Source organism: Rhipicephalus sanguineus, chromosome 4 (genome assembly GCF_013339695.2).
Source record: "Rhipicephalus sanguineus isolate Rsan-2018 chromosome 4, BIME_Rsan_1.4, whole genome shotgun sequence".
Classification (NCBI taxonomy): Eukaryota; Metazoa; Arthropoda; class Arachnida; order Ixodida; family Ixodidae; genus Rhipicephalus; species Rhipicephalus sanguineus.
The window spans coordinates 35,003,347-35,147,201 of record NC_051179.1 but is presented as its reverse complement, the minus strand read 5'-3'; the positions used below and the strand labels follow the sequence as shown (position 1 = coordinate 35,147,201).

Genomic DNA, 143,855 nt, shown 5'->3' with positions numbered 1-143,855 from the left:
GGAGATGCCTTTTCTCTGTAGTGGACGTAGTCAGGCTGATGATGAATGGAGTCTTCGTAGCGCGACGACTCGTCGCGACAGCATGAAGCATGCCACCTGCAATGCCGTCATACAGTGTCAGGGATCTGTTCGTTTGACTTTTACAGTTTGACAGTGCAAAGAATGAGAAAGAGAGAGAGAGAGGGCGAGCGTTGGTAGCGATGACGTTAGCTCAGTGCAAGGGCATAAAGGCATTTCACGAACTTCTTTAGTTTACACTATAGTTTACTATAGTTTACTATAGCTTACCATAGTTTACGAACTATAGTTTACAATTATAGTACGCATCGCTTTGCGCTCCTAATTGCTTCCACTACGATCATAGAAGTTCGATGTAAGGTTTCAGCTATATTGTCTTAGATATGCGTCGCTTTCCAGAGTCAGTGGCTGACACGTCGCGCAAGTTTCGTAAACATAAAACCATATGTACCCATCAGCTTTCTTTCTCTTTTTTTTAAAGTATACCTTGTAAATAGCCGGAGCGTAATCAGTTCTTCATTCGAGAAACAATTTAGTGGAGATGTGTGTTCCAAAAATGCGATAGATAGCCTTTTTTTTAATGTAAGCATGCTTGTCATGCATATAAACATCGGGTAGTTGCGGTTAATGCTGCAGGCCGTGCTTATCTTGGTCTACCATCCACGTTTCGTAAGCGCTGTCGATAATCCTGCTTGGAATTAGGAAGCTTTAGAAGCGGTGGACCGGAAGCTGCAAGCGCTGTTATTATATACGGCGCATGCTGAGAGTTTTCGGTAGTGCGTAGGCGCATGGCGGTACTGCCGCTTGATTTTACTTTTTCATGCATACGCTCGCCTCGGCTAACGCACAGTGCACTTGCGCCCGCTGTTTCTATAAGTATACATCGGTTGATCTTTCGCTGACGTGCCTGGGCTCTCAGCAGATTGCAGTTCTGTTAAGGATATGACAGTTTATCGCAGAAGGCTTTTTTTGACTCACCTGATACCTGCGCGAGAAAAGAAGATTGTAATTTGTCGTCACTTGCTTCTTTTATGTAATAGTTGCTGCGTGAAGGATTGCCATGAAATATTAAAGCCGTACGTAGTCCAATAAAGCGTTATAGTAGTTAGTTTAATATGTTGGTTGCAAAGACATATCTAAAACTATGCAAAACAAAAAGAAAACGCACCAGCAACGAACGAAGTAAATCCGTGCTACTCCTCTTTCATTCAGTCAACAGGTCCGTTATCAGCCTGTTCAAGTTCGAAGAGAAAGATGGGCACTGGTTATGGAAAGATAGAGTCCAATGTTTAAAGTTTTGCGTGCAGTGCTTTCAAACAGTACGCAGACGATGTTCTAAATGTGCTCTTTGTATTCCTGCTTTTCAGGGTACAATAATAAATGCCTTCACAATAGGTAAGTCTGTCTGCGAAAACCGCTGTAAGAAGTAAGACTGCAAGCGTTATTTACGTTCAAATATAACGTAGCCATATATAGACGTATTTTAAATATGAATGCCACCAGAGGAAACCGCTTTGTGACGGCGTTAGATTTTATTGTGTTATTGATTCTGCAACCTAAATTGAGGCAGGGTACCCCGAAGATTCCAAAAGGTTAGAAATTGAGAATACATTTGTTTCTGAATTCGTCCTGTCTCAAAAAGAAAAAAAGAAAAAAATAAGAATAACAAACATGGCTCGTCGCTGCTGTTCAGAGATACGCTAATCCTCTGCATTCTATACTTAAGATCCTGCAAAAAGCACGTTCAGTTGTAGCGAAATGACAACATACCGGGCTAAGCCTACCAAATACTACAAATGCTACAAATGCTACGAAGAAAAAAGAATCCAAAGTAATAAAATTAACCTAAGCGAATGGAATCGGAACGTAAGTGTGTGTGTACGGTGCGCGTATCTGCGTACGTTGCAGGTCCAAGTTTGTATTTTTTGAACAACGTGGGAGCCATCGGCCTCCCGAACTTGAACCTGCTCGAGTGCCTTGTGTTCAGCTCTCTCATCTCGGCCGTTGATCCCGTAGCCGTGAGTTGAACATATCTCATACTTTTTTTATTTGCTGTGTCCTCTCTGTTTCGTAGATTTCGCATTTATCGAACTATACCTCAGCTTTTGTGATGAAAACTTATGTTGTTTTCACTGTACTAAAAAGTCTCATAACAGCGGACGTTAATCACGGATGATGGTGAAATACATAACGCCGTCGCCTGTGTTATTCTTATTGTTGTTGTTGTTGTTGTTGTTGTTTTGTTGCCGTGGAGTCTATAGCGATTCGACAGTATATTGTTAAAAGAAACACGAAGGAGAGCGAAAAGCAACGCGGGTGTTCTTTAATAGTTTCCCCAAGGGTATAAACCCTCCAAGCTCTCGATTGAACTGTTGAGGTACTATTCACTATACAAAATGAACGATCTCTTTGAACGTTTAAATATATACGATTTGCGGCCCATCCATGTGTGCATTTCACCTTACGATCTTAACTAGCTGCCCGTTTGCGTAAACGAAAGCGATGCTACACGATAAGTAGTACAATAGGCACCAAATTACCGCTGACCAAGTGCCGAACGATTATTCACCGCGATCTTTTCCGGGCTTCAGAGTGTTCCACGAAAAATTGCTAACACCGGGAAGTATATCGCGCGATCAACTAAGTGGAACCCAATTCGTTCGCGTTTTGTCACGCTCGGTGTCCCATCGAAATCAACAAAAGCCTTTGTCCCTGCTTTGACAGGGACGACCGTTCCTGGCACTTTGTATGTACGACTCGACATAAAAAAGAACTATCGGTAATTAGCCTCTCGGCCTTTTTCTTTTTTATTGGGCCCGGTCGATGCCCGAAACCACCAAGTCAGTCGTCGATCGCTGTTGTCAGGGCAACCGCGCTGGCGGACGCCTCGCACTTATACACTGGTATATGTCAGGGCGCCAAACATCCAATGGAAATTGCATTCACGTTACGACGTTTGCTCACCTTTGTCAACACAAGAGCTGCACGCGCCCTGATATTACCAGTGCCGAATGTGTTCGCCCGTCTCATTCTATTAAATGAAACGCGCATGTAACCCTATGCCCCCAATAGCGCGATCCGGCCTGGCTGTCATTTCAGTCGTGCCCTATACGGCTGTATGACGTTGACAGATGCAGTCCGACTGTTTGCATTGCGATATTGGGCCATATACCACCAAACCGAACGTGACTTGCATTTTTATATGCGCTGGCCTCTATCGAGCTCATTGCTATCCTGGTGCTTCGTATGTTTTGTGTGTACGCGGACATAGCGAGCTATCCGAAGGAAATATTGCCAATGTACGCACACGTGTCGGGAAGGCAGTTATGAATTTGGTAAGAATAACGACAGCATTTCGTTCCTGTTTCTCCGAATTCCATCCCTCGTGGCAGAAAAACATATCGTTCCACGTGTTAGCCGTTGGCGTTGGTCTACTCTCCAATGTCGTAAACGTCATTCAGTGGAAAAGATATTGAATAAAGAGAAGCTTTTTTTTTAACATGAGTAATCCGCGTAGCGCTTTTAAGGGCCTTTGAAGGTCTCGTTTCGAAAATCACGAGAAAAAAAAACATTAAAAATGTTGAGCAACAGCTACGTACAGCAGAGGTTGCAAGAAGCAAGTGCACTCAACGAAGCACCAGTGAAAAAAAAAATTAAACATAGACACATGATCGATGGTCTAAATGCGCCACTCTTTATTAAATCCATGTGTAACGAAAAGAAAAGCTTTTTTCATTACCATAAGAATCAGGAATCCTAAGCATTTACTTAGTTGACTTCAGTCAAAACTCCAGTCATACGTGACTACGAACCTATTCTATTATATATAGTGCATGCCATGGCTTTCAACTTGCACAACTGTATCTAAACAACTTGTTTTTCTTTTACAGGTTCTAGCAATATTTCAAGAAGTCGGAGTCAACAAAGTATTGTATTTCTTAGTCTTCGGGGAGTCTCTACTTAATGGTAAGTAACTTCAGGCACCGGGTTTTCTTTCTTGAGCCTTGGTTGATACTAAATAGGGTGTTCTCGTTTTTCCTTATTTCTCACGCAGACGCCGTGACTGTCGTGCTGTACAACATGATGGTCGGGTTTTTCGGCAGCGACATCACGGCCAGGGAAGTAAGTCTGCCATACATTTGAGCTCATTTGCTATCACCCACTGAATGTTGAAGCCTGTGGGTTGCACAAAATAACTCCTAAAGAGTAAAACCTTCGAAATTGACACTGAGCGAGAAATAAGTTTTCTGTCTGTGCACGTTGTTTTAATTGTTTGTATACCATGTTCAGCATAAGAAAGGCTCCGTTGCAATTTTTGGCGACCGCCGTCAGAATGCCTGTCTTTGCGTGGCCTCCGCGACTAACTCCGGCAACGCGCCGTTGAGCAACGGCGCGTTGCTGGAGCTAATCGCGGAGGCCTCGGTCTTTGTAGCCTCCACCCACGAGACTGGCGGCAGGTGACCTTCGGCGGTAGGTTCATCGCCACTCATCGCCACTCATCGCCACTCATCGCCACTCATCGCCAATCCATGATTATCATAGATCTACTGTATATGCTACCTTAGGTAGCATGTACAGTAACTCTATTGCTCAAGCAGTGCAGCGCCCCCGTTCGTTCGTGCCCGCTTCGGGTCTTCTCACTTTCGGGGTTTTTCTTTTCTCTTTGCCTTTCCTCTCGCTCATTACCCACCAAGATTCTGGTGCCCTTTCTCTCACCTCTCGGTGCACTTGTTTTTCCTTGTCAGTAATAGTCACACTAGTCTTTGTGCTCCAGCTATGAAGGCGTATTTGTTTCTACAGTCGGAAGAAAACCCCGACATCGTGGCAGCCAGGACCTAGCTGGAAACTCTGAGAAATTCTTGGCACGCAGAGCAGCATTGAAAAACTATTACAAACACACGCACAGCGAAATAGAGATAGAGAAGCGGATATTTTTGCCTATAGCTTACGACCTGGAATGCTGCTGCATGGTTTGTGCGAAAAGTGCGACCTACACAGTGATATCGGCTAATTAATACGTTTTAATGTTGTTCACTAGTCTCCCCGAAAGCGTATGTTCTGTCAATCTCGTCTAGACTAACATAGCCATTCTCTTGCGTCGTTGACATTCTCGGCTTTTGATTTATCTCTCTTTCTCTCTTTTTTTTTGCCTATGTATTCAACATATTTGTCGCGAATCCTTCGATCGAAATTTCCGGTGTCATTGGGATGGGAAATCCTGATCAATAGGGTCCCTATATTTTGCGAATAGCTTGCTTACGGGAAAGCTCACTACCATATGTGCGCACACAGTTGAAAATGCTGAACTTCCTCCCTACTGCGCGTGGCATTCCTCTCTTTGCGCGCACTATGCAGCGATTTCGGGAACCGTGAGAAACGCATACACGCTTACGACTGCGATGAAACTGTGTCGTGAGTTTCCTTACAGCCTGCGAACCTTTTTTTTTTTTTTTCGCTCTTTCGACAAGCTTGACTTAGGGGAACGTTGAAAAATGGTGCGTGCATTGTGTGTGACTCTGAATGCTGTGTCACGATGAATGTGTTCCAGAAATGCCAATGTTGCCTTTGTTGCGCGAGCGCGTCGTCAGTGGCTGCACGCTCATTCTCGTTCATGTGAATGAGTTTTCCTAAAGCGACAATCTCGGTGCAGTCGTGCGAGACGCTGCACTGCGGGCGGCCGATTTCAGTGCCGCAAAGTTCGTGAAGCGATCGTACAGTTCGTTTTCTTTGGAGCAATTTTTCTTCGTTGAGACGAACGTCACGTTCTTTGTTATTTAAGCCTCACCTCCACGCTCCAGCGTACCTTCGCGCCGAACGCACGAAAAATGAACGAATTTTTTCTTTCGTATTATTCAATGAACTGCCGCGGAAAAAAATAATAAGATACAAAAGGAAGTACACAGAACGAGCGCTGACTGCCAACTGAAACATCTAATGCTCAAACCGTTCCTGAATAAGTACAGCGCCCGTCCCGTCTACTTATTTTTGTCTGTTTTTGTGTGTTTTTTTTTTTCGCGCTGTTCATTAAGTATGCAAGCGTATCAACTAGCCCAGTTTTACATCCTACTAAACTCTGTATTGTTTGTCTTGGCGAGTTTTCTTACGTTTGTTGCGCTTGGGTTAGTCGGTTTGACAAGCTATCGGGTCGTGGCGAGCCCACTTCGATTGAATTGAATTGAATGCAAGAAACTCCTGCATACTTCTAGAGTTGTATCCAGTTTGAAGAATATCAGGTGGTGAGAATTAAATCTGGGGTCCCCCATTAGGGCGTGCTTCATAATCACATCGTGATTTTGGGCACTTAAAAACTGTGTAATTGTATTAAACTAGTCTACAAGCTATGCTTATCTCGGTGGGATGTGTATGTATGAAATTCCGGCACTACAATTTATTCACAGCCGAAATAAACTGCGAGAGACAGTATATATGGCAAAATAAAGAAATGGCAAAACAAAAAGGACGAGAGCTTCCTGTCGCATATTTCGTTTTTGCTGCTTTTAGTTATTTAAAACCATATATCTTGCTAATTTGACACCTTCGTTGCTGGAATACGCGATTCCTGTCGTTAAGCTCTGTAATAACGACATTATGATAAATGGTGTTCCGTGACGCAAGGAGAGAGATGACTTGTGAGCGCCAGTCGTAATGAGATCAACGCCGCTAGGGAAGGGAAATGGATATAAAACGAAGGGGCGCCACCGTCATGCCGAAATGCCGACTTATATTAGCTTTACCCGGAAACGATACTACAGTTATGTCGTCATATCACGGCGTGGGATCTGATTATGTTGGTTCCTTTTAAGCGGCGCCGACTGCTCATTTTCATATAAAACGAATACGTTTTGAGAATGAAATAACGTACCGGCGCTGAGCAAGACTGAGGTAATAGGAAATAAGAAGAACGTTGAGTTTGAAATCTGGTCGTATAATGCCAAAAGCAGCTGACGTAGGTAATCTCGTAAACCCGCTGTAACGTAGTCTTCTCACATAAATGCGTACAGGACAGAGAAACCGTGAAGGAAAGAGAGAGAGATAAGGAGGATGAGGAGGAGGAGGAGGAGGAGGAGGAGGAGGAGGAGGAGGAGGAGGAGGAGGAGGAGGAGGAGGAGGAGTAAATGAAGCATATGCAGGGAGGTCAACGAGACGCGCGTCCGGCTTGCTACCCTACATTGGGGGACGGGGTGAAGGGATTAAAAAAAAAAAGAAGCACTGCCAGGGCACATGTGCGCCGGTCCATTACACGCCTACAAGCGATCGCTTAACCCGGTCGATTTTAAGAACAGCATCAAAGCCCGCGTCGCTTTGCTGGCCTGCGACGCGTAGGTCCACGATCCGAGAACTTTTTTTTCGAAGACGGTCTCTCGTCTGTACTCGGTTACAACCTATAAGAAAAACTCACACCATCTCCCGCTAAAAGGGACTATGAGGCGAAGCGAAGCAGCTTTTCGGCATGTCGAGCCCGCGCTTCAGAGGGAGAGTGGATAGGAAGAGAGGGGGGGGGAGTGGAGAGGGGAGAGGGGTAGTGGAGATGGGAGAGGGTAAGCTGAGTGGGAGGGGAGAGGGGGAAGTGGAAAGAGGAGTGGAGAGGGGGAAATGGGAAGAGGGGAAGTGGGGAAGAGGTGTGTGGAGAGGGTTTGCGCATGTGCAGTAAGGGTGCTCACGCCGCACACCACCACCACCGGATTGAACTTCGCCATGCGATGGTTCGCATCTAAAAATGCAAGCTCCACCCCAAGTACTGTGGTGCACTTGTCATTCATCTGTGCAAGAGTCGTGCTTGGTGGTTTCCGTTCTAACCATAAGTACTTTTCTGCTGCTAATGTAAATATTATGCATATTATCAATTAAAAGTTTGTCGGTCCTTGTTAAAATGTTATGTTTGGCTGAAAGGGAAGTCGGAATCATTGCTAAAATCGGCCAGGAAGCAAATGCTTTCGACCGAAACTTCAGCGACATGAACACGTGCCTGTATAGGAAAAGTCATCTATCTGAAATACGCGTAGGGCGTTTGACGCCACGTAAATAAACAATTATGATACAATAAATATTTCTAAACACACAATATCAAGGAGGTGAAAAAAACCTCATTGGTCAATGTTGAGACGATGTCTAGCTTTTCTTTCTTTTTTTTTTGTGGGGAGAGGGTGAAGGGCTCTAGTGAAGGTAGAGGTCGAGAAAGAAGAAGTTGGTGGCTGCTGCTGCCGAAAAATAAACAGCCGTTCGCTCCGAGTTCACTGTTTGTCGTTTCCTCTTGCGACATTATGTTTGTTGTTGTATAGTTGCTTGGTAGCGTAGCGTGCATTACTGCAGTCTGCATAAGATTGCGTCTGGCGTTTGTGTAAGTTACACCGATGCAATTTATAAGTACTTAGTTTATAAGCGTCTCTAGCGCTTGCGTGCACCGGTTCAATAAACTCTCCTTAGTGGTTGGTCTGTGATATAATAAAAAAAATTTAAACGCCACGCTTATGCAAATCCTATCTGGGTGAGACAGCGAGCTTATATTTATTCTTAGGTTGATACCAACTAAAGTGTGTTCAGCGCAGCGTGAAAAACGTTGCGTTCGCCCACAAAGCGATCACAAAAACATAGTAGGTGCTTTATTGTTTCGTCACGTGTTGCACACATCTGGAGGGTTCTGCCATTCGCATGCTAAAAGAGTCCGCTTTCGTGAGAGATAGATAAAAAATGGAGGAAAGGCACGTAGATCAACCAGAATTGAAGCATCTGGTTTGCAACCTTATTAGGGGGAGGGGAAAAGAAACATGGAAAAAGAGCGGAGGGAAGAGCAGGCGCGCAAGAAAAAAAAACGAACAAATACACTAGGACGTGATTTCGCGAGTGAAGACGGTTGATCAGCCACGCCTTTGAAACCTCATTCAAACCTTTCGCAGATCGGCGTGGGCTTCGCTGCGTTCCTGTCGGTGAGCCTAGGGGCGTCGGCGATCGGCTGCGTCATGGGCATGATCACCGCCTTCGCCACCAAGTACACGCACGACGTCAGGGGTGAGAAAACATTTTCCAAGCTTACTTGGATTGCAAATGGGACAATCTGATGTAGCGATACACACTTCTAGGACACCACTTTGACGTAGCCTTTACCGTTCTAATTTACTGCAATACACCCGCAGTGGTGTACCATTACCTTTAGGCGCATGAGTTATGCTGGTTTTTAGATATCGCAGATGTGCATGTGTTAATTGCAGCATGTCACCGAAAGGGCGCTGCTTGCTTACAGAGGCCAGTAGAAACGAAATTTGTTTCTTTGGAAGGTATTCTAAATGGTAGAATCAAGAATGAAGCAGCATTATCGGTTTTCTTTCTTTTTTCTGGGGGGGGGGGGGGGGGGTGCACCCATTCTTATCATCTTCTTAACACCTATATGTTCCAAAGATAGACGTTTGTTGAAGAGTTCTGTTGATACGTAGTGTACGTCTTGTTAGTAAATGAAATGATGCCGAAATATCCAGCACCTGGCGTAATGCCGACTGCGCGATTCTCCCAGCGTAGGCTTTAAAGGTCATGCCAGTGGTAGTTTTTGTGCGCGCCTTGTTATTTGAGAGTTGTAAAATTATTGGTGGTACAAGTTAACTATCCTTCGTTCGTGATTTTTTTTTCTCTTTCTCTATTTTCCGTCCTTGTGTCTTTGTCCGCAGTGGTTGAACCTCTGGCCGTACTAGGCATCGCCTATCTGTCGTACCTCACCGCCGAGCTGGTCCACTTCTCGGGAATCATCAGGTACTATACTATACTATACTATACTATACTATACTATACTATACTATACTATACTATACTATACTATACCATACCATACCATACCATACCATACCATACCATACCATACCATACCATACCATACCATACCATACTATACCATACTATACTATACTATACTATACTATACTATACTATACTATACTATACTATACTATACGATCAATATTATATTTGACGTGTGTTTTTATGTCTCGGTTTATTTAACCACATGACTGGCACACAACAATGTGGTTTCGTGCGATGGGAAAGAAGCTGCATAAGAGTAACCACAAAAGGAGTAGGAAGAGATGTCCCTATCAAAATGTGTTTATTCAGTCACGCCACAAGTAAAATATTGCCATCTTTAAAGTAAAGGCGGATTCGATGGTTCTTCTATTACTGGCGCGCCGTGTTCGCGTGACACAACAGGTATCACGTCACCGGCATAAAGTCTGAAAACGTTAATTATCCCCCATCATTCACCTCGGCGCGGTTTTGAGGAGCAAATGAGGTTTTCAGCTCTACTCAAACTCAAAATTTCTTCTCTATAGACTCCACATAATCACTTTCCTCGGTGGCTCACTACTCGCAGGTACCGTTGAAAGGAACTGCTTATAATACATTGTATCTGGTTTCCACCACTTATTCTTTTTTTTTCTTCTAAGCACGCCTTCCCGTACTTGCTCCTTCATGAACGACTCAGGTGATCGATTACTCGCAAAGTGAAAAATTAGCTTTCCCCTATCGCAGGAGTCGGCCACCTCCGAATTTCTTCTCCCTTTTCTCCGGATTCACTTATGTTTGTTTAATTTCGTCAGATTGTAGCGTCTTCCTTAGCTCGAATGCGTGCGAAACGAGGCACGCAAAAAAAAAAAAAAATCTTGTAATCAAGGTGGCACATGCTACGTTGCGTGCGCGGAAAGACATTTAAGCCTGCGCCTGGTATAATGAGCCTGGCGGTGAGGTTGCGCTCATTGGCTGCAGTTTCGGTGTTCCGTGAATAACGGCGTCGAGTTAACGAAAAGCAGCAGTAGCAGCAACAGAAACGCTAATAACAGCGTTGATCAGCAACAAGCCTAACGAGACTGCAGCGCACGCCTGCGTCTGACAGAGAGATTTATTGCGCCTTTCATCGAAGGGTATACATTTTTCATAGTCTCGTTCATTTGGCTTCGGTGAGTTCTCTATACATGCGGTTAGCGGGGAATTCGAACTTCTGTTGAAGAAAAAAAGTACGGCGAAGATGTTGCTGTGTGACTGAACAATGAAACTTGAAATCGGCTCCACTCGCGAAGACGACAGCCCATATGCGATAAATCGCGTTCGTTACGCTTGGTGAAGCGAAAAGAGCGGGTAAAAATTGTAATGAACGCCGAAAGGAAGCAGAGAAATCTCCGTTAAGCTAGAAAGAATAGAATAATAAGCTAGAAAAGAATAATAAAGAGATAAAGGAAATAATAAGGCTCGTTAGCGACGGGACGTTCGCTGAACTATGTGCGAATGCATCATCTGTATGTCCATGTTGCTTTGTTTACAATAAGCGCGTAGAATCGCTTCGACTTCTCCTTTTGCGTCCTTTTTTTTTAAACGCGTGCGTTAAATCACAGTCGCGTCTCTTTTATTATCATCCGGTCTCTTAATTCGAGCTTAATTGTAGTGTAGTTTATCATGCACCGTGATGCGACCATTTATTCCGTTTTTCGCTTTTCGACTCCTTCCCAAACATGACCGCATCAGAAACATCTGCGAGGCATGAATAAATGCCGCATAAATTATGCAGTATTCTGAACAGCTCTCTGAAATGCTTGTGCGAGCTTGTTTTGTCATCTTTTCGCAAGTTTATGGTGCGGAAGCCAGTCTTTACGTATACTCGAACAACTCCTCGGCAGGAATGCTTTCTCAAGGTATTCTGTGTGTCAGTGCCGGAAAGTTGTCTATTAATTTGACTTCGATCTTTTTTTTTTTTCGTTTAGCATAATCTGCTGCGGCCTTGTCCAAGTGCAGTACGCCATGGGGAACATCTCGCGAAAGTCTTACACGACAGTCAAGTACTTCACCAAGATGCTCAGGTAAGTGGCAATACTCTTGCTTTGCAGTCTCGCACTTTACACTTCGTGACACATGCAAAACCAGCTAGAGCAACGTTGAAAACGTTTCTGCGGCTACTTCTACCCACTTTGACCTGGCTATGTCTGTGCAACTGACCTCGATATGCGATTACTCGGAAACAGTCGTCAAATAAAAAAAAATCTAGTAGCCCTAAAGGAAGGAGAACGGACGAAGCATTCGTATACTTAATTCCATTTTAAAAAAAAAAGCGAATTTCCGACGTGATAGGTCAGTCTCCTGCGGAGATTCGAACCCGGGTCCACAGCGTGGTTAGCGAGTGTCGTCGTAGCTCGAGCGAGTATACAGTACTCATAACGGGAGCGGCCGGGGAACGCCGGCGCTCGCATTGACTTAGTCATCGTGAGATATGCACTGGCCAAATTTCCTTTATTGCAGGTACAATTATATAACCACTCCAGGCGCATTTTGCCGTCGCCGTCAATGTCGCCGTGAGGTTCCATATAAAGTCCAAGAGCGATAACATCCCCCGCGCGTCGTGCGGGTGGCCGACGATCACGGCTGGATCGTAGAGGAAACGCGACGGCCGTCTTCCGTAGCGCGAAAAGCCCATGGGGCGTACCAAAGAGAGGATTGTCTGGCTCAGATAGGAAATGCGTACTTTGAGCAGGTGCGCGTGCCCTAACTTGACAGGGACCAGCGGACGGTTCATACCTCTGTACGTGCTGTGTTCTTACCTCTCAGTTTGCGTTGAAGCGATAGACAACACGAAGGTCGCTTAGCTCGCTGCAGCTGCCGCATTTATTTACGCCAGCGTTCTGTTGATTTCCGCCAGGTCGTATGCTAAAGATTCACCTGCTAGCCTTACTTCGTGTAGTATTCCAAATTGTTGCAATCGGATTCATTACTTCGCCCTCCGGCACAACTGTTACTTTTCCCTCTTCGCCTTCTACGTCTACCACGCTTTATTGCGACTCAGGAATGGAAACAATCCTGTAAGTTTATTTACCTTTATCTTACTGTCTCTCGCTCTGTCACTTTGAGCCTCTCATAGTCTGTCGTATAGGTCAAACAAGTGCGCAGCAAAATGCAAGCAACGACTCCGCGAATGCTTACGCGCGCCTATACAGTGTGTTATCACGTTTCCCAGCTTTCTTCTGCGAAGCGTAAAAGCATACGAGAAGGGGATTCCGCATTTTCGTGGTTGCATGTTGACGGTCGGCGGGTTAAGTCAAGCGTCGCTGAAGGACTGCGTATCTTCTTCTTGAACAGGCACAGGCGTCGTATCGCTCGACAGAAAAGGCGCCTTGAAGACGCGCGTGTCGTACGTGCCATATTTGAGCGCCTTCACTCTGTGAGCTCGTTATTATTGTGCCGACCACTTCTCGCCGCGGCTCGTCTCGTCAGCGAGCTCGTTTCGAGAACCGCGAAGAGAAAGCCCACTTCATCGTAACGGCACGCTGATGGAGCGAAGACGCCTAAGCCGAATCTAGCACCCTCTATACACGCGCGGCGCGGGGCGAACGCGCATTGTTTTCGTCTCGCGTGCAAGTGCGTGCGGCTTGTCTCCTTTGCGAAAAGCGCGTCTCGGTAAGATGGAGCGCGTCTTTCGCATTGTGTGCAAGCGCGCTCCATCGCTCTTCGTCAGCGGCACCTTCGGAAGTCCCAAGTGTTCGCGCGAAACGCTGCCGTTCTTTTCAGAAGAATGCCTCGAATAAACAAAGATGTTTGCTGTGCGACTCTCTTTCTTTGGGGATGTATGTGAGCATCAGTGTGTGCGTGTTTGCGTATGCACGCATCCCCGCCAAACTGCGATTTCGGCCTAAAACGGCAGATTTTTCGAGCGATCGTCTAGCACTGGTTGCGATAAAAAAAAAATAAATTTACGTGTTCTTTTTGCGCTTATATACTTTGAGCGAAGCTGTCTTCGAGAGAGTACACATACAGTTGCTGACCGATTTTTTTCTGTTCAAATACACTCGTTGACAAACCTATAGAAGCAGTGCACATGTGGCGTCCTGGTGCAATCGCTATGGTATTCCGGGGCTGAACAGGAGGTCGCGGTTGCGATTAGTGGCCGAGCCGCATTTCAATGGCGGCGAAACACGTGAGGCATTTGGTTTTGGTAAGGTAAGCTTCGCGAATCACATGCCATGAGGTAAACACATACAACAGTCTGCGTTTGTGTATTGTCGCACAGCACGCGTTTCGGCAGGGTCGGTGGGCACCCCACTAATCAAACTCCACGACTCAATCTCCAACGGATCAATCTCCGCGCACCAAACTCCGCGGGTACGTCAAACTCCACGAATCATGAATCAAGCTCCAGAGCCAAACTACACGGCCAACGTCCGCTGATCGAAACTTCAAGGTTCGAACTCTAATGATGAAACTCCAATGATGAAACTCTACGAATCAAACTCCGTAAATCAAAGTCGATGACTAAACCCCACGAATCAAACACGTGCGGTTTGCGTTCGTTTGTCTCTTATTACGCGTTCCCGTATAGTCGGGCGTAGCCGCACGAATAAATTTGGCCTCAAATCTGCCAGCCTCTTGGTTATAACTCACGTGGTATATAGATGTCTCTCACTGCACAGAAAAAGACGCTTATATATATCCTAGAAAAGGACAAAATTGTCCTTCGCCTACTTGTAGGGGCGAAACTGCAAGGAAATATATACGGATTCTCAAGAAAGAAAGCCTCCCAATTGAAAGTTTCGTCCTGATCGGGGATTTCATGCCCCACGAAACAAACAAGTACTAACAATATGCGTTTATTTTCTCGTAGCGCGGCCTTTCGGCTTAATGAAGCACTCCCTCCCCGCTGGGAACCGGAAGAAATTTCGAGGTCGGCTTTGACGCGCTAGGCGCGATGACGGTCGTCGCTACGGGCGATGCCGTTAGCGGCGAGCTCGCTCTTACCAAGTTTGTTTCTTTCTCCCGTCTTCGTCTTTTGGGCGATCGTTTTTCTTCAACTGTTCGCGATCCTTCTTCTCGGCGTGCTTGACATTCCAGTCTTTCTTTTTCGGGTCAAAAAGGTCGACGAAACAATGAGAAGCGCCGGAGCATGCTGGCCTTGAACGCCATTGTTTTTATTTTAAAGCCGCTTAAGGACGCCTCGAGTGTTGCACGACTCCAGTTGGCGAGCGTGTCTCAAAAGGAGCCGTCAAGGTCGTGGTTGTTGCCTTCCTCGAGGCCTTTTGTTTTGACATTTCAGTTCGCTTGATGCTTTGTTTGGTCATTTTTTTTTAGTTACTGTTGACGGGGCGTCCTTGCGCTTTACTTATTGGTTGTTGCTCTTCGAGAAAAGTATGAGCGATGGAACCGCAGCATGAACTTCAAGAAAGACAATAAAGATGCTCTCTAGAGCTTTTATATTGATCTTTTGTTTTAGCATTATTTATAGTACCCTCAATGCCGGATGGCATTAAACTGGGGAGTGATCACAATAGTAATATAAACAAAAATAAACAAACGCAGTCACTTCCAGTAACTTGCGCCCTAAAAAAGTGTCCTTTGACTCTTTTGTGTGAGTCCTGGATTTCGACGTGTATGACTCTCTTTAAGGAGTCATGTGAACTCTCTTTGGAGATCATTATACTCTGTTAGGTGAGTCGTGAAACCCAAAGGAGAGTTAACGTGCCTCTTTAAAGGGACACTGAAGGCAAATATTAAGTCGACCTTGATTGTTGAAATAGCGGTCCAGAAACCTCGTAGTTCTACTTTTATGCCAAGGAAGTGCTTATTTTGAAATAAAATCATGTTTTATTGGTCCGCATCGCGTTAGCGCACTTCAAATCACCCGCCTGAGAGCGGTCTTTCTCACGTCATAGTTGCCATGCCCAACGTTGCCCGCCTTTACTGCGCGGCGGCTTGCACTGGCGGCGTGCACCATTCGGGCATCCGGCAACATCACGTGCATGCGGTATTTTGTCGAACTTTCTGTCAGAGCGACTTTCACGAGCGTGCAAAACACACGCGGCAGTGCGCGATACCGAAACTACCACTGAGATGCGACCGCGTGAGCGAAGCAGGGCGCCGGGCGAAGCGCAGTTCGGCGAAAACGGAACTTTTGAACCACGCGCGCCGTTCCCCATGGCAACGCCAAAGATGTTCTTTTTTCCATGAATCAAACAGAAACGAACAAGCAGCATGTCTCTTGATGCACGGAAGGTTCTTTTTTTATTGCAGCTACTTTGATGACTAGTGATTAATTGTATTCAGACTCTCGCACCTCATCGGGATCACTTCCGAAATGTCCCACTCGTGGCGCTCATCGTGTGATACATTTAGCTTAATTTCTCGGTAAGTAGGGCACTGCTGTTGATAATACTGCCGTTTTAGACGTTGTCATACATTGAGCTTTCACTCTGACATAAATTGTTATTTGCCTTTAGTGTCCCTTTAAAGAGTGCCATATACATGGGAAGTCGGGACTCACCGAAAGGTGTAACGCATGCTTTTTTTTTCCTTGGAGTGCAATTTATTCTCAGTATTAGGCAAACCAACACAGTGAATTCAAGATATCAAAATTATTAAACTATACCCCGTTTCATACACCAAGTACAACGCTGTGGAAGCTATTCAAGAAGTTCGGTCAGCAAAATGTGTGAGTTCGCGAGTCTCGCGCCTGGATTTCGTCGTTGTAAACGTGGCCTCCGTGATTGGCTCCGGCTGCGCGCTCCCGGAACTAATCGAGGAGGCTACGATACGAAAACAAAGAGACGCTAAGCGATCCAGAAAAACCTATTGACAACCGTGTAAATAACTGGGTTAGTTTATTTCTTAGGCACAAAGCATCTTCATTTTTTACTCGGACTAAAAACGAAAAAAACATAAAATCACGTGAGGGATGGTGAAATCGCTGAACTATTTCTTCGTGCGAACGCACCTATACTGCAAGGAGTCTCGCTAGATTCCATAGCGTTGCACCTGATGTATGAAACGGAGTATAGGGCAGTGAGTTCACGTAACGTAATGATTTCTTTTTATTATACAACGTTAAATTGTGCTTCACGAAAAAAATTACCATGGAGGAATGGCGGCGATCTTGGCATATTGCTTCTAAGAACCTTTTACATTCGCACGAACATTTTTACACTGTTCCGCATACAAAGAGAAAACAAAATTTAACGCCATTTTGTGTATAGCGCTGTGCCTGAAGTATGCACTGTGTGTGTGCGTGTGTGTGTGCGTGTGCGTGTGCGTGTGCGTCCGCGCGTGCGTGCTGTTAAGTGTTTATCATCACCCAGCACCTGGAGTAGCATATCAGGCGAATAGCCAAGATAACGTCTCCAGCATTTCATTACAGCATTTCTCTTCCTCTCTCCTGTTTAAGTTGTTCGCTGATACACTGATCGCCAGGCGTGCCTCCGTTCGTTTCGCTACCCTAAATAGGGAAATGGGTGTAAGGTTATGAGAAGATAGAAGGTAGAAGGAGAAAGGGCGCAGCAGCGCATAACGTGATGCACGTGTCGCGAACTCTCGGAAATTTTTATTCTTCATTGAAACTTGGAAGTCGGGGAATCGAACCCACACCATCGTGCTTAGCTCGGCAACAACATAACCGCTAAGCTAACAATTGCGAGCTTAGTAAATACGAATATTCTTGAATCGTCGGCTGCACGGGTGTAAGAGGCCCGGAGAGCAGCGCGTCCATTGCTGCAATTTTTTAAATGGACTGGTCTTACAGTGACCGCTTCTATATAAGCGTTCTAGACGACGCCAATAAACGTGATCCTTGTGCGCAACGTAGCCTCGAATCCGGTGTGGGCGCTATAGAGTAATATTTCACCACTTCTACAGGTAAGTGCCTTTCACTCGCAGTAAGCGAGCTGATAAGGAAATATTTGCAGCGTAGATATTGACTCGGGCAGTTGTATATACCGTAATCGATGTTCGTGGAGCTGTAGCAATCGGCGTTATTGCTTCACCATCGACTCGTGTTGTCTCGGGTTCGCTGGAGGTCGTGCAGCGACACACATTGGCCGTTTCAATCAATTATAAGGGACGCATTGTGTAACACTCGTTCTGCGTAATTATTTACCTAGCGAGAGACGTATAAGAAATCGATCCTCGTGCATCTCTACATAATTGCGCTCGTCGCAGTCATGACATTTGATAATGCATATTCTGTGGATACGTTTAGCAAAGGCGGGGCTCAAGTAAAGAAACTAATCATCACCGTGTACGTATTATCATATACTATGGCACTTGAGTGAAGGAACGAGTTATTATGTAACGTTTGCCTTCAAAGGCCCGATGAAGGCTTCTGCTCCCAAAGCAACTCGGCATGCATTGTCCGTGTGCAGCTAAAAAATCACGCATACATACCGAGACAAACAAATTGTCGAGATGTACGGTGTTGCGTGTATAATTAGTAATTTATGGCATATTAATGCATGTATTGTGGAATGCGAAAACGTTCGCGCACTTAATTTAGGTGGGCGTTTTATAAGCGCTCGGGTGATCGATTAGCAGGTCCCCCTGCTAATATTTGCCACATAGTGCCCCATTTTCGATGTAGGCGAAAATGTTTGAGGCCCGTGTACTTATATATAGGTGCGCGTTAAAGAACCTCAGGTGGTCGAAATTTCCGGAGCCCTTCACTACGGCGTCCTTCATAATCATATCGTGGTTTTGGGACGTTAAACCCTAACAATTATTAGAACTTAAGCCACTTATGCACTGAGTCCCACATTGCCTATAGCCGCACTGGCGGGAATGCTTGATACTCATTTCAATCTTAAAGAAGGTGCATCTTCTTTGAAGGCAACGCATGTTTCTTGCTGCATCCAACAGTTCTACACATGAAATCTTTGAATGGGAACTGCGGGGACCGCCCACATTTGTCTCGAGACGTAGCGTGGCGAAAGAGCTTAGTACCACAGTTTCACCAAGCCTAAATGTTATAAGCGCGCGCGCACACACACGCACACACGCACACGCACACACGCACAGACAGACAGACAGACAGATGGCGAACGAGCCGTCTATGTCGGCATAGATTCCATTGAAATGCTTTGGCCTTATAGCATGCAAGGGGCTCAGCAGGGGCTTTGTATTTAAGTTGCACACAGAGCATGGTTACCCACGCATTTCTGACGACCTTATGTTCAACGTTCAAAGCCAAGAAACTAAAACAGAGGCGGGAACATTAAGGGGCCCAATCGCTTTAAAATTGTCCTCGTTTTTTGTTCCGTTATTTCTTTCTTTAAGTTTAGTTGTCTGACAAAAGCGTGGAGCTTTAGAGAGTTACATGCATTTTCAATCACTATGGCAAAGTCGTTGGTCGAGATATGACTCCGCGTGAAATGGACGTTTGCTTGAGCGTTGGGACCTGCGAAACGCCTGAATTGTGGGGCCCGTGACGGCAGGAGAAAAAGTGGGGCTAGAACTAACGGTCCTTGTGTCGGCACGTATATTGATACGACTACATTCCTTTTTTTTTTTTTTGGGGGGGGGGGGCGTTCTTGTTTATTCTTTAATTTCATCAGAGACAGCATGAAAACCCACCCGTCCCGGTGGTCTGGTGCTTATGGTGATTGACTGCCGACCCGAAGGTCGCGGGGTCGAATCTCGGCTGCTGCGGCCGAATTTGAATGGAGGCGAAATGTTTGAGGCGCGCATGCTTCGATTTAGATGCGTTAAAGAACCCCGGGTAGTCGAAATTTCCCGCGCCTTCCGCTGCTGCGTCCCTCGTAATCATATCGTGTTTTGGGTCGCCAAACCACCACAATTATTATTATTATTATTATTATTATTATTATTATTATTATTATTATTATTATTATTATTATTATTATTATTGTTGTTGTTGTTGTTGTTGTTGTTGTTGTTGTTGTTGTTGTTGTTGTTGTTGTTGTTGTTGTTGTTGTTGTTGTTGTTGTTGTTGTTGTTGTTGTTGTTGTTGTGGCAGGAAAACCGAGAGCTCAGTTGTTCTGTAAGATTATCATCATTTTTTTAAAATCATCCGTAGAACAAGTACATTTGATAAGGAGCTCACTCCTTTCATATCGCCACTGTAGCAGCCTCCCGGTCATACACTCAATCCTTACAAAATTACACGCCATCAAAGCGTCGGTTACCCGAAACCAGCTTTCATATAACGTCCTATTTTCAGGCGGTTGATGTTAGCATGCTTTTTTACTTTCGCTCCGCGCAAAGTAGTACGCGTTATCAATACTACAAACGGCGATTCGTTAAAATATATATGCTTGTGTAAATAATTCTTCACTGAGCCACTGTTGAGAGGAGCTGCAGGAACCCTAAGTTTAACGGCGTTCGGGTTACTTCTATCCTAACTCGTTAGTTTATTCGAAGATCTAAGGTTTTGAAAATGCGGGCCGCGTTTTCTGTCTCTTATATTAGACACTGTTGTATAAGCGTGAATTCGACTGCAGTAAACATGCGTCGTCTTTGCATACATTAAAGCGGTGAATAAGTAACGAAGCAAACGTAATGGGAGAACGAATTTGCGCTTATTAGAGAGAAAAAGATGTTGGCACGCGTATTCTTCAAACCGCGTGTGAGAATGGAGACAGCGTTTAGATAAAAAAAATGCTAAGTAGGCTTAGGGTTAAGTTTGTTATGGTTGAGCGAGGTGGTTATAATCGAGCGAAATGCGGTAAAACTGGAGTATCGATTATGATTCTTTTTTTTTCTTCTTAATTGTTTTTTCTCTGCGTTCATGGTAGTCATCAAATTTGAACTTTTGTGTGGGCATGTTTGTCCTATTTTTTTAAATATTTTTTTTATTTCCATATGAAAAAAATATGGGAAGGTAGGCCACGTTAGACCCGGCTATCCCATCATCATGCACCATCAACAGGTTTTTTATACTAAGCAGGGATCTATTTATTTACACGCTTGAGTTGTTGGTGAGCTTTCGACGCGAACGTGTCGTCTATGTTTCAAGGAAAACCGTTCTGCCAATTTTGTGTCGTAAGCTGTGTCAGCTTTGCGAAAGCGCGCTTCACGAACGAATTGCTTCGCGTGCAGTTCTTTGGAACAGCACGCAAACAGATATCGCCGGTATAATCTTTGATGCACGTTGTTACTATGGTGAACATATAATTATAAGCTGGACACGTTCTTGTTTGAATGTTGTGAAGTTATTGTTAATTATGTTAAACGAACTGATGAACTGAAGCGAGAAGCAGTTTGTATGAATTGGTACAGATCCGTCGGAGTAGAGCGAGCCAAGGCGCTTTAGTGCCTTTTAGTGCATTTTGTGACGCAGCACAGAGCTACAGTTTATCATTTGTTGGGGAGCCTGCATATCTGGCATCACTAGAGAGACGACAGTTACATTTCTCAAGCCTTATTTGGAGCGTGGTTGTAATCGTTGCATTGTTTTGCGCTTTGCGCGTAGCAGGGTCGGTCATATGACCGACCCTGCTAAGCTAACTTTACCCATACCTCCCGCACTCAGGTCCTCACAAGATAAACCGGCACCCAACTGACTTCTTCTATTTATTTCTTTCCACCTCTGTTTTTCACCCCTCTTTATTTTTAAATGGGAATAGGCATAAATACAACCAAACAGTCTGTATACTCATTTCTCATGAAGACCAGACTCCTCTCTTGTTGCTATTATATATATATATATATATATATATATATATATATATATATATATATATATATATATATATATATATATATATATGCGTGTGTGTGTGCATGCGCGCGCGCTCTCGCATGACTTGGTCTTTCTCAATCAAACACTTCTTCCTATACAAAAGACTTGCATTGTGTCATTCTCCCTCAGCATTTGGGGCTTTTATTTGCAACCACGTTGTCTTATTTGTTTGTTTGTTCTGATACGTAGACGGCTCTCACTTTTAGGTGCACGATATGAGCCCCATGACCGAGTGTTCATCTTTTGCAGGAATTGCGCCAATGCCTTTCACGTTCGTTTCCATTCTGTCACCGTCAAGTTTAGCGAGAATGATGACTCTACAAACTAGTGCGCGCAAAGCTGCCTTGCGCCTGATAACCGATACCTTATGCCATTACAAAAAGGAAAACGAAAGCTCGGCAGAATTGGAGGCCATCTTTTACCCATTTCGCGCTGCGATTTCACGGTCGCGACTGCCACGAATTGGCCTCTATTTATTGGACATTTTTGTGTAGCGTCGTCACGCTTTCTTGCCCGAGCCTCCAATACGTATATACCCGAAAATGAAGCGGTTCTGGGGGGCATTTCAAAGGCGTAACGCCGCAGTTTACTGGCGCAGAAATGCAATTTTTCCGAAGCAGTGCCCGCGCTTCAGGTTCGGTTCGTTTTATGGACGAAATGAGATCGAGGCAGCGGAGAAATCGCGACGGCACGTTGAAAGAGTACCGAGTTTCGTCGTGGTTCTGCGAACAAAAAAAAAGAAATAATAATAAATTCAGAGTGTCTTTTTTGTTGAAGGGATGTCAACAGAAAACACGCTTTGTTGGCGGCACGTTTTGTAATTAGATCTATATACCCCAGTGTCATTTCGCGCGCTTGGACGCATCGATCGCAAAATGGAAACTTTCGCATGTTTTGCCATCCCGAAGCAATTTGAGCTCCTTTAAAGTTTTCTCTATCCGACATTTTTTTCAACAGTTCATTCGTTATATAGCATTGAGGCGATGACAGAACGCGCGTCATCTTTTGTTGTCGCGGCGTGGAAATGAAACTTACTGACAGAAGGCCGTCGCTATTTTGCTCGTGGCCTTCGCCAGTTTTCTTTTTTTTCTTTTTTTTTCTTTTTTTGCAACAAACAAAGTGAGCGGTAAGGAAATTGCGGAACGCAGTGAAAATGTGCGACGCGTGCGTTTCCTGTCATTGTGGTGCCTATATTTTTGGTGCATCGTAATGCCGTGACTCATTCCAAATGTACATAAGGCAGAAGCTAAGGGTAAAATGGTAGCTTGAAGAGATGGAAAAAAAAACCTTGAACACTGAGTGTGGCTGGATGCAACGTTTCGGCAAGTGGTCTTGTCTGAGTTGCTGCCTTGAAGAAGACAGTAACACTTGCCGAAACGTCATCTCCATCGGCACCCCGTGTTCAAGGATTGTTGATCTATTTCAAATGTGTAGCTTAATGGCTTGCGGAGTCTATATCTAATGTGCTATAACATTCCGAAGAACTGAGAGTAGTGCAAGATGCTGAAACGTTATGGCTGAGGCATCGCGGTATTTTGGATTTATAGAAATCTTGACGCCCCTGTAACTTGATACTGGCGTACAATATGTATAGGCCTATACTATAGTCGGATACAACTTTAGAAGTCGGCGGCAGTTCCTCCTCAAAGGCGGATGCACACAAGCCTGCACCAATGGGCGCGCACTCCAGACTGACGTCATGAGCCGGACTGCTAGTGACCCCGCCTTCGGAGAACATAGCCGAGTGCATGTGCGGGTCTATTTCTTTAATGGGGGATGCCATCGGCTGCCTCGCTTCGGTCGTCTGGGCGGGGCCTCTCCGGGCTTTTTAAGTTGTATAGAACTATAGTACAATACTGGTAAACTTATCATTGACTTGCCCTGGGGGCTGTCTAGTTTGACAGGCGTGAAGAAAGCAATGGTCAACGGCATGCTCCCTGGGTCCTCACATAGGGTGGATAGACGGTAATAATAACAAAATATGGTCATGGTAGTAGTAGTAGTAGTAGTAGTAGTAGTAGTAGTAGTACCGTTATAATGATGATGATGGTGCCTGTGTTCTATGGCATCTGCTGCAGCGCCGTATCCGACACGGTCATCTTCATCTTCCTGGGCATCGTGTTGGTGAACAAGCGCCACGTCTGGAACACCGGCTTCGTCGTGTGGTCGGCCGCGCTGTGCCTCGTCTACAGGTTCCTCAGTGAGCACTGCTGTCCTTCTCGCTTCGTTTATTAATAATGATGTGATGCAATAGGTACGACTGGGACGTTTAGCTTGGGCCCCTCGACTCCTTGTCACTATAAAGCAAACGATATGAAATGTCAGCTCACTTGTTACGAATATATGCGCAGCCTACTTTGGCACCGTGAGTGTGCCCTTTTTTTTCACAGTTAATATGCTTCGTGGCTTGGCAGGTATGCAATGAGAGCAGAGCCTAAAGAGAGCAGCGTGCAGAAAAACCAATGGCAGTGAAGCGAACGAGTCCGTATTACATTATTGCCTCGCGCTCTTTGGCGGTACTAGTGCCGTTGTATCCCATCAGGGGCGTAGCTTTCGTATATATGCACGCACACATACAAACGCACGCACGAACATGCATAAAGCATGCTTGAATCCCCCATCCCCCCCCCACCCCCCCCCCGCGAAAAAAATTTCTCGCTACGCCCCTGTATCCCATAAAACATAATTTGAATCACCATCGCTTTGCATTGTGCTTATATCTTCGCATAACACAAACCTCATTGTGGTGAAAACTAAATTTAGAAAGCCGACCGTTGTGCAACGCGTACAATGCTCTTGCCGTTGGTGGCAGACGAGTGATGTCTTGTTTTTTTTTTTCTTAATTTCAGCCGTGTTTGGCCTTACATATTTTGTAAATATGCTCGGCCGTGTGAAGAAGATCAACCTCGAGGAACAGTTCATAATGGTGAGTGTACTGCTCCCGTTTGTCTCATGATTGTTAGCTAGTATACATCCAATAAATATATGAATTGGTGTAGTTTAAGCGTTTTGAGCAAACGTAAACGTGACTCACGATGCGCGTTTGCGCGTCATCGTTCGTCAGATTATTGAATAGTTAGTGTAACCACTGGTTTTTGTGTAAGCGATATTGACACGTCACGTGTTGAGCTGTTTTATTTTATTTTGCGGAGTGCTTAACTTCATTTGCTAGTGTCTTTGGTGTTGCGTGTCCAATACCGATAACTGCGAGGTTCTTTTTCTGTCTTGGTTCCTCGTGGTTTTTTCTTTTTGATTTATTTTTATTTTTTTTTATTTTAAGTGCGCTTTGTCTTGGACTTCCACTGGGATGGTATACAGTGACATATGACTGATAGCAAGAACTACAAAACGTGCCAGTTTGTAGCGGTCGTTTTTTTTTGTATTCATATTACTGTTTCCGCACATTTACTAACGTTGTGCTATTGCTGCGTGCTGTGCGTCCTTATCCATTTCTGCGAAAATTTCAAAACCAAAGAACACGTCATCACTGGGTGCATGGCAGCCACCGACATGCCTCTAATATTTCTTAACTATACATTCAAACATCACCATATAATGCGTTCATATTAGAGAACGTGCACTGTCAATTATTCGTCGGTCTGAAGCATGACGATATTGAAATTGAGTCTCACGTAGTGTGCACATTGAGGATTATTCGAGAACAACGGCAAAAATTAAAACACACACACAAACACACATTGACGACTGCACCAGAAGCCACAGCGATTGTAGTGCCATGCCGTAACGTCGAAATTCATCACATAAGAAGCATGTTCGGTCTTTAAAAGCTCAGAAGTCGTAGCTTTTTTCAGATTTGATCTAATGGCTGTCGCATTATAGCCCGTGTATCCGACCATTCAGATCGTCGAATTCTATCATGCATGCGGTGACAGAGAGGGAGGGAGAGAGGGGATCTATTTAATGACAGCTACAGAGGTTTACCTGGCAACACGCCCAGCGCAGTAACCACGTCAAAGAAATCGCATTCGAAATAAGGAAGGCACACGTCTGCCTGGCTATTTTCCCAACTACGATACCATACAGTGTTTTTCTTTGTGGAGCAAAGGATATTAAATAAAGATTAAAGTTGTTGAGAGGATAGGCGGATCTTTTAATAGACGCTTTAATAAACGTCCGTTGAAACTTATTTTGACGAGGCCTCGGAACTCGCTTCAGAGCAATTAGTTTTAGTAATCGTTGTTCTCCGGGAGTGGCTCAAATTCTCGAGCAGTAATAAAGAAATTCGCTCCTTAACTGAGCTCACTTTGCCGCCATCTAAGAAACTTTAATGATTCACTTCGCCGAGCTTAAGCGAGAACCATTGTACGCTACGTTCGCTTTCCGTCGCCGTTAAGACTTGCAAGATTGGAAATGAAAGATTAATCGGGAGATGGGCTTACCCGCTTGTTTCCCCTTATACGTTTATGCGAGCGATTAAAAATAATATATATATGCTTCCGTTGTTTCGTCCGGCCTTCGAAACTTACTCGAATTCATTCCGCCCGCCGCCGTCCGCACTCGAAAACAGTTCGAACGTTTTTTCGTTTCTTAATCCTCCGTTTTCTTAATTATTCCAGTTTTAATTAATGAGACGCGATCCTTAATTCCTTAATCGCGTCTAATCATTTTCCAACTTTGTTTTTTGTTCGTGTATCCCTCTAGTGCCAAATAAATTGGGCCGTATATTATAAGCTAAAAGCGGAGACATTGTCTTTACATTGTAATACTTGATAATTATTGAGGAAACCTTTTTAGACTGATTTTGTGCATATGATTTGACCTGACCGTGTCGCCTTATGTGTCGCTTCATGTGCGAACGCCATTCTGTGTCCATATGACTGGACTTTGACAATTTCAATGCTGTTATGTGACTGGACGTTGTGTAGTGTTATTTACCGCATATACGGTGTTCGCGTGACTGCATTTTATGTGAACTACAGTGTTATGTGACGGGATTGAATGCTGTGTGTTTTTTTTTTCGCGTTGTTAAATCTATAGACTTAAGTAAACGCTGCCTAGGTGCTCTTTTATGCTTTTTTATTATCTGCGAAAAGGAGTAGCCGGCGTTATACAAATGCGCCAACATCTCCTAAACACCACGTAATAATAATAATAATAATAATAATAATAATAATAATAATAATAATAATAATAATAATAATAATAATAATAATAATAATAATAAACCAGCCCGTCCGTTTTACCACCGTAGAGCTGAATAACACGGGCATACCGTGAGTATGTTCAAGACTCCAATTTCGTTATCTTGCACCTACAATATTGACGTCAACTTTGAAAAAAAGAAAACGAAAAAAAACGCCGCTTCGGTGCTTTCGCGTCGGTGCCGGCGCGGGCAACCGCATCGTGCGAGGTGTTTGTGTCTCCATTGTTAATGCGGTCTCCATTTAGGTCGTTTACCTTCGTGATCTAAATATTCAGTGCAGGCTATTGCGGTGCGCGTGGCATTAAAAGAAACAAGGAACAGTGTCCTGACAGCAAAATAAAAGCATCTTCGCGCACGTGCTTCGCGCTACCTAGTGAATGGTCTATTTAAGCAAACGGTGTGGTCTGCTTTTGCTTTTATTTTTTCCCCCACGAGTATGAGTAATGAGTCTCATTACTTCATGCAAACGTGTGCATTTCTGCTATTGTTGAGAAATCTATATCTCTTCTTAGAAGGCTTGATGTCGCTTTCTGTCTGCCATGGTCGCTATGGTTTTACGCTGCTTAACACTAGGATACTGGTCCGATTCCGATGGGGATAAAATGCTAGAACGCCTGCGTACTGTGACTTAGGTGCGCGTTGAATAAGGTCAGGTTGTTAGCGTTAATCCTCGACCTCTTCCACTACGACGTGCCTTATAATCATATCGTGTTTTTTTTATTTATGCTTAAATATGTTTAAGAGAGGTTGGTGCCTAAGTGTGGCTCGATCTACTCCTCTTCTCTTACAATATAGCGTGCATCGTTAAGTTGTCAATAACCATAAAACAGTACAAAATTTACTCGTGAATGGACGCTGACATTCCCAGTTCCAGTACTACAATATATTTTTTCCACGCAACAGCAATGTTCACACATCGTAAATGTTTCGTATTCGCACGCACAACTTCGAAATATACTTTTTTTTAATGCCTCATTCCCGTTTGGCTATTTCTCAAACTGTAAGCGCTTGACTTCAACTCGTTACGTTTTCTGTGATTGCTCTTCTTCTCTGATTGATAAGAAATAAAGGGACGTGGACCATACTAGATTAGAAAAGTAGACGTTTTGGCACCCCTGGTGGGAGCCTGGTTCACAACGTAATCGAGAACGTGCGATACAACGCGCGATGATGGATCGCACTACTTAGATTACATTGTAAACAAGGCTACCATCACGAGAGCCGAATTGTCTTTTTTCGTGTTCTTTTATGGTCGGCGTCGTTCTTTCTGCAGTTTATTACGACACCTCTCGACCATACGGGCTTCCTTCGAAACCCAGTATTCGACTTCTCTTCCGGACTTGGTGAACTTTTTCGATATGGGCCTGCGAGGGAGTGAGACCTACGCATATCTTACGAATGAAATACGGCGAATGGATCCAAGGGCCCGTTTATTGTTTGGCACATCCATATGAACCTAACAGATAATGATGCCAAAGAAATCCTTGAGAGCGTTGTTCGTAATACTTAATTGAAGGGAAGTAATTACTATGCGCCCGCAGCCTTTGCCTGCGAAGGTTGTGTATTCGGTCCGCACGGGCGGCGAGTTGCTTTCTTTAACCTTTTTTAGTTCGTTTTGGACACTTCAAAATGACAGCACGTCAATTAAAAACTGTAAGTGACACATCCTACGCTTTTTTTTTTAATAAATGTGTTTAAGGAGAGGTTGGTGCCTATACATGGCTCCGGCTACTCCCCTTCCCTTGCTTAATAATAGCGTCACGAACTTATAAATAAAATTAGAGTATTGTAAAACTCACTCACGTTAATATCCTTTTAAAAGGAATGTTATCTGCGCATCCGTTCGCTTCTTTATGTATTGGTTTCTTGTGTTTCTCGTGTTTGCACATCTGCTGTCCGTACACTCGAGAGTGCTCAGGCCCGCGCCCTCAGAATTTGCCTAGGAGTACCTCGATGTACTTCTACATGGGGTACTATTACAGAAGCACGCGCTTGTCCAGCTCGCGTTTATCTTAAACACGAGCCACTGCGAGTACATCTGAGGTTATTGACAAGGCACCGAGACCATCCACTGAGAGACATTATTAACACACGACCCAATGCTGCATACTCGGAAGCTGTGATGTCGCAGCAAGATCTGCTGCCCTCGAATTATGCACCACAAGCGACTCCCGGAGTACCTCTCTGGACGATGCCTAAACCAATCGTGCGACTCTCGATTCCGGGGATAACAAAGAAGTCAAAAATACCAACCGCTGGACTTAAGCATTTTGCTTTATCGTACATTGCCCATATGTACGGATATACGGTGCATATTTTTGCTGATGGGTCTGTCACGCAGACGTCCTCAGCAGCAGCTTTCACGGTTCCTCACATGGGCATCACGAAACGCTTCAAGATAGCGCATCGGACATCATCTACTGCTGCTGAGCTGACCGGCGTCCGACAAGCTGCCCGCTACATTGTACAACAGAGTCCCGCGAAATGGACATTATTTTGTGACTCCAAGCCGGCACTTCAACTTATCAGCAATTACATGAAGCAAGGAACCGCATACAGTCCTCTGGTGTGTGACATAATGAATATGTTATCTGAGGCGTCTCAATCCGGGCATACCGTTGCATTGCAATGGATTCCAAGTCACTGTGGCATAGCTGGGAACGAGCAAGCTGACGCAGAAGCAAAAATGGCGCACACTAACGGCGAAGTCATATCAATTCAATTTTCCCGATATGACATCAATGGCTTGCTGTCTGAATCTATGAAAACATCTATGACACGCTTATGGAATGACCCTAATTATCGCCAAGAACGTCTTTACAGACTTGACTCTGGTCGTGCTTTTCTGATTCCATTCCGGTTAAGAAGAGACCAAGAAACACTACTACATAGATTGCGGCTGGGTGTTGCGTATACACGAAGATACCTTTGCAAGATTGGGCAGGAGCGAAACCCTAACTGCAGTGTGTGTCACACGTCTGAGACTATTCACCACATCCTGTGCGTGTGTCCTCAGTACGCGACCGAAAGACAATCACTTAAGTGCGTCGTAGATCGTCTGGACTCCCGACCTTTTTCGGAGGAGAAGCTTTTGGGTGCTTGGGAGCATGCAGACCAGGCCCAACGAAGTTTAAAGTGCCTATTGAGATTTCTAAGTGATACAGGTTTAGATGCTCGTCTTTAGAGCATGTGCGGCATAAAGACTTTTGCGCGTGCCCTGTCCCCGTGCAAAACAGTGTGTACAGTGACTCATTTGCCATACCATCGTCGCCTATCATCACACCTCCCTCTTTCTCTTTCTTTCCCCTTTCCCCTTACCCCCGTGAGGAGTAGCAGGCTAGAACCCGCTTTCCAGGCCGACCTCTCCTCCTTCTTCTCATTAAAAGCATCTTCTTCTTCTTGGTTTCTTGAGATTATGCGTATGCCTTGTTGCCGTTCGCCGAAGCTGCGTCTGACTCGGGGCTCTTTAGCTGAGCACTTGTTCTCTGCTTTTGTTCCTGTCCTCCTTGCGATGACGTAGGCGTACGGTGGACTGCGTGGCGCCGTGGCCTTCTCCCTGGTGATTATGCTGAGCGCGTGCAAGTTCCACAACTACGAGATGTTCGTCACCACCACCCTGGTCATCGTCCTCTTCACCGTCTTCATACAGGTGAGCCACCGCAGCGAAATCTTGTTAACGCCAACGTCGAATGTGCAGCGTGCACACCTCGCTTTGGTAAATTCACGTGTACTATATACAGTGGCAAACAAATGGGCCCACGACGCAAGATTTGCGAAATGATAGAGAGAGAGAGAGAGAGAGAGCACTTCATTTAAAGCAGCATATCTACGCCTACTTGTTATTTTACAGGAAGAGGAGAGGAGGGGAAAAGAGGCTCTAGAAGAGTGTGGGCAGAAAGATATGTAAAAAAAAAATTGGCCGCGTATCTGCGTGCTTCGCTGCAAATGTCGTCGAAAGACAATAGTCTTCTGCCGGCCGTACTACATGAGTCCTTCTCCTCTATGTTGAATCGCCGCATCTGGCTCATAGCGTCGCATTTGCAGCGCAGCCCAAGAAACACTAGCATTTTCAATGCAGCCTAAGAAACACTAGGGTCATTAGAATTATGTATCTATGTATTTTCTAGTAAAGGAACAAACCGCCTAATACTTACCTAGTGATGTTGCGCCTCAGATATGCGTAATGTTTGCTTTTTGATCGACAGTGTACGCAAGTATTAACCTAGCCACCAGTTGAAAATGTCTGGGCGTTCGGCAAGTGGTTCAACTTTGGCCGGGTGGCTGAATCGGGTGACAGACAAACAGAAAGACAGAGAGACAACCCAAATTTCTGCGTTTAAGTTCCCCAAGAAAGACTGTCGTCTCTAAAAGAATAAGATGCAGGTCTTGTAATAGCTGTCCTAGGCGATGAATGGACGCTCTCGACAGTCAATGTAAAATATGAAAAAAGTATATAAAAAAGAAGAAAGGAACTCTTATGGGCACAGCACACACTTTCTTGACTGAAGTTTCCTGAGGAGATCAATAGATTCGATGTATGTGAGCAAGAAGTTCAGTGCTTTTCGCTGTTTCGATGGGCATGCAGGGCTAGGGGCCCAGCATCTGTGTTAAAGTCAGGAGGTTCTGGTCGAGCTCAATTATCTGTTAGCTTGTGAAAATATCTAACTAAAAGTTTCCCTCGCGCCACTAAAGGCTATACATCGTCATCATCAGAATAATGATAATATGATCAAACGTTTCAGCTTGCAGGAGTTATTGCGACCTACATATTTGCCTATTGAACTATAAGCGCCACGCATTATCAGCGCCGAACTTTACATTTGCCTTGCAGCCCACGTCGCGGTGACTTTCGCGCGCCTGTCACAAAACGTCTTCGGCTAGAGGAAGTATATCGTGTCTTTGCGTAATTATTTGAAGATAATAACATGATTACGCCTCCCTGTCTATCGTCAAGTAGCCTCGAAAACACGGTCATTATATGGTCCCACGTTGAGCTCGCGTTAGTCTTTATTCTGTGCTGGTGTAAGTCGTATTGAAGAAACTGTGTTAAATCGTGTGCACCGACAAAGAAACCCATTTCAAGTGATAAAAACAAATCCCAGTTTCTCAAAGCTTATGACGAAATATCCTTGAAGAAGTAGCTGAGCGGTAGCGAGACAATGGAGGTTTTTTTAAATATAGCACTAGATTTATCAAGTGATTACCTTAGAATTCAGGAACTTATACCTATGGTCGGTGACAACCTAATAATAATTATAAGCCCCGCCCACAGAGCCTGCTCTTTGCTTCTGTGAGAGGGCCGCACTAGCTGATTTCTACTAGAAGCGTGGTTTACTTTACATTTATGCTCATTTATGTACTAGGCGTATTGGAAAAGAAAAGTTCGTCGTTCGTGTCTCAAGAACTTCGTTTGACTTGCTGATCTCAGAATCTCCGAACAAAATTTGCCAGGAAGTTCAAGTTTCCGACCCAAAACCAGTGACACAAGCATATATCTGTACGGCGAAATCAACTATTTTAAGCACACATATTTATATTTACGTCGGGAAAATGAGATAACTTAATTGGATATATCAATTATGCAAATTCCCTTTGGCATTGGCACCGACAGCCGCGGGCGGAGATTGTATTTTTTTTTAATGTTGAAACCAAGCAGGTTTGATTGAAACCGACTGTAAGCACGTTTAGTTATTGCATTCTGTGATTAAATGTGCGAACGAGCAGCAAAAAAAAGCTACTGCAACGTCCAACATCAGAGATCAACAGATAAAAACAGAGACGAGCAGACGCGCGCCCGCTTTAATATGGCTAACTTTTTTTATCGTATTAAGCCGCCTTTGTAACATGTAAGGAGCTCCCTTTCTTTGTTCGTTCAAAATAGTTTGTTTTCGTAATTTTGTCGCTGCCCATTGATCAAGCACTGTCCCAGCGCTTTTACTGACACCGCCGCCGGCGAACTAGTTAAGAATTAATGGCTAGGTATTAGTTATTGCTCGACTCTTATTTGCATATGGTCCCATAGACCTTGTTTCGAAATCTGGTGTCGCACAGAAGCTAATGTTTTTATTTATTAGTTTTTGTTTCGCCGTACGAGACTCGTGTGAGTAATAGTTAGTGTCAGGTTACATTAATTCTTCTTTTAATCTGTGAAAAGTGCCCTACACTTTTATTCCGCTTTTGTATTTTACCTGCTTTTGAAAAAAAATTCTCGTTGTATTCGCAACCTCTTTCCATGGATCAAAGATTCTTCTTTCGAAAGCGTGCGCTTCGAGCTATAGGCGACAGCATTGGGGAGAGCTGTCTCAAAGAGGCCTTTCTTTTAAACCTTAAGCAATTTGGCAGCCGCCTCGGGCACGGGAACAGTGCGTTCGTGTATTTCAAAACAATGTTTTATCGAACGTTTCGGGCGTATGAAATGTGTTATTACGTGACAGTTTATCGTCTTTGCGCGATAGTACATTTCACTGGCCTTTATACTTGAGTCGTTTTACTGACAGGCGAGAAACCGTTTTGCCTTTGCAAGACAATACTAACTAGTCTTCGATCTGCTAGATTATTTCGCAGTCCATTGATTACACGCTGTCACCGCGTTTCTTGTGCCGGGCGCCGCAGGCGCACAATACTGTTGAGCCATGAACAACGTCCGTGGAAGATTGCTCGTTTTTACTTATTCTACGTGAAATCAGAGACGTCCGAGAAAGCCTGCGGGCAGCGGTCGGATATGCATTAGGAGGCGCAACCATTTCTTGTTAACTCTTTTTTTTCTTTCCACTAGCTCGCTGTCGATTGTGCCATCGCTTTTTCCTGAGGTGCTGATATTTGATGAGATAAAAGGCAAATCTCCTCAAGTATCTATCAAGAGATGTGACGGAACGACCGCGACAAAGGAAACAAGCTCACACTTTTTTTATCACAGTTTGCGGCGACAAGACTTAATTATAGATTTGCGCTCGAATATCGGAAGACGGATGTTTGCCTTCATTATTTCAGCGAACTGGAAACGTATGCGAGCCACACTTTTTTGAGCTACGTTTAAACCTCGAAATAAGGCGGACGAGAATAACACATTCAATCGCCTGAACTAGTGAGCTGACTTTTTTTTTTCGTTCAAGACTTTTATGCATGTGTGTGTGTTCCTTTAATTGGAAATCGTTATTTCTCGGATACCTCTTTTTTTTCTTTTTACGTTTCTCTGGAGAGTGATGAATTAGGTTTGCGGTTTAGTAAATCATTTAAGCAAACTTTGAGAGGAAGTTTAAAGAACCTTTGTAATTATTCCGTACTTTGCGAGCAACCTGCGAACCGTTTTGTATCATTGGTATTATTGATCGTAGTGCTCGGTGCTTTGTTAAATAACGTGAAGATGAGCTGAGCTGTGCATAACGCATTCTGGCACTTGAATACGAATGAGCAGAATCAAATGCTTCATATTTCGCCAACTTTCGTTTTCTCATTTTCGCGCATTCCTTTGTGAGTAACGTATGCGACTTTCATATTTATTATGTTTACCGCCTCACGACTTCACTAGCACGTGTGTGAGCTTTCTTCTCTTTTTGTCGTTTTACGTTGTTCATAATTGTTTCCAAGAAAATGCGCCTAGCACGTACGAAAAGCGAGACGCGTGTGAATAAAAGAAAGAAAGAAAGAAAGAACGAACGAACGAACGAACGAAAGAAAGAAAGAAAGAAAGAAAGAAAGAAAGAAAGAAAGAAAGAAAGAGAAAGAAAGAAAGAAAGAAAGAAAGAAAGAAGAAAGAAAGGAAGAAGAAAGAAGGAAGGAAGGAAGAAGGAAGAAAGAAGGAAAGAAAGGACAAGAAAGGAAAGAAAGAGAAGAAAGAAAAGAAAGAAAGAAAGAAAGAAAGAAGAAAAGAAAGAAAGAAAGAAGAAAGAAGGAAAGAAAGAAAGAAAGAAAGAAAGAAAGAAAGAAAGAAAGAAAGAAAGAAAGAAAGAAAGAAAGAAAGAAATGCTTTTGCACGGAGAATGGAAGTATAACCTCATTGTCTTAGTTGAAAGCAGTAAAGCTGAGCTGACGCGTTAAAAGTGATATCCGCGCGCCCGTTTGTAATTGTGTTATTTGAAAATGCACCGCATCTGCGACTTCGTCAGCACTTCTTTTGTTGTACGAATGAGCACTCGCACGTATCTTGGCATTGACTCATCCAGCCATTGTCAGGGCTCAGAGCGTGCGTGTATGCGATCTCATAGTCAAATGAGTAGAGGTCTGCAGAAATGCCCATGTTGAAGAAAGCTCGGTGGAAGGGATCATTTGACACGTAGTACGAAAGCAAATCCATATACGTCAGAAACGGTAGCGCGGCTTCACCCTGTAAAGCGTGTTTCGCCATTTTATGAGGTGCCAGCGGAGAAGCCATCTTTACGCCACGTTCCAACGGTTTGTGTTTGTGGCTTTATGATGATCTGCATTTCGCTTAACGACGATGCGAGCGTACACATTCTTGTTGAGAACGGGAGCACATTAAGGCGTCAAGTGAATTGCGACAGGAAGAGGGACAAACCATCCCAATCGTATTTTGACTTCATCATTTAAAGCTTACTTTTCTGCAGTTACGATGTGTCGAAGGGGAAGCCAACTTGTAATTGTCATTACTGACTGAGGGTTTGAGTTGAGAACGCGAGTTTCGCGAAGGTTATCAGCATGAAATTTACCATCTTGATTCATGCCGGGACGGAGCTGTCATCTTAATTATCGCATAGTACTTGTCAATCATACCATCTTTTCTGTACTTTCTAGGAGGAGGAAGGAAATGAAGGAAAGGCAGGGAGGTTAACTAGACGCGCGTCCGGTTTGCTACCCTACGCTGGGGGGAAGGGATGAAGGGATTAAAAGAAAGAAAGAAGAGGGAAGAAGGCGCTGTCAGGGTACATATGCACCTGTCCACTGAATTCCTACAAGCGGTCGTTTAAGCCGGTCGATTTTAAAAACAGCAGTAATGCTCGCGTCGCTTTGCTGGCCTGCGATGCCTAGGGCCACGATCCGAGGATCTTCTCTTCGGAAAACGGTCTGTCGTCTAACCTGTTCAGCGCATCGCGCAGAACGTTTCGTTCGTTCACAAAACGTCCACAGAAACACAGTAGATGCTCTATCGTTTCGTTGCTATTGCACTTTCTAAATTACTCAAGAAACTAAGGATGTAGAAAGAGCCACCAAGACGACGCGTAATGCCTGAGTTGTTCGCGAGAATACTTGCGCGAGATCGATTTGGTCGCTTCCTTCTTTAACGGCTGAGCTGTTTATGCCAACCATTGGTCGTAATCCGTCAACAGAAAACTATCATCATCGTGATCAGACTCGTGCTATCTTCGTCCTCTTCTGCTTCGCCGCCAGCACACGTGCGCCGATTTGTCCGGCGTGGGATGGAATAACTCTGCTGGGTGAGAAAGAGATAGGGAAATAAATAAAGAGAGAAAGATAGAGATAGAAAAAAGAGAAAGAGAGAAATTCGTCGCGAGAAAAATTTCTCGACGAGACGGGATTCGGACTCGTGTACCCATGATTCGAAGGCGAGCGCCGTAACCACTCGGCTATCCAGGCACGCTGGCAGGGCATAACATATCCTTGTATAGTGTAGTATACCAAGGGTTGTGGGAAAGAGAAGTGTGGGTGAGGAGGAGATATGTGAGGAGGAGGGAAAGGAGGAGGGTAGATTCTAAAGTATAGCATAGAAAGAAAGACAAAGAGATAAATAGAGAGAAATAAAAGGAAGAAAAACAGAGAGAGAATCAAGGAAAAAGAGAGAAATATATAGACAGAAACGGAAAGAGATAAAAAAAACAGGAAGTGAGAAATAGAGAGAAAGGGAAGAAAAAGAAAGAAAGATAGAAGGGTCGAGAAATAGAAAGAACTATATATATAGAGAGAAAGGAACAAATAGAAACAAACAACGACAAAGAAGACAGAAAAAATAGAGAGAAGAGAAACAAAGATGGCCGCCCAGCTTCGATGTTATTTCAGGCTTGGCACCACTAGTTCGAAGCTGTCTTATTTTTTTTTTTTTTCATTTCAAATTGCTGGTTTTCAATAAAGTTGATTCCTCCTTCTCCTCCCCGTCGTCGTTTTTCACGACTAGATCTCGCGTGAACAACTGACAGCAACGTTAAAAAAAGATATGTATATCTAGCTATCGGATTACTCGTTAAGGAAAAAAACATACCCTGCACGCCTTCGAGCGCATTTTTCCGCGCGAGGTGTTCCCTCTCGTGGTTTAAAGGCTCTTTGTACGCAAGCACTACCAAACGCAGCGTTAGAAACAAGCACCGTTTCCCATTATTATTTTCTTCCGGAAAAGTTTTGCGAGAACTGTAATTCCTGTAGAAGTTCACCGGACGTTAGTGCTTTTCACGAACTGTCACGTGTCTACCCTTCTTTTTTGATGAATGAATAAACGTTCCGGAAACGAATAATTAACGGACTCCCTGAGAGCGCATTGTTCTTTAGCGCATTCCTCTCTGCCTCTGGGCCTTTCATTTCTTTGTAGACACAGGGACACAGTATAGACAGACGATGCAGGCGATATATAACCCTGTATTTTTCGCGCTATTCTACAGTGCATTCATACCAACTAGCTCAGGTTTCCTTACTACTGCTTTGACATTCGGTAAAGATTCATCGAGGAACAAAGTGAGGCGTGCGAACACAGAAGCACTTCATTTCGAACTTCTTTCGTACTTCAGCAGAACTTCATTGCGAGAAACGGCGCGAGAAAAAGGACAAGAAAGGTAGATTGGGCTGGCGCTGAAGTCACCGCCGGTCCAGTCTGTGTGTTGTTGTTGTTGTTGTTGTTGTTGTTGTTGTTGTTGTTGTTGTTGTTGTTGTTGTTGTTGTTGTTGTTGTTGTTGTTGTTGTCGTCGTCGTCGTCGTCGTCGTTGATGATGATGATGATGATGATGATGATGTTGTTGTTGTTGTCCCGTTTCTTCGCGCTGATTCTTTTTATTGTTGTTTTATATGAAAAAAAAAGACATGGAAAGGTAGGCTACATTAGAGCCGGCTATCCCATCAACATGATAGTACTAGTAAGAAACACACAGAAACAAGAAAAACTAGAACGAATCAATGAACAAGAAAAGAGAAAAAATAATCATAACCACTATGAACATATACGATATGTGGCGTATAAAGTATTAGCAGAGTCTAAGAACGGAGTCCAATACATACGTCAGATAGATTACCGCGGATTGCATTGAAGTCTTACCAACAAGGCAAAGTTCAAACCCCCCAGAGAACCACACGACACAAGTGTTTCTGTTTCGTCTGGGTTTCTCCCTTTTTGTCCGTGTTTTCACGACCTAGTTTTCTTCACGATGTACTGTGTTCTCTCCCTTTCATACTAGCGTGTTATCGTCTTCCATTTTCGCTGCCTAACTATAATCTCCATCACCGCTGCAAAGGAAGGAATTGACTCCGCTAGTAAGCGATAGAGACTGCAGTCTCGCACGCCAACTTCTGTCTCGCTGTGCGTGCTTCTTCATCGAGTTTGAGAGTCGTCGTCGTGGTCGTAGGAACATTTGAATTGCAGATTGAGTCAAAACATGGAGGGCTCTTTCGTCTCTGGGTCGGTGAGAATAATGCGTGTTTAGAGAGAACACACCACGCGCTGAAGGCGCCGCGTGAACCTCCGTACGTCTTCTGCTTGACGTTAGTCCTCGTACAAGGCCCTAACAACGCTGTTTAGGTATACCAGTGCCTGATTCCTTTTCTTCTTTTTTTCTTTTTTTTTCGCAGTTACCTTACTACAGAATCGTGAAGGAGGAATGCCCCCCCCCCCCCCCCCCAAATTCCTTCTTCCTTCAAACATGGCGCGCTTGTATCTCCGTTTTTGCTGTTGGCATCTGGCAAAGGATGCTGCCGACTTCCTGACAACTTCTTTTTTTCATTGCTTCAACTATTCTGTTTCACAATTAGCTAGACTTCGCACTGAAACTTTGTTGGCGTATGTCGATCAAGTAAAGCGTACCGTTCGAGGCTTTTGTGAAACGGGACTCCTTTGTGCGCGGCAGGTACTGTCGATGGGTAGATAGACAGACTTCATTGATATGACCTTTTATGAGTTATAACGATGGCGTTCTGCTTAGTTGTTTATTCCATTACCTTATTGCCGCATTTCTTTACGGCCCATAACGCCCGTCACTCATACTCGAAAAGCACCGATACATAATACTTTTTTTAAACAGTGCATTTTTGTCATCTATGTATTTCCTGTCTATCCGATCTCTAGAAGTCTCTCACTGCACTTTGCTGTAAATTATTTAGACCTTCATCACTTAATTTAAAAAGCACTTGGCCCAGAGCAAGGTAACTACGTCTTCATATACCTCTGGGGAATTAATCACTTGCTATCCTCTCCATTCTTCCTTTCGCTCCTCCTCTGGAGTAGGGTAACAAACCAGCTACAACCTGATTAACCTTCCTGCCTGTCTTTTGCATTTTCTCTCTTTCTCTCTAGATGAATAGATGTGAAGTGTTACGACAGTATTCCACTCTGTTCTAATCTTACAACGGAAATTGTATGGCAGCGGGGAAGGAGAGTGCTGTGCTGTTTCTTTCTATTACACATCTTAGAGTATTACGACAAGACTGATAAGATTGCCAAGCGCATTACTGTCCTTGACTTACAGGGGCGTAGCCAGAAATTTTTTTCAGGGGGGTTCAACCATACTTTATGTATGTTCGTGCGTGCGTTTGTATGTGTGCGTGTATATATACGCAAGCAAAACTGAAAATTTTCGGGAGGGGGGGTTGAACCTTCCCAACCCCCCCCCCCCCTTGGCTACGCCCCTGCTGGCTTACGTCACGTAAACTGCGTAGCAGCAATATCGGAACAAAGTGGTAGCACTCTGTCGATCGCGCACTTTTATGTACGTGCTCTACTGGCGTGCCACTAAGTGGTTCATGAATATTTCATGACGTATATTCTGTATGCACTCGTTTACAGGGCGCATCCGTCAAGCCATTGGTCAACCTGCTCAAGATACGGCTGCAGCAGACTGACGGCGACAAGCTTATCAGAGAGATAAACAGCAAGGCGAGTCAGATTTCGCCCGTCTTTCTTTTCCCTTTTTTTCTTGGTATTATTATGAGGAGCACTTATTTAGACAGTTGTCGTGTTCTTGCGTGAGCGTAGTAACATGAACCTATATATACAATAAAAGTTAAGAAAGGTCTGGCGACATTATTTGTGTTTCGTTTTATTTTATCTTGTATGGAGGGAAAAAACAGGGGTGGGGGGTGAGAGAGACGAGGAGTTACTTCTGTTTTTTTTTTCTTTCGAGAGTTTTAGTAATCCTGCATGTTCTAAGTTCATTCCATGTTAAGGAATAGTGCACCATGGTGCCATATAGCACAAAAAATTTGTCCTATAAGAGAGAGAGAGAGACAACTTTATTGACGGCACAATGGTGGTGGCAAGTAGCTCGCCAGGACCTTAGTCCTATAAGAGGAGTCCAGTGGTACTGCTTGTCTTCTAAGGACAAACGACCACGTTTGCATGATAGACGTAAAATAACGGAAAACCGATTACCTGACTACGTCCGCCAGTAATAATTTATTTTTGTCATCCCTAGTACGCACTAATATAGCTAATCTCCCAACGCAGCAAAAGTCAGTCTCGCGTTTCCGCTGAGGATTACAGTTCATCGACTTCATGCTTTTCGTGACCCAGTACTTCCTTTCTGCGTGCTGTCATTACTTACCTATTCTTCGTGATATAGGGTCTACGTCACTTCCGCTGCTGCTCAAAGCCGCAAGAAATGTAATCACCTCCTTGTTTGCAATCACTTCCCTCGGCTGTCGACATTGGTAGATGCCTCTTTTCGTTACGCTAAACACAAATGTTGCTCTAACTGACCGCCGGTCATCTGGCCTACGCATTGGGTGGCTTGCCCCGGTTCAAGGGATGGGAAACGCAGTGGAGGAAGGCAGTGACGTAGATGGAGTGACGAAATTAGGAAGCTCGCAGGGATAAAGCGAGAAACAGCTCGCACAGGATAGGGTAAAAACTGGTCATCATTGGCAGAGGCCTTCGTCCTGCAGTAGACTTAAATAGCCTGGAAATGATGATGATGGAACATTAAATGTTCACTCACTGGTATGTGCTCGTGCAGCTGGTGGACAACATCATGCTTGGCATCGAAGAAATCACCGGTCATCGAGGTGGAAATTACTGGAAGGTAAGCGAAGCCTTCGAGAACCAAATGCTACAGAGAAAAAAATGCCGTATATATCACGGAAGCGCTAAAACAAACAAGAACTATGTGCTGTGGCCTAACTTGAGCTTCAGATGGCGATTCTGCAAACATGGGTGTTTTAATGAAGCTGGACAAAATCTACTCTTACTGTTCTTTTTTTTTTAATCAGAATTATTTTTCTTTAATAAAACATGCAACACCGACGTCAGCCGCAATAATTCGTTTGCATTCTTTAATTGTGAGGTTGTCCGTATACCTATTTTATGTTTTAGTAGTGTGTCCAGATCGAGGTGCCGCATCTAAGGAATAACGTAAATTACTACAAATACAACTACATTCCACTAAAACATAAGGCCGGCAACTCTTCCCTATGGTACATGTCGGTTTAGTTAAAGGATCAACGTTATTTTGGAGACCAAGCTGTTGATTCGCGGAGTTGAGTGTAAGAGCGAAGGGGGAGGGGGAAGGGGAAAATAACAAGAAAAGAAAAGAAGGCATACATGGCGAATATAATTACGTAAATCACGCAATAAACATATTTGTGACGATTTCGCAAGTCCAGAAGCACGAAGTTTACTTTCGGCGGACGCAAAGAGGTGGAGATTACGTCAATGAAGATCGCCGAAACAATCGATCTTAGGACGAATTTTAACAAGCCTCTATCAGCGCAAGGCAGCGGCGCACGGATGATATGCCAGGGGCTCTTTCCGATAAATTATGCACGCTCGTCGCATGGACCACTGACTTTCGCGGGATAATGAACATTAGCCTGGGGTGTTGCTATACATATGTACTGCTTCCTAAGACTACCATGTTTTCTTTTGTTGTTTTTTTTATTCGTGTTTCTTCCTCAAGCCCTTCTTGAATATTCATAGTGTTGCCCGCTGCTTTTCCTTCGCGGGAAGACCGGAGCCGCCTAATTGAGCCATATTTAGTTGATTTTTCATAACACAAGCTGTTGCCGTTCCTATTCAGAAAGTCTCAGCGGCGTCTGAAGATCGTGACATACGGAAATCTTTTTACTTCTAACGAGGCCTGTGCCTCGTTAAAAGTAAAACTTTCTAACTATAGCTAAATCACGTTGACAGTCGCGAGCGAACTTATATGGCCATTCTTCTTGCTTTCAGAAATTTATGCGGCATTCTAGATTTCGCAAGTAGTTCTCGTGTTGTCTCGGATCCTTTGAGAGCTGTAGGATTCATAAAACGTTCGTCATTATTACAATAACTTTCGTTTTCTTGTATTGTGCTGCTTGTTTGCATTAACCACCGGGCGAACGCAATCATTTATAGCGTTTATGTATTTAGATGAAATAGCTGTCACGTTCGCACGCGTGCATCGCTTTTGAGCGAAGCTTTTATAACTCACTGAGCTCGGTGGCGGCGTCGTACGCAAAAACTCGGCGCCGGTGAGCGTACAGAAATGCGGCCCTCTAAGGTGCGCCGCTCACATGTGTATTTGCATGCGCTGTTTTCCCGTTATTCATGCTCCCTCGATCGTGGGCTTGTCTGCAATCAGCCGTTTCTGATATGGCAATCTGATCTTTTATTCAAGTGACTTGTAATTTCACACTGCCACGTCTCATTGTTGCCTGGATACGAACGCACGACCGTCGTTTGTTGCCCGTAGCAACTGAAGTGTTGCACTGCTGAGCACCCGGATGAAGGTCCAGTTTCAGGAATGGAGGAAGGGAAACAGTTAGAAGGGACAGTAAAGTTGAAAAGTTGGGCGAGTTGGTGACAGTTCATATTTATACGTGGGGAGCAGCGCACGGAGACAAGGCACAAAAAAGGAAGACACGAAACCGTTTTCCCAGCAGGTCGAGGGCTCCTGAAGTTTTTCGACGTCATTCTATATGAACTTGTTTGTTTTTTTCTTTCTTTCTAAACGCAGCAAGTGATGGAGCAGATCGACGAGAAGTACCTCAAGCCATTACTGCAGCACAAGTCGGCGCAGGACAGCCTGACGAGGGTCTACACCAAGGTGGTCCTTGCGTAAGTTTCGAGCCAGCCTTCCTTCTTATAAGTAAGAAAAGAGACGCTCGGGGGAAGGTGGAGTCTCGAAGCGAAGTGATATCTTTGAACAGGGAATGTCGCTGGCGCACGCGTTTAAGGCAAGAATACTTGTCTCGCCTCTGCCAATGCGAAAAAGGATTAATAAAGGCAAGTGCTCTTCTCGAAACTTCGGCTCTACGAATACAAGTGCTCTTCTCGAAGCTTCGGCACTAGCGAAGTCCTTTGTTCTGTCAAGAGGCGCTTCCATTACAGTTCAAAGGTTTTTCATTATTAGAACCAAAGACTCTTTCTGAGGTCACGGCTGAGTGATTCTCTAGTGCGCGCTTCACTCTTTGTGCGCATTCACTTTTCACTTGGTGCGCGTTCATGCGCATTCATTTCGCGCGCAGTTCACTATTGTGCATTCATTTTCACTATTTGAAAAGCAGCCAATTTCGTTTAATACAAGTGGCTTGCCAGCCCAACAGTCGCTTATTTGGGACGTGGATATTTCAGGGACCACTACGCCCACTTGTACGGCCCTGCAGCAGCCCTGGAAGAAAACATACCCCTGAACATACAGCAGTAAGTTGTCACCGCTGTTGCTTGACGTTTAATCTTGTATTCTTGCATGAAACGTATGACATACGTGATGTTGCTTTGTTTATCCCGATTTTAACTGCCTTTTGTTTTTTCTTATCCTTTACATTCATGATATTTGTAACCCTAACGCTTAAGTTCTTATCTCGGAGAAATGTCGTTTGTAAACGAGTGTGCGAATGTTTAATGACGTAAATTTTTCTTCTTTGTTCCCCTAGTTGCTCAGATATGGGAAGGTGAGTACCCGGCCTCTAGCGGGACGACACGCGTTTGTCTTTATAAAAGCACCCTTGAAAGCTACCTATAAAAATCGCTTCACAGGCACCCTCCACGCTCGATGCAATACACAGTCGCGCTTCAAGTATCACGGCGCAATCGCACAGATTTTTTTTTTTTACTTGCTTCCTCTGCTCCCGCAAGCGCGGTGGACATTCCTGCTCGTTTGTCACGTAGCTCAAACCAGTGAATGAAAATTTTACGGTCCGTGACACTGAGCTCGAACCATATAATATATGGCGAGAGAAACCGTACAACCGAAATGTGCGATATAATTCTGTCTACAAGACGTGCATCAAGGTGTCGATAAGAATTTGACAGCGATGTATGCATCGTCCGTCATGGCTCTTATCAACTACGAAAAGTCTCCGAAAATTAAAACATTGTCGTCATCAACGATTCTATCTTGCCACTGAAGGACTAAGGCGTTACCGCAGGGCAAACAAGCAGCATTTATTTGAGTGCCCAAATAAGCAGTAAAGAAGCCTTGAGACACGTGGAAACGTGTTGTATTCATACACTATACCTGATGCGCCAGTCTGTTGCTGCTTGCCGACTAGATGCCGCGCAAAGTGCCCTTACGACATCAGAGACTTCATCCGTGTCGTCCTGTTACAATCCATATAGTATATAGGTTAAAAGTAAAGCATTTTCAACCGGGAAAACATCGAAGAGACTCGAGGCAAGGAGGAATAGAATTCGAAAAGCTGTTCTCATTGTCGCCTTCTGTCGTCGCGTTAAGGCGAACATTTCATACGTGAATGAGACTATGACCGATGCTATAGAGTTAAGCCGCTTAGTGAGCAGACATCGAATAACTTAGCAGGTTTACCAGAAAAGCCGGATTAAGCTCACTCTCTACCCAACGATATCCGCCGTGGATGCTTTGAGTTCTTGAAGACTATAGTCTCGATGTCACGTAGTCTCTATCATTTGCACAGTGTATTTATAAAGCCACTGTGCGAAGGATGCTGGTTATCGAGGACTTTGCCATATAGCCTAAAGTTCTTGCATGAACACACTCGTGCGTGGGTCGAGTCAGAAGTTGAAAGGGCCGACCCGACCGTGTTTACATGAACTTGGTGGTCGTCGGAACAGTGTTCCTGTGCATGTTCATGTTCCTCTACACTGTATACGTGCGCCTAAATCTCGGCGCCGCTCCTAATTAGGCCGAGAAAGCATAGTGTACGAACCAGCCAGAAAATTTATGAATGGACGCCTAGACGAAATGCAGATACAGAAGGGGGTATAGGAAGCAAATTTTGTTGCAAGTACACGTCGCATCTTTTTCTCGTTGCCTTGTTTTTTGTAAGTCTGGTGGTTGTTTTCATATTTCACGTGTGTGTACCAACCTTTGCTGCAAGTAACTCCGACAGCTACGAGTACCTGACTGTGCACTGCCCACGCACGCATTTTGTCGCTTCATACACATGCACTTCACCAGGCGTGCTGTGCTTAATCCTGCGCGAGCAAAGCGACTTGGCTCAGCCTGGCTCGACATGCTCAGCCATGCTCACGTGCTCGACACGTGTTCACAACTCGACACGCTCAGCGCGACTCACTATGCAATCCAGTGGTGTCTGCGCGAGTCCAACAGACACGGGGTGCCGACTGAACAAATTTCTGTCAGTTTCGCGCGAACACTACACTCCAAGAAATAAAAGAGTACCCGTTACTCCTTGTGGTGAGTCCTCACTTATCGGTGTATAGTCTCTAAAGATACACGTTAACTCTCTCTTCGGGGAGTCGCGCCTCCCACGACTCTCCTAAGAGAGTATAATATCTCCAAAAGGGAGTTAACGTGCGTCTTTAAAGGGAGTTATACACGTGGAAAGTCAGCACTCACCAAAAAGAGTAGTAGGCAATCTCCCTTTCTTTTTAAGTGTATAAGCGATGTTCTCCTATGTTTGTCTATGTGCATACAGCGTAACATTCTTAGATATCGGGCCAGTTGGTATTGCGTGATATGACTTCGTAGCGCGAAAACAAAGAACAGTACAAGAGGCAAACGACCAAGACGACTGAATAGCCCTCGTCGTTCCCTTTTGTCTTGTCGTTAGTTTTCGCGGGCAGGTAGTTGGATTACAGCGTATACAGCGTGTTATCTTGAACCCCAAGAGTGAGTCGCTTTTCTCTGGCAGGTCCTTCGACGAAGGGATGCTGGATACTCTCACAGAGGAGCGCATCGAAGAGGAAGCCGTGGCAGACGAGGAAGAGGAGAACGCCGAAGACGAAGACCGCGGCTTGCTCTTCCACGCAAACACGGACCGCAAGCCCTCCATCGCCCCAGGACAGAACCAGATAGGTGCGATGGTCGGCGTCTCCGAACTCCTTCGGAGACTAGGTGTAGTTTTAGAACTAAACGCTGTGCGCGCACATATAGCTGTAGCTGCGACTGAATGCTTGTTGGACTGCTCAGTGCACGTGTAGTTGAACCTGAGATTTCCGATGACGGCACGGACCTGTGCTGCTGCGGACGCTGTGGAAGCTGTGATTGTGTGGTGGCGTAATAGCATAGTGCATAGGCGTGCGCAGGGTTTGCCATTCGGGGGGGGGGGGTCAAAGTGTCATCGCAGCTTTTCCTTCTTCCCCCCCCCCCCCCGCGATTCCAAAATACTCCTCACAATGGCATGCCTTTGGTTCCTGGCTTTCCGGGAGTAAAGATGAGAAGTAAACAGTTCTCGGAATGCAACATCAGGGACCTTCGGCCGCCATTGTTCGTCAAAAACCTGCGTGGTCATAACCCTGCTCTTTAAACAATCAAGCGACAGGTACGACTCATTAAAACTATAGGGCAGACTTTGGGGCCCCCTAAGATGATTAGGGGCAAATAAGCGTCCCCCTTCCGGGCCAACGCCTATGGCTTAGTGCCTCGAATGCACCGACTCGTGAAGAACGCTATAGCCGTCGGCTTTCGTGCTATATAGAGCAGCAACCACAACAAAAAAAAAACGTGTTTCTGGCGTATTTTGAGCGCGGCATCGTCCTACGTGCCAGTGCTTTCGCCACGCAATACCCACAATGCATTCGAAATACGCATGCCGTGAGGTTATTAATGCAGTGAGTAACGAGACGAAATATCGCTGCGATAAGATCCTAACTCGCACCGAGCGGCATAGGATCTTAAAACGCTGGGTCTCTGTAAATATGAGCGATGAGCAAGCACACGGGACGAAAGGCAAATACGGATAAAGTGTATTTGAATCTTTCTGCAAACGGTGAGTTACTTGTCGTTGATCAAATACGTGGGGAAACTAGTGTATCGATGATGTGTCCTTGAAGCACGATGCGTAACCATGTTTCTGCGTCCTTCCGAACGAGAAGTGTTCTTAAGTACACGAAACTAAGAAAGCCTTTATCTCATGCTTTAGTGTGCAAACATTTAAACCGTAACGAAATAAAGACGAGGTTGCCGGTTGCCTTGGGTATCCGCATTCATTCACTAACACGTAGAAAGGAATGAAGCGCAGAACTTTAATGCGTAGTGTTAATCTTGATATTTTTTTTAAATGTGGCCCCAGGCAGAGTATGAATATTACCGAGGCAAAGAGGTACATGTTTTCTAAAAATGATAATAATAAAACGGTCTGAGTTGCTTCTACAATCGAGAGGACTCGTTGGGGATCATCGTTACGTGAAATATTCCCCTGTCACGAACAGCAATTCAGCGACAGATGTGATTCCGATACGCGTGCGCTTTTTCATGCCCAGCCAGCCCTTGGTTCTGCGCTTGCGCCATTCGCCTGTTACTTTCGCTGGCGTAGCCTCATTATTTTTGCAACCTTGCATCTTATTTCGTTCTCCTGGAAGCCGAAAGCAAGACGTCTTCAGAAAGACCTCCTATATAGGTCTGGATTAGGTATGAAAAGGGACATTTTTGCTTTATTGCAACCTTTGGTTCGTGGCGTACTTTAATGTTCTTCCTTGAAATGAAGCTACATTATAAGTCAGAACACGTGTCATCTTTTCTTTTTTTTCTTCTTTGCTTTGAATAGTAAGTACGCGACGAATGCCTCTGGGAGCAAAAAGTTGAAGTGGGTATCATTATTCGACGCCTGCAGGGACGTCGACATTGCTGTTTCTTTGACATTGTCTTTTTTTTCCTCTTTCTTTCTGTTCCTTCCTCACCACAGCCCCCAGGCGCGTGCGGTTCTCACGATTCGGTAAGCTTCTATAGAAGATAAGACTGGAATATAACTCTGAGAAATAACCAGTGCATTCACGATTGCGAAACAGTGCTGTGAAAGTGTTCGACGAACGGTGGAGGGCGGGCACACACTCGCGATTTTGGAAGCGGTAACGACGGTAGCGCACGCGAGAACTACCTTCACTTTCTTTTAAAGGACGGTGCTGCAATACTGAAGGGTTACGGTGCGGAGAAATGGGACGAGAGCAAGCAGCTGTAGGGACGAGCGCTCCTTTTTGCGTCACTTATTATTTGTGCTGTAATCCCTCCTGTATTACGGAATATCGACTACACCAAACCGGCATGCTTTTGAAGTACTTAGTTGCGATTCGGCTGCCAGACTTTCGAATATATGCGGGCGGGTATAATGGGGGTTTGGTCTGTCTTTGAGTTTTTTTTTTTAAATCTATTTTTAAGGCGTTTTAAAATTTAAAACGCAAAGGCTCTTGTGAGTCAAATTTCGACCTGCCAGAACGCGGTGCGAGAAAAACGGTACAGGTAGCGACGTCACCTCGATATCCTCACAGTTGGTCACTGTGACGTCACTGACCGCGGCTGCGTCTCGCCTAAGCTGCATTGAACGGCTAATTAATGAAAAATAAATAAAAAGAGAAATGAATCTTGTGTTCCAGCGAACCAAATTGAATTTGACAAGTTTATCAGACTTTTCTTCCACAGACAATGCCCGTACGTGCGAAAAAAAAAATAGTATAAAAATTGATGACGTCAGGCCTATGTTGCCAACGATTTAGTTTGCGCGCGGCAGTCAGAAATGGAGCCATCTTCAGTTTTCGTGCAAGTATGTCGTGTTCCTGCCGGCGATCAAACGGCACTAGATATATTCGAAAGAGTAGCCTAACGCAACCTGTAAAAGACATCAGTTTAATATTCCTCTTACTTCGCGGGAAGAAGCAGAATACTCGGGAAAATGTAAGTGGCGCCCAGACATCTGCATGCGTGTCCCACGAAATTTTCGAGTAGTGTGCCCGCCCTTTCATCTGCGTTACTTAACACAAACTAACTTGTTTTAATAACTTTTCATTTAACCAAAATTAGAACGAGCAGCCTGCCTGATAGTGTCCTGTGCTCGGAGATCTTGCCTGTACCTAACAAGGTCATGCATTTCTAACCTGGGAGCTTACGTACGTAGCAAGAGAATTACGAAGGATCAACGTTTGTTTTCTACTATCGATTATCATGGGATTAGTGCTTCCAATCGAGTGGCAGTGCCCAAAGAGATTACGGATGTATTAGTTAAAGGATAAAGAGTATCCAGAAGATAATTAAACGCTTATTCGCTACTCTATTATCCGGAATAGCGGGGTAATTCTAGTGAACGTACGTTGCTGAAATATCTTGCCCAGGGATTAATTACCGCGTAACACTCCCGGGCATGTGGAGATTAACTAAATGACCGCATTGCGATTGCATTCTTCCTTATTTTTTCTATTACGTATTCATTTCGTCCTGAATTAGCCGAGTAGTAGACGTTGTCCCCTACACAGTAGAACCCTTTGCCAAATGCTGACCTGTACTGTACTTAACTCCCCTCTGGTTTCGTAGAGTGCTGCTTGTTCCTCTGGTTAGTTACGTGCAGCAAGCTAACGTAGATGGCTCCCCGTTCCCTCAGTTTTGGTTTGCGTAGTGGCACTACCGCGAGCTGCACTGCGTTTTGGGAAGTGTTGCCGCTTTTCTTTTCTTGCCTATTACTACGTTGTTTTAGTCTGGCTTAGTAGCAAGAGGTGGTGGTGTTCTTTTTTTTTTCTTTCTACAATTCTGATTTTCTGGTTAGCTGCTTGAATGCTCAAGTCGCACCACTTCAATTTATTTATCTATGTTGTAGCTTTCCAGGCTGAATCGTGCATTGTGCCCTAGGTTATTTTGTTTACGTTAATGCTCACAATAACGATTAGTTTCGGGTTAACACTGCACCACAACGAGATCAGGCATAACACATCCTTGAGAAACTGCTTTGTGAGGTGTTAGTGTTTATAAGCGTTGTCATTACCAAGACACAACTCACAATCTTTTAAAGCTAAGATATGACTTGATAGCCTGCGAAGCAGAATGATAGGTACGCTTGTACCAGCTACTTCCTGACAATTGATATGGTAGAAATACTGTTTTTAAACACAGTACAATACACGGTTCACTCTAGGCTTAAAACCAGGCTATACGTTTCCAAGACTGCACGAAGTTTATGTACTTTCCGCCCTTTTTCAGCATATTTTTTGTCACTCGTTGTGCCGGTACCAATTGACAGGGAACTTAGAATAGTGACGATATCAACTTTAAATAATGGCGTTTGGGTAGGGTCGCGAAGTACTGTTGAGTTTAAGGACATTCGAAAGTCAAACAGTGACAAAGATAGCTGAAGGAATCCGTCGAGTCAGTCTGCAATGAATGATTCAGCCGAAGAGACGTGCACCTTGATTTTTTTTTTCGAAAGGCTCGCAGGTCCCCGAGTGCCACACAGCGCTGACGATAGCCCTCAATAAAAAAATCATTACATTGACCTCGGTGACCACCATTTTGACTATTCGAACTCGTTTCACTCAGCGGTGAAGGTTGTTACACTCAGACAAGGGGTGCTATTCTAGACACTCAAATTCCGCCATATTGTCATGTTTCGTAATGGCGGCATTTTAAGTCAATCGGAAAAGCCGTAGCAGCCCTCTGGGCCAATCAGCGTTGACCAATGGCGAAATTTGACAGAATAGCACCCAAGTATGCAACACTCAGGGACCGCGTTGCGGGCCTTTGGAAGGGCAGAAAGCTGGGTAGCTTTTTTTTTTTTTTTTTTCAAAGCGGCTCATCGTGAGGGTGGTGCGCCTTTTTTTGTGTGCTCTCTTCCTTCTAATTGCCGGCGTGTCAATAACCCTGTGGTCTTCTCTTGCCCACCGGAAAGTTCCCCGGCTGACAAAAAGTTGCAACGACGGTAAGACACGCGGCCATAGCCCCCCCTGTTGGTGTCGCAGTGCACTCGTGTTGCGCCGGTCGTTGTCGCCTGTCTGTCTCTGCATGGGCTCACCGTGGCACGATGCACTCACTGGCGGTTTGTGGGCGCATGCCGATTTCAAGGCGGACGAAGAACAAAAGAACAAACGCTGCACGGGAGTACTTAATGAATTGTTGAAGTAATGACCACCTCATCCCGTTACAGCTGTTTGCTGTACGTACATTCTTCAAGGAGTTGCGCATACGTACCGCTTGCTACAGAATACTGGGGCATTCAAGAAACTGCTGATGAGGATGACGGTGATCTTTATCGGCATATCCTTTGAAAACGGGCGGCATTTCCTAGCAGACGTAGAGTTGCCGTATATATGGCTCCTTTATAGTAACTTTAAGTAGACGGCATTGGCGACATCCTGCGGCGCTCTTAGCAACCACAACGCTTTAGAAAAGGACGTATTGCGTTACTGTTATTGCCGAAAGAATGCAGAATATTCACTACGTAGCAGCTTTATCTATTACGTGGTACTCACCAGCAAGCTCGCATCGCATCCTTCGTGAACTACATAGTATATGCCATGGGATTGCGTTCGTGTCTGAGCTGATTCTACGCGTCGCCAGAAGTGGTCCTGACGGCTACAGAAGTGGTCCTGACGGCTACAGTTTTTGGCTGCCCAGGCCAAAAACTGTAGGCGACGCATTTGCAACAGCGCGTGAGCAGTACCTTGCACTACAAAAATAGCTCCGTACTCTCTGGTTGAGAGCGTCAGCGTCACAAGATGGCGTCGCCTCTGCAAGCGCGACTCCTTACGTCTTCCTCTGCGGTGTCCCGCTGTTTAGGACAGGCTAAAATTGTTAACATTCGACTCGGTTCCAGTCAACACGTGTTCCTCACCTGTGCGAGTTATAAATCATTCGATACTATATCACGAGGTTCCCACGTTATGGTCCGTGTGATACTGAACATATTCAGCGTCTCGACCAAACGCCGTATCCTTGGCGTTGTTCAGTTCACGTCGTGTCGTGTAGACGTTGTTCATATATATCTACGAGAATATGTAGATTGCGCTAAGTAACATTTACCCCGGGTTTTATCCCCCGTCCCATACACGCGCATACATCGCGTAACCACCGCGTCAAAATGCGTTCGACAGGAGAAGAAATTTGGGAACAACGAAGGAGCGACCAGCTTTCCATTCTCCCGTCGTATACTTTTTGTTCTTCGTCAGCTCACAAAGTATAACGATGGGTTGCGTTTTATCTCTATTACGTTTGCCCGAATGTCGCGCGGATCGCATGTTGCCTCTTCAGGCGCGCTGTTCTACAGTTTCGCGCACATTTCCATACAACGACTCGGGGATGAATTAGAAACGTGAATTTGCATTCTACAATAAGGTGACACTGCAGTCGCAGATTTTACTGAAACGCTATTTGTTTAGTATATGTGTATCAAATGTTTAGTAGTGTGTATCACCGCCGCAGTGGGTGACTTGCTGGTGGTGCTATCTGGCGGCACTTCAATGTTATGGGAATAAAGGGAGTCTTCGTTCTGGTCTGGAATTGGCTGGTCGCCTCTTATCTCGCTCCCGGCTCGCGCCTCGTTAAGCGACCAGTCGTTGCACCCTACGTCCCGGCGGTATATAATGTAATATAGTGAGTGACTACAATTGGCTACAATATGACCAGGGACTACAGTCGTTCTTAGAGTATATCGGTTCCACGAGATATTCGCCGACTTCCTCAACTGTTCATTCCACGCACGCGGGCGAGCGCAGTGGCCCCCATTGATTTTACGAATGGTGTGCTTAATGTGTGACCAAGAAGTTCGCATATTTAAACTAAAAACGCTCGTATTCAATCTATAGTCACTGATGTTTCTTTTTAACCTTGAACCACTACATGGGACATACAGCGTATAAGAGTGTACGTACGTCATTATTAAACTGCTCAGGGCAAAAAATTCAGACACAGTACGCATAGAAAGGATGAGGACCAGCGCAGAGCGTATTTCAGAGCGTACGTCTCCGTTTTTTTGTTTTTTTTTTCCATGCAATAGCCATACGCCCCATCGCAAATGCTATGCAGCACTGTTCCCTTAGCAACGGCTGTAAACGCTGAAGAGGCATCATGCGAATGTCTATACCCAAGTGAAATGAAACCTCGCTGCACGTGTGCCCAATCGTTTTGCACCAAGCGCACGCTTTCCTTGTTTCGAGCATGGCTGTATACGTCATCGAATGCTGCCTGCCTGTATTAACGGTGGTGGGAATGTGTCTCGCCTTGTATATCGTCGTTTATGTTTTTTTTGTATACTTGTTTCTTCATTTCTTCTGGTTGTTTACTTCAGTGACATACATATACTCTCACGTATTGTTGTTGCTTACAACATAATAGTGTACCACATAAGAACGTCGTGAATTTTGAGCCGTGAAAATTTATATCGTTGTGTGTACACGTGCGTGTCACATGATTCGTTAAATGTATACACTGATTTACTCAGAAGAGACCGCTTTTGCCTCTTTTTTTTATTCTTTAGTTTTTAAAGCCAATACGCACCGTATACTGAAACAAATGCCGGTGAAGTAAAACATGTAGATTTTCAGTCTTTCCTCGCTCCAAAATACACATTTCCAAAATTCCCGGGTTCATATGCTATGTGGTTACGTGTGGCTATATATGTTATGCTATTGCTATTTGATGTAATGCTGTGTAATGTTATGTGGCTGCTGTCTATGAATGTCTATGACACTTTGTTGCACCGTTCACCTTAATTGACGTTGGCTAGATTGCTAGTCAACCCAGTAACAATGCGCGTTTACTTATATTTCTTTTTATTGGCTAACGCCTAAAAAGAAGGTAAGTGAGCTCGCATTGCTACGAACATCCTGAATGATGTTGACGATCAGCCGAACTCTAGTTTCTTTAAGTCCTCGTTTCGGCATGCGGTGTGTATTCTTAAGTAAGACTGAATGATTGCGATGAAAATGATCATTTCGTGACGATAATTGCGGTGTTGGCTGTAACGCATCTATGGCTTGGCCTTCTTTTTTTGCGGTCCGCTGTCGCTCGCAGTTTGAAGAAGTCGCACGGGAAATAATGTACAGAAACGCGTGTGCTTCTACACCGATCACTAGCGCACTGCATGCGTACAGGAAGATCATTTAAAAGAGCACGCGTAAGCGCGCGCACACGCACGTGTTCAGCTTGCTGATATCTTACGGTGCGCATTGTTATTTATACGTATACGTGCGCCCTATCGTCCACCCGAATGTCAGTGACCCGCTTTCGTTTGCTGCATCTCCTGTTCATTAGCTCACTTACTCCTGTATGACTTCTGTGACGTCTGTGAGGTTTCACAGCGGCTCGCCTTCGTTCAGGCCACGTATAACCTGCTCCTGATAACCAAGCGCTGAAAGCCACAAAACAGCTAGATCTATACTTGAAGGCGCTCGTGTCAGTCCCAATGATAAACAAATACGCGTGATAATATCAGATAAAACTTTCACTGCCGGCTGTCTGGTGACTTGACAGATAGGGGCTCGCGAAATATGGGGCGCGCCGCGAAGAACAGTTGATTAAAGTGACTTTGTGTAGGGCAAGATTGACCTTGTCGTCCTGTCTTCACATCATGAAGTCGGCGTGTGTGTGTGTGTGTGTGTGTGTGTGTGTGTGTGTGTGTGTGTGTGTGTGTGTGTGTGTGTGTGTGTGTGTGTGTGTGTGTGTGTGTGTGTGTGTGTGTGTGTGTGTGTGTTAGTACATTGTATTTGTGGGAAATGAGGCAACTTGCTGGTATAGCCTTATGAACGCATTTTCACCCTCTAAGATCGCTCATTATCGCGTTAAGGGAAATCATTGATTGATTGATTGATTGATTGATTGATTGATTGATTGATTGATTGATTGATTGATTGATTGATTGATTGATTGATTGATTGATTGATTCGTGGAATTCTCGCTGTCAGGAACACAACATGCTATCTCTAGCTCTGTAGCATAACGCCACATGGCTGCAGCGACGTGTTCTTGATAAATGATCTGCATAGTTCAGATTAAAGAGAAAGTGAGGGCACATAACGGCGGGGCAGGTCATGTATTGCTTAGCACGCATAATGGGTGGCTTGTTGGAGTAACAGGAGCATGGTTCCCACGGAGAGGAAGCGCATACAGCCGAAGGCAGCAGGAGATCACGTCGAGTGATAATTAAGATTACAGCTTTCGTCCGGTTGGTTCTGCAGCGAACCTAAGTATACGAATGCGACGCTGATGAAAAACCTGAGCGTTCGTTGCAAGAAATCCTTCATCGAACGAAACGAAGCGTACGAATCGGGGCCATCAATGTTTGTCGACTCCTTAGCGCCAGCAGAGCGAGCGAAGCGAGATAACGGCGGTGTCCTTCGCACCACTTCGTGCACCGTGTCTCTCTGCGCCGCAGTGGCTCGCCGCCGATGCGTTACAGCCCGCCGCACTTTGCCTCTGCGCTACACAAACGCTGCTGCGATGATGTTCGTGCCGCCGCTTGCACTGATCAGGCAACGTGTGCCTCCTCCCGCGGTCTCACTTCCAGCGGATCAGGTACGCGCCGCGTCGCAAAGCGCCGAGGGCGGGACGGCAGAGAAGCGCAGGCACACGGTCGGGGCAATGTTCTCGAGGTCCTTCCACCAGGACTCGGTCGAAGCCGAGGACCCAACCAAGCTCCTGGTGAAGGCACTCAACGAAAACCCCTACCACAAGGTATACGTTTCACCTGTAAAATCATGGGAAATGACGTGTGTGAACTTTTGTGTAATTGAGTGCAACGCGAGTGCACCATGTGGTTTGTGTAGCGCTAGTCAGTGTGATGCTGGTATCCAATGGCAGCGCCCAAAAATAAAGGCACGAGCACCCCTCCACCTTTCCACCAGTAAAAGAAATCCCGGCCCCGCCCCTGCCGGTATCCTCGGTATCCTTTGCAAAGCACAGATGCGGCTGCACTGATTGGGTTTCGCGAAGATATTCGGCATCGTAAAGATACCGACCTCTAAAGCTCATAGCCGCACTCTCCCGCATTTGCTCCCTAGGAAAAGTCGATGTGATAGTAGCAGGAGGATCGAGCCAATAGAAATCCGCCTACAATGGTCTCAAACGCGCCTGAGTTCCCGTTCGAACTCTTAGGAGTACATGTAGCCAAAGACAGCGTGGTCGAATATGGCTTGGACCGTTTGTGATCTTTCCTGAAACTACATGGTATGCATCACGTCGACCAAGTTCCTCCCGACGCCTCGCAACGCAAAGGTTCACAGGAGAGTGGAAACCTAGAAATGATCCAAAGGAGCCGAACTGCTGGAGCCAAATTTTCGACAAAAGGATTTCTCCAACACTCTGATGAAGTGAGGTCCCCTTGTCGGAACCTTGTATCTGACAGTATCTCTTGTTCAACCGCTGTGAACCTCTCTGAACGTATAAGTGACCACTCACTGACGGAATGAAAAATTCTTGAACACGTGGTCAACGTTTCGACAAGCGGTGTTGTCTTCTTCAAGGCTGCAGCGTGCTGTCGGCAGTTTCAGCCTTGCGGAAGACAAGACCGCATGTCTAAATGTTGGCTCCAGCGACCCCACGTGTGCAAGAATTTTTCATCTCTTCAAGATTCCATCTTCATGAACATCTGCCTTTCTTGGATTTCCACTCACTCATGGGCATAACAGGCAGCAATTGACGTTGCTTGGCGAACAGGCCATAGGCACCGTAAATGGTTTCAGTCAACGTACATCGCTTAGCTCAATGCCACTGGCTCATAATCACGACATTTTCGTCCCTCGTTCGCGCGACGCAGTACCACCAGCGCTACAACCCGAACCTGGTGGGCGACGAGCACCAGGAGCTGGAGGCCCACTTGCGGGCTCGCCGTCGGCGTGCGCACCGGCTCACGCTGGCCACCATGGCGAGCGAGATGAGCTCGGCCGAGATGAGCGTCGAGGGCAGCCGCGGCAACCTGGCGCCGCCGTCTCCGGGCGCCACGGTGCTCAGTCCCGTGACGGTGGGGGCCACGACTCCCGTCGGGGGAGGAGGGGACGTGGCGGCCACAGTCGCCGCCGCCGCCGCGCTGTCGGCAGGCGTCGAGCAGCTGGCCGACGGGCGGCCCCTGACCGCGGCGCAGTTCCGCCGCGCCTCCACCACGCTCCAGAAGAGCGCCTACACCTGGCTCAGCCTGGCACACCGGCGCCACTCCGTGATGCGCCGCAACAAAGCAGGCTCCGTGGACGGACGCTCGCTCAGGTGAGAGGGAACAACTGTCAGGACCAAACTTGCGGCATTGGAAGTGTGGAGAAGGCTGGGAGACTAGCCTAAAAATGTTTCGCTTAATTATAGTTCAGAAGGAAGCACCACTTGACCATTATAATTTCACGGAAATAAGCGCGGTTAGAAATTCCTAAAAGAAGGGACTAATTCTCATTGGTTTTCGTTGTGTATGTACCATATCTGATGGATACAAGAGCCCCGTGTGGAACGTTTGTAGCTGCTGGCTGACATGTATTAAACTCCTCAATAAGGTGTGACTCTTTATATTTTGCGATGGGACTATGGAACATTTTGCGATGGTCCAGGAAGTTAAAGGGGTCATGAAGCACCCCATGGGCTTGTTGAAAAAACACATCCTGTGGAAAGCGGACACGGCTATGAACTGCTCTGCCAAATATTACAGTCGTGCGCGCCGCGTAAAGGCCACAAGCGGAGCGCGAAGTTGCCGTTTCCCCAGGCACCCTCTTTTCAAACAGAGGCCGGTTCTCACTCTCGTCGGTGGGCGGGGCGTCTGCACGTTGACGTCGCGCATCTGTCAGTTTACGTCGTAAGAGACATAGCATGCTTATTGGCCGATAGCCGACGTAAATCGAGAGCGGCGTTCGGATCAGATGCGCTTCTTGCCACGGGGTACCGCCACTTGCCGGCGCCGCACTCCTCAGTACATAGTAGCCGCACTCGTGCACGCGAATCACAGCGGGAGAGCGATCGTGTTTCATGACGCGCGCTGACGTAACTTCTTTCCCCCGTGCCATCCCTCCCTATGTAGCTTCCAGTGCGCTCGTCGGCACGAGAAAAGAGAAAAAGCGCTGAGAGCGTGCGCCAAACCATCGTAACTCCGCTCATTCTTGACGGATTCGAGAAATTTTTGCGGCAATCGATTCGGGAGGCAGTAAACTCCGATACTGAGGTCATTAGATCATTACTTGGAAAAGTGGTTCATGACCCCTTTAAGGGACACTTAAGTGATAGTGAATCGGCTTTGATTGATAAATTGCACTCTGAGAACTCTAATGTCGCTAATTTCACCATCATTTCTTTATTAATAGAGGAGAAAATCAAGGACGAACTTTCATTTTTAAATTTCGCGCCGATATCTATACGGGCGTGACGTCACGGATTTCAAAGTGTATTTTTCGTATTTTGGCGACATTGGCTCAACGAAATTTCCTGAAACTTGGTATGTTAAGTCTATGGACCCCTCAGAGGACGATGTACTTCATTTTTACTTATTAAGAACTACGTAGGGCAGTAGGGCCTAGTAGAAGCTGTCAAAATCTATGACGTCAGGGTGTTTATTGTGGGAATTTTCAAGGTGGCGTCGCCACCCGCATTTTCTTTTCGTGGGTTTTCTCCCTTACCAAGCGTCTTCTCGTGGTAAGAGTGATGTTTTCGGTATTGTGAAATTGTAATTTATTAATGCCTTTTTTGTAATGTTTAATACCTTTATGCCACGTTCCCATATAATAAATATGTCGTCTATGGAGATTGGTGGAAGGCTTCACCGGAGATATTCCAAAAGCTCTGATTCTAAGTATAATCCTGCTAATGTAAATGCTATAGAATGTAAATACTATGCTAATGTAAGAAAGAAGATGACTTTTAAGGGCTCATTTTTCTTTGTTAGACACAATATTAATGAGAACTCATTTAGTTCTCCTAAATATGCTAACGTAAATACTATGCATGTTATGAATTAAAAGTTTTGGGCTGAGCAGTGAAGTAGGAATCCTCCCTGAAACTTTGCTTAGAACCTCAAGTTTTCGACCAAAAAACTAGCGACACGAGAATGTGCCTGTATGGGAAAGTCACCTGCTTGAAATTCGCGAGATTGTTTGACGTCACGGAAAAAGGGTTGCCAGGTTTGGCTACTTTGCGCCAAATTGGCTACTTTTTTAGGCCGGTGGCGGCAGAAAAATCGTCTTGGCTACTTGGCTCCTTTTTGGCTACTTTCTTGTCCCCTCGATTTGAGCAAAATTATCAATATCTGGTGACGTCGCAGCCACTGGTGTTCGAGTGTGTGGTGCCAAAACATGGCAGCCACAGTGTGCACCCTGCTCCAATAACTGAATTTTCCATTTTGATTACGCGGATAATGAATTTTAATGAAAAGGATGGCGCTGTGGCTTAAGCAGGCGTAAGGTTCAATGGTCGAACATAACATAAATATATTAAAAAAGACTACACGTGTATAACCTGCCAGTCAAGCAGGCGTCGCGCACACTAAACAATGCTTTTGGATGCCTGGTCGGGACTCGGCGGTAGCTGTTGCATGGAGCCTGTTTTTGCAGATCACCCATTGCTGAACGTGGCTTTAAACCGAAATTGCACGTAAAATGGAATCGAAAGCGCTCCGCATCCAGGGCACTGTGCACTCATCGACATTAGAAATAGGATATCCGACATTTCAAGTGAGAACTGAAAAACCAGGACACGAGAGCAAAAGGCGGTAACACAAGCGCTCACTAATAACAGCTGTTAGTGAGCGCTTCTGTTGCCGCCTTTCGCTTTCGTGTCCTTTTTTTTTCTTTGGTGCTCTCTTTAGAATCTCGTACCGACTCACCCAACAAACAATCCTTCTTGGATATCCGACGAACAGCTTCTATCGTTTCTTAGGCTTAATACGGACTGCGACTCTGGATTCGTCATCACGGAAGAAATTTTTGCGAAAGGGCTTCAATTTATGTTTCAATGCATTAACTCATGCCGTAGACTCAATTTTATTGTCGCAACTTCTAGTCATTTCAACAAACGTCACGCAAGGCACGTGGAGAGAGACTCATTGTTTTTCAACAGCGCGAACACTATGTCGTCATGTATGAAATGATTGCTAAAGTCAAGAATTTATGCTGAAATCTCCGGAATTATGATTTTGAATTGTTCAGGCAGCACATATTTACAATTTCACCGGAAGGCTTTCTGCATTTAGTCATTTAAATACAAATATAGAAGTGGATTTCACACATGCGTGGCTGCTTTTGGCTACTTTTACTGTCCTTGGCTCAAGTTGGCTACATTTTGGCTACTTTTTCCAATTTTCTGGCTATTTTTTGTATTTTCGACCTGGAAACCCTGCACGGAAATAAGATTCCGCCTTTTCCGCGATGCCTTGGCGCATGCGCCCTTCCTCTAGCGGGGAAGTCGCGAAATACCTCTTAATCTCGGAGGCTTTCGTTCCAGCAATACCGGCTGTCCCTGCCCCTACCAAACATCTACCAAAACGGCAGAAGGCAGCACAGGAAAATGAAAAAGGCGGATTGGATGGGGCATTTATGCAGATTCTCTCTGGGTGGGACCGGCTCTGGGTGGGACATCGACGGATGTGGGCGGAGCTTACATTTATTCTTGGGTTGTAACCGACTATAGATGGCTGGACTGGGGGCTTCCGACATGTTTGACTATATCCAGCAGCGCATAAATATGTCGTGCAGGGAGTTGACCGATCGCCAGTATACCTAACATGATGTCTACATCCATAGGCGTGCGCAGAGGTCTGCCCCGCCACGGTGGTCTAGTGGTTACGGCGCTCGACTGCTGACCCGAAGATCGCGGGATCGAATCCCGGCCGCGGCGGCTGCATTTTCGATGGAGGCGAAAATGCTTGAGGCCCGTGTACTTAGATTTAGGTGCACGTTAAAGAACCCCAGGTGGTCGAAATTTCCGGAGCCCTCCACTACGGCGTCTCTCATAATCATATGGTGGTTTTGGGACGTTAAACCCCAGATATTATTAGTGCGCAGAGGTGTACGTTATGGGGGGGGGGGGGGGGGGGGCAAGTTTCACCTTAGACCCCCCTCCCCCGTTTAGTCGAATTCGAAAGAAACGAAGCTTCGCAATTGATGCAAAATAGAAAATAAACCAATGACGTGCTTCTCCCAGCAGCCTGCTCTTGGTCGCCGGCTCTCCGGGTGTAAAGGTGGGAAGTATATAAACTGTTAACATCAAGGATCGGCCGCCATTATCGTCAAAAAAGCTGCGTGGCCACGTGACCATAATCGTGCACCTTAGACAATGGAAGAAACAGGTCCGACAGACTTAAAAGGACACTAAAGTGAACAATGAATCGATTTATATTTATAAATAGCACTATGAAAACTCCGATGTTATTAATTTCACCATTTCATTTATTAATAGAAGAGAACGTCGAAGTCAAACATTCCTTTTAAAACTTGGCGCCGAAACTTCCGCGCGTGACGTCACGGATTGAAAAGTGCGTTTTTCGTATTTTGGAGCCTTTTAGCAACTTACGGAAATACGGTACGCAAATACGGTAAGGCCGTATGGTAGCGCTCCTCCTTTCCCGCTCGTGATTTTGCCGGTGAAGGCACACCAACCCCACAAAAGCTTTTTAAAAGTTACTGTGGGGCAGGGCTGGGCAGAGATACTCGGAAAAGTATTCCTGAATACAGATATCGAAATAGATGGGCTGGAAGCCTAAAATACAGATACTGAGATAAATTTTCCTTTACCGTAACGGGATATTTCAGAGATACTTTCGCAATAAGACGAAAAAAGTACAGTAGACTCGCGATAATTCAAACTCTGATAATTCAAACTTTCGGTTAATTCAAACAAATCTTAAATTTTTGGTTGGCCCACTATGTTTTCAATATATTTTAAAGCTGCTTAATTCAAACTGCCTCACTGCACAAATTTGGTTAATTCAAACTTTTTGCTTGTCCATGTCTGGAAATATCTACTGCCTTTGTTGCTTCTAGCTGAACATTCACGTTTTTTCTCTTACTAACAGGCGCAAATAAAGCCTGCCTGCAAAACAGCCAAACTAGCCGAACCTTGCGCACCAATAATCTTCTGCTGACCGATGAAAAAAAAAAAAAAAAAGAAACTGTACGGTCTGGCCTTGATGTATCGCATGCTAAACATTTCTTAAAGTCACTTCTTCTGCGGTATGACATGCGAGAAAGCGTCCTAAGAATTAGAAGGGGCTAGCAACTGTCGTGGGATGCAACACATTTCAGTAAAACTTTTCTTGGGCCTACTTGGTACATAGCATTTAGGAACAGAACTTCAGCGCAAATGAAGACGGACCACGAAGACATTCCCTTGTCTTTCCTTGTCTTTCTTGTCTTCGTGGTCCGTCTTCATTTGCGCTGAAGTTCTGTTCCTAAATGCAACACAGTTCGTCCCTTAATTACACACCCGTGCATGCCTTGTATAATAACAAAAACCAGTATTATCGCTGATGTATAAAAATTTTACTGGCAATCAAGCAGAACTGTTTATGATGTTGCTGCTGCGCTCTGAGAAACAATAAACGTCGCAGTGTTGGTGTGTTGCGCTGAGTCATATTTATGAGAACTTCTGATAATTCAAATAAAATCCTGAGGTCCGCTCAAGTTTGAATTATCGAGAGTCTACTGTATTCCGGAATACAGATACAGCAATACAGATACTGGAATACTTTTTTTTTTATGTCAAGGATGCTCATACTCAGCAAACACATTTATAAGTGCAGCATAATGTTGTAAATAAAGTTCCAGCGCATTGAAACTTTCAGTTCATTTATTTATTTCAGTACCTTCAGCGCCATTAAGACATTACCGGGGGGGGGGGGGTTACAATGTACATAATTAGTAATAATGACATAATCACACGTATCAATTGCAATAAAAAGTACACTATTTCACAGCAACAGTAACAAGCATTGGACACCGAAATCGACATACTTGGTAACAAAATGATCTATGCTAGAAATATCATAGTTTAAGCAAATCACTCGAATCACTAATGAACACCAGTGAAATGAGAAAAAGTATACATTTACTTTGCACATAAGATCTGTTTTGCTGAGAAGGTTGCTGTGTGAGCATCTCAAATAGGCTGTCTTCTAGAAAGCGTCGGTTTGGCCTCAGAGCAAGACTCGCGAAAGAGAAAAAGTCCCTCTACCGCTGCAGACGATCACAAATCCATGTTATAGTAAATAAATACCGCCTTCATAGCTGGATAGCCCTGCAGCGTGGCAATATCTCTTCTCAGGTCATCTACATACCCAAACACTTCGGCCCTGACGTGGCGTTGTTCTCACCGTTCAGAGGCCGAAGTTGGCCTCCATCTGTAGGCCAACTGTAGGCCGGCCATAATTACCTATGCGGAATTGGGCCCAATATGTAAATACAGCACAATTCAGATATTGGCTTCCTAAAATCACGTTTTTCGGGGTGAGAGGGTTTAAGCCCTCCCAAGTCACTCCTGACAGCTCTCTAAACAGACGTGGAAACAGCGAGAGCTGCTCAGAGCGCCCCATCAGAAACTACAGCGAGCACTCGTCGCCTGGGCGGAAAGGGTCACTCTTCAATAATGCCAGGGGCGTAGCCAAGGGGGGGGGGGGGTTGGGGGGTTCAAATCCCCCCCGAAAATTTTCAGTTTTGCTTGCGTATATATGCACGCACACATAAAAACGCACGCACGAACATACATAAAGTATGGCTGAACCCCCCCCCCCCCCCCCCGAAAAAAATTTCTGGCTACGCCCCTGAATAATGCTGTCACCGCCATCGACGCTACCAGCACCCATTTCAGCAAGCCGCAAAAGGCGAAGTCGGCTCCGGTGGTGGGGGAGCCTGGTACAAAAGACGGTTTCAGGCTTGTAATCAATTAGGAACGTACCCTGACACGCGGCGAGGTGGCTGAAAGCGCGAAAAAGATAGCCTTCTTCTAGTCACTTCCGCCGCAACTACAGCCGCAACTACGGGGAAGTGCTTTTGGAAGTGCCGCCACTTTGAGAACTGAACGCACGCGAAGCATTGCAAAGCCTCTGTATCAAGGCGGTATCCGCGCGGGGGGTCACGAAGTAATGGCTTGCCACCCGAAAAAAATTAGGCGTGCTGCACTGGCCTTGAGAGACAGCGACTTTTGTCGGCAGAGGCCGCGACAACACTGCCTCCGCGATTCTGCCGTCTGTGGCGTCGCGCTCTACCACATAGGCCATTCTGTGGTGGTAGAAACATTTATTCCCACATAGGCTATTCTGTGCATGAGGGGAAACCATGGCCGCCCTTTCTGTCAACGACCGGCTGTGCGCCTTTGCTTGTCTTGGCACAAAAACAAACAAACAGAAACGTCATTCCTCCCTTGGAAACACGCCTCAACTCATTTCCGCCAATATATATATATATATATATATATATAACGAGATACCCGTGTCCTGCATAGTATCGCGATACAAGCGATACATCGTAAAAGTATTTCACTACAGAGATACAAGTACATTTTTCAGTTGTATCTCGATACAGAAATACAGATACCCAAAAGTATCTCTAAAATACTATCGCGATACTCTTGTATCGCGATATTGCCCCGCCCTGCTGTGGGGTTGTCACGCCTCATTGTGGCCTGTCAGCCTACACATTGTTAACGAGGAACTTGTCGTTCGGGGCGCACTGTCACTGGAACTGGGAGCGCGTGAAGCAAAACGAGCGGGAAAGGAGGAGCGTTACCGTACTGCCTTACTGTATTTGCGTACCGTATTTACGTAACTTGCTAAAAGACTCTATTGGCACAACGAAATTTCCTGAAATTTGCTATATTAAGTCTCGGGCCTCCTCAGAGTACAATGTATTTCATTTTTACCGATTAGGATCCACGCAGCAGGGGCGTAGCCAGAATTTTTTTTTCTTCTTTGGGGGGGGGGGGGGGGGGGTTCAACCATACTTTATATATGTTCGTGCTTGCGTTTGTATGTGTACGTGTATATATACGCAAGCAAAACTGAAAAAAAAAAACATGGCTGATCCCTCCGTCATAGGAATCGGTATAACACGAAAGTTAAACGTGTCTTCACAGAAGTAGTGCTTATTGTGTAGTGATGTATGAGAGCTTGTACAATGTCTATTCGTGTTTGGCAGCTATAGCACCGTTTGACGTGGATGCACCCATGTTGACAGCATGTCTCTATCGCGACGACTAACGCCCATGATCATTATTAAATCGTTCTGGTAGCTGACGATGTGATATTTGGACACAGCGAATCGTGAATCCCGCGTAAGGATGATATCAACAAGCTCATAATCAACACTGGTACCCGGTATGCACTTCTTCACAGCGTCGTCAATTAAGGAGAGAAACGGCACGGTGTGCGCTTTCTAGTAATGGGTAGCCGACGCCTGTGCTCATGCATACACTAACACACACTGCGCTTCAGCAACACGGGAGGTAGAGGTTACGCCCCTGCCACGCGTAGGTCCTAGCAGACACCGTCAAAATCTATGACGTCATGGCTATTAGTGCAGGAACTTGAAGGTGGCGTCGCCACCAGCATTTTCTTTTTGCGCGATTTCTAATGCGGGAACTTGAAGGTGGCGTCGCCACCAGCATTTTCTTTTTGCGCGATTTCTCGCTTAACGATCGAGCGTCTTCTCGCAGTAAGCATGGCGATTTTGGTATTGCGAAACAGCAATTTACGAATACAAAAAAAAAAAAATCGGTTTTCTCGTTAGTGTCTCTTTAAGGCATGGGGCAGGCTTGGCGCCCCTTTTAGATGATAGGGGGGGAGGGGGGGAGGAGCGCTCCCCTTCTGCGCACGCCTATGTCTACGTCCTTACGAAGCGTCCAGGGGCGTAGCCAGAAATTTTTTTCGGGGGGGGTTCAACCATACTTTATGTATGTTCGTGCGTGCGTTTGTATGTGTGCGTGCCTATATACGCAAGCAAAACTGAAAAATTCGGGGGGGGGGGGTTTGAACCCCCCCAACCCCCCCCCCTTGGCTACGCCCCTGGAAGCGTCCGATGGAGCATGTTCGATTCAGTCGGTCCGCCGTGTTAGCGCAGTCGCGATCTTGAGTTCGATCATTCGACACCGGGCCGCGCCAGACGAGAATCGGAGAGACGTCCTATCAACAGCATACCATATTTGGACATACGCAAGTATGCTACGGGACTGCTGCGGAAGGTGCACAGCCAAGGGCACATGTGCTGGGCGTGTGGGATCGGCGCACAATTGAAAGGGTACGCCTCTGTTTATCGAGTTGGCTGCTCACCGGACGCCTGTGGTCTCTTCCTGCCTCGTGCGCTGAGCGGGCGCTGGGTGCGTTTCGTTTTTCTTTTTCCCACAATCGCGCCGCATGCACCGGCACCCAACGCCGTCAGCTATATCGCGCCGTTGCGCCGCTTGTGATGCGCTCCAGACATGTAGACCTCTAGCTACGACTGAAGTGAATATCGATAAACATAAACATACGCTTGCATAAGCCTCAAATCGTAAGGACGCGTAATCGCAAACGTGCAACGCTCCGGTCAGTGAACGAGGTTAGTGTGCGTGCACGCGCATGTATACACCGGACCCACTTAAGTAACATATCGTTATAACCGATCATTGCTGTAAGCGGTTTGCACGGCAAAATAACGAGAAAACAATAAGGGGCTTGGGGCTGCGCTGGCAAAGTTGCTGTTATAACGGCAGTGCGGCATATGGACGTGGCTTGGGTGTCGACAGGGGGGGGGGGGGGGGGGGCGTAATAGAGGCATGTACTTCTCTCCCCCCCCCCCACGACTTCCAGGATCACCATTCAATGATGCTAATGCTTTCATTGCATTTTCTTTCCGTGAAATGGCCAGTATTTTTACAGCGAAACTGTCTTAGTGTATACCCTGTGCCAGTGGCGTAGCCGGAAGGGGGGGCGTTTAACCCCCCCCCCCCCGCTAATTTAACCTCCCCCCGCCATATTTTTAAATTTTTATGTGTATATATACACGCATGCATACAAATGCACGTACGAACATACATAGAGTATAACTGACCCCCCCCCCCCTCCCGAAAAAACATTTCTGGCTACGTCACTGCCCTGTGGCGTCGTCGTTGCAGTAGTAGGCGTCACGCAGGTCACGTGACCATTTGGGGGGAGTGAATGAAGAAATAAAAACGAAATGGTGATGAGAATGCTCGAATGATGATGATGATGATGCTAAATGATGATGATTAATACGCTTGAAATGGTGATGACAATGATGGTGATGCTGCTTTCGTTCTTGTGCAGCCGTGATAATAATATGTAGGGTTGCCACCTTTTGCCGAAAAAAAACCGGCCCTTCGACGGGGGCGGGGGGGGGGGGGGATTGACAGGAGATTAAAATAATGTTGAACAATAGACGCTATGTCAATTCTTCGCTTATAAAACACCCAAAATATAAATAATCGCAATATTATGACAAAAAAAGCTGGCCAATGGCGGCCGGTGCGGACCAGCAACCAGCCCGCCATCTGAAAAACTGGCCTGGCCAGTCTAAAACCGGACAGGTGGCAACCCTGCTAATATGCGTTTGCATTTTTTGGGGGCGAGTGGGGCGGAGGTGGAATGAGACACGTCTGCATTGGAACACTATCCGTAGCTTTGCAGCGCGGCCGTGAATGAGCAAATCATCGCATGGGATCCACATGGCTAAACCTGAAGAACGAAGAAACAACAAAGAAATCCTTAATGGAAACCTTGCTGAAACTTACGAGCAAAATGTAATGCCTGACGGAAGGGGCGACAGCTTCGCTATTTGACGGTTGTCACAGCGCATAACTGGCTAGAATTTTGTTTTTTTCGCTTTTTTAACACAAATTTGTGCTCTACAACTTAGTTTTTTATTTCCCACCCCTATTCCCGTTCTCAGGTCCAGTCTGAAGCTTGAGCGCCAGAGTGCAGTGACAGAAGACGTGTCGGACGACAATGCCGAACACGCCAAGAGCGAGTCGAGCTCCACACAGGCGCACTCACGCGAGGGCAGCCAGTCCTTGCAGCTGTCCTTGGCACAGCAGCCGCCTGACGTGCACGAACCCGGAGCTGAACCAGCATCCGCTAGTGAGGACAGCAAGTCACCCGAAGAAAAGACTAAGGAGACGTCCTTCTAGTGTAATGCTACCCAAGTCCTGACACGTGTTGCGGGCTTTGGCAACCCTTGTGGTCGTTGCGGAACTTGCCTTCCGTTTCGGACCGGGCGGATGACGTTTCTCAGGCTCCAGTTGAATGTTTGCTCGAGCCTTCCTTTCGGTACGAAGGTGGCATGAGCTGCCGAGGAACAAGAACGGGTCAGGCCCTGTAATGTGGCCAAAGCAGTTTTACCTTAACGCGTAAGGCAACGGCGAGCGAGCGACAACTTCACCCGCATCAGCTGGAGTCCCCTCCATTTGGCTATGCTTTCGGTACTGTGGCGACACTGAATTCTTCCAGCTGCTACAAAACTGGATTCTCGTGTTTTAAGTAGACGACCCTGGGAAGGCCATCGACATTATGCTAGCAAACATCACACCCGGTCACACTTCTCGGGCGAGAGCAGTGTGTATGAGGTCACAGGTAAAGGGATTCGTGGCTCATCCACTGTTTTCCAATGTGTCATGCTTGTGTTTAGGCTTTCTTTTTGTTTACGAGGCAGTATTTTTGATGTCTACCAGAAATCACTAGGTCTCATCAGACTGTGCTCATCGTCAATTATCTTCATTTCCCTCATCTGCAGAACTTCTTCCCTGTAATGAACTCTCTCTCACAATATGTGCAGAAGCGAGATGCACTATCAGGTGCTGCACTGCATCATCTTTATTACACAAAGTTAAAGATCCACATTACAAAGTTAAAGATTGCACTCTAGCGTGAAACAACGAATAAGTGCTGCAAGTTCGATGAAAGAAATTTCCGCGCAGTTTCGTCTGCGCTGATGAAAGCGGAGCTTGGTGTCCGGTTGTCGAAGCAAGGAATGGGAGGACGTAACAGCTTTGCACCTGTCGTTACTGAAGATGCTTGTGCAATCTTCTTGGCTTCCAGCTAATTGCATCTTTGAAGTGGGAACTTGGCTCTGCTCCAGAGCACAGAGCTGTCATGTAGTTTTATGACTGCTCCTCTCGTTATGTCGAGGGGTGCAGTCCCCACTTCAGTTTGTTACAAACTTTAGCGAAATCCCCCCTCCTCAAGGTGAGAGAGTGCAAACGGAAGCCAGGCTTCTGATCTGGAGGACTTAGGACCACTATGCGAGCGACAATATGCCTTGTTAAACTTTCATCCCGAAACCAGCGCGAGGTCTGGCGCGTCGTTTGAAACCGAACTGAAATTGCGCACAGAACGCGTCATCTGCTGTAGTTCAATCAAACTTTTTCATAGGAGCTAGCAGAGATCTCTATAGGCTAATTGAAACTTTTTGCAAACCTAGGAAAGAGTGTATTTATTGAAACTAGAGTATATACATAGGCTGTGGGGAGCAACGTGTGGTCCAACACAGAGGAAGAAGAGGCTATCTATATACATAACGGATGCTATCAGCAATACCCCAGAAGACCAGCGTGTCCATTGGCGCGCGTTTCTAGGTTCCCAGGCAAGTCTGTGTTGGTGTTTGCCACCCTCCTACATGCCTACCGTCAATTATGGTTATTAAAACCCCTATGTGCACACGCACACACACACATACTTGCACAGACTGCATAACATTCCAAGTCAACATTAACCCAGGTGAAATCAGATCAGTGGTGTGTGTCTGTGTGTGTGCATCCCTCCACGTGCTTGTCACTTTTCAATTTTAAGTGTTGGTTTGTTATGTATATAAAATCATTAAAGTTTTCTATATACACACAAGTGTCTCTTGTTTTTCAACTGGGCAATCAAATGTGGAATGAAGTGTGCTGCTTATGACAGCATCTGCTTCAGCGCTACAGGAAAATCACAAATGTAGTAAACGACCAATAAGTCTGACATTCTCAATTATTTGGACATCCACACAAAGCTACCACTCAAGCATTTGCCAGCTCCATCTACCTTACTGACCATTACACGTGCCTGCCGGCTGGCTTTCTGTGTTGATATTGCTCTGAGGTGGTATTTATGGTTGCACATTTTCGAAAATATTATCACTTTCAGATTTCTCAGAACTAGCCTCTGACAGCTAGTGTCTACGTGCACCCGTGTTCCAGCACTGTGCCAGAAATGCTGTGGCATGTAGAGACACCAGTGTGCCAAGTGTTGGTCATGCGAAACCTTATGGCCGCATTTCCAAAAGTGTTCAACCAAGGGTACCAGCTCTGCTATACTGCAAAAAGACACGATGCCTAGCGCAACTGCAGCAAATATTTTCACTACAATAAGCACTGTTTCACAATAGAGCCCATCACATTTGGTGATTTTTCTAGTTTACTATTCCTTCATCAGCTCTGCTTCTGTAAATTTTTTTCTTCTTCTCCACATTGGGTGGTTCACACCAATTTTCGAAACTTGGGTATGTCACAAGAAAGGTGTGCCCATCGCAGCATTTGTTGCCGTACAAAAGACGATGATGATATTAGCTGGGGCTCTAACTCCACTCCAGTGATTCATCGTTTAGCACGCAATAAGTGCCGAAGACAGCGTTGAAGAATCATTGCTTCGACATATTGTTTGCCTTAGCGCACCCCTAGAATTTCATACTTTCTCTAGCATCCTTTCTCTAGCATATCCAGAGAATGTGTAATTATGTAATCATTTATTACATAATGCAGCACCATTACGAACTTCTGATGCCCCAGCAGCTGCCTTATATATCCGAGTGCAAGGAATATAGGCCTGCCGCAATGTAATTTTTCAAAACAGCTTTAATATCTACAGCATGGGCTGTACGTACACCACTATGCAGGTGCATGTACACAAATACACACACCACACACACACACACACATATATATGCATTTCAGTGTCTCGGAGACTTGCACACAATTTGTGCATCCTCAAGGCACAAGAGAATAAACACTATGTTCATCTGTACAGAACAATGGAAGGGAGGCCCTAGGAAGCTATGCGTGCTGACATTAAAAAAAAAAGTTATTGATCAAAACCTTACCCAAAAGCATGACAGACGCAGAGTTAACAACAAAGATTACTATTAGTGAACTCTGGTGCTGAGATCATTCAGCAGCATTGCAAAAGCTAGTTGATAGTACGTGGATTTGTCTAGTACTCCTGCTTGCGATTCATTTATTGCACTGGAAGCTTTATAAAACATGGCAAGACAGTTATAGTCCCCGTGCACATATGTAATCACTGTGAATTGTGGCACTTATCAAAGTTCCTTGCTGGGCAAGTAGGTACACATTTGTAAGTGAACGGGAAACCAGTGAAAAGGAGTTGCACTAAGGTCAAATCAGACACGATGCATTTAAAGTAAAAGCGCAGTTGTAAATCCATCACTCGCCCTTCCCACCTTGCATGTACACCTTACTTGCTAGTTTAGATCTGTTCATTTACGTGCAGCACTTACGACGAAGGATGTTGAAAACGATGAACCTGCAATGTTGCAAGACTGTTTTGAGCCAGGATGATGGAATTTCAGTCAAACTGCTGCCCCATCATTCTCATGCCACATAAAGCATAGAGTTTCCTATAGACACACTAGAGGAAACTCTGGCGCTAGTGTCTATGGGAGCTGTAACGCATGGCACTTCAGCCAGCATGGGAATGATGGGTAGTACACGGATTTGTCTAAACTTCGTCCTTTTGGCTCCGTTTGGCTCCGCATCGCCTGCATCTGCTTTGTCGCAAGACGAAGTTCAGCGTAAGTCAGCAGTACCACTTCACCACTTTAACCTTTTTAGGCTCACCAATTCAAATCAGGTCACGAAGTTCACAACAGTCCATTCTTTTATCCGAAACGAATGCCAAAACACAGCAATAAACAAAGCCACAAGTGCGTTCGTAGCTGTAAGCACGAAGATTAGGCAAATCCATGTACTCCCCATCATTCCCAAGGTGGCTGAACGACCGCAGCGCCAGAGTTCCCTCTAGGCAATTGTAGGAAGCTCTATGACATAAACCACCGTAAATGCAACTACTGTAGACACTAGCACCAGACTTCCACATAGTAACCTTCGCAGGAAGCTCTTATGGAAAAAATCGCAGCACCAACAAGCATGCTTCGTTCGTTTTCAGCAGCAGTTGCATGGTCTGTTTGTTGCAGCGATACTGTACTACCCAAACGTAGCTCCCTTCCTTGCTGTGCCTACTGGCCTCTTTCCTCTACAGGATGTAGAACAGTATAAGGTGGGCACTCGACAGCTGCGGATGAGTTTTCCATCGTTATGTTCGAAGGCGACACTTTTCCCTTTGGTGTAGCAAATGGTGTAAATGTGCTTTCACACTTCCTACACATAGACAAATGCTTAAGTACATTTTAAACTCCTTTACATAAAAGAAGAAAACAGATCTTCACATCAGGAGAGATTCAATATGAACACTTTCTGTTCCGTGCATTGGCACAGAGCTGAAACACTTGTGCTAGGCGGAGAGCATCTACATTGAGTTCATTACTCGTGAACTGCTCGATGCAATTAGTACCTTGTCGAACTGCTGTTCACTTTACGTGCCTGTTGCCACAGCCAATAACCTCGGTGCACAATTCTAATTCTTCATTCTTTCCTATGCGAGTTTGCAAGCACTCTGCAGAGCTTAAAGGGACCAAAAACCAATGTTTATGGTACCCATTTTCCTTAGTGCAATGGAAAGCTTATCGATCAGAGTGTCTAATCACGGAATGGTAACATCAAAAACACCATAAAACATTTATAATCCAAATTTCCGGTTCGCAGCGATTCTGAAGTTGTATATACACAATACATACTGCAAACAGTGGGAGGTGAGCACGAGAGCTCTTCGTGTTTCTGCGCGGCAGTTCGCTGCGCATGCGTGCACTCCGCATGCATGCGCTGCAGCTCGACATGTTCCACTATTTGACGCGAAGGCAGCGCCTCTTCTCAGCGTGCAACTTTTTTTTACCTCGTAAGCAGCACAGAATAGAGCAGGGACGACTAATAATATACACACTCTGATTTTGAGCACGAAATGTGGTGCGCATGAAAGCATCAGACTACGTACAGCAAAGTTAACGACTCCATAATTTAGCTTCAAGGCACTTCTGCTAGGCTGCGCAACATACAGGTTTTTTTAATCTTTTAAACACCCTTTCAAAATACAATTACTACTCGGATAAAGAAAGAATGCTCGATTCTGTCACTATAATTCGTGGTCTTTTTATTTCCACCAGGATCTAATAACACATTCTGGCCTGTTGTCGGTCCCTTTAAGTGGCAGCTGGAGTGAAATCTCTACAGCATTGTCGAAATTGTTACAGTGAAAGAATAACCTTGGCACTGAAGGCATTTAAGCACTCCTTAGCTTAAAATTTTGTTCCTTATGCTCTTTGGGCAGTGAAAAGAGGGTGATTCTGCACAAATTTAAAAAACAGAAAATGTAGTCCTAGTCCAGCTAAGAATTTCCCACTGCCTATTATGAATATTTTTGGATGAGCACAGCTTGTCTGTTGTGCCTGCCATTTTTGGCGCTTTGTGAATGTAGGTGCTCACCCTTTATGCTCCACATGTTAATGCCACCTACCCACAACCCCCCATACCCAGTATCGCACTGCATAAGCAGAACAACTGAGAAGTTATCGCGTGGTGAGACTTTCTTATATGGCCTGAAAAGGTGAAGCTTTGTTAATCAGTGGAGTGGAGACTTCACTAATGAGTCACAATTTTAATAGACATACACTTGGCACACTTTATGGTGACCATTTTTAGACCCCTGTACAGCCACATCACATCTACAGATCACCATTCAAGTCTTCTTCAAAAAATCATTACCGCAGTCTTGGTACTCATCGGTCATATCTGGCCCCTGTGCCAACACACGCCATACGTCATCACTATCAGCAAAGCAAATAATGGATTAATGTTATCGCTATGGCGCAAGCAGGTAGCCCCTGCGACTCTGCCCCCAAATTACGCAGCATCACCTTTGCATCAAACACCCCATTTCTCAAATATAGCGCTAAAAGCTTTGCTTCAATGAACATGACAGCATCTGTCGGAGCAACAACTCTCGCCTAGGACAAAACTGGCTCGATTTCTAAGCAACTGATGACGATATTAGTAAATGCTGGTTTAGGCTATCATTTTCTCCCATCCCAGGCACAACGACTGATGGAAAGATAGCCACTGTTTTTATGATTGGATGTCAATTTCAGAGGACAAGATGATGAAGTTCGATTGTTTTGGCTGATGACGGCAGGTACATAATTTAGACTCTCATATATGATGCTGACTACCAGTGAATTCATTACCACTACATCTTCTAAATAAAAGTTTTAAAGGATACGTGTACCAAAGGCAAATTATTGTATAAACTTTTCATTATTAATTGTCGTAGCTTTCTTTTCTAGCGCTGTAAGCGCAAAACACACAGAGCTAACATTGAACCCTATTCTAAATCTTGTACCTCCTGTGTGAAAAGCACTTTAGGGCTCCAAAGATGAACTGCCGCAACTCTAAAACTCTTATTAAATCTAGTCAATCGTCATTCTAAAAACAGGGAAAAATAAGTTAACTTGCTTGTTGCATACAAACAACCTGAAGCGCCTAACAATAATAGGACTCGTCAAACATTGTCATTCCGAAAACAGCAAAAGAAATGAACAAACTTGCTTGGTGTGTGTAAACAATCTCAAGCAATAGGAAACAAATGCGCATATATAGTGTGCCTGAAGAAAGAAATTAAATATGCAAGTTGGGATGACCAACTGTTTAGTTTGACAGCTCTACCCAAGAGAAAGGCTTAAGCTACAGACAAATGCTGGTAAATATTTTTGCGATAATGTCGCAGACTTAAAAGCAACACTCATCATGCAAGCTTAGTCTCAATACCACCGCTTCCACTGCAGGCTCAATAGTTCGTTGGCTGAGCAAGCGACACCGTCACTGATAATGTGACGTGCTGCAGCTTTGAACTTACATTTTAGTCAATAACAGCACGTAAATACATGTGCAAGGTTACCCAATGTAATACTGGCCATATGTCTTTAATGTTCTGGATCTCGTTCTTGGCAAAATATATGCTTGCTTGTCAAGCTACAAACGTACAAGCATGGCGCAGAGAGGAACTAGATAGCCGCCAAGGCTTTCTAGATGTTCTGGCATTAATGCACTTATTCAAAGTGGCTGACTAATATTCAGCACATCGTACCTTACATTAGCCGCAAGAAGCAGCATATAGAACAGGCTTTTGTTGCAAACAATACAAGCCTGTCAATCGGTGACTGGCATCGAGTGCAGCAATAAATTACATTCGCTGTACGACACCACTTGCACATGCGGTGGCAGCAAAACGGGTGTACACCGTCCGTCAGGCAGTGCCGAACTCAAACACTGAGAAGCGACGCTCCATTGTCGGCGCTGGTCCCGCCCCCGTCTTGAAGTTGGCTGACCATGTTCTCAAGTTCTTTGACGCTCATCACCGACTGCTCAAACTTGTGGGTAACAAGCTGTCGGTAGAAGTGCACTGCAAAGATGACGAACACTATGGCGACGGGTATGAGGATGATGGTGGCCGCAAGGGCTGCCTGCCGGCTGTAGTCGTGGAAGACGACCCAGGAGAGAATGGCGATCTCTGCCATGAAGAGCAAGATGCCGAAGACAGTGGAGAATGCCCAGGCCGTCTCGATGTAGAGGTGCATCTTCTCGTGGGGCGACTCGGAGACCGCGGCTATGCCGTGCACGCTGGCCACGGCCTCCAAGTTGGGCAGGATGCAGGTCGAGATCATGAGTGCCAGCATGTGCACCGAGACGAGCAGCGTTGTGCACACACTGAACGCAACCAGCAGCTCTTTTGGGATGGACTTGCTCAGCTGGATCTCTACCAGAGCCACCTGGAGATGAAGCAACGAGTTAGAAAGAACTGCCGCAATCCTACGCTGGATGTTTCTCTTTCTGTTACAAGGTGATTCGCAAAATTGCGTTATTAGACGCTCTTAGCTTGTCGGTACATACACATTATGTACCAAGAAGTACTGGGTTGCCAAAAACATGGACGGCAGGGGTTAATGTTGGCAGCACCATTCTGCGGTGCAGAGTACAATCTGAGATGACATAATGCTCTTTCTCTAGTGATGAACGTTACTCTAGTCGGACGCTGGTGTAATGTGTCCACAGTAAGGCAACTGCTTACACGCAGCATTTTGCTTGCTCTTTTCCATGACGTATGCATAAGAACAACAACAATAAAAATAGTTTATATTGTGTTGTGGTTGAACAAACCATCGCAACATGTTGCGATGGTTTGTTTAACCATCTACCAGCTACCAGTGTTGCTATAGTCATTCCACGTCTCAAGGCCTGTTTGTTGGCCAACATAGCAGAAAGTAACCAGACAAATTGCTACATGCTTCAGAGGAAACGAATGCCATAACATGTGTTCTCACATTTGTACTGTTCTTCAATGTCTACAATGAAATGCACAAATTTTTTTAGATGAAACTATGAAGAAACTATATCGACACTTGTGGTTTTATTGTTGCAAAAAGTTGAACATATGCAGCTTAAGCATAGCGAAGTGTCTAAGAGTTCTGTTTAGTGTGCAGTTTCTTTCCCTTTAATTGATTCTGCGAGGCAAACAAGGGGGCTTGTCAGCATAAAGATAAGAAATAATAAGCTCATCTTGTACAAACTGACAGAGCTTAGTGTGCACAAAGGGACACACCGCAAGAAACTGACACTAACAAACTTACACTCCACATTGCTTCCAATCATAATCAGCTGCATCAATGAAACTGTGACATCGTGAAGTAATATTAATAAATTGCTTCTCCTGTGTTTCCTCATTTCCATGCGAGTGGTTTACCATTTTCATTACAGCTAATAATATGAAAGCGGAATTGCTGTTTCCACTTTTTTTACCAGACTTTCACAGCAGTTCATACATCTTCTGCCACATAGTGCCAAGCGGATCACCGATCGAAAACATTGAGATCACGAATCACTGAAGTGCAGAAAGAGGAGATCGTAACACGCCATCAGTGGTGATTGTAAACTGGTTTTTCTACGACCATCCTGCTAACTATGCAAAAGCAACCTAAGTTTCTGTACATGTTACAGTTCTGTGCAACGTTCGTGCACACACACACCCACGCGGCTTATACTTGAAAGCAGTCTGTAACTGATCGAGTACGCATCGCTTGTAGACTGACGTGGCGAGTGCATAATAAGGAGCATGGACAATATGCTAGCCGTGTGTGTGCTTATTTACGCTCATCCCGCCATATATCCTTGGGCACATACCCAAGTTTTCCACCTATTGCGCATTACAACGCCACGCACAGAAAAACGCACGCTCTCTCTGTGAAGGGGCGGAAGCCTGCATGAGCGATTAACCGAAAGTACTAGCGTGGGGAATCCCCGAAGTGTTTGTTTACGCTTACGCTTGACCATGCATGCTTTTTTGGACTGGAAGTGATTGAGCGATGGGGATTATGTTGAAGGGAAGTTACCGAGAACTTTCCCTCGGTTGAAACAATGGTAAACCCTCGCAAGAACCGGCACAACACGTTCATGAGAAACTGCCGGCAGATGAGAAAACATGGTTCCGAGCTCTAGATCGGTGTAGACAAACGGTGCGAAACTCCGTACGAACCATCGCGAATCCAGAGAGAAGAGCTGACGTTCTGCTGGAAGCCTTGAGCTTTGCCCTGCTGAGATGTAGCCTCCGCCAGGACAGAGCGTTGATGTTGTTCTCCGGCTTGCTCATTTCCTTCACCAACGACTGAATGACCAGTTCCTGTACGATATTGGGGCGGTCTCCGATAGAGTCAGTCCATAAAATCTCTGCTCCGGGAGGGATATTCATGGGGGCAAGAGAGAAGCGTTACAGACACGCGCGGAAACACAAAATACACCAGCTCGGAAAGCCAGAGCTCAGCAGCCGACACGCAATCACACACGGCGCACGACTACAGCACCCGCATCGCAGTTGTTTACTTCGTACGCAAGATAGGCAATATTACACCAGTGGTGACACCCGCACAAACTGAGAGATGTAGTTTCACATGACGAGGATTATCTGCCACGCCTCTACCTGTGACATGCCCCAGGAGCACGGTTGACGTAATAATTTAAGCGCGAGCGTACTAATTGTGAGACCCCCTGGGACCCCTGCGAGGAAATTATCGATTAGCGTGCACCTATCCTTACACTTGGCTCAGTGCACGCGGTGCGTTCGTGTGAATGGCCCGTATTTCGTGCCACTGAGTGCTTACTTCTCTCCAAACTCAACCTGGATCTCGAACCGGTGAAAAGGTCCGCCCCTGCGCTGTTCCAGAGTCCGATAACGACTGTTCGCGGTTCAGTGACTACCGAGCAGAATATAAGCGGAAGTATGGGTATACGGCACGCAACGAAGCAGTAGGCGCGCAGGCGGGGACGGGTCACGTGACCTAGGGAAGAAGGCGTGAGCGAGCGAGTGGGGGATCTGTCGTCATGAGGTACACACTCGCGGTCACGCACGCACCCCAACAATACAGTCGGTGAAAAATTTGCAGAGCGCTTCAGGTGCAATCGGTGAAAACTTTGATTCGGCGAACTTCTCACGCCGTCATTCATCGCGGCAAGCCATGGAGGAGGACACTGAGGAGCGGCGAAAGCTGGTGCGTACAGAAGCGTCGAGGGTAGCCTTCTCTCCGAGGCCAAATCTCTCCCCTTGTCGATGCATCGAAAGTGATGGTTGTTGAGCTTTGCAGCCATTTTGTCGAGTTTTTTCGTGTCCGAACGAAGTTATCAAGTGGCAGTGCGCTCATCTCCACGACGTGTGCTGCTTTTTTTGGCCGACGCGGAAGCGCTGAGAAAACGTAGCGGCTCGAGCTTTCTTGTTTGTGCTCGGCCGTCTTTGTCTGCTGCGGCCGAGAAAAAAAAAAAATCTTGCCCAGACGCGTTCTGCGCGCATGGTGCACGGGCTAGGAGTTTCGGATTGCTCTTCACTTGTGTACCCAAGTTAATCGTGATATTGCGAGGTTACTGCGTTATGATAAACCTAATAACTGCCGCTTAATTTCCAGAGCTTACAGCGTTTTGTCGTAGTGGTGATGCAAACCTTGACTAGATTTCGTGCGCGTTTTGTGGACGATTGTAGTTTTAGCCACGCGTCTCAAACGCTTTGTGAATTCCTGTCTTGTACATTGCAGTGACACAAATTGCAAATAACCACCTGGACGTATTAAGGCTACTATTTTCTTTCTCGCCTATTATGACAGTACACTGTCTATTCAGTTGTGCTGCCATGTTTTTGCCTAAGTGAAAGTGAAAAAGAACTTTGGGGGCAGGTTTATGCACGTCGAAAGAACACTTCAAATTATTTTAAAAGAGCGTTTAAATTTTCATTTTATTCGCAAATTTCCTCCCACCGACTGCACACGAAATCCAACACACACCGATAATAGTAACATGCGTTCCTTGCCCGCTAGTTTTGTTTGCAATTAGTGCCTACTATTACGATTTGTAAAAAACGAGTTGTCTAAATATCGATTAGTTAAGATTTCTTAGTTAAATATGCCGAGTCTTTGTCTCGCTCAAAATGGCTGTTATCTCAGATTCGTTAAGCAAAGGAGAGGCGCCGAGGATTCATTCTGCGAATGTTTACACCTGCTGATGAAAACTTTCCAAACTGTCAACATTGATTACCCAGCTGTTTGTATACACCACATTATCACATCAAGACACACGTATAATCGTGTTAATTGGATACCGCCCATTTCTTTTTGTCGCGGTTCTGTAGTCGCTGTTAACGTTCGCACGCGTCTGGCGCGGCTGCGCTCTTGTTTTTCAAGTTTCGCGCGTTCTGTTTACCCTTATCGCGTCGTTTCCGCGAACGGGGCAGCAACAGCATATGGACAGTTCAAACTAGTGCGGACACCGGAACGCTTGGCGGCGTTCTCTTACAAAATGTATCGTTTTTTTTTTTTTTACAAATCCCCTTATTTTTTTTTTTCTCGCATGGTTTTGCGCTTGCATTCCTCTCTATAGCGGCAAAGTTCGCCCGTAAAAATAATGGAAAGAACAAGTAAACAAAATATTGGAAAGGGACGACCCGGTAGCTCAACCTACTGGACACTTTGGCGTGTTTAGAGAGAGAGAGAGAGTGGTTATTGTGGGAAGAGGCGCTTTTTTCTGTCTCCCAAACTGGGGAGACGGGTGTTTAGAGGGGGTCAGTCCAAATGTTTGGCATCTCTGTTGAGTCGAAGGAGAGGGCGCCGATTTTTCGGAGGTGTGGGTTTTTATTTTTCTATGAGAAGACACTCTTTGTGGGGGATGGTCGTAAACGAATGCGCGCCCGTTCTTCAACTGGTGCCCTTTCATCTTGAACCGACAAGCGGAAGGCTGTCAAAGCGCTTTTATAAATGTCTCCCCTTTGCCCGCTATGGACCTGCTTCGGAGGATATACAATGCCTCTTTCTTGACCGGGCCGGACTTTTTGAGCCTTTTTTTAGGCATTTTTGAGCCTTCAGCGGGGCGACGTTGTAGCACATAGCGACCGCGTGATCCCCCTGAAGCTGGTTGGCTGTCTTGCCCGATGAGAAACAGTAGTAGCGATGGAGGGAAAAAAAAAAAAAAAAAGCTGTGCCGGCGCCCGGAGCAAAATAGTGCATTTTCAAGTGTGGTAAAAACGTCTTTTGTGAACTGGCATACGTACTCCACACTTGTGCACTTTTAAACACATACAATCAGCTTCTTGTAGCTGAAATTTCGGTTTAGTTCTAGAGACAGACCGGTAGGATATTTTTCATTGTACCTTGACAACATTATCCAGATTACTTAAGATGATCATTATAATTTGCCGCTATACAATGACGGCCCGGATCCTTTTGAGTGCCAGCCCAAGTTGAGTATAAAAATTAAGGTAATCGTAATAAAACATTACAGAGGCAGATTCGTGGTTGAACGTTCCCCAATAAAGTTAGCAATGCTCGTAAAAGCTTATATTAAAAAAAAAAAATTAAATCAGCGGCGACTTAGCGAGGTGGGGGGGGGGGGAGGGGGGGTAGACCCTTGTGATGGGCATATTTAGTATGGCTATAGTAGCTAGAGAGATAGTACGGCTATCGGAGTTGTGTGAGCGACAGGTGCGTCAACACGGCGCAAAGCATTCTGATAAGAGTCCGATAATGACCCTGATCCTGCCAAGCAACAAAAACGAAAACTTCTGATGCCCGCTGCTAGATTTTATACTGTTGCTCAATTTATCGACATTTCCGACAGGAGAGTCGCTGTTACGATTTTTGCGGCTTCATTATTCCTCCTCTCCAAATGTCGCGAGTCTCCGCCTCTTCACCCTCGCGCCCCGCCCTTTTTCGTAAAGCTCCTCGCGTAATATGAAACTGAACACGAATCGTTTCACATTACGCGGAGAGTTCGATCTTCTTGAGAACTGACTGCCTTCAAACGCTGCCCGAAAAGCTATCAGTTCGTATTTTTGCTAGCCTGTTGCTTCCCTTGGCAAAGAAAAGAAAGCTTGTACCATAGAACGTTTACTATTAATCACGCGGGAAACGCAGCGACAAAGCTTATCCCATCTTTCGGCGAAGTCTGCTTATTAAAAAATTTCGTTATATTTTAATTCCACTTAATATACGCTCTTCTTAGACGAGTTTAATAGCGTGGCCTTGCATTTTGCTTGTTCGATTGCCATACATCGGGCATAGGTACAAAATGTTGCCGGTTGCTTACCTGTCGTAGAAGAAAAGAACCATGTGCTGTCAGTGTCGCTTTGTATTTTCCACCTAAGAAAATGTTTTCTGAAGCATCACGACTTGTAGTTCTTTCCACTTACGCATTGCGATACAATGGTAGCATCCGATGCCTTAGGGCGCAATAAGAGAAAGTGATCGGGATTTTTTTTTTTTTTTTTCCAAGCCGGTCGAAACTTTGCGGGTTGCGATCTCGAGTCGCGAGGAATGTGCGGTACGCGCGATCAATGTACTAGCATGTACCCTGGTATAACTGTCATAAAGTAGCTCTGGAATTTTTTCTTATTTTTTGTTTATTCATGTATGTTTGAAGAAACGCCTTTACCGCGAAGTTTGGTATCAACTAATTTTCGTTTTCTCCAAATCTGGCGGGATTAGCCATTCGTCTGCGGCGAGTAGTTTGGTGCGCTTTCTCCAGGTGGCAGCACGGGTGCTGACCGCATTTCTCTCTCTTTTTTTGTTGTCTCGTTTTCCCCAATCAAAACATCAAGCCTGTGACAGACGATCATGGCGGATGCCGATGTGAATGCTGAGAAAGATCCTTCGGGATCGACATCGCTCTCGTCGAAGGTATTTTGGCTGCTGATCACTTAGCATTAAGTGTGCTGAAATCACCGCTGCTTACCGCGAGAGCCTTTCCGACCGACGTTGGGAACTCTCGACGTTTTGCGATCGAATACGTGACGCGATCGGCAGCGATGTGCGTTGAGGAGGCTTTCCAGCCAGCTCGCTGTGTTTACTTTTTTGGATAGCTGTTTAGCCAGGTGCTTTGTCGTCGCTTTAAACTTTTGCCCGTCGGCCCTGTTGCTGACGCGAGCCGATCTGCGGGCTGGCGTCGTTTCGCGATTCGTCGCTGGGGCAACGTGCTTGCAGGGTTCCCATCTTCTGCCGTAGTATGCCAGCTGTTCAGCTTTTGAACCGAGTCGTCCGTGCACTATATAGGCCTGGCTGGCTCTCGATTCTTCCAGCGTTCTCATAACGTTTCTCCTTCTGCCTCGATTGTTTTCTCAGCCAGCTGCGTCTAGAAGAAAACCTGTCGTCTTTTAGAAAAAAAGGCTTCGGAGTTTCTGACGAGCACTTTTACATTGTCGGCAGGTTTCGTGCGGGGGTAAAAAGTCTATGCTCGCCTCGCTCTTTTGTTGTGTGTTTGTTGTGCTTGTGTTTATACGCCCGTAGACGCCAACTCCTCAACACTTGGCCATAGTACGGATTGGGAAGGTTCGCTGCCCTCTTCTCTCTAATCGCCTGCCCTCTTTCTCTCGCATCATGTGCTTTTTTTTTTTCTCTTTCATCTCTCGGCTGCGCGTCGTATAGCGGGTGAAAGAGCGACGACACTACACCGAAGACTGCCTGCAAGACGACGAGATCGAAGGCCGCAGAATGTTCACCGTGGAGGATAAAGTGACCAGCCCGGCGTTTACCTGCTCCTTCGTCAAAGAGATGAAGGGTGAAGGTGAGTTTAGTGCGGCATTATCGCGATGGCGATTACAGTGCGAACCCAGCGAGGTTTCGCCGAGCAGTTACTCGTGTTGTGTAATCTCGCGCAGCATGCCATAACAGCTGTAGATACATGGAGTCTGTCGGGCTAACTGCTTCCGTGGGCGTGGTGTGTGCTTACATTCGCTGCGATGTGGCATCGAGATAGCGTAATGCCGTATGCGTACATTTACAAGCGGGACCCTTCGATGTTGACGCGAAAGTCCTGTCGTGCAGGAAGCAATCGAAAACTGATGCTAAAAATGTGTTGCGTTGTAGCATTTTACGGCGTCATAAGTTATCTTCTGAGGGCCCTGCAAAACGTTTAGCTTCTGCATTGACATACTAAAGTTACAGATGAAAGCATTTCCTGTAAGTTTAATGTTGAATTGCATTGTTGAGTTCCTGGTCTATGATATTGAAGTTTAAATGACTCGCAACTGCCACACTACGTTGCATTTAAAAAATGTTTTTAAACAGTTGTGTTATCAGTGAGTTTCACTTGTTTTAGAAAAAATAACTGTGTTTCTTCTTCATTGCCAATGTTTGTAACGTTTACATAACGTTGTGTTGCCCAGACTTCACTCTGAAGTATCTACAAGAACACGGCTTTGAGTACCCCCTGCTGTTCAAGAGCAAAGCAAACATGGGGATGAGGCAAGTGGTCAATGTTTTTTTTTTTGTATTGTTTTTCGCAAAATGCATGCATGTATGGATTAACGGCCTTGCTTCGCATCTACAGTGTCATCTATCGTCAGTATTTGGGCGTCGCATGTTGTGATTTTGAAATTAATAGAAGCGATCATTGTGAGATGCTGCTTGTTTTGCCATTAAGCATTTCTCCTTAATGGCTAAACATGGGGCTGCTGCAGCTTTTTTATTACAATGAAGCTCATGCAGTTATATTATGGTGCCTTTTAAGCAACTGCATCTGGGGTGGCATTATTGGGTGATTGCATTTACCGATATTACCTCATTCTCGAGCTTTTGCGAGACTCATACCAGGAAAGCCAATAAAAACTTCTTTCTCACTTTGTCCAGTTCTTTTGGAAGGTTCCTTGTGCCTGTTCTCATTAAAGCGATCATATGAGAATGCGTCTGTTAGTTGATCTTCTAGTTCTGGCTTTTTAACCTGGTGCTGACATCAGAACCTCTGGCTTCATAGGCGTGCTGTTGCTTTGGGGTGTAATGCCAACTAGTAAGCCAATCAGTCTGCGACTTAACATTATTCTTTCCTTCCTTTTACTCTTTTAACAGGTTGCCAAGCCATAATTTCACATGTAATGACGTTAGGCAGTGTGTTGGTGAGTGCATTTTCTTAACCCCTACTTTTTATTTGCATTCCACTTTTGTTGTATCTTACTTGTCATAATGTAAGTAATTTATTGTATGTGTTGGTGAGTATCAATGTACGCAGCAGTGTTCTGTGCTTGCCAATGTTTTTTCTTTGTGCATATGATATCTGTAAAGTTATTGTTCGTACACTCAATAGAGAGTAAAAGAAAGTACGTGTTCTGCAATACCTTATGATTTGACGCTAACTTTAGAGTCTGCTTGTTCCATTTTATGACTTGTTCAACGAAACCGGTTAGTTGATTCAGTTATATTCTTGTGCGATCTATCTATTTGATGACCTCTTCTTCAAAAGTCGTAAGGTTGAGCCATTTAATTCTGTCTTGCTAGACAGAATTCCATATGCATTTGGCTGTTATGAAAAATCATCCACTCCGTCAACAGCTGTTGAATGTGAATGCAATAATTCTATAACGTGTTTCTTTTCATTTCAAGGACATTCGTTTTTTGACTTAAGTACTCTGCTCTGAAGGGAAGCAGAAGTTATTGCGAAGCTTGTTGGTGTTGCTTGTTGAGTGTTGCACAGGAAATAACATAGGCTTTGTTACATTCATTAATGAAAATTTTATGAAAGAAACAGTGGTACCTGTGACAACCTTTCTTTTCATCAGAGGGATACTTCCTTCAAAAAATTCCCTGAAATTGTCCAAAGAGGGCCTGTAGGAAATGTCACTGGGATATGAATATCACATGATATAAAATATCACGTTGTACTCTCACTTGTACAAACATTGGTTTAACAAATATTGCAGAATAACGAACTTTTAGATTTTCCTATGCATTCTATGCAAAAATCTTTCAGTTAAATGAATTTCTGAATAGTGAATATTTCAGTTGAACGAACTTTATCTGTGAACCTGGGCTAATTTTTGAGATCAATTCAATGAAGTTTTGCGCTCAGCAGCACTGGTGTAGCCAATGCGAGCCGCCCCCAAATTGTACATCCACGGCGGCGGTGCAACATCGCTTGTGCATGCAGCGCCGCCGTGTGGCAGGCAAAAACGAGTCAAGTGCGCTTCATTTACCTGTGTAGAACTATCAGATTTGGAAATTGTTTCCAGAGGTTATCTGGAACTGAAAGAAGAGTGCGACAAAGTTGTAATGGCTGAGGCAGGTTCAAATCCTGTATAGCTGAGGCTGCAGGATATGCCAGAAAGTTGCGAGACTTTGTGTCACAGCAGCAAGCTGTGCCAGATGCAGTCCACAGAAACATACTATCTGGACAGCTTTGTCTCTTCTTGCACTTTAAGGACGCCAGCCCAAATGAAAATTACAGAATACTTTTAAAAATAAATTGCATTTCACACTTTTCACTTGACATCTGCTGTGCTCAATGCTGTTCCGTATTCTAGTGAATATTCAGTTTAGTGAACTTTCGTTTAAGTGAATTTCTTTGGGTCCCTTGAAGTTCACTCAAGTGAGAGCTCACTGTATTTGAAAGTCTAAATGCCTTGAGTTGATTGTAAGTTGCCCTTTTAACGGGTTTGCTGCTATTTATTTTCTGCATGTAGAGGTAGTGATCGATGATAAAGTGTACACGTGTATTGGCTGACAAAATTGTTGTTGTGGTAAAGCAAACATACATCATTTATGCATCCGTAATATAGCAGGTGTGCTATATTGATGACGCATAACGCACACCTCTGTATAAACATTGACAATCCAGGTCATTGATTCCAACCCACAGTTCTATTTTATTCGATTCTTTCTTTTCACACTTTCTTTTCTTCCTATGATTGAGTTCCTACTTGACGTCTTCTCTTTTGGTTTCAGGGAGCCGCAGGATTCTGGATGTGATGGATGTGACTACACAGAAGGACATAGAGATGACCATGAAGGATTGGTGTCGCTACTTCGAGAACCCAAACAGAGACAAGCTGCTCAATGTGATCAGCCTCGAGTTCAGCCACACCAAGCTGGAAAACTATGTGGAGTCCCCTAGCCTGGTGAGGTTACCTCTTTGTTGGTCTTCACTTGAGAACTTCTATCGATGTGTTGGTACTGTAGTGTTTGTTGTGTCATTATTTGATTGCATCTATCTGAGTATTGTGTGCATGTTAGTAAGAGAAAGACTGACTGCATTGCTTTTGATGGCTTCTTTTTTTCTTTAACTGGCTAAAGATTTATCCATTTTTGAATGCTTCAGAAATTGAGGCTTTGTAATGTAATTACAAAGTTAAGCAATCAAAGGAGGAACAACATTTTAATGCCTGTCCTTTCTTTTTGGCGGGTTAGTGCATGAATCTGTTTTTGGGGTATGGTGACCTTCTGAATTTTCCTGGCCATTGCATGAAAGCACTTTGCTGTTTAGGAGTTGCTGATGAGCTGAAGTATGCCGCTCGGTTGCGATCGTGAAGCTGAAAGCGAGTCCACTGCTACTTAATGTGGCCATTGACATTTACACTTCACAACTTCCTCAGCCTCGACAGCAACTGCAGCCCCCATTTAGCTTGATAATAAATGTCAGCCGTGCAGTTTAATGAGCACTCATGCTTTGGTGAAAAAAGGAAAGGTCATGAGTGCCGAATGAGTGTGCTTTTGTTTCGCTTGTACTGAGATTCAGAAATATGTACATTTGGCAAGCGAAGTCTGTACTCCTTATGTATTACCGTATTTACTCGCATAATTTGCGCACTTTTTTTCGCGAATTTGGAGCTCCGAAAAGGGGGTGCGCAAATTACGCGGAGATTTCGCGAGCACATCTGAAATAACGCACAATATATAGTCCTAACACGCGCGATATAATACATTAAAGAAGAAAATAAATTATAGCGCAAACGAAGGGTTTTTAACAGAATTAGCACGTACTTTAACCAGCCAGATTCGGTCATGCGCGGTCTAGTCAGAATCACTGGTTGAGAAGTCCGACTGAGAATCATCGCCGCGGCCGCTGTCACCGCTTTCCCAAAGCGCGTCGTCCTTGGTTCCGCCGAGTGCGTTGAGGCGTCTTGTTGAAGCTCTTCGCGACAATTCCGGGAGTAACGAGGTACCACGGCACGACGATACTGGTGGGCCTAAGCTCTCGCACATGTTTGAAAAGGTATTCTCCAACGGCAGGAAACTTTCCATGCTTCGGTCCTCGGAACGGTCTCCTTCCCGGTCTTGTATTAAAAAGCGAACTCTTCTGCGGCACGGTTCCCGTTTCCTTAGGCAAATTCTATAACAGTGAGCTTGAATTTTGCCGAATAGGTATTGTAGCTCAGCGCAAGAGAACAGTGAAAACGCAACTGGCTGATCGCGAAACCTAAACTTCCGAAATCAACGAAGGCTGCGTCGCAGCGCGGACGCAGAGGAGGAGGGTCAGCGCGGGAAAATGTTGGCGCGACTGGCCCTCGCACGCCTCCGATGCAGAAAGTAGTCCGTGCCGTGTCGCGTGCATGCATTCTCACGGCGGGAGAACGCTCGAACAGTTCCGACAACCGGTGAACAAATTAACGGTTGGTACGGTCTCGGCGGTTTCCAGAGAATAGAACGAAGTAATCGGAAGGAGGGACTTCGCACTCGCAGCCTGTCTTGTGTATGACTGCGCTCGCCTGCTCGGTGAGGGCCGCGGGGCGCGGCGGCGCGGCCGTCCAAAGTTCGCCCCGTGCGCGCGCGCCGGCGAGCTGGCTCGAGCGGGGCGGGGAGCGCAAAATATGCGAGTAAATATTTTTTTTTTTAGCAAAGCTGGCTAAATATAAGGGGTGCGCAAATTATGCGAGGGCGCAAATTATGCGGGTAAATACGGTATATGTTGTTTATGCGCTGAAAATTTTATCTCTTGCTTAATGGGCAATAGCAATGCCAAGACATGATTGACAGAACATCGCGTAATACAAGTGGCACAGATGCAGAAAATTAGTAGCAGTGAGCAGGTAGCACAATGCAAGGTGCATTGATGAAATATGATCGGATGAATTGAATATTCAAAGTAAATAAGGCGGTGATGCTGGACAGCTCTGCTAGGTAAAGCGATTCCCGAAAGTGTCAATAAAGTTGTTTCCATCCATTCCCGAAAGTGCAAATTTCTTAGAAGTGCTGTTGTATTGTAAATATACTAGTCTGGAGTAAAAGCACGAGATTGGTGCCATACTTCTCCTGTTAATCAAAATTGGTAGCGCCAGTTGAAACTGCCTTTTTCGAGTAGCTTCAGGTAATTTGGTAGTGCAATAAAATCAATGGACAAGAGCTCACAAGGTAACTTTGAGTTGTCTCCAATACATTTTTCTTTCTTTCTCTCCTTGTTTGTAATTGGGGTTGGAATTTGAGCCTCAAGTTCTTCTTCTGCAGGTTCGACAAGTAGACTGGGTCGACGTCGTGTGGCCGCGACACCTGAAAGAGAGTCAGACCGAAGGGACCAACGCCATCGAGGACATGAAGTACCCCAAGGTTCAAAAGTAAGTCTCTTTCTTCTATTCCTGCAGGTTATCCAGAGTAGCTTTTGCAGCAGGGAGTTCTTAGTCATAAAGAGACCAGAAAAAAGAGAAAACCCTGGCCTAATGCATTACGCATGCATTTGTTATAGCAAAGCTCTTTGTTTTTTTAGAACAATGCCTCTGTGCTGCCTTTGTGCATAATGCCTCTGTGTTGAGTGCATTGTTACGTTGCCAAGCTTACAAATTGTGCGGCGTTTCTGGAAACACAGGCCATCCAAGTTCATTTTTGTTCGTTAACGCTAGGTCATTCAGCTAAACCTGGTGCTACTGTTACTTTAAATACTGTGAGCTTTTAGCATTACGGCCTCTCTCTCGAGTATCTTGATAAGCTTGTTATTTAACATACCAGCAATTTTTCTTTTGTTTGCAAACTTTGCATTTCTGTGCAGACAAAGCACAGCTACTCTGTGTGCACGAGTTTTGCTCTCCACACAGCCTGCCTTTGGCTTCCTACAGCAGCTGTGCTTTGAAAAGGCACAGCTGTTCGTCCTGACATTTGCTTCAGGCAGTATGCAGGCGTTGGACAAAGCTTGTTGACTTTTGAATTCTTTGCACTTCCGCTGCCTCCCTCTCTCCAGTGCTTCGTCGTCTATTTTGGGATTCAGTTGACATAGCTGACTCATGCCTTCTAAATATTCACTGTCGCTGCTGCCTGTTTACTGACGCATTGGTTCTTCATAAAACTGTCAAGAGGAAAAAATTGTGTGGCTCTAGTCTTGTAGCCTGATTGTGTCCAATGCTGCAGTTTCAAATTGCTGTCAAGCTGCATTTGCATCAGCGAACTCTAATATTGAATTACCCATAGTTTTTTCTTTCCTTGTTTTCATGTATTTGTGATGGAATGTTTTCTTTCTTCTGTTATACTGCAACACTGGAATTAAGTGCAGCTTTTTATGACACTGGGGTTATGAATACGCAGCTGGTTTAGTTTCTTTTGTGGCGCACACTGTGACTACTTAGCTGGGCCATGATCACAGATCTCGCTTTTGAGTTATTTGTTTGAAGATGCCTTCTTCATGTTCATGTTACATCCCACTCTGATAGTGTGCTTCTGCGCAATTAACCTGAGGCACGACTTCGGTGCATTTGCCCAGATGTGTTTAGTGTTTGTCACATATGTTAGCCCTACATGCGCGTATTCTTCCTGTGGCTGCAACACGTCATGCGGAAGACATTCTGAATGTGTGTGTTTCACTCTTCATGCTTTAGGTTAGTGTGGGAGAGCATCTGCGGGTTAAAAATCAGTTTTCAATCGGGTCAAAAGGCTTTGCACTGTTGCAAGAAAATCTAGCGTTGCCTCCCACTACTTTTAAGCCAGTTGGCATGGAAATGCGTTTAATGAAAGGCTGCATTTTGAAGTCTACATGCCTCGCCTCGAAACAGTTGAATACTAGTTTTTTTATAATACTGCTGCAAAATGGAGGCTATTGTCAAGCAAAGAACTAGATTTATACACATCTAGTTGCAGCAGCATTCTGACAAGAACTTTGCAATTACAATCAATTTGTCCTCAGCTACATTGACTGCAGAGTTCACGTTGATGAAACCATTTGGAATTCCCTGTGTAACATTCCACTGAAGTCTGCTGCAATACTTGCTTGAAAACTGCCCTCTGTGTTTGCAGAGTTGTTTAGTTGAGAGGCATGCGTTAGCAGAAGCTGCGTGCATTGTCTGCGTTAACGCTAAATGTGATTGGTGTAATGGTATTGTTTGGCAGCATGACGGATGGTGGACTCGAAGTGCATGAATGAGAGCAGTCGTTTTCACCCTATCCGTTTTTGAGATACAGCATAGACCGCTTATAACGTAAGTCGCCGGAGTCGCGAATACCCGCACTATAAGCGGTACCGCACTATAACCAAAACAACATTTTTGAAAGGTTGCACGTGTACAAAACATGACCAACAGGCAGGCGCGCGATTCTGACTATCGTAAGTTTGCATCTGCTTACATTTGAAAATGTTGAACTGTTAGCGTCCGCGGACCTGCGGTGCCGACATTACGAACGCGGAAAAAATGCGCCGTCACGGGAAGTCGCCGCGGTAACACACTGCGCGTCCGCGATGTCGAAAACGGTGGCGACCACAAACCACCACTCGAGTGTTTCACACGCACGCCCGCGTTTTCGTAAAAGATGTAAGTCACCCCTTCTAAATGCAACAATTGCAAAATGTTTCATTGACTCGGCACCAAACCGCAACTTCTGTAGTCCGCGGCCGCCGACATGGCAGCTAGCGCTCGTTAGGCCTAGCGTGCGCGTTGCAACTTGGCATGCCACCAGCGAGAAGCTTGCCCTAGGCAACACGGAGATCGGGAGTAGAAGACATCGCACTTGCGAGCTAAACCGAGGGCATCACGCGTGAAACGAAGTTTCGGTTCGCGATCGGGAGAACAGCCGCGGCAACTATCCTGAAAAAGTCTTTCAAGCTTGTAAGTCCGCCTGTTGGTGGCAAAGGCGAAAGCTCAATCGCGTCTCAAAGCATTGTTACTTGCGGGGGAATCGAGGTTGCACGCGCAATATCTGCGCTCTACGACGAAGCAACGACGAAGCGCGCATGTCAAGCGGCCGACGGGGGCAAAGGCTTCTCCGTCGGCCGCGCAACCGCTCCCCCTCCTCACACCACGCACCTGCGCCGGGCTGCTGTCCCCCACAGCCATCCCTTTTTTTTTTCTCCCCCCGCTCCTTGTTCGTTCGTTCCGCGTCCCCTCCTCCTTTGTAATGCCGTCGCCGCATCTCCGCTGAGAAGCACGCTCGCACCCTCGCATCTCTGAGAATGTTCCGGCAGCCGCATTATAACCGGTCTTTCATCTCGGGGGTCTGCACAATAAGCGGTATGCGTATACATGGAGTTCTATGGGAGAGTAAACGGGAGTCAGGAAAAACCGCATTATAGCCGGTACTGCACTGTAAGCGGTTACGTTATAAGTGGTCTGAGCTGTATCTGAAATTTAAAAAAAAGAAAATTGCCCTTTGAAATAAAGTGCAATGGGTTGTTGCTGCCATACTTCTTTCAGGTGGTGAGAATTGATGAAGCAAAGCACCAGTCTTGTGGCAACAAACAGTGGCTTTGTTGGTTTAGTCGTTCTTGTTGTGTTGGGGGAAAAATACGAATTTATGGTATAATGTGGAAAATAACAAAAGTATTTATAATTATGTAGTTGCTTGCTTGCCTGTAGCTGTCTGCATGGAAAAGATGTTCCAAAAGACGTTAGAGAAACCACATGTAGCACATCCATTTAATGAGTTGTTAATTTTGTTGTGCATTTTATTTGGGCACTTCACGTGTTGATTTGTGTATGGATGCAAGGACTGTATCAGTATGCTTCAACCTAGTCTTAAATATACAGGCATTGAAGTAGAAATGATAACCCAGTGTGCCGGAAGATCTTGCCACAATGGTAGGAATGCAGTCTTCACTTACTAATACAGTGGAACCTCGTTAATGCGTACCTGCCGGGAACGCCGCATAACTACGCACTAAACGGCAGTACGCATTAACCACCAAGTAAAAATTTGCATCTCCTCGCGTACGTCATCGCCGCCAGCAAAGAAATAAATACATTGCCACAGCAAATATTGCCTAAAGTACCCACTGCAAAGCCTTTTGTTTCTTTTTGCCAAACTGGAGAAAAGATTCTGGTACTCTCGCCCGACCGTCCGTCCGATAGTGCCGACAGCGCGCAGTGGCGACGCCAAGGAGCATTTCGGCCGCGGAGCTATTACAGGGTCCGGTATACGCAGTGACCGATGTAGCGACAGAACGGACAGTGTCGGCTTTCCGCGCCTGTACCGCGATCTGCTACTAAACGAAAACTGACGCAGTTCCAGTGAAACGCGGTACGGCTGCGTGGAGCCGATCGTCTCCTGGCTAGTTGCGTGCAGCGTGTCGCCTTCTCGGCTCAAGCCGTCACTGCCGGGCGGCTTGCTGTACCGCACATGCGCGTTTGTCGTGGGAGTGTTCTTCGTACCCACTTCGCTCCAGACCGTGCACAGATGCGGCGATGAGCACAGATTAGCTTGTTCGGTTAACGCGGCGACGACGAACTTCCTGCAAGCGATGCGCACTCCGCGACGCTCTAGCGGTCCTGGCAGCGGACGGAAGCGCGTTTGGGTGGTCGCCCAATAAAAGCGTGCAGTATGGTTACAACAGCGCTACGCTTGCTGAACCGTACGCGTGCGTTTAGCGGGATATAGCGTCTATGCAAAGAGGTTTGTCGTCGCCCACGACTAGCAACGCTCAACTCCGCAACAGTGAGCTGCTTTCGTTTCTACAAAGCGGCGCGCGCTTGAACACGGCCCCGCACAACGAGGCGGCAGAGGTCGGCGGCCCAGCGCGTTCAGGTTGTCGCCTATTAAAAGCGTGCAGTAGGCTTAAAGCAGTGCTGCACCGCACGCGTGCCCGAGCAGATACCTGAAGATACTTATTGTGATAAGGTTGTCGGCGATAAGTCATGCTGGTGCGTTCGTCGGTGGCCGCCGCCTCACCTTCGTTCTTTCCCGATGCTTACCCGCAAAGGCGTCGCCGCAATCGCGCGGAAGTCGGAATCGGTGATCGACCGATCTACGCACTTCTCGAAAAGACGGAAAACCTTTGGCGGCACATTGTGGCGTCGGGAAGTTCAGCGGCGCAGTAAAATTTTATGGCACAAAACGTTATCGCGGTACGCCGGGTACGCACTAACCGGGAGGCGTAGGACGAAGCACTACGGCTTAAGCGGTCAGCGAATGCATGAGGCTCTATGAGACTCGGTCGGGGATTCGTCGCAACTACGTTTTAACCGTTAGTACGCTTAAAGTGGGTACGTATTAACGAGATTCGACTGTAGTGGGAACTGCATTATATTACAATAAATATTTTCTTTTGATGGAAGGAGTTTGGTTGTTGTTAGGTGGTTTGCATGCATATTAATATTAACCTGTAAAATTTTTTTCACGCACTGTTATTCCACAGGTATTGCCTGATGAGCGTAAAGGGCTGCTACACAGACTTCCACATTGACTTTGGGGGCACATCAGTCTGGTATCATCTTCTTCGGGGCCAGAAGGTAGGCACATTAGTCTTCAACACTGTCATCCCACGGTCAGTCTTTCTTTACAGTGCACATCAGGCACCAATTTGTGTGTGTGTGTGTTTGTGTTTAGGCCTTCAATTATAGCAAGAAGCAGGTCGTGCAAGCGGTTGGCCTTCACGACAAAGAGCACAGATACTCGTTTTACATACAGAAAATGTAGTGTTGCGGTCTCGTTGCAAAAATTGAGATTAGCAGGAAAATTTGAAATACCGAGCTCAGGGAAAAATGTGACTTTTATGGTATGGAGCACTTGTTTTAGGCCTATGAGCAATATTGCTTCAGTGGATACACTGAGCATCAAAATTAGGTGTAACTTGGCTTTGAAACACTTGATTCATTACATTTTTCTTTTCTTGTGCCGTGTCGTGCATACGCAGACCAAGGAACAATTTCGGCTTTTGTTGCTTTTGAAAGGTTAGAAGCAGGCTGCGTCCTCCTCGCCGTGTGCGCCAGGCAGGATTTCTGGCTATTGTTGGCTTATAGCCGGCCAATCCATCATTGTGTGACATTCTCGTTGACAGTACGGACATGAACTCAGTCCTCCATTCTGTCTCTGCGTTAAGTTCTCTTTAATTTCTCTCTTCTAGCGTGGAACTTCTGGTGGTCTGTTTTCTACAATGGCTGCTATCTTTCCATTTGCCGGTTTTACTTGCTGCAACTGCTTTCTCTGTGTTAAAAGAAGAAGAGTCTCTCTCTCTCTCTCTTTGAAACTTTTATTGCTTTCAAAACGCGCAACATTTGGTGATGAATGCGGCTCTATTGTGTAACTTGAACAACTGTTGCTGCATATTGATCTCCCATTGTAGCACGTAGCTGCCAACAGCTTGCGAAATGAAAGGCATTTACTTAAACATTATTTGTGAAGAGCAGTTTTAATAAACATTTATACTTCGGAAGCGGCATCAAGAACAGTACTAATCTCTCTACTGTTTTCAATGCTTGCATTCAAGAGGCAGCTTTAATGCATGGGGTGCTCTTTTGTTAAGAGCGCCATAAATTATTTTATATACAGATGCCACTTCTAGTTTTTAATGTATTTTTTACAAGGCAATTTTAATCAGGGTAGTGTTTAATTAGTCTTTGCCTTTGTTTAGTTTGTTAGTTGTCCCTGCAGCGTGTATAGAATGTTCGCAATGACAATGTTTCCTAATTAAGTACACCACCTTCACCTAGATTGCTAACCAATCATGTCATCAATGCTTGCCGAATTGGCACGGAATCGCATGGCTAATTCATCCATTTTTCACGATCGTACAGTATTAGCATTTCATCATTGACTGGAAAGTCCCAATTCGCTGCTTTTTATTTCTATCAGCATAACTCTTCTTTAATTGGTCAAAAAAAATTTTACAGCTCACCTTATTGGCCGACTGTGCATCATGCAACTGCCACGTGGCACTTTTAAAGAAAGTCTGCTGTCTTTGCACATTTGTCAATCCTACTTGTGCTAGCCTGCCCAATTTACTGCTTTTTGCAGTACAAAGCAGTTGTTTCAACAACCTCGGCGATATACGACACCCAAGACGTTCTCGCACTAGAAATGTCATGGGTGCCTAAATTCTTTCTAGCTAGGCTTTAGCTTCTATTGTTCTACATCGTGTCTTTCCATTTCCAGTAGAGTCGTGTACTTCTCACCTTTCCCAATCTATTTGCTTGACTTCCTTTCTCTGAATTTAAAAATGTAAATTCTTGCAGAATTAGTGCTCAGTAAAAAGGATAAATTCAGGCAAGTTTTAGTGCTCGAAATTTCGGGTATCTCCATCACATTCGGAGACCTTAAAGCTATCACTGTTCCTTCCGGAGTTCAACTTTACCTGCCTTAACAGTGATGCATTGTTTCATGGGGGTCTATGTATTTATTTTTCGTTATTCAATACACATTTCTTTAGCTTCACAAGCTGTCTAAAGGAGCGCGAGCTAATAGCTGGCTGACATGTTCTAAAGGCTATGTGAGCTACGGCACATGTGCGCTTCACTTCATTGTTTTTGAGCTTTGCAGCTGTGAGATTCCTGCGCTTCTTTCTCTTTTTTTTTTCTTTCAAGATTGGTTCGTCACTGCCTCTCGTAAAGGTCTCTTGCCTCTGAACTTTTTAAGCTTTGACGAATGCAAGCCGTATGGCTGTTTTTGATCTGCCTTCAAATTCGCAAACACCTTCTGCTCACCTTCTATCAGGGTATGCTAAGTTCGAATATTTTGATAGGTGCTGCCAAATTTTTCACGGGACACGCGGCACGTTTCAGCTGAGAAGAATGCTCTTAAAACTGTGCAGGTTGCTTTTTTTTTCCTCCCCCTGTAAATTTAAACTGATGCTACAGTTTTTTTTTTTTTTTTCACCAAGGCTGCAATTTGTTGCTGTTCTCTGAGAAACCTTAAAAGGACACACCAACTGCCTAACCTGTGACTTTATTTCCATTTGTACATATGTGGAAAACCGCTTTTGTGACTGTAAAGAGCAAGCCCGTAGCAGGAATTTTTTTCGGGGGGGGGCCCACTTACGGAAAGCCTTGACTATTTGAGAAAAATGCCTATTTTCGTTACTTATTTTCAGTAAAACACCACATATCATAAAAATTTCGGGGAGGCCCCCCCCCCCCCCCTGGCTACGGGCCTGGTAGAGAGTATTGCATGTTTGCAGAATTTCTAATGACTTGGAACTTGTTGCAGTTTTATGAATAAAATCGTGGGTTGTAAGGCAAGTTTCTGCCCTAAGTATGAGCAACATTGTCCTAAAGGGACACTAAAGCGAAACAGCAAATGGGTTTATATTGATAAATTGTATTCTGAGAACTCTAATATGCTTAAGGGGAGACTTGGCACTTTAAAACTTTTTTTAAAATTCTTCATCGATTTTGATGGAACTTTCAGAATTTAAGAATGTGTGCTGATTTCAAATATGCAATTGTTTTTTTCCTATGATAAGTAGTTTCCAGAATATCACAAACACCTACTTCTTTGTTTAAGGCCTAATTAGCTAATTAACCACAACCTGCACACCAATGTACAATCCACAGAATACATTGAGAATGTTTGTAGTGTGTCGTAAAGTGTAAATCATTGTTTTAGGACATTTCCAAGCAGAGTTGTGGGCTGTTGCACCCAATTTAAAAAACGCCCCAATTAATACTCAAAACAAAACCTTGATTTAGAACATTTTCTTAAGAAAGTACTGTAACAAAATTTGCCTTACGACACATCGCATCTATTTATCTTAGCAGCGAAAAAGAAATCATAATAACAACCCAGACAGAAATAACAACCCAGACAGAACAAAAGATATTGCTCCTCCATTACAGGAAGAGCATGAAAAATTGTTTGCTCTTTGTCTTCAATTTAAAGGGCAGGGTGCACGGTTTTGCTTTTTTATAGTAAGATCTGGATAGAAGGAGACAGTATGCAGCAATGAAAATTTGTGACTAGGGGCACAATGACGTCAGGAATGTGCAGAGATGGCCAGCAAAAACTAGATTTTTTGGCTGATTTTCATTCCCTAAGTGCCACGTCCCCCCTTAATTTCACCATCATGGGTTTGTTAATAGAGGAGAAAATCAAGGTCAAAGTTTCATTTGCAAATTTCACGTTGAAATCTTCGTGCACGACGTCACGAATTTCAAAGTGTATTTTTCGTATTTTGGAGACACTTGCTCAAAGAAACTTCCTGAAACTTGGTATGTTAAGTCTCTGGCTCTTGCAGTAAACAATGTAACTTTATTTTTACCGATTAGCTACTACATAGGCCCCAGTAGACGCCGTCAAAATCTATGACATCACTGCAACTGGTACGTGAATTTTAAGGTCGCATCGCACATTTTCTTTTTGCACATTTTCTCGCTTACTAAGACTCTTTTTGTGGAAAGCGTGGGGATGTTAGAATTCCAAATGAGTGATTTAATGGGAGGGCAATCGTTTTTTTTTTTTTTTCTTTAAGTGTCCCTTTAAGTCGCACAATTTCATGTTGACAGGCCTGGGCAGTGCATTGTCAAAGGAAACGGACCAATAAGCTTGAGCATGAAATTGAAAGAAAGACAATAGAGAGCTTTCACGGGTATTGCAAGTTCCATTGTTATCAGTACTGTGCATCAGCGCAGGAAGGAATTGTATTTCAATTATGCAACAAAGTGAATTAACGCTATTTTACCAAAAACCTTGTACTCGGAGATCCTTTTTAAAAATTGTTTTTTCTTTCCTCGCTGTGTCTCTCGCAGGTGTTCTGGCTAATACCTCCGACCAAGCGCAACTTTCAGCTGTACGAACAATGGGTTCTTTCGGGGAAGCAAGGGGACGTCTTCTTCGGTGAAACCGTGGAGAAGTGTGACCGTGTCACCCTTAACGAGGGTGACACTTTTTTCATTCCCACTGGTGAGTTTATGGCGATTTAAAAATAAAATAAAATTGCTGGCAGTTGTCAAGTGAAAGAAAGCATGAGGTTTGCAAATCGATGTACCAACAACAGCAGGGGCATAGCCAGAAATTTTTTTCCGGGGCGAGGGGGGGGGGTCAACAATTACTTTTTGTATGTTCGTGTGTGCATTTGTAGGTGTGCGTGTACACATACACAAGCAAAATTGAAAATTTGTCGAACCCCCCCCCCCCCCCCCCCCCCCCCCCCCCCCCCCCCGACTACGCCCCTGTATAATAGGTACAGTGGTTTAGATGATGGCACTACATTTAACCATATTAATCCACGTGTTCGCGAAGCAACTTTCCGTGTTGTGTATGAAAAAAATTGCCATTCGTTTGATCACACAGAATGCATTTCTGCGGTAAGCCATTCCTCTTGGAAGGGTTCTATATTCATTGCCATAATTTCACGTGTGTTGTGCATAGCACAGGGCAATGTTGTAAATTCGGACTTTATACGCAGCATCATTGTGATGCTGACGGCATAAATGCGCATGTTCATGTCCATGTAATTGCTATTGCAAGAAAAAAGCAAGGATAGGGAAGAAAAAAGACTGTCATAGACTAGCTTCCATGCTGATACATGCCCGCTGTGCATGTATTTAGAAAGAGTAGTCTTTTTTTTTTTTTTAGATGCGCTGTTTACATCAATACCATATCTTCTTGTGTATATGACTCACCCCTGCAATGACTTGCACCTTTGACTACAAACTGCGAAATAATAATTTATATGTGTATGTATGTATACACATACATACATACATACATATATATATATATATATATATATATATATATGTATGTATGTATGTATGTATGTATATACATACATACATACATACATACATACGCATGCCCCTGCATATCGCTGTGAAGCCAGCCAGCGCCCCGGAAATACGATAAATTCTTTCAAAGTTTTATATCAATTTTTTTTTAAGTTTGATATATGTGGGTTTGACAGTAATGCACTTGCCTGTCGCACACATTACACATGCTGTGCGTAGCTAATTTTCCTGTAATCTCTCTCTTAGGTTTTCTAACCAGTCACTCTGTGTTTCAGTTTCCAGATGATGCAAAAAACCTTTTTGAAGAGTTGCTTGTAATTTATCTTCGTAATGTTTTCTGCATGCTTTCTTTCTTTCTTTTTTATGTTTTTCAGGTTGGATTCACGCCGTGTACACTCCAATGGATGCATTGGTGTTTGGCGGAAACTTTCTACACAGCTATGGCATTGAAAAGCAGCTGCAGATCTGCCAGATTGAAGATGCAACACATGTGAGTAGTGGGGCTTGTTTTGCGAGCTGTCAAAACGTTTTTGGGTGTAGACGTTACGGGTTATTTCAGTCAACTTTCCAGTCCGGGTGTTACAGAATGTGTTACTGAATTAGCCATGTAAGTGACCTCAGCAGTTGCTTTGGGTACATGTTAAAGTTTAGTGTAATGTCTATGACATGCCTACTGCCCACTGACATATTGAGCGCACTTGCCACAACATCCATTTATTCTTGAATCTCATAACTTCCTTAGTGCTGTTTATCTGTTACCAATCAATTTTCTCTGCTAAACTAGCATGCCACACTTGAAAGTTTAAATCTGGAATGGTGCTTTATAACTTGCTCTGTGTAACAACAAAAGCTTTTGGCTCGGCTCAGCTAGGGGGGCTTTTAACTGTAGAAGCAGTGCCCAACTTCAAACTGTGCGTGTGGTTACCTCAGTGGAACCTGCAACAGCGGTGAGTTCCTGCTTTGGTAGCCCTTCACAGCGTTTTGTCACACTTTCAGCACTGCCATACGCATCTCCAGGAACTAAACAAATCCAAGACTTAGTTTGCTGGTAAAATTGTCGCTGGTGACTCATTTCAGACATGGTTGAAACAGGATCAGGGAGGGATAGAGATGGGTGTGGAACGACCTGAATTGCGATGTTCTCACCCTTCTCACAGTCATGCCTAATGAAGAACTTGGACATGTAGTTCATTGCGTCATTGGTCATTGGGCATATAGCTAAAAAAAATTTTCCTTGCAAATATGTTTTGGCAGAGGAGACTAGGTAGTTGTGAGTTATGAACCTCTTTTCAGCTTGTTCCTAAGTTTTGTCAAAGTACAAAGGTCCAGCAGCAGCAGAGCGTCTGCTTGCTCAACGTTGCAGGTGCCCATCAAGTTCCGGTATCCCTTCTACCGCGAGATGCTCTGGTATGTGCTGCAGCGTTACGTCCAGTGCCTCCTCGGCATCAACCACCTCACCTGCAACGAGGACGGTGACCCGATCGACGTGGCTAAAAGGGGCAGTTCGCAACAGATGCAGGCAAGTCAAAGCAGACGTTTTTAAGTGTGCCATTGCGGTGGCTCAGTCGTTGCTGTCCTCTGGCTGCTGACCCAAAAGATGCTGGCTCAATCCTTGATGTTTGTGGGAGGAACATAAACTTCTGGAGAGAGAGTGGAGGGGGTTTTGTGCAACTCTGAAAGTGCTGTCAGGGTCCCTTGAGGCCAGAAATTGTGAGATATCCTACAGTAGTTTATGGTGACTAAGAAAAGGACAGCACTGTGCCATTAGGTGGGGCAGGAGCGGGTCGTTTTCGTAGCTCCTGTAGTGCATGTCATATGGAAAGTGGTGGTGCTACCTCAAAAGCGCAAGTAGATAACTTAACCAGTTTTAAGGGGCAATTGAATAAGCACACAATGCTGCTTTGTTTGCTATGAAGTCCTATTGCAGTATACATTTTCTTTAAAATGAACTGGTTTACAAGCTTGATATTTTCATGCAGGAGAGAGGGGGTAGAAACATGTACACATTCGCTTTCTGGACAGGCACAGCAGCAGCCAGGCTCGACAGGGGGGCGCTCCTTCGATGGCAGCTCATTTCTGGACCTGAGCACACTGTCGCCGAAGTCCAATGGGGCCGGTGCCAGCAGCCCCACAGTGCCCAACGAGGACTCACTGGACTCTGCGGAAGAACCGTGCCGGCGGACCTTTCCTCCCGGTCACGTGCACCTAACTCGGAGAGAGGTGGACGGACTTAGGGTCAGTCATGAAAGTCTTTGCATCCCGCAAAAATGGATAGCAGATTTAATGCTGATGAACGTGGCTACATAGGCTGAATTATCGGTTGATGTTACGGCAGGTAAATGAAAAGTGCATTGAAAAAAAAAAAACATTACGAAGGTTTGGCTTTTATTTATAATAATTATTTGCTTGGTAGTGTGCAGACTCTCATGGCCACTGTTATGAGGCTTCTATTGGGAACGGGGTCGTTCATTGTACAGGATTAATCTGCATGCAAGGAAGTTGGGTAATCATTGACGTCCATTTTATGAATGCTACAGAAGGACTGTTATCGGCAACACGTTACAGTCCTCGCCCGTTAACAGTGGATTGCGTACATGCAACATGCATTTTCAGAATAAGTCCATTCTTCTCGCTTAAGGGGGGACGCGGCTTTCGTATCGCGCAAAATGGCAAAAAAATCGATTTTTTGAAAATCACACTTTCAGTTTCTGTAGCCCTTTTTCTATCTGATTCCAAAATATCTTCGCTGAAAACCACCTAGAAGTGCTTTAAAAAATTTGTTGCACGTGCTGAGTTGGCAAAAATTATTGTGGAGATCGCAAAAAAACGGTGGTTTTCAAAAAAGTCTTGCTCCGCAACGGCACAACCGGGCGCCGCCATTTTGAGCTCGCCGTAAAGAGCATTTCTTCGTTTTCAAATTCCCCGCCTCAGCTGGCTCCTCCCTTTGAAAACAAGCGCACAAAAAGCAAATCTCTGAAGGTCGTTTCGAGGCCTCCGATTGGCCGCGTCCGCCATGTTGCTCCAGCACGCCTCGTCATTGGTCCGATGCTCGCTCCAAGAGGACAGCCATCTGCTGCTTACGCGTCGCGATGTTACCTGATGTTACGACTGTCGAAAATCGCGCTACTTAGTGACGCGTTCACTCGTCCTGTGTGCATGGGTCGACGATAATTTAGAATATGATTACCCTGTAGTTTGACAGCTGCAAGCAGAAGCGCAGTCATCAGTGTACGATAGACGATAGCGTGCCGCGCTCGTCGCGAACATCGCAGATGCGCGTCTCGGGTAGAAGTTCAGCTTGTCAGCACTTTTTACTCCGAGACAAATAACTTCGCGCTACTACTCTTTGTACTCGCGATCGAACATGACTTGCTTTGAAACATCGGGCATCGCGGCCACGCACACCGCGACCGAGCTTACTGCTCGGAGTCGTGGCTAGGCCTAACTCCGCTCACGGCGCTGGTTTACGAGACGAATCCGAACTTTGCGGGCAAGGACATCGCGCTAGCGGACAAGCCGCACTGTGCTTCGTCACAAGCAGCAAATCGCATCGTCCGCTGGCTCCTCGAAAGTGCGGATGGACATTTTACGAATCGGCAGCGGACCTCCCGGCCAAGCTCGTCGCGCATTGACCGCTCGGAACAGCGGCTAGCAATTTCGCGCGTCGGCGCCGCAAAATGCGAGACCAAGTACGTTATGTGCGCCGATGTTTCGTCGCTGCGGCTAGGAGCATTGTGCATTGTCACCAAATGCCGCCAGCCAGCATATCGTGCGCCGACTTCCCGGACCCCGCGGCCGAGTACATCGACTTGAAAGAAAGCGCTGGTGACGCAATTTAGGCACGTTTGGATTCGTGCTTGGTATCGCCGCTAGCTCTGATGAATCTTCGAAAATAACGAATGCCTCGCAAATTACCGTTTCCGCGACCGAGTGGATGATGAAACGCATCACAGGCGGGGTTTGCAAATGAGCGTGGCGCGTGTGAAGCAGGGAGTTGAATTTATATCTGACCAACTCGCGTTATTGAATAAACTGCTCAGATATTTGATCCCAGAAATGTTTGCAATAACTGTGCCAATTTTCATCAAAACCTACGAAGGAAAATGCCACGTCCCCCACCTTAATTTTATTCAGAAGGTCACTGGAAAGAATGACCTCCGGTACGCATGCATTGTTTGTGATGAAGACAGTGATACTTCCCTCACTCTGAAGAAAGAACATACAGATTTATTCCACTGGCTAAAGAAGACTGTATAAATCATGTCAAAGAGAGGATGGGTACAGCTCTCCAACACATGTGTCAAGAAGCAAGAAGGATAGACTAGGAGGATGGGGCAGCCTGACTGAAGACCTGATTAAAAGACTGACTTGTTGTTATGGCATGGCTATCCGTGACAACATTGGCCTGACGCAGGACTTGATCAAAAGGCTCACCAGCTATTATGGCCTAGCACTGCGAAGCAACACGGACGTCGAAGATATATGAAGAAAGCAGTGATGGCCACCTTTCATAATGTTTCATCGACAGATGCAGAACCTCAAGAGCTCTGTCCTTCCGGTGCCCGCAGCTGGTGCAGGCACCGTGCAGCAGAGGCAGAGGGGAAGCCACAACTTCCACACACGTATAACCTGCCCAACAAAGTTGTTGAAGCGTTGCGGCCAGTGTACCAACGCCTGTCTGACCCTCAACTGCAGGCTCGTTGCAGTGGCAACAAGACACAAAATGCCGCTGAAAGCCTTCACTCGGTGATTTGGTCACTAATTTCTAAGCAGCAGCATGCCTCCCACTTCACTGTGGAAGTAGCAGTCCATGAGGCAGTTGCGAGGTACAATGCAGGCAACTTTCAAGCTTACACCAAGATTTGTGCTGCAATGGGTGTGCAACCTGGGGCCCTTACCCTCCACAGGGCTGCTAAAAAGACGCTCAGCGAGCAAGGAAGTCATCGCACATGCATGAAGTGAAAGGGCAGAGACGCAAAAGGTTGCCTCTACACAAGAACACCAAGGACTACAGTGCTGGTGCCTTCTAACAAATGTAAACAACTTCGAAAACTTTGATAGGCTTTTTCTCACAAGTGTGTTTTGGACATTGTGCATTGCTCGTGGAAAGAGTAGCACGGGAATGACTGGACCGATTTTGATTCTGTTTCTTTTTCCTGAATCCCTGAACACTGCTTGTGGGTATGACATTCTTCAATTTCTTGTTTATGGCCCAGTTATTTTTCTAGATGATGATTTGTCCAGACACTGTTTCTGACAATGTGTGTCAGCAGCCATGATGATCTCTAAAAAAAAAAGAGAATTTACTGAACAATTCTGAGAGTGTCATACCCTGTAGTCTTCTTTTGAGTAAAGATCAACACCATTTGCAGCTTCCTGGCATGTTTTGTTACAGCGCTAGGCTTTCCACAAGCAGACCATATAATTGGACCATGTAGCATGATGTAACTTGAGAACTACTCAAGGTATCATGATGAAACTGCACATTTCCCTATACAAGACACTTATTAGTATGCATGCAAAATTTCATTGCTCTAGGTCAACAAACAAAAAAGTTTTTTTTCAATGCCACCTCCCCCCTTAAGGGGAGACACTGGTCTCGAAACGAAAAGTTTTATTATTGGAGATATTGTAATGAAATTGGGTGTGTATATGTATTTCTTCCTCCTGTTTTCAAAAATATAATTAGTTTTCATGTACTTCAATTAGTTATCAAATTGTGAGAGCATAAGTGAAATCTAATTAGGTAATTTCTTACGGGTCATTAAGACACTTTCCCTCAGTATTTTTAGGTTCTGTTTAAGATGCAGCTGTAGCCAAAGACCTGCCATGTGGAGCTATGCTATTTATATTGTCACTGAGATATATCATCATATAAGAACTTTCAATTGTATTGACATTGTGTAATCTTGAAATGCAATTAGCTCACATTATTGTTCACAAAATTTCATATGTTCATCTTAGCCACAAAAAAATAGCATAGCTCCACAGTCCTATTTCTTACGAATTCAACGGTATAAAATTTATCAAAATTACCTTACAAAAACATAATGAAAAGATCCGTAAGGCTGGTCAAGTTGGCAAAAAATGTGAAGCTGAGAAAATCGCGTTTGAAGATTGACACGCACTGTATAAATTTCTAAAAGGAACCTTTAACCATAAATTTTATTCACATGTTCCCCATCTGTTTCCCTTCAAAACAAAACAGAAAGTGTCTTGTTCCACCCAAGGAATCATATCTAAAAAAATTTTCCAATGTGCAAAGCATGATCAAAACCCCACCATGACAAGCGGCTGGGGGGTTCTGGAAAAGCCATGGGGTATGAGGCTCAAGCGACTGGCTGCTCATGTCTTTTCAGTCTTTAGGAAGAACCTTCTAGATGTTAGGCAGCATGTTACCCTGGGTAATAGGTTGCTATGCTTGAGAGAATACCTTCAAAGTAGTCCAGGACTGTAATCTTCAGTTGCACCCGTTTTGTGTCTCCTTGCAAGAGTCTTTTTTGTGTTGGTGCTCTTCAGATGAGTTGCATTTGCCTTGCGTAAACGCAGAGAGTCTTTTTCTAGGCTTCGTCGAACAAGGCAATCCCCAGCAATATAGCCCAAACTTGCAGCAATGGACTCGTTGGTTGCCCTTCTTCCTTGGTTGTAGATGGCAACAGCCTCAGCGGCAGCTCGCTTCACACTTTCCAGCGAAGCGTTCCCATTCTTTGAAGTTTGGGTCCAGATGACCGAATGAAGACTCTCACTCGCGTTCTGGGTCTTCCCTTCACAGCACCGTGCCAGCAGGCTCTCATCACTGAGCCTCGCAAAGACTGGCTCCAGAGCAGCCCCAACACAAGCCGGCAGGGCATTCTTGTGTGAAGGTGGACTCTCCCCATTGGCCAAGGCTCTATTGTACTTGCACCAAGAGCTAGCACCCTCGGGGCACTTTGAGTGCTTTGGTGCATCATCTGTCGATGTCATGTGCAGCAGTGTAGCTTCGACTGCCCTCTTCATAGCTGGCACGTCATTGATATTGCTCCTCAGGGCATATCCGTAGTAATTCGCGATCTTCTTGATCTTCTCTTGTGTGAGCTTTCCTCTACCCCCAAGAGACTCACCCTGAGCCTTCTTTTTGTCCACAAGGTTCCGTAAAGCTGCACCCATTCGCTTGTGGACATGGTTGATGCAGTCCTTTTTGTCTATTTGGATAAAGCCGTACACCTCGGCTTCGGACAAGGCATGAAAAGTGCGGCTGTCTCCATCAGAGAGCACAGTCGTGTAGCGCAGACCATGCTTGGCCCAGGACCTCTGAAACATGGTCAGCGCAGCCTCTACTTCCATGCGGCCAGAGTTGCATTCGATGTTTCGTTGGCACTCGTGGGTTGCCAGCCAGTCGGTGTACCCTTCGTCTTGCGGCTGTGGTCCCAGGGCACAGCCGAGACAAAAGTTTGAGTAAACAACATGGTCAATTACAAGGCCAGTGTAGAGCTCAATGATGCAGCCCACACCTATGTGTGAGCTCCGACCTCGCGTCATCCATGAGCCGTCGAACACAACATCGATGTTCCCTATGGGGTTCAGGAAGTCTGTATACAGCTCTTTTATTACTGCCACACTAGCAGCTTCACTTTCAGTCGCTGTGTTTTCGCAGGCTTTCACTAAACTTTTTAGGTGTCCCTGAAACGTCTTGTGGTGCAAGCCTCGGTGCGAAAGGTTCATACACGCACAAAAGTCCGAAAGGGCAGTAACACCTTTGCCTATCATCTGTATCCCCTTCATGGCCCTCATGTTGACTTCGAAGGGAGTGATGGTGGCAGTTCCGCTCACTCTCGGAGAAGAAAATTGCTTCTTCTCGAAATCACAACTGCTGCAAGAAAAAATAAGCTTTACCGCAAGGCCGTACTCCTTGTCCGTTGCCTTCCTCACGCTGAGACTTTTTGCGTCGCATTTGTCGCACTTCGCTTGTGCAAAAAAGTTATTCAAAACTTTCATATCGACGAGCAAAAAATCGGTCCCGGCGTCACCGGTCCTCCGCGCTTACTCCAAGAAGGTCGAACTTGCGCTGGGTAGCCGACTTTCCAGACAGAACGGTCTTCGTTTGCGCCGATCTCTCAACTCGCTGCGCCTGCTCCGCCGTTGAGTAGTACGCGGCATCACCCCGAAGTGTTTCGCTAGTCGAACTTGGTCCCACGGTGTCGTCAGTTGAAGTTCCCGGCAGGTCCAAAGGGTCCGGCCGCGACTCCAACTCCGCTGCCGACGGTGCACTTGTAGCCGGCGCCTTCTTGTTCCAAGCCCGTTTTTTACGGCTTCCAAAAGCTCGTTGCGTCGATGGTTTCAGACGAGAGTCTCCAGGCATCTCGATCGCGTGGAAAAACTACCGGCACAAAGTAGAGACACGGTCCGTCGAGAAACACGCACGATCGCAAAAGCAGGCGCACACAAACGGACAGCCACGGCGGAGAACCAAACACAAAGAAAAAAAAAATGACGTGTCGGTCGCGCCAGCCAATGGGAGACTCGGAAAGGCGCGCTTGAAAAGCGCGCCGCGTGAGAGCCAATCAGTGGCCTGGAAACGACCTTCAGAAAACCCGCGACGGCGGCCGTTCTGCTTGAGCGACGCCATTTTGAGATGGCGCAAAATGTGCACAAAGAAAACAGCTTCAAATCTAGCCCAAGATGGCGGCGCTCGGCCCGCTGCAACGCTCATGGCGCGCGCGGGAAGTTCGAACAAATTTCGTCCTTTTGGGGACATTTTAGTGCTGCCGGGGTGCTTTGAAAGCCGATTTTATCGCGTTTCCCGACCGAATTTAGCGTTAGCAATTTGAGAGTAGGTGCTCAGAAGTACAAACGCCTCGAAAATAAGCTTTGCGAAAAATCGATTTTTTGACCATTTTTGACCGTTCCAAGACCCGCGTCTCCCCTTATTAAGTTTGGTCTGCCTATGTTATCAGTGCAACTACGGTTCACCTGGCTGTAACAGACAATCAAGTACAATAGAAAAAATGTTGAGCAAAATTTGCCTATGTGGTGTAAATACAGGATATACAGTAGAACCTCGCTGATACGTTTTTGAAGGGACCGTAGGAAATAAACATAAGAGACGGGAAACGTAAGAGACAAAAAACAGGAAAAACGACAAAATATTTAGTGGTACAGAATTTTATTTCAGTGCTTACGAGCAGCACGAAAGTTGGCGCGTTCAGCCGCGATCTAGTCGATGGATAGAAACGCGGAGCTGGGGACGGCCTCATCCACAGAAATGTAATCAACGTATGTGATTTTTTTAACACCAACAGCTGTAGGCATGAAAGAACTAAGCACACGCAATCACGACCAGCGCGGCGAGTCCGACCGCGAACCGCGCGCACGACCATGCGAGCTCCAACCAGCTCGAACTCCTCCCGTCCTCCAACAAATAATGATGATGATGAGTCTACGCCAACGCGATGGCAGAAGTAAATGCCAATCTCGGAGGCCTTGCTTTCGCAAGCAATTACGTCATAGACGCCATGTTTGTGCAATACAAATCTCAAAGGCTATGCTTTTGTCAATAGTAAATGCGAATCTCGAAGGCCCTGCTTTCGCAAGCAATTACGTCATAGACGCCATCTTTGTAATGCAAATCTCGAAGGCCATGCTTTTGTTTGCATCAATTGAAAGATCTTGTTGCTTGCGCCTCTCATGCGGCTAATATTACGGTCAAACCAGGCCAAGCTGCGTGAAAATGCACCATGGCCACTCTCTTCGGCAGTCACTCGGTCGGCTCCGAGCGCACTTCGCGACGTATCATACGGGAACGGTCCGACAGTTACGACGTAACAGCGGGGTTCCCAATACATTGTATCTTATGGGAGCTATGCCGGGACCGGCGGAAAACGACGTAACAGCCGGGAAAACGCAGCAGTGAGGAACGTAACAGCGGAGTTCTACTGTACCTAGTTGCACAAATGTCTGCATGCAGTGCAGTTCAGCACATGTCACTGTGCATTGCATCAGCAGACGTATGTCAGTTCTCAGTTGCACTTGCCTCATAGTGCAACTTTTGTTCTTGCTGCAAGCTTGACCGTGGTCGTGAAAAAAGTACACTAAAACATCAGTTTATTCAGGAAGTCACTGCTTTGCGTGTAGACGATATTTGTATCGCTAGTCACTCCACTGCGCTCGAGCTGGACAGTCAGCATGACCGGAAGCTAGCTAGGCAGCCATCGTAAGTGCTTGTTGAATTTTTCTTTATGCTACTGTTTCATACAGATGATAATCCGCTGGCTTCAGAAGCTGCCACCCAACAAGAAGTTTGTCCCTGACTTGGTGAGGGATCCTGATGCGCTGCTTGCTGATGCAAAGGTACGAATTTCTTTAGCACAACCAGTAAAACCTTTTCCTTTTTTCTTCTTTCTTTTTTATTTTCTTTTTTCTTTTTTATGCAGCCTGTGTTTGGAAAAGCTCAGCTGTAATTACCAACTTCTGTGTAAACAAAGATTTCTGTCCAGCAAGGCATTACAGGGAGAGGTCACAGGCAACAACTGTGTCAACCTTACATATACAGTAGACTCTCGTTAAACAGAACGTGAAGGGACTAGGAAAATATGTTTAGTTTAAATAGGAGTTCTGTTTACCGAGAGATGAACAGGGCTGCAGAATACAAGCCCGAAACAAATCATGTAAGAGGCAGTTCCATTTGAGCAGCTATTCCATTTAAGAGATTTCCGTTTACTGAGAGTCTACTTATAACCTTATGTATGGCTAGGCTTGTACATGTACAATTCTCACAGATTGATATGCGACATCAAGACATTCAGTAGAACTGGTGTGTGCAAATCGAGACAACTGCATCATATCTCTACAAATCTGTCTGCTTACGGTAATGCTGGCTCTGATGTTCAAGTTTAAATTGCACCTACGGCACATGAACTGAAGATCGTGGAAACGAAAGTATAAGCATTACTTAGCCCTGAATTGCATTTCCAAAGCCCTGAAATACATATCCAAAGCCATATGTGCTGCTCATACTTCTCTGAACACGATAGTCTGTGGCACTCAGAAAAGTGCTCGTCTTCAGATTTACCATTGCCTTTTTGCAGTTTTTAATGAGCACTGTGGAGAAGTGTACTTGCTTGCTTGCTCTGATTGGAGTGCCCAGCAGGATGAGCTTTGTCTCGCTCACTTGTGCAAATTCATCTCTCTGAATGATGTGTTCTATGAGATATTCTGTGCTTGTGCCCAGGTCAACCTGTTATATTTGTCGCTACCTTTTCCCACTCTTGCAGCGCCTGGTAAAGGAGCACAAGCACGATGACCCAGTGCTTGCAATCACTGACAAACCGGTGCTGTTCTGGTCTGAGAGCAAGGTAATAGTAATGTCAGTCACACCATTTACACGGTAGCCATCTCGGCACAATGGCAGATTGTGTGTAAAAACCTTTGCCAACCGTTTCCTCTGTTGTGGTGCAGAAGAAGAGCAAGCCGCGAGTGGGTCTACCCCCGCTGGGAGGCAAGGGATCGTCCAAGGGGGGACGGGGCTCGGACAAGGACAAGAATGGGGCCCGGCGGCGGCGCACGCGCTGCAAGAAGTGCGAGGCCTGCCTGCGTGCCGACTGCGGTGACTGCCACTTCTGCAAGGACATGAAGAAGTTTGGCGGGCCCGGCCGCATGAAGCAGTCCTGCATCAGCCGCCAGTGCATGGCTGTGAGTACGCTCCCTTTCGCCTCTTTTATAGGCTATCTTACATTCGACACATGGCCACCACCACTGGCTGTTAAACGAGTGTTTTCGTATTTTTTTTTTGTCATGATGTGACATTAACAAGGTCATGAAATGTCGAAAGCATCAACCCAACTGTTTTCATACGTGTGCACCAACTGTAGCACTTTTGGTTTAGTTAGATGCATAACGGCAATGTTAATAGCCCAATATGGCACCACCCAAATCCATTCGTCCACTTGCCTTGACAATATTAGCATGTGCTGTAGTAGTTCGCTAAACTTTTCGAAATGTCACTGTGATAGAAGCACAGCCATTTTCTTGCGTTATCAGGAGTGTTAGACAAATAATGCAGCAGAATCTCGTTAAACAGAAGCTAAGTGGACTGGGAAACTATGTTCTGTGGTAGGTTTGTTTACAGAGAAAGATCTGTGGGGGTGCAGTGATCCAATGCAAAACCATTAAAATTACAGGCTGTTGCAAAGGTACGCAAGGATCTTGAGCAGCAGGTCTTTTTTCAAATGATTTTTGTAAACAGAAATTCTACTCTAAAAATTAATTTAGAACAGAGCCAAGCGTAATTTTCAATTTATGTACATGTGATGTATAAATGAAAAAGTTATATGCTCCATTCTGCACAACTGTGAATAAAGTCAGATGGGCATTAGCGATTCCACAGTGTAAGCATTCTTCATAGTTGCTTTTACCAGTATGTAGTAATGGACCAAAAAAAATGTTGCAGTCGGCACAAAAGGATTGTGCCATTGCAGGCATGAAGCAGTGAGCTAAATTTGCAGGCAGCCACTTGTTTGTTGGCAGTGTCTAATTAGTCCAGGATTCGTAAAGTAGTAACTGCAGCGCTAATGCACCAAATACAATAACAATAACATTCAATTAAAACATTAACAGGCGCCGATATTTCTTGTGATGTATTCGAGTTTCACTCACTAAAAACTGTTAGCGCTGCTTGGTGCAGGCTGCGCTGCAATGTTTGGGAAGCTTCGCAATTCTTTCAGATTGTTCTGTTAAGATTACGTGCAGGATGCAAGTAGTCAAGTTTATTTGGGAGCTCACACAAGCACTAGCGATAACTCTGAAGTTTCGATCACTGATGTATAAAAGTGGACGCATTTCGCCGATGAGCAGATTACTGACGCCTGTGCTCGCCACTGTTGCTATACTTTGAGCGGTACTTCTTTTCTGTTCACAATTTCACCCAATAAAGCATTTCATCTTTACCGGCTGCGTTCGTTTTCTTCACTCTCACAACCACGTGACAATATTGCTTTGTCACCTACGTTTTATGCTTCGTGATAGGGCTGCATTTACTGTTTTTGACATGAGATAGCTGGGCCATGAACGAAGTTGTGTAATTTACGCGTTTGCACGTGTCTCTCTTGCGCAGCCCGTACTTCCGCACACAGCGTGCTGCATGCTGTGCGGGCGGGACGGCTGGGAGAAGGGCGCCCCACAGCCTGGCTCGGACCAGGAGGCCTGCTCATCGCTCATGGAGTGCTCCCAGTGCTGGGAGATTGTGCACCCAGCATGCCTGGCCGAGCGCAACCCACATCTGGTGGGACTGCAGGGCAACGTCAGCGACGACCTGCCCAACAGCTGGGAGTGCCCCAAATGCTGCCGCGACGGAAAGCCCGACCAGGTCAAGGTAGGCTTTCTCTCTCTCTCCTCTCCCTGCTTTTCTCTTCTCGAGATGCGTCCTTACCACGACAAGCACGCAGTGTCAGTCATACTGATTCGCTGCTGCTGTAGCTGAGCCGCTATGTCGCTGTGCTGCTGAGGTTAAGGTCACAGCTTCGAAAGTAGCTGTCATAGTCTCACGTAAGTTCATGGTGAAGATAAGCAGCGCAAAGCACAGAAGTGCGGTAGTTCAGGCAAAGAAGGACAGGAAGCGAAAAAGTGACTAACCGCACACGCAGACTACTAGCACTGCTGGTCGGCGCTCGTGTTCGTCACTTTTTCGCTTCCACAGTCCTTTCTTGCCTGTACTGCCGCACTTCTGTGCTCCATGCTACTCATCTTCACCGTGAACGTAAACCAACTCGCCCACATCACTGTTGTTCTTGCATTATATTCCTAGAAGGAACTCTGGGGGCTGCCGCTGCGGTAGCTCAGTGGTTACAGTGGTCACGTTTCAATGGCAGTCATATGACTAACTTCACTACAGCGTACCTAATCTGTAAAAAGCACATCTTTGATTTCTTTGTGAAACTAAAGGACCTTGTTTTGCAGAAAAACCTCTACCTAGGATTCCTTTCCTGCTCCTTAACCCTTTGATACTCTTTGTACACAATTGTGTACACTACTTGTACATGTCAATTGTATCGACTAGTGGCTACGAAAGGGCACGATACAGTGAGGGTTGGATAAATTAAACCTCCGGTTTAATACAGTAGAACCCCGCTGTTACGTTCCTCACTCGTGCGTTTTCCCGGCTGTTACGTCGTTTTCCGCCGGTCCCGGCATAGCTCCCATAGGATACAATGTATTGGGAACCCCGCTGTTACGTCGTAACTGTCGGACCGTTCCCGTATGATACGTCGCGAAGTGCGCTCGGAGCCGACCGAGTGACTACCGAAGAGAGCGGCCATGGTGCGTTTTCACGCAGCTTGGCCTGGTTTTACCGTAATATTAGCCGCATGAGAGGCGCAAGCAACAGGATCTTTCAATTGATGCAAACAAAAGCATGGCCTTCGAGATTCGCGTTGCAAAGATGGCGTCTATGACGTAATTGCTCGCGAAAGCAAGGCCTTCGAGATTGGCATTTACTATTGACAAAAGCACAGCCTTTGAGATTTGTATTGCACAAACATGGCGTCTATGACGTAATTGCTTGTGAAAGCAAGGCCTTCGAGATTGGCATTCACTTCTGCCATCACGTTGGCGTAGACTCATCATCATCGTTATTTGTCGGAGGACGGGAGGAGCTCGAGCGGTTCGAGCTGGTTGGAGCTCGCATGGTCGTGCGCGCGGTTCGCGGTCGGACTCGCCGCGCTGGTCGTGATTGCGTGGGCTTAGTTCTTTCATGCTTACAGCTGTTGGTGTTAAAAAGATCACATACGTTGATTACATTTCTGTGGATGAGGCCGTCCTAAGCTCCGCGTTTCTATCCATCGAGCTAGATCGCGGCTGAGCGCGCCAAGTTTCGTGCTGCTCGTAAGAATTGAAATAAAATTCTGTACCACTAAATATTTTGCCGTTTTTCCTGTTTTTCGGCTCTTACGTTTCCCGTCTGTTACGTTTATTTCCTACGGTCCCTTCAAAAACGTATCAGCGGGGTTCTACTGTAGTTGTGTATTCTTTCAACTTCATTTTGCAGTGCACTGTTGCATATGATCAGTTTGCTGAAGGCACTACCACGTTTGACTAGTCGTTCGACATATCACTTTCAGCGGGCCTTGTCAAAAGCATAATTTTTCTTTGCTCAAAATCGGCATAACAGAAAACGAATGTGCACCTTATTTCTAGCCTGAAATATGACTATATTTATTCAAAAACAGAATGTGAATAACTTCTGGATGAATAGATATTTATTCGCAATTTAATCAAGATTAAGGAGCATATAAATCGAAGTACAGTGGAACCCCGCTGTTACGTTCCTCACTGCTGCGTTTTCCCGGCTGTTACGTCGTTTTCCGCCGGTCCCGGCATAGCTCCCATAGGATACAATGTATTGGGAACCCCGCTGTTACATCGTAACTGTCGGACCGTTCCCGTATGATACGTCGCGAAGAGCGCTCGGAGCCGACCGAGTGACTACCAAAGAGAGCGGCCATGGTGCATTTTCACGCAGCTTGGCCTCGTTTGACCGTAATATTAGCCGCATGAGAGGCGCAAGCAACAGAATCTTTCAATTGATGCAAACAAAAGCATGGCCTTCGAGATTCAAATTGCAAAGATGGCGTCTATGACGTAACTGCTCGCGAAAGCAAGGCCTTCGAGATTGGCATTTACTATTGACAAAAGCATAGCCTTTGAGATTTGTATTGCACAAACATGGCGTGTATGACGTAATTGCTTGCGAAAGCAAGGCCTTCGAGATTGGCATTCACTTCTGCCATCGCGTTGTCGTAGACTCATCATCATCATTTGTCGGAGAACGGGAGGAGTTCGAGCTGGTTGGAGCTCGCATGGTCGTGCGTGCGGTTCGCAGTCGGACTCGCCGCGCCGGTCGTGATTGCGTGTGCTTAGTTCTTTCATGCCTACAGCTGTTGGTGTTTAAAAAATCACATACGTTGATTACATTTCTGTGGATGAGGCCGTCCTAAGCTCCGTGTTTCTATCCATCGACTAGATCGCGGCTGAGCGCGCCAATTTTCGTGCTGCTCGTAAGAATTGAAATAAAATTCTGTACCACTAAATATTTTGCCGTTTTTCCTGTTTTTCGGCTCTTACGTTTCCCGTCTCTTACGTTTATTTCCTACGGTCCCTTCAAAAACGTATCAGCGGGGTTCTACTGTATTATGACAGTATTTTTGTTGTAATAGAATATCGAGTGCCTTGAAATAAGGCTGTCTAAATTTGACTCACTTACAGACAGTTCTTCATAGGTGGCGTCTAAAAGGGTTAAATTCAAACCGTGTCTTCTTGTTGGCATTATCCTCATCCTGACAGGTTTTCTTTTGTGAATCACCTGGCACTGACATCACGAGAGGTGCCATACAGAGTTAAAATTTATGAATTATTTGTCTAAAAATGTGTCATCATTTTTCATGTGAAGTTACAGGACTTCGCTGCACAGGAAATTGCCTCTGAAGAGTTTCTGTTCCCCTCTTCTTGAAAACCACCTTCCGAAAATAAGAGCCTGTGTAATCGTCATGTCACCTCCTGTGTTTCTTTTTGTAAATCTGCTGGCGCCTTCATTCTCATCAAAGGCACCGAGGCAAAGATAAGGCGGTGCCACTCACTGGTAGCATGACGCCATCTCGAACATCCCAGGGATAATCTGCGTGATTGCACATGTGTTCACTGACAAAGTCTTGCACTTCAGTCTTTGTTCCTTCTTTTTTAATTGCGAAAGCGTTGTACAGCTGAACCCCTTCATAAGAGAGACACACCAGGGTGCAGTTCTTATCTCTCATAAGCAAATTACCATGTTCTCATTTTTTGATCGACCCTTATTTTGATGTAGTCACCCTGGTGGCTTTTATACCCAATTGTCTGTCTCATCAGTGTCTCTTATAAAGGAGTTCCGCTGTACGTTCCATGAAGTGAAAAATCTGGCATCATTTCGTTGCGTGATGACGTCATTTGTGCATCATGATAGACCTCTGTTTACTGTTTGTTACGTGAAATAGTCATGTTATGCAATAACATCATTGCATAACAAATTTACGATGTCATAATGATGTCAGGTCACAAGATACGGACGTTAAAGTAAGTCGTCACACCCAAACACACTTGGCTCTCATATTCAATGCACTCAAGGGACTTGACGTAAAAACCGGAATACAGTCGAACCTTGTTAATGCGCACCCGCTTTAAGCGTACTAACGGTTAAAACGTAGTTGCGGCGAATCCCCGACCGAATCTCATAGAGTCTAATGCATTCGCTGATCGCTTAAGCTGTAGTGCTTCGTCCTACGCCTACCGGTTAGTGCGTACCCTGCATACCGTGAACTTTTTGTGGCGTAATCTTTTGCTGCGCCGCTGAACTTCCGGATGCCATAATGTGCCGCCAAAGGTTTTCCGTCTTTTCGAGAAATGCGTATATTGGTCGATCACTGGAGTCTTTTAGCAAGTTACGGAAATACGGTACGCAAATACGGTAAGGCAGTACGGTAGAGGTGTGCACGGGCTCCGGGTAGCCTGAAAGCCCGAGCCCGACCCGGCCCCCCGGGCCGGGCTCGGGCGGGCCGACGTATTTTCACCTCGGGCCCGGGCCGGGCTCGGGCTACTTGGAGTTTTAGCGGGCCCGGCTCAAAGCCCAACTCAAGCCCGAAATATAGAGAATGAGCAGGAATTGTTTTCCAGCACGCATACTGCGCCTTTTCCGCCACCGCCTTTTACCGCTTTTCCTTTCCAATGCAGCTGTTCAGCGAGTGGAGCGACAGTGGTGAGAATGTAGCAGTTACAAAAGATGAGCTCTACGATTATCTCTCTATGGAATCGCCCTCCTGTCCATCTGAAGTTTTAATCTTCTGAAAAAACAAGCAGCAGATATCCCAAGCCTGCCAGGCTGGCAAAAAAATATATTAGCAATTCCGGCGACAAGTGCAAGCAGCGAACGTAACTTCAGTTCGGCGTGCTACATAATGCGAAAGCGCCGCACTTAACGTTGAAGCCGGAATCGTTGGACTGCTTGCTGTTTTTGCACGACAGTTTGTAATCTGTGTAATAGAGACTGTTCGTCGTGTGTTGTTTGATCATATTTGATATGCTCAATAAAATGCCAAATTACCGGAAAACGATGTTTTGTTTTCGCAGCGAACCTTCAAAAAGCCGGGCCGGGCTCGGGATCGTGTTTTCGTACGTCGGGTCGGGCCGGGCAGGCTCGCAGCCCTTTGCCGTCGGGCTCGGGCGGGCCTTCGACAAAGTCAGCGGGCCCGGGCCGGGCTCGGGCTCGGAAATACGGCCCGTGCACAGCTCTACAATACGGTACCGCTCCTCCTTTCCCGGTGGTTGAGCGGCCAAATCACAAACAGCGGGAAAGGAGGAACGCTACCGTACTTGCGTACCGTATTTCTGTAACTTGCTAAAAGAGTCTACTGATTTTGATTTCCACGCGATAGCGTCGACGCCTTTGCGGGTAAGCATCGGGAAAGAACGAAGGTGAGGCGGCGGCCACCGACGAACGCGCCAGCATGACTTATCGCTGGCAACCTTATCACAATAGGTATCTTCAAATATCTGCTCGGGCACACGTGCGGTGCAGCACTACTTTAAGCATACTGCACGCCTTTAATAATAGGGGACAACCTGCACGCGCTGGGCCGCCGATCCCTGCCGCGTCGTTGTGCGGGGCCGTGTTCAAGCGCGCTCCGCTTTGTAAAAACGAAAGCAGCTCGCTGTTGCGGAGTTGTGCGTTGCTGGTCGTGGGCAACGCGAAACCTCTTTGCATTGACGCTATCACGCTAAATGCAAGCGTACGGCACAGCAAGCGTAGTGCTGTTGTAACCATACTGCACGCTTTTATTGGGCGACCACCCAAACGCGCTTCCGTCCACTGCCAGGACCGCTAGAGCGTCGCAAAGTGCGCATCGTTTGCAGGAAGTTCGTCATCGCCGCGTTAACCGAACGAGCTACTCGCCGCATCTGTGCACGGTCTGGAGCGAAGTGGGTACGAAGAACACTCCCACGACAAATGCATGCGTGCGGTACAGCAAGCGGCCCGGTAGTGACGGTGTGATCCGAGAAGGCGATGCGCTGCACGCAACTAGCCAGGAGACGATCGGCTCCACGCAGCCGTACCGCATTTCACTTGAACTGCATGAGTTTTCGTTTAGGAGCAGATCGCGGTACAGACGCACGCACATATATCGCGGAAAGCACACACTGTCCGTTCTGTCGCTATGTCGGTCACTGCATATACCGGACCCTGTAATAGTTCCGAAATGCTCCTTGGTGTCGCCACCGCGCGCTATCGGACGGTCGTGCAAGAGTACCAGAATCTTTTTCCACTTTGGCAAAGAGAAAGAAAAGGCTTTGCAATGGGTTCTTTAGGCAGTATTTGCTGTGGCACTGTATTTATTTCTTTGCTGGCGCCGATGGCGTACACGAGGAGATGCAAATTTTTACTTGGTGGTTAATGCGTACTACCGTTAAGTGCGTAGTTATGCGGTGTTCCCAGCAGGTACGCATTAACGAGGTTCCACTGTATAGGTGGAATTTTTTTTTTTAAAACGCGATGAGAAGTAGACCCTTGTCTTATATACCGGTCATTGGCGGAAAAAAATATGTGGAAGTCTTGCAACAGTGGGCAGCTGAAGTCAGAAGCCTCCATTGCCATCGTGAGCATCAGCAGCGGCGGGCTGGCAGCACTGTTGGGCAACGCCATTTTGCTTTTTCTTCTGTCAAGTGTGGGTGCTTAGGTTATCCGCTGTTTTTATTTTTCTGTTTCCTTCAGAAATGAGTGGTAGCCGACGGCAGTTTACGATAGGCTTTAAGAAAAAGTTATCGAGTGTGCCGAAGCACACGACAACCTGGCGGCACAACGGGAATTCGGTGCATCGGAGAAAAGTGCCCGATACTGGAGGAGCCAAAAGCAGCGCATCACATCCTGCAGCAACCAAAGAAAAACTTCGTTTCGTGGGCGGACTGCAGTGCAACCCGAACTGGAAACGCTACTCGCAGAGTTCGTCCGGGAGCTGCGTGCAAGGTCGCTACCCATGACAGCGGAGTGCATCCGCGTGAAAGCTCTCGAGATAGCGCGCGACTCGGGGCTCACGAGGGCGCAATTCAAGGGCTCGCCATCGTGGGTGCGCCGATTTATGAAGTAGAAGGGCTTTGCGCTGCGGCGGCGTACTTCTGTGTGCCAAAAACTGCCCGAAGATTTCTATCACAAGCTGGTCGAGTATCAGCGCTTCGTCATACAGCTTCGTCGACAGCGTTGCTACATGATGGGACACATGGGCAACGCTGACGAAACTCCGATCTGGTTTGATATGCCCTCGAACACGACTGTGACTGCTAAAGGATCAAAGCAAGTGAAGGTCTTGACAACGGGCAACGAGCATTTGCAATTTACAGTGATGCTCGCGTGCACAGCCGATGGAAAGCTGCCCCCTTATATCATTTTCAAGAGAAAAGGGCTACTGAAAGGAAGACTTTCCTCGGGATGTGATCATGAGAGCAAACGAAAAAGGGTTCATGAATGAGTCCCTCATGCTCGAATGGATCCGGCTCGTGTGGAATCGGCGACCCGGTGCACTTTTTCAGCGACCGAGCATGTTGGTCCTCGACTCATTTCGAGGCCGCCTCACGGCCGATGTAAAGGGAGCCCTGTCCGATGGCAAGACGGATCTTGTGATCCCTGGGGGACTAACATCAATCCTCCAGCCACTGGACGTAGTGCTCAACAAACCCTTTAAAGATCGCATGCGCGAGCTCTACAATGAGTGGATGCTGGGCGACAATCCCAAGACCCTTGCTGGCCGCCTACGACGTCCACCTCTCGCGACCGCTTGTGGCTGGGTGTCGTCAGCGTGGAAGTCTCTCCCGGAAGAGATGGTGCTCAAGTCTTTTCACAAATGCTGCATCAGCAACGCATTGGATGGAACGGACGATGATGGACTCTGGGACGTTACTAGTGACAAGCAGGCGTCGTCTGACTCAAGTTCGGACGAGTCTGAGTGACAGCACTTTGTGGCCTTCTGGCATTTAACTACATATCAGTGACCAAATAAAAAGAAATGTCACCACAATGCAGCTGGTTGTGTCGCGTATTTATCAAGGTAAGGGTGCACCGCGATACTTTGCGATTTTTTAAAATTTCTTTTTTGAAGATTCGAAGATTGGGGGGTCGACCTATATTCCGGTTTTTACGGTAGGTGTCTCATGTTTGCAGTCCTCAAGGTGAAACCTGTTTGCCGTTTGACTGAGTGGTATTTCTCCCGCAGCCACGGCACACTCGAGGTAGAATGTCGAAAGGTCCACAGGATGGGAAGCCTGAGTGCGAGTACGTGCCGGGTCTGGAATCAGCACCAACCGTTCCAGGCAACCCTGCGCTCAACTTGACGCTGAGGCCGTATGAGACATCGGGCGAGCTTTGCACAAGCGAGCTTGATCCATGCGGTGCTCCACCAAAGAAAAAGGCAAGTTTGTGACACGTGCATTTTTTCTATGCAAGCGCTGTTCCCTAAGTGCTGCCAAGATGGGCACCACAGCTGTAAAGTTCTCCTTACAAAGTCAGACAAGTAAAATCTTGCCATTCAGGTTCGAATCATCTGATGAATGCGATATTCAGGATTTCAGTAAGATCATGTTTGGACCCGTGTAACTGTGTTGGTTCCAACTGAAGCTTAAGGGGGGACATGGCACCTAAAAAATTGTTTTTTGTTTCTGGATCGATTTTGATAAAACTCCCTGAGTTTATGTACATTTGTGTGTTTTCAAATCTGCAATTATTCTTCTAGTATAATGTGTAGTTTTTAAAATACAAAATATTTCATGTTCCCATTGGGGAACACGATTTTTTCTAACCTGAGAGAGTTATGATGTAAATCAGCATACCACAATAATATGTAATCAGAACTGAGTGCAATGCAACAAAAATGGACGTTCTAAACCCATTGGAACAAAAGTTATATGTTGAACATTCACGAGTGAAATCCCAGCTTAAAATTGACTTAACTCTTTCGTTACCGCATGAAAATGGCCATTTTTTATAGGTCTGAGGAAGAAATTTATTGCTAGTATAAATAATGCTCTAGGTAACATTGCAGCACACCAAATTGTGCATAATGAATTGCTCTTTATATATAATACAAGTTTCAAAACAAAGAAGATGTTACAAAACTTATAAAAAATCTGAAATCTACCACTTTTGCAGGAACTTGAGAAAAACAGTACAAACAAAACACAATATCTACAAAAATATTACAAACAAACAAAATTCAAAATATACATTTTGAAGGGAAATGATCTAGGAATATTCTAAAAGAAAAATAAACAATCTGCATAAAGCCATTTTTCACACAGATCAAAAACACTGCAGACCGAAAACTGCTTCACCGCTCGCGCCATGCGGTGAAGCACAGGTAGACGCCACAGGTTTCACAAAGAACGTTCGTTTTTTTTTTTTTTTTTCAACTTTGCGTTCCTCATAGCACTTGCGGCAGTTTTTCCTTTTCGGCATCTTTTTGGGGTGGTGCTGCGCTTTTTTTGGCATACGTCGGCATACGTCGGCATCTTTTTCGGCATACGTCAGAAGGCCCAAGATATGCATCCAAGCATATTTGTTGGTATTTTCGCGGATGGTCCTGATGACCTCTGCTGTAAAAAACAGTAAAAAAAATCGCGCGCCGTCGTGAAACGTTTTGCGCTGCTCCGGTGTGCCCGGCCGAGATGCGCGCCGGGCGGCCTTCTTGGTGAAATGAAGCTTTCTGGCTGCCGGCGGCAGCACATCCTGTCCAAGCGCTGTGCGTATCGTGCAGATAACCAGAACATCTCAAAGGTCGTGCACCGAGATCGGCAGATAAGCGCTTCCGACGGACGAGACCGCTCAAGGCCGAAAACGAAACTTATCGGTACACAGCTGAGGATGGCCCGGGCTGGCTCGAAGCATCGTCGCTGTCAGCGCTTGAAGATGAGCTGGTGTCGTCTTCGGACTCATAGCTCGACTCAGCTTCACTAAATTCGTGAGCGCGTTGAGCACGCTTTCCAGCGGAACGTATTTCCCGCGACGCAGCCCCGCGGGTTGACAACGCCATGGGAGCGGCCGAGAGATTGCCGCGCGCGCCGACGCTAACGCCCGATGCGCCCCTCTCGCGTAGATAAAGAGAAACGAAACCAAAACTGCTGCAAACTGGCTAAAAAGGCCAGATCAACAAGTTAGAGACGCGACGGACCTTCAGAAACGAGCTGTATTTGAATAATATTGCGCAAACTCGGAAGCAAAGCTCGCTAGTGAGTAGCAGGTGTCGTTTTCATGTATTTATCAAAGCCAAAATTTATTACCTCGCAAAACTGACGACACAATTTGATAATTGACTTCTTAGGAATCGTTTAATACCAAAATGTTGATAATAATGGAGCACAAACATGAGCTGCGCATTTTTTTCTCGAGTGTGGCAGCCACGCCCCCTTTTCCAGTAACACATGCGCATTCGTTCTCGAAAAACTTCGTCAAAAATCGCAACGTCGTCAGAGCGGGAAAATTTAAACGGATTGTAGAAGAGCAGTCCCAGAACTAAACGCGAGATGCTGCAGCATGAACGGGAAAAATTTTTAACGCGTCGAAATCGGCAGCTTTTTTCGTCGATCACCGGTGATCGATTTGAATAGGCGTGGTAACGAAAGAGTTAATGGTGAATGTTCAACATACAATAACTTTTGTTCCAATGGGTTTAGAACATCTGTTTTTGTTGCATTGCACTCAGTTCTGATTCTATATTATTGTGATATGCTGATTTACTTCGTAACTCTCTCAGCTTAGAAAAAATCGTGCTCCCCAATGGGCACATGAAATATTTTGTATTTTAAAAACTACACAGTATACTAGAAAAATAATTACATATTTGAAATCAGCACACAAATGTACATAAACTCGGGGAGTGTCATCAAAATCGATCGAGATATGAAAAATATTTTTAAGAGCAGTGTCCCCCCTTTAAGCTTTCGTATAACGAAAAATGGCAAAAAAGTCTTATTTTCTGAAAATCAGATTTTCAGTATCTGGAGCCCTTTTTCTATCCGATTCCAAAATACCCACACTGAAAACCATGCAGAAGTGCTTCGAAAAATTTATTGCGCCCTTCTAGGTGGCGAAAATTACTGTGGAAATTGTGAAAAAAACTGCGATTTTAAAAAAATTCTAGCTCCGCGATGGCGCAATCGGGACCGGGAGCTGGCTTCTTGGGCTCGTCGGCAAGAGCATTTCTCAATATTCAAATTCCCTGCTTCAGCTGGCTCTTCCATTCAAAAAGAAGCACTCAAAAAGCACATACTTGAGGGTCATTCCGAGGCCTTCGATTGGCTGCGTCCGCCATGTTTCCCCAGCTCGCCTCGCCATTGGTCCGATGCTCACTCTGGGAGATTGTCGTCCTCTGCTGCTTGCACGTCGCAAGGTCATGGCTGTTGAAAATCGCGCTACTTCGTGACGTGTACACACTCGTTCTGTGTTCACGGCTCAACGAACACTTAGAATATAATTATGCTTTAGAGCTGCAAGCGGAAGTTTGATGAGATTACGGTGGTGCGCCATGCTCGTTGCGAACATCGCAAACGCACATCTCTGACCGACCCTTTAACGTTGACTTGTTAGGCCTGCGGTTAGAGGTTCTGCTTATCAGTAATTCTGATGTGATGCGGGATGACTCTTTGTACTCATGACCACGCATTACGTACTTCGAAGCATCGGGCACCACGGCCTGTGCACCTACTGCTCGAAGTCGTCACTAGGTCTAACTCAGCTCACGGCGGGAATGTGCGAGACGAACCTCGAACTTTGCGGGCAAAAACAATGTGCTAGCGTACCTGCGGCAATGTGCTTCTTCGCAAGCAACAAAGCACATCGCCCGCCGGCTCCTCGGAACCGTTGATGGTCATTTTACGCATCAGCAGTGGACCCCACAGCCAAGCTCGTCAGACCCCACGGCCACGGACTGCTCAGAGCAGTGGCTAACAATTTTGCATGTTGGCACCAAAAAATGCGAGACTAAGCGTATTGCGTGTCGATTTTTAGTCACTGTAGCTACGCATTTCGCGCATGATCACCGAACACAGCCGCCAAGCCCACCACACACTGGCTCCACGGACCCCCCGCGGCTGAGCACTTCGTGGTCAAATAAGAGTGCTGTCAATAAGCACTACTGATGCAATTTAGACATGCTTGGAGCCATGCTTAGTATCGCCGCAAGCATTTATGAATGTTCTGAGACAATTAAAACCTCGTAGACTAGTGTTTCCGCGACCGGCCGAATGATAATGCGTTTCACAGGTGAAAGAGGCAAAGGAGCGTGTATGAAGCAGGGGGACGAATTTTTATCTGCCTGACTTGCGTCATTGAATAGACTCTTGAAAAATTCCTGTGCCACTAGTGTCTTGGCCATAACTGTTTATTTGGAAAGAAGTCATAGGCTGTTGTGGTGGGAGCCATTTTCTGTTACAGTAAACCTCTCTTTCTATAAAAATTATTCAATGGTTAATTGTAATCAAGCAGCCAGACGCTAATGACAACATGAATACAATAAAGATGTGTAATTATTTCCATATCAGGCCTTATTAAATTGCAATATTTTCTTTTCTGTCATGTCTACCGCCACTCCTTTGTACAGAGAACTTGGTTTGAAATCCATACTTGTTCATTTTAAATAAAAAATAAAGGAGGTTATGAAAATAAGAACGAAGGTACACTGGAGAGAGACCACATGTCCAAGTAGTCAAATATCGCAAAACAAACCTAGGATGACAATCTTTAGGTGTTTTAGAGAAGTAAAAAGTAGGTGAAACTTTAAATGCAGTTCTCTCATTACTGTTTTTTTGGCATGTTGCTCAGCTCATGGAGCAAATATCTTCGCAACTGCTTCACAGATTCTGATTGTTTTGTAACGCTCCTTGAACTGTGCTTCTCTTAAGAATTTTTGGTAGGGTTTCTTGTTTGTAGTGCAAGTGTGCTCATTGCAGTGTCGCTGGAGAAAACATTAACTACAAATTTTACTGGTGAAAAAAAATAATTTTGAGAATGCTGCCCCCTTCAGCATACATTTGGCTGTGCATACAGTATTTACACACTTTTTCTTCATTTTGTAAATCCTGCAGCCCCTCCACGAGGTTCAACAAAGAAATAATTTGTCTCGCAGGAAGTTTTTGTGGTATTTCTTTGAAATTTTTATGGAATCATTGTGGGACCATTCTTAGTCTCTGTGCCAATTTTCATGAAGATCCAGCCAGAAACAAGAAAGTTGGTTCTGAAAGGCTCGTCCCCCCTTAAACTTGAAATTGACATGACTAACAGATTAATTTAAACTCGAGTGTAATTAATTTTAGTGCATGGCTACTGCATTTGCTTATTTTTCCATGTAGTTATTTTGCTGTGCAGTTGCTATATGCAGCTTTATTTTAAAATAACTTGGGCTGTGCCACGGAATTGCTACAGGCCTCTTCTCTTGAATATCGTATTTAATATTTACCCATGCATTCCATATTTGCATTTCTTGTTTGTTGTGGGTATGCTGCAACTAAACAGTGTGTGCACGCCCTTTGCCGCCTGCAGATAAAGACAGAAGGACCTCAAGAACTTCTCGAGTATGACGGCGTGCCTTTGTCAGACAAGCCGATCCAGCACCTGCCAGCAGCAGTCAAGAACGGAGATGCGAGTGACGAGGTGAGTAAGGGAACATTGGCTTAAAAAAAATTCAGAGCAGCACTTCTGCAGCTTGGGTCGCTTTGTGTCAGTGTCCTAACTGTGTTACTGTACACGCTTGATGAAAAGCCACATTCTCAATTTGCGTCCCCAACTTCACAGCCCAAAGTACGAAGAAAACAAAGGAATCCGAAGAAATTGCTCATGTGTTCCAACATTATGTCTGAGATCTTTGAGGTCCTAGACGCATCTACAGCCGCAGACAACAAGGAGAACAGCTATCCACGAATGTTTCTTCTGTGAGACGAAGCCTTCAGCAGTGATGACAGTGAAGGGGTGACGAGTAGATGGTTGTGTACTAAGTGCTTGATGTGCAGGTGTGAAGAAATAAATGCGTTGGGTTCTTGCTATTTCGTACAAGTGTATCACGGCGATTATGCGTGGTTTGAAGTACAGTCAAACCCGGGTATACCGAACTCTCCAAAAAACGTTTATTAGTTCGATATATGGCATAATTCGATATAGGCCCACTATAGGATTTTGACACAAAGGCACATAACAATAAGAAAAGTACTTTATTAATATGGTGGCTTACTTGCGTGCCCTACTTTGGAACAAAATAGTCCTGGATTTTCTTCTGTGTCAACGACTTCGCTGCCTGCGACAGCACGCACGCCTCCACGTTGTCCAACGAGTTGGAGCAGCTGAGGCTGTAACCTTCCACATTCACGCAATAGCGCTGGACCAACGCAAGTGCACTAATCACTTCGGAGGATGTAGGCAATGGGCCATCGTCAATTTCTTTATTGCTGTCGCTTTGGCTCGTGGTCGGCACGACGTCTGCAACGTAGTCCTCATCTTGTAACTCACCCATGATGGCGACATCATCGTCCGCACTGACGAACTCGTTGAATGCCAATCCGTCGATAGCTACCGGGAACTCTGCCAGCTCGCGAGTTTCGCGGCGAATGGCAAATTCTGCCTCTTTGCACAAGCCATGACGACAGCGCGCCAATAAAGTTCACAGAGCACCAACAGGCAACACCACCAGCACGGACCACGCTGAATGAGGACTCGAGGAAAACAGGCAGCAGCAGGCACACAAGCATAAAGAAAGAAAAAATGGCGCTCACTTCTACCACCTCCGTCCGCGCCTCGGAGAAACCACAACGGCCTCTGATTGGCTGTAAGCGCTGCGAGCGGGCCAGGATCATTTCTTGCAGGGGGGTGTTCGCCCGTGCACAACCGGATCTAAACCACTTTTTCTAGGGTGGCGCCGGCAGTTTTCCCCGCCACCGCGAGGGAAAGCCAACTTGCTGGGGCACTTTTGAGGCACATGGAGTTTGATATATCGGTTATCGTTGCTATTTTCGTTCGATGTAACAGTAACTTTTGCTATATATTCTCAATGTAAATTTACCGTGTTTAGAAATTGTTCGATATACGGGATAATTTGATATAAACGGGTTCGATATAGTCGGGCTCGACTGTATTAGGCAGGGCTGCAGGTCATCAACATCACAACAAGAAAGTATGTACCTCACAGGGTATTTGTGAATTGCAGTACAGAAAGATGCAGTGACAGAATAAATGAGACGCCAGAGAACTGCTTGTCAGCTGTCTCTTTTTTTTCCCTTCATCTTTTTGGCAGCAGTTAACCAAGATTTTGCCCCAACAAGCTGAAACAGCCCTTATAAGAGTGAGCGAGTGTGTGTTTGTGCATGCATACAGATTTATGCGTGGTTTATTTTTGTGTATAGTAAAATCTTGATGATATCATGAAGTCTAAGTTGCACGATAATACGAAATTTAAAAACATTCTGAATGCACTACATCACATGGAGTACGTTATGATTGTGGATTATAGAAGCAGTTTCCGGAATCTGTCGTGGGTAATATGAACGTGCAAATTACGGTTGCGTGCAAGCGAGTGGGCACTGCTGGTCTGGAAAGGAGAGAGTACTCACCACAGCCACTAGCTCCTATGCAGTCTTTTCAAGCCCAGCAGTTGTGAACACAGCATTACCATATTGGGCAACTACTGTAGACCCTCAGTAAATGGAAATCTCTTAAATGGAATTGCTGCTTAAATGGAACAACTGTGATTGGTTTTGTACCTGAATACTGCAACCCTGTTCATCTTTCAGTAAGTTTAACGCCTGTTAAATGGAACATATTTTCCTGGTCCCTTCAGGTTCCGTTTAGTGAGAGTGAACCCTACTTAGAGATGAAGAGGGGAAGCAGTTGGACTTGTACTCTGTTGTCATCACTGTGTTTCAAACATTGCTAGGGGTCCTGGAAGCATGTCAATCATAGCGAAGTCTTCATCATCAAAGGCCAACACTGTTGGTTACTTGTAGACTTCGCTGCATCTTACACAGATGTGTGATCCTGTCTCGATGAGCTTGCATAGCTTGCATCCCTTCGAGTGTAAATTGTCTTCTGATGGAGGCACATTCTCCTGGTTCAGTATCGTAGGTTACCAGCGCATACTGCATCTGCACCAGTAGTCGTCAAAGATGTGTGGCCTTCGGCACCTTTCACAAAAGATGTATGGGCATTCTGAAATTGCTGTGTCATCTGGAAAATGACCGCTCTCTGTGCAGATTCTGGATTGTATTCATTCAAGTCGAGCATGTGGCATGCCAGCAACTGTCAATGGGCATCCTCATTCTTGATATAGCAAATGATACAGTCCCACAGAATGTGGTTCAATGTGTGTCCGAAATTGCATTCCGAATTTGCAGTTTTCGCTAGGTATCCTAGGTTTGCTACTAAGGTTCATGCACTCTTGATTGGGCATGAACACTTAGCTTGCAGCAATCTCAATTGCTTGCGAGTTGAAGGGCCCTTCAGGAAGGCCAATAAGGACGTGCTGCAAAATGTAGACGGAAGTTGATTGGCAACACCCCTGAAGCAAGCCGACCTTACCACCGCCGAGTGAAGACTTGAAGAAGGCCCAGTACTTTCCCACATCCAAGATCTAGTGCCCCCTCAAAAATTGGCCTAGAATTGCACACGGTAGGTGCTCCAACTGCTTACAGTTCCTTCAAATGACGGTGGTAAAATGCGATGCTCAGCGACTTGCTAACTCAAGACTATTTTGAAGTTCTTTGGAGAAAATCGCTAAATTTTTGTTCCTGAGGGAACACCACTGTGCACTCTCAGAGCCTCTGGATCCAACACCTTGAACTCCAGACTGTGGGCCTGCTACTACACCAGAACAGTTGTATGCTGCCCAGGCAACTTCCTGCATGCCACAGTGGCTTTAGTGGCTCAAATGTACATTTCAACTGTAGGGAATTTTTTGTGGTATTTATGAAGTTGGGCTCAATCTAGTGTTTTAAGTGTGGTTTCAAATTTGGGGGAAAACAATTTCTGTAAGTGAAAAATTCTAGCCAGTCTTTGGACCCTCTTGTTGGAACCCTTTCCTGTGGGCACTGAATAGTCATGCTAAGGAAGTTTGTCTTTTTTTGAGTTACTGAAGGAGGCAAAGTGGACAACAGCGAGTGAAAAGTCAGCATGATATAAACACAACGAGTCGCTTGACGGTATCTGCTGTTCTGAGCATGCTGTTGCTTGTGTGCTGTATCTGAACATAAAGCTCGACTTATAAATTGTGTTTGTGTCTTACACCAAGGTTGTGTTCAATACAACCTTTGAAAGAATGTAGACACCAAATCCTAGGATGTTTTTTATCGAATATACAAACCAAGTCCTCGGGTGATGTTTTTTATCGTGGGTATTGCATAGCCTCTTAGGGACTATAATAACGGCAGCAAGGATGCAGACGTTGTACCTATTGATTCATTCATTGCCATTGTCATCCATAGCAAAGGACACTTTAAATGTAGCAGCGCATCACCATAGTGACACTCGTTACACATAAGTGTACTTGCTCATGGTTACACTAAATTTGCCCATGGTAAGTGGTGAAAATTTGAAGGTCTCAATTATGCCACCTTTCTTGACACATATGTTGCTTTGTTTTGTTAAACCCAGTAAATTGACAAATCTATCATTGTGTGTCAGGGTACTTTGGAGCTATGTGGGTGCACCCGACATTCATTTGGCAGTTGAGTGGTCGTAAATCAATAACGTTGTGTAGCATGAGCTTGCACTGCAAAAAAATGCAGCCGCGTTGAGGACACTGCTGCATCATGATGAGCGTAATAGTAACTGTTTGCAGATTCCAATGCATGCTGCTAGGAAGGCTTGGTCACCGGCATGTTTCTGTGAAGTGATGAAGAATAAAAACAGCGCTAAACACGGGACGAGAAGAGGACACATACACGGCGCTGAGTATGGACACATACTCAGCGTCGTGTATGTGTCCTCTTCACGTCCCATGTTTAGGGCTGTTTTTATTCTTCGTCTACCATGCAGCACCAACCAGCCCAATCAAGCACATTGTCTGTGATGTAATTATTGCCTCTAGTAGTAGCTGTCAAATGCTGTATATAAAGCAACGTGAAATGCTGGTTAGTAAAAAAACATTGATAAATTTTGGTGAACTTCATTACATTATCTCACGACCACATTAGATGCATTTTAGGCGTGTAGTGCATGCAATTGAGACAAATGTTTTGCTTATTTATTTATTTATTTATCAAATACCCACAGCGCCTTCATAGGCATTACAGTGGGGGGGGGGGATACATAGAGTACATAATACAAAAACACAGGTTACATGCGTAAACAGAGAAACATGATCAGAACTATACTAGTACATCATAACATGGTTATGCCTATATAATAACATCATGGAGCGCCTGGACAAACGCTGTGTTTGAACTTATCCGCGCAATATCTGATGGTAGTCGATTCCAGGCTGTAATTGTACTGGGAAAAAAGGACTTTTTGTATATAGCACTTCTACAGAATATTTCTTTTATTTTCAAATCGTGGTCCACTCTCCTAGACACATAATCAGGGTCATGCAAATACAGTAGACTCTCAGTAAAGGGAGACAGAACTGCTGCTTAAACGGAACAACTGCATCTAATATAATTGGTTTCATACTTGGATTCTGCACTCCTGTTCATCTCTCAGTACAGTAGAACCCCGCTGATACGTTTTTGAAGGGACCGTAGGAAATAAACGTAAGAGACGGGAAACGTAAGAGCCGAAAAACAGGAAAAACGGCAAAATATTTAGTGGTACAGAATTTCATTTCAATTCTCACGAGCAGCACGAAAATTGGCGCGCTCAGCCGCGATCTAGTCGATTGATAGAAACGCGGAGCTTAGGACGGCCTCATCCGCAGAAATGTAATCAACGTATGTGATTTTTTTAACACCAACAGGTGTAGGCATGAAAGAACTAAGCACACGCAATCACGACCGGCGCGGCGAGTCCGACCGCGAACCGCACGCACGACCATGCGAGCTCCAACCAGCTCGAACTCCTCCCGTTCTCCGACAAATAACGATGATGATGAGTCTACGCCAACGCGATGGCAGAAGTGAATGCCAATCTCAAAGGCCTTGCTTTCGCAAGCAATTACGTCATACACGCCATGTTTGTGCAATACAGATCTCAAAGGCTATGCTTTTGTCAATAGTAAATGCCAATCTCGAAGGCCTTGCTTTCGCGAGCAGTTACGTCATAGACGCCATCTTTGCAATTTGAATCTCGAAGGCCATGCTTTTGTTTGCATCAATTGAAAGATTCCGTTGCTTGCGCCTCTCATGCGGCTAATATTACGGTCAAACGAGGCCAAGCTGCGTGAAAATGCACCATGGCCGCTCGCTCTCTTTCGTAGTCACTCGGTCTGCTCCGAGCGCACTTCGCGACGTATCATACGGGAACGGTCCGACAGTTACGACGTAACAGCGGGGTCAGGGGAAGGTTACTCCGTATACCTCCCATAGGACGCCTTAATTCATGACGTCAGCGCTGGCAGCGCCAAACGTCCCTTCAGTTAATATCCTGGCGGCGCACACGGTATGCGTCGTCATGGCAACACTAACACCAGCCGCGCCTCCTCTCCTAGCTCCCGCGCGCGCGCCGTTTTTTTTTTTCTTTTTGTTTTGTTTGCGTGTGCGGGCTCCCTCTCCATTTCTTTTATGACCCCCTCGTCCGCGTGCTGCGCTGTGCAACGCGCCGGGCGCTTTTTTTTTTTTTTTTTTTTTTGCATCCGCTGCGCGTACTGCGCCACGCGTTCGTTGCGCGTTTGAATGTGCGCAATTTGCAATCAGGCATTCTGCAAACACTGCAGTCGTGCAGCATGTGCCAAAACGCAAAAGAATGAATTGCACTCACAACACAAAATATCTTTGGTCTCGTTTTATTGTCCTCGTTTCCGAAAATCAACATTTTCATCAAATGTGGTGCGATATAGGCTCAAGAGATTAACAGAAGTTCTAAACAGGAGATTAACATACACGTGTTCATGATCACTAAACAACACGAAAGTTCTCGGCAAAGTTAAGAACTTAAAGAACAGTGGAATAAAAAACAGAACATAACACTAGGTCACATATTCAAAAACACAATTTTTATACTGACAAAAGTGCAGAACAGCTTCTGATATATGCGCACGATATTGCACAAAATTATCATAACAAAATTGAACATTCCTGAAATGCAAAAACAATGAAAGCAGTTGAAATACCTAAAAATAGAATAATAATGTAAAGGTCATTTTAAAGATGTCAAAATTAACTCCACATATAATACAATATTGGCCGCACTTTATTGACTACAATTCCAAAAACGTTGATTTTATTATAACTAGTGATGATAAACGCGGAGAAAATGAACGGCTGATATCGGATGATTCATGGCATTCGTGGCATTTCTTCTTGAAGTGCGCCGATTCTTCAATTCTTCAGCTTTTCTCTGGGCGCACCGATCAGCTGTGTTGTGTTCCGAAATACGCCCTGAAGAAAAGGGCAAGTTTCAATCAGATAAAAAGCGCCGTCGACTCGTGCAAAAGTGAACTCGTTTGTTCGTCTCAGAGCAGCACAAGTTTTCATACATCTACCTAATGTCTCACAAACGTGGTTATAGGCGATGGCGAGTAATTAACCGGAGACAAATGCAAAAGCACACACTCAAGCACGCGGTTCTTTAAGAGTAGTAAACCTGTAACTATAGTTACGTCGCATGGGCTTCATGTCCGCTGCTTGTTCGTATAACGATTTAAACGCAGCATCGTGCCCTTTTCAAATCAGTCATTTTTGAAAACATTAACTGAAGCCCTACTGAAGAGAAGAGCTACTCGGTATGGACGTGAATTCAAATTGACACAATGAAAACCGCGACTCAAAGGGCACGCTCACCTGTCGTTCTTTTGGGGGCCGGCACATATATTCCGTGACTTGTTCTGGAAGTATTCGAGCAACAAAGCACTATGCACGAACAGCACAAGTCGTAAAACATCGCGTCGCACAAGCACACAGCGAGCGAGCACCATGAAACGGACGAGCGACGATGGCTAACACATGCCTTACCAACGCCAGACACGAAACTTTCTAACGGATTTCAAAGTCGGCGGCGCCAGCAAGGCGGCGGAAAGCGCGCCAGCTCGCCTCCCGCAGGAAAGGGAGTGATCCCACCAGAGAGGGGGTTGAAGAGAGTTGGGAGGAAAGAGACGGAGCGCAGATTTTAACTCTGATCCCAGTCAATGGATGGCGCCTCAATTTGCCATACCGGTCACGTGGGTTTCTTTCACTAGCCTGGCGGGGTTCCCAATACATTGTATCCTATGGGAGCTATGCCGGGACCGGCGGAAAACGACGTAACAGCCGGGAAAACGCAGCAGTGAGGAACGTAACAGCGGGGTTCCACTGTAAACGGAACTCCTGTTAAATGGAACACATTTTCTTGGTCCCTTCAGGTTCCGTTTAACGTGAGTCTACTGTATTTCGTACGGTCAATTCCCGTACTTGAATGGTAGATGTCATGGAACAATTTCAATTTACGAATACAGCGTCGTTTTTGAAGACTGTCCCATCTAAGTAACTTTTTTGCCTCAGATACACTGAATTGCCTTGAATAATATTGAAAAACAAACCGCACTGCTTTACTCTGTATTCTTTCCAGCTTGTCTACGTTCGTTTGTGTCCAGAGATCCCAAACCGTACTGGTTTGCTTAGTTATATAATTGTTCTCTCCTGAATTCTTTTTTGGAGCTCTGACTAAGCCCACATTGGTCACTTTCAGGAAATGTACGAGAACTCGGAGGCGGCATTAAGCAGGTCCCGCAAGGATGACTATGTCCGGTCTTGTGCCCGGCTGACCATGGTCCAAGGGGACAAGATCTCGGCGACGAGCTCCCACGACCAGGTGGTCAAGTCAATGCGCAGCTTACACAAGGGTTCAGAGCCAGAGTTCGCCGAGGCTGCAGCCATTCCTGCGATTCCTGCCGTATCGGCCATCCCCAGTGAAGAGCCCGATGTCAAGAACGGCTTGGCAGCCATTGCGGCCAATGCCCAAAGTGCCGACAACCGAGACGACAGAAACTCTTCGAGTGCAACCACGAACGGGGCCACTGCACCGGACCTACACATTACGAGCATAAGCTGCGGGCAGCCACCGGACTTCAAGTTCAAGATGACCCTGCGAGACCGTGGCAACCTGCGCAAGCCCCTGCACCTGGTACGGCCCGCACCACTCCGCGAAGACGTGGAGAAGGCCAAGCAGCCAGTGGAGAAGGTGCAGCTAGACGACGGCACCACGTGCTACGCACTGATGCGCGAGGTGATGGTGCCTGTCATGCACTACCTCGGTCCCCAGGACTTGTTGCAGTGCCAGCTGGTGTGCAAGGCGTGGAACCGGTGGTGTGTGGAGCCCGGCATGTGGCGCCGTGTGGATCTATCGCGGCGCCGCGTGACGGCGCTGGCCCTCGCAGGCATCGTGAGGAGACAGCCCTGCTGCCTGGACCTGGCCTGGACCAACGTCTCGGCAAAGCAGCTCAGCTGGCTGCTACCGCGCTTGCCGCACCTGCGCGAGCTGGGACTGAGCGGGTGCTCGGCAGCCGCCGTGGTTGCCGCACTACGCTCCGGTGTCTGCCCTCGCCTTCGCTGCCTCGACCTCAGCTGGGTTGAGGGTCTCGGAGACCAGGCAGTACGGGATTTGGTGGCGCCCGACGCTCGTTCCAAGCCCAGGCTCCTCGTGGAGGTCCGTCTCGCGGGGTGCGACATCTCGGACGTGGCAGTGCGCCTGCTGGGGCACCAGCTGCCCAACTTGAGCCGCCTGGACTTGTCCAACTGCCGCGGTGTCACAGACATGGGCATAGCGGTGCTCGGCGCTGCTAAGGCGTCGCGACTCACTGCGCTCGATGTTTCGCGGTGTGCCAACGTGTCGGACACTGGCCTCGAGGCATTGCGACGCTGCGTGGGGCTGCGCCACTTGGATCTCAGAGACTGCCCGCAAGTAACCGACGCGGCCTGCCGCCGCTTCGTAGCACAAAGCCGCCTCCCGGTTCTCCTCAAGGAGAGCAAGCTCATACAAGTCACCACTCCATAGAAAGTGTCTCCCCATCTCCGACTTGTTTCGTGTGTATTAAGCCACGGGTTATTTTCATTTCATACAGATCTCCATTTGAACTTCAGGGTTGAGACAGGCAGCAGCACCACTTTCTAGCTAGCCTTGTAAACCCGAAAATGGTAACATTGATTCGTCAGTGCTTCTCTGGTGTTGATTAGGATGTGCTTGCATCACATGAAAGAAGCATAGTACTCGGTAAACTGCTCTGAATTTGTTTTTAAACTTGAGGCATAGATTTTCAGCACTTGGATCAGCCTGCCAAATGCAGGTTGCCTTCTGAAGGACAACTTTCAACCTTGCGCAATAGCTCAGGCAAACATTTAGTGTGTCAGGCACAAGTTTTTTGAGAAGGTAGTGGCTGTCATCACTGCGTTAACAGGTTTGATTTTCTCATCACCTTGAGTGTAGCCGGAGGCCTTTATTCTAGCTTCCTACTGACAAAGTACCTCAAGTGCACCTTTCTTGTTATATATTGATGGCATCATTTAAAACCTCCAGCATCAAGCGAATGCTACTCTTTTTTTTCTGTCTCTCTTTTTAACACATAACTTTACTTTTGATGTAACACATTCTTCATTTATTTGAGAATTTTGTATACTTCAAGGAAGAATTGTTGCTAAGCAGTTTTAAGCATTGTTCTTTCATTTATGTGAAATAGCTCTCATGTTGTGTACATTTAGTTTCTGTTAGATCGCTTTCTTGTTGGCATTTAAGTGTTCACAGCTGAGGTTTTGTTTTATTGTGTTGTGGGCTGTAGTGGCCATTCATTTTGCAAAGCAAAGCTTCCGATGCTTGCTTTTGTTCAGTAGTGCATGGTAGCACATAACCCAGAGATTGTAACATTGTACCTTCTTTTTTTCTTGCTTTAATCATGTAATTTATTGAAACTTTCATGTTCATTCTTTTTGCTGTGTGCAAAATCTCATAGCAGTTCATCATGAAATCCTTTTGGAACCATCATTATCTGTATGCAAGTTTGCAAGTTGTAAATACTATCCAATACCATCTGTAACTTTGGTCAGCACGAGATATCGAGTGACTGTGTCATTTTTGTTGCAGTGTGTTCATTGGTATGTCCATGTGTTGTATATAAGCGAAGCCAGTGTTGCTGCTGCTCATGACATGTAAAACAGTTCAGTAAACATTTGTAGGTAAACGTGTGTTGTTTTCCAAGGTTCCGGCCTTGCGACATTACAGCAAAGCACCCTCCCCACCTCGACACACAGCAGTTGAACATCATTGTGAAGAATTAACATTGTGTCTAATAGTGGCTTTACCTTTTATTTTTATATCTTGTACCAGTGAGAGGCATACATCTTACAATCTTTCATTGTATTAGTGGTTTTTTGCATTATGGTTTAAGTCCGGGCAGGGTTGTACAGCCTTGCAGACATGCAACCCAGTCTTCAGCAGTGCTATAAATTGACTTCTGAAGGAAAAAATTGTAGCACAATGCAACACACGGACAGACAAAGAGGACGGGACTGTGTCTTTTTCTGTCCGTGTGTTGCTTTGCGCTACAATTTTTTCCTTCTGAAGTTGTGAACCAACTAGCCCAACAAAACGTTTTGCTAAGCTATAAATTGAGCTCTCACTGCTTACTGTATCACTATAGGCAGTATAAAGTGTTTGTGATAACTGAGGGGCCTGACACCAACCAAGGAAGTACATGTACACATGGAGTCATTAGGTGGAGAACAGGTATTCAGGGGCACATATCTGGTTGCTTACGTTGGGAACGCTTAAAAAAGCACTGAAAACAACAGAGGGGCCCAGCTGCACCCAAAAATGGTGGCGCCACGTCCCGGCGAAATCTAGTTCTGTGAGGCGGATCAAAGAGGAGCGCTTCCTCGTGGAGTTAGTTGCCCCAAATCGACCTGTGAAATTCAACCTATCGGCCGCGGAGCAAGAAAACTTGCTCTAGCTAGGTCAGTGGAATCCACCAAAAATTTTGCCAAATAGTCGCACATAGGGTGTGTGATATTCAAGCTGTCTTTAAAAGCTTAGCTGAAACTTTTGTGCATTCGTCAGTTTCACAAAGTTGTAGCCCATGGAAACTGACCCTAGAGTGCTGGTGCTTTTAAGGCATCTAATTTGCTAAGTTTTGCAATGGGATGCATGCAAAGGGGCTTTAGCCGCTGATTAACCCACAGTTTGTTGCTCTAGCAACACAGGAAGCAGTCCAAACAATCTTTAGTGGCACACACTGCTATGCAAAATACTTGTCCTGCATGTCAAGTTTCAATGTGAAAAGAGTATTTGACGTGCAGTTGCATTTACAGGTGCGCACTCCCTATTTGGGAATTGTAGAAGTTGCACAATGCAGACTGCCAGGCTTACGAAATAATGCAAAGAGAATGCAATGGAGTTTTGTTTTTTGCTTGTTTGGTTATGCTATTGGGTGTGAGAATATGTAGGCACCTTGCACCAAGACAGACCGGGGTGCTGCTAGTGCCTGAAAGATGTGTAGAGGCGGATCACTTGTTTGCACATCTGCTTCAGTGCCGTCATGTGCCATTTTTCATGTACTGCCGCATAATTTCTGTTACAGTAATTCTATGAAACAGTTGTGTTTCATATGCCATATGAGAATATCTGGCATTTCCTTGCACCGAATTTGTGCCAGGTCTTACTTTGCGGTATACAGCAGAAATAGAAAGCACTATTGAGTCAACAGAAGCTTGTTGGTCGTTAAATTCTCTTATATGTATATGTATGAAATAATTTCCATTTGCAAGTGTAGCTGTGGGATATGTTCAGAGAGAAATGTGCGACTAACCCAAGGGAAAAATGTTCTGTTTCCAGCTGGAAGGATATCTAGTTCGATCATTCAGCTATATATAGCACTATAATTCAACGCCAAGTCTATGAATATCGTGCTGGAGGATGGCCGAATTCCAGCCGGGAACTGACAACGTTCCGACTGGATATTCATCCACATCGAGCTGAATTATCATACTGAAAGTCTTTCCAGCTGGAAAGATTTCCAATTCAATAATCCAACTGGAAATACAACGTTTTTCGACTGAGAATGCAGTCATTGATGCGTGTAGCCAATAACATATGCCCTTATCTGTCTTTAGTCTGTTTGGACTTTTGAACTTAACGTAATATACTGAGCAAGCCCGTACCTCAGCAAGTCGAAATTACCGACAAAGGGAAAGGGGGGGGCTGGGGGCTTTCGCGGAACGACGGAGCAACAATGTCTTGCCGCCAGAAAAAGCTGAGTGTATGTGAGCTTCCTCAGAAGGAGGACCACGGGAAACTAGAAAAAGCCGAGTGCATTTGGACTTCCTCAGAAGAAGGCCATCGGAAACATGGCATGGAAGCACCTTTGATGATCATCCAACGCGACAGCTTTAAGCAACAAACACCGATCTCGGAGGCCTTACTTTTGCTGACAACGTCGTAAGTACGGTAAGTACCACTTTGGAATACGGATCCCGAAGGCCATGCTTTTGCTCACGAAACCCTGAAAATCGTCGTCGAATTTTTTCGCGAAATCCAGTCCAAAATGTGTAATTTTTTTATTGCTGAAATAAATTCTTCAGACGATTCTATTTAAGAAAAAAATTGTCTAAATTTTTTTTTCGTGACCGTAAAGTGACGAAAAAATCATTTTTGTTGTTACATACGCATGGTTTATTCGCAGTAAAATCGAGCAAATTCCTGAAAAAGAAAGCTTAACAGTTTTTTATAAAAATTATGCATTGTATTAAACATAGCTCACAGACATACAAAAATAAGCGCACCAGAGTACTTTTCCGGTTAAAAATGTTCCTGCTCTAACACTAAAAACTCGGCGTGTGGTAGTCTTTTGAAGCATGGCTCGCCGCGAACGCTTTTCATATGTCGCTCCTTGGTCGTCATCGGAGTCTGAACTCGTCAAAAAATCCTCGTCTTGCAAACTGAAATCCAATTAATCAGATCTGATTCGGCACTTGGGGAATAGTCCGCATCGGAAGAATCGCTGCTCGACTCACTGGCAGCAGAGCAACCGGCGCGAGCTTCCATAGCGTAAGCGAACTGCGTCAGTGAGCGCACGGAAGAAAACTCTATGGTTGTGCGGCCGTCCGGAAAGCAAAACGAGTGAAAAATCTACAGTAATCCTCCGCCTTATCACCAACAAGACGTAGTTAGTTTTTCCGACACCCCAAAACAGGAAACGCAATCACGGCGGTGTCGTTTGTGTAATTTAGCGCAGCACGGAAACAGATGTAATCGCGCCCCGGGGTGCAATAAACGAGACAGTAACAAGCAGTCACCCTTTGAGAGATTAGAAACCAAACAGCCATCAGCTTTGCGGGCGCAAGAAGCGAAAACCACCCGAAGGACGAAATCGAAACCAGCCGCACCGCGTGCCCGCGTTCCGACGCGCAGCTGAACGCCACCGCGCCGCTTTGGAAAGCAAAAAAAAAAAAAGAAAGACGGAGACACATCGGTGCATTAAAAAACATTCCACGTATTCCCGAAACGTGGCAGCACATTCCAAGCAAGAGAAACGATCGAAGAAGGCGCGCGTTTGAAACAAACCACTCCGCGGGCGCACTCGGTTGCGCAAGCGATAGCCGGCGCGCCGTTTTGCAAAGCATAAAAAAAGCAACAATGGAGAGACATCGGCGCATGAAAAAAATTCCACGTATTCCCGAAGCGTGGCAGCACATGCAAAGCAAGAGAAATGATCGAAAAAGGCGCGCACTTTAAACCAGCTGCACCGCGAACGCGCTCGGATGGGCAAGCGATAGCCGGCGTGCCGTTTTGGGAAGCAAAATAAAGATACAACGCATAAACATTGGCGCATGAAAAAAATTCCACGTATTCCCGAAGTGTGGAAGCACAGGCCAAGCGAGAGAAATGATCGAAAAAGGCGCGCGTTTCAAAAATAAACGCTATGCCGTACATGTACGATGAAAACCCTTTGGTACCAGGAAGCTTCTGCCGTACATGTACGGCGAAAACCCTCAAGGGGTTAACCGGGTTTCACGTGAAAAGGAAGAAAGGTAAGAGCTATGCATATCCTTGCGAAGGGTGGTCTAGGTAAGTATCGCGCAGTCTGTTTTAGCTTCCACAACATAGTTTTTTTTTTCTTCCATGTAGGACAAGATGTGTTACCCTCTGAACATTCAAATGTCCCGGCCCCCGCCCCTTCCTTGCATATTGTGTGTGCAGTGCCATGCAGCGTAATCATTTGGTGCTACACTGTATTTGAGTGTATGAGGTCGCGGATTCGCTCCCTGCCGCATTTCTATCAGCGGTGCGCAAGAACACTTTACCGTGTAGAGTTTGCACGTTGAAGAGCCTGTCAGGGGCGTAGCCAGAAATGTTTTTCGGGGGGGGGGGGGGGTCAACCATACTCTATGTATGTTCGTGCGTGCGTTTGTATGTGTGCGTGCCTATATACGCAAGCAAAACTGAAAAATTTCGGGGGGGGGGGGGGTTGAACCCCCAACCCCCCCCCCTTGGCTACGCCCCTGGAGCCTGTGTTTAACTGTCGAAATTCGTGGAGTTTCACTACGGCGTCCCTCACTGCCTGCGCTGTAGCTTCGGTTAGACCCAGCAATTCAATAATTTCATTTTCCTATTTGGGCCGCTTGAGCATCGGCATAACATAACTTCACACATGAAGTATTTCGAAAGCAACATAATCCTTATCAATAAACTCAACTTGAAGGAGGCTTTCTTCAAAGTTTCCAAGGAAACTTGGAGGCCATCAACAGGTATTTGGTTTTCCGTGAAAGAAAAACCTTTGTTCCAGTAACTGTTAGTGAGTATTTGTTGCTGTAATTTGCTATTGTAGTTCGACCTTTAAAAGCTAGGCACAAACATTAGTGTTTAGCGAGGCGTGGCTAAAGTAAAGATATGTTACATTAGACGTGAACTCGGGTTGTCTACATACCGGGAATTCTCAGGGACTTTCGTGGAAATACTCGGGGAAACCTCGGGGAAAATGCACAGTAACTTTATTCAAAGGGAACGAAAGTCGCGGTAACGCTGGCTCGAGATTTTGTGAACACATTTTTCAAATCGAACGGCCGCTGCGGGGAAAGAGCACACCTTGTTGCTCTGCTCGCCTTCGGGACGGTGGAGTAGGAGAGCGTCCGGCTAATGCGTGGCATGCGGGAACCATGAGCCACAACACATCATATTACGCGATGTTGTTTAGGTAGTTCTACGCCATGTAGTTCTACATTCTTTGTCGCGCGTGTTGTGCGTTAGCGACCGATATGGTGTTTGTTATCACCGCGAATCAAGTAACAGGCATCGTTGTAGAGGTGGTAGCAGTAGATGTAGAGAGCTCTTGTATAGTAGTGCGCAGGGTTCCCCATCAAGGGGGGCAAAGGTTCATCGCAGCGCCCCCCCCCCCCCCACCCTACTAAGTCAATATATGGGGCAGATTTTGCGCACCCCCCTTTCTTTGTCCCGTCTCTTTGTGCCCTTTCTTTGTCCCGTCTCGTAGCGCTGTTTTCTACGTGAAGTCATGCACCAACCAGCCCAAACCCGTACCCTACCCCTCCCCCCCCCCCCCTCTGTGCTCATTATGCTCTTGAGTTATCTTGCAAGCGATCGTGATCGTTGAGGAAGCGGATGTCGTCGACAAGGCAGGTATCTTGCAAGCCATCCCAATCGGTGAGAAAAAAAACGCCAGGCCTGCGCTGAAACCGCAGCACAGTCACAGCGAAAGCTGGAAGAGCGGCGTTTCTAGAGCCCGTTGTAAGCTCTCTTGGGGCTACAATACAACTAGACTAGAAAGGTACCCACTACACCATAAATCACAATTTTTGTGAAGTTGGGAAGCACCTACTAAGCCATTATTCGTCATTCTGCGGAGAAGCGAGGCACCAGCTACACGTCTGTAAGGCATTATGTGCACTTTGTTGACGCGACGACTGATGACGATGAAGAATTATGGCTCAGCCATTTGCAATGGGTTGGAAGCTTTAAACGGCCCACCAGTTATGTAATTTGCATTGGGTGACGCCCGCTCGCCATTTCCCTCTCCCGTCATGCTGTATAACATACGTTGACGTGTGAGAGAGACGGGGGGGGGGGGGCAAATAACTTTACTGAGACCCCGAGGAAATGGATCATGCGCTCATGGGCTTCCTTGCCAACCAATCCAAGTGCACTTGCGATCGGAACCCACTACGCTATAAAGCATTGTTATTTTACTGAGACCCCGAGGAAATGGATCTGCGCTTATAGGCTTCCTTGGCAACCAATACAAGTGCACTTGCGAGGAACCCACTACGCTACAAATCATTGTAGGTTTTGAGAAGTAGGGCAGCAGGCACTGAGCAATTTTTCATCATTCTACGGAGAGCCGTGGTTACCTGCTAAACCCATGTAAGGCATTATGCGCACTTTGTTGATGCTGTGCCTGATGACGACGAAGAATTATGGCAGAGCCCTTTGTAATGGGTTGGTAGCATTCAACAACCTACTCGTTGCGCAATTCGCATTGTGTGACGCCTGGTTACAGAAATCGCGTTGTGCGACGCTTGGTGCTTATTTTACTCTTCTACCACGCTATATTGCATATGCTAATGTGGTTCCTTCCCGACATGAAGCCTGTATAACACCTTTTTGCAAAACAGTTCCAAGCACCGGCATGGCTCAGAGGTTGAATACTGGGCTCCCACGCAGAGGGCCCAGGATCGAGCATCGTTCCATCCTAGAATTTTTCCTTTAGTTTTTTTTTTCTTATTTCGAGCGATACTGGTTACGGACACCGGCGGCGGACAACTACGGCGCCAAAAACGGCCGGTGAAATGATCTCATAACAGCTTTCGCTGTAAAAAGACGACGCCGCTCGTTGGCGGTTATCGGAGAACTCACTGGCTCTGATGCCGAGCTTCAAAGATGCTGTTTAGGACACTGGGAAGAATAGAATAAGTTTCCAGGCGAGAGCGATGCGCATTTACAGCAAGTGAAAGCTTTTTTCTCTCCTTTTTTTTCGGTGAGGGCACTGCTGCAACAAGTTTTGGGCAGTCTACCGATGTTTTTTGAGGCTGCAGCTCATACTCACCACCCACATCACTGCTTATGTGGATGTTTTGCGACAAAGCCGAACTACAAGACTTACAAGACAAGCGAGAGTCGGCTGGGTATCCAGAAGATGTGACGCGAGCGGTAGCCGAGCTGCCGATAAGTTGCTCAAAGAGCAGAAAAGGTCGCGCAGGGCAGACGCAGCTACTGTCTCTGCCTTTTCGAGCAACAAAAGTAAATTTGTGGTCATGCCATATGTGCACAAGCTGTAGCACAATATCAAGAAAGTGGCCAATAAGCATGGCATGCGCCTGGTGCTCTCGGCCCCGCGAAAGTTGAGCGGTCTATGCAGCCGCATCAATCGGTATGCGCAGAGAAGGGCTACATGTGCCACAAACCATGCTTCGAAGTTTGTGCCTTGCGCCGCACGTGCGATCTATCACATCCCTTTATCGTGCGGCAAAAGCATACATCGGCCAAACGGGCCGTTGTATTAACGATCGCCTCAGGGAACACAGGGCATCCCTTCCCATGAGTGACGGTGCTCATCTGCCGAG

General features: G+C 45.6%; 3 protein-coding genes across 12 annotated transcripts in view; 2 read left to right on the top strand and 1 right to left on the bottom strand.

Annotated features, from left to right (window-relative positions):
• Positions 1–69,707, top strand: part of LOC119389763 (sodium/hydrogen exchanger 1) — a 295,572-nt gene extending 225,865 nt beyond the window's left edge. For 2 of the 7 annotated variants that reach the window (XM_037657143.2, XM_037657144.1), the window contains exons 9-29: positions 1,386–1,413; positions 1,927–2,036; positions 3,909–3,984; positions 4,073–4,140; positions 8,913–9,024; positions 9,675–9,756; positions 11,751–11,846; positions 23,569–23,690; positions 24,340–24,416; positions 30,175–30,303; positions 39,607–39,696; positions 40,775–40,840; positions 42,752–42,852; positions 43,369–43,437; positions 43,671–43,688; positions 45,870–46,033; positions 47,862–47,891; positions 50,823–50,852; positions 55,434–55,600; positions 56,682–57,124; positions 67,762–69,707. In XM_037657143.2, the coding sequence (XP_037513071.1) occupies positions 1,386–1,413; positions 1,927–2,036; positions 3,909–3,984; positions 4,073–4,140; positions 8,913–9,024; positions 9,675–9,756; positions 11,751–11,846; positions 23,569–23,690; positions 24,340–24,416; positions 30,175–30,303; positions 39,607–39,696; positions 40,775–40,840; positions 42,752–42,852; positions 43,369–43,437; positions 43,671–43,688; positions 45,870–46,033; positions 47,862–47,891; positions 50,823–50,852; positions 55,434–55,600; positions 56,682–57,124; positions 67,762–67,999 (2,316 nt within the window). In that variant the 3' untranslated portion in view covers positions 68,000–69,707. The remainder of the gene's footprint in view (positions 1–1,385; positions 1,414–1,926; positions 2,037–3,908; positions 3,985–4,072; positions 4,141–8,912; positions 9,025–9,674; positions 9,757–11,750; positions 11,847–23,568; positions 23,691–24,339; positions 24,417–30,174; positions 30,304–39,606; positions 39,697–40,774; positions 40,841–42,751; positions 42,853–43,368; positions 43,438–43,670; positions 43,689–45,869; positions 46,034–47,861; positions 47,892–50,822; positions 50,853–55,433; positions 55,601–56,681; positions 57,125–67,761) is intronic. The other 5 variants (XM_037657145.2, XM_037657146.2, XM_037657148.2 and 2 more) reach the window with 5 other exon arrangements.
• A 2,554-nt stretch (positions 69,708–72,261) lies between these two features.
• On the bottom strand, positions 72,262–78,319 carry LOC119389765 (calcium release-activated calcium channel protein 1). 2 transcript variants are annotated; one of them, XM_037657154.2, is made up of 3 exons: positions 78,178–78,319; positions 77,556–77,699; positions 72,262–75,795 (listed from the first exon to the last, which is right to left on the bottom strand). In XM_037657154.2, exons 2-3 carry the CDS (start codon positions 77,667–77,669, stop codon positions 75,289–75,291), a joined length of 621 nt encoding a protein of 206 aa, XP_037513082.1. In that variant the 5' UTR covers positions 77,670–77,699; positions 78,178–78,319; the 3' UTR covers positions 72,262–75,288. The 2 variants fall into 2 exon arrangements, with proteins under 2 accessions (XP_037513082.1, XP_037513081.1); XM_037657153.2 differs by lacking the exon at positions 78,178–78,319 and having other exon boundaries at positions 77,556–78,132.
• A 21-nt stretch (positions 78,320–78,340) lies between these two features.
• LOC119389762 (lysine-specific demethylase 2B) lies at positions 78,341–136,469 on the top strand. Of its 3 annotated transcripts, none has more exons than XM_037657141.2 (18): positions 78,341–78,564; positions 82,972–83,110; positions 83,712–83,790; positions 84,391–84,437; positions 86,260–86,432; positions 88,756–88,862; positions 93,854–93,947; positions 98,178–98,331; positions 99,533–99,648; positions 100,522–100,677; positions 101,181–101,393; positions 109,392–109,484; positions 110,408–110,488; positions 110,592–110,825; positions 112,246–112,503; positions 120,413–120,607; positions 125,728–125,838; positions 133,987–136,469. In XM_037657141.2, the coding sequence occupies exons 1-18, from the start codon at positions 78,532–78,534 to the stop codon at positions 135,289–135,291; spliced, it is 3,588 nt and encodes a 1,195-aa protein (XP_037513069.1). In that variant the 5' UTR covers positions 78,341–78,531; the 3' UTR covers positions 135,292–136,469. The 3 variants fall into 3 exon arrangements, with proteins under 3 accessions (XP_037513069.1, XP_037513068.1, XP_037513070.1); XM_037657140.2 differs by lacking the exon at positions 78,341–78,564 and adding an exon at positions 82,136–82,227; XM_037657142.2 differs by lacking the exon at positions 78,341–78,564 and adding an exon at positions 82,753–82,875.
• Positions 136,470–143,855: the final 7,386 nt, after the last annotated feature.

Bases quoted from the DNA above. Each gene is read 5' to 3' on its own strand.
- LOC119389765 (XM_037657153.2), bottom strand. From the start codon at position 77,768: ATGAATATCCCTCCCGGAGCAGAGATTTTATGGACTGACTCTATCGGA. The intron at 75,796-77,555 runs GTTCGTACGGAG...CTTCATCTCCAG, and splicing joins TTCTCTCTGGATTCGCGATG to GTGGCTCTGGTAGAGATCCA.
- LOC119389762 (XM_037657140.2), top strand. From the start codon at position 82,165: ATGGCGGATGCCGATGTGAATGCTGAGAAAGATCCTTCGGGATCGACA. The intron at 86,433-88,755 runs GTGAGGTTACCT...CTTCTTCTGCAG, and splicing joins ATGTGGAGTCCCCTAGCCTG to GTTCGACAAGTAGACTGGGT. The intron at 93,948-98,177 runs GTAGGCACATTA...TGTCTCTCGCAG, and splicing joins ATCTTCTTCGGGGCCAGAAG to GTGTTCTGGCTAATACCTCC.